This window comes from Mesoplodon mirus (genome assembly GCF_964341445.2).
Source record: "Mesoplodon mirus genome assembly, chromosome: 2".
In the NCBI taxonomy this organism is placed as follows: domain Eukaryota; kingdom Metazoa; phylum Chordata; class Mammalia; order Artiodactyla; family Ziphiidae; genus Mesoplodon; species Mesoplodon mirus.
Window position 1 is genome coordinate 90,335,650 of NC_138977.1, and position 117,237 is coordinate 90,452,886.

The 117,237-nt window shown below is 42.9% G+C and overlaps 1 protein-coding gene and 1 long non-coding RNA gene across 3 annotated transcripts; one reads left to right on the plus strand and one right to left on the minus strand.

Annotated features, from left to right (window-relative positions):
* Positions 1-12,597: 12,597 nt before the first annotated feature.
* Positions 12,598-74,079, minus strand: USP46 (ubiquitin specific peptidase 46; the record flags this gene model as incomplete). Of its 2 annotated transcripts, XM_082630848.1 has the most annotated exons (9): positions 73,949-74,076; positions 48,429-48,509; positions 45,735-45,948; positions 43,871-44,100; positions 29,591-29,667; positions 21,710-21,793; positions 19,439-19,636; positions 16,171-16,249; positions 12,598-15,321 (listed from the first exon to the last, which is right to left on the minus strand). In XM_082630848.1, the coding sequence occupies exons 1-9, from the start codon at positions 73,982-73,984 to the stop codon at positions 15,220-15,222; spliced, it is 1,101 nt and encodes a 366-aa protein (XP_082486974.1). In that variant the 5' UTR covers positions 73,985-74,076. The 2 variants fall into 2 exon arrangements, with proteins under 2 accessions (XP_082486974.1, XP_082486973.1); XM_082630847.1 differs by lacking the exon at positions 12,598-15,321 and having other exon boundaries at positions 16,060-16,249; positions 73,949-74,079.
* A 21,166-nt stretch (positions 74,080-95,245) lies between these two features.
* On the plus strand, positions 95,246-96,526 carry LOC309815214. The gene is made up of 3 exons (XR_014295817.1): positions 95,246-95,289; positions 95,578-95,715; positions 96,438-96,526. It is a non-coding gene; the product is annotated as an uncharacterized lncRNA (long non-coding RNA).
* Positions 96,527-117,237: the final 20,711 nt, after the last annotated feature.

Consider the following 117,237-nt stretch of genomic DNA (forward strand, 5'->3'; position numbering starts at 1 on the left):
TCACCCCTCACTGCCCCTTATCCCACCCCAGCTGTAGGATTCTAAAAACCTCTTCCACATACACAAGGTCCGTACAGAATTGGGACCTTGCGTGTTGTAGAAAGTTGGAATTCCTGAAATAGATTTTATACCCTTCCTACCGATGGAGCTCAGGCCCCATCTTATTGGTTTCAGACCCTGCCTCAAATAGGGGGTTCTGACACTGCAGTGAATTCAAGGGCTCTAGAGACAGACACAGCTGAGCCTGAGGGATTCTAAGGGTAGGTGTGGAGGTGCCAGGAATAGATAAACAAAGAACAAAGCTTGTCAGTCTTACCATATCCTGCTCATAATCACATTATATACCTCTCATGCTTTCTAGCAGTTTCTACACATCACAACCCTCTTCTAACTTTATTTTACAGGTTAGGAAAAACTGAGGTCCAGATTCATCCAAAGTTACTTGGCATCCAGCCCACCATCAGCATCCCCTCTGGGCAGGAGTCACTGAAGATCAATTAGGTCTCAGGACACTGATGACAACCTTGAATGTGTGGCCCTTTCTCCTTTGCAACCATGAGATCAGCAGACCCAGGCCGACCCGAGGAAGCGTCTGATCTCTCAGTCCAGCACAGTCCTCTGTCCATGCTGTCCAGCCAGACCTCCAGGAATAAAACTGTGTTTAACAAAATTGTGTTTAAAGCTCAGAGAGACCACACATCGTGGGGAAGCGTGGGGAATTTCAGTAAGAGGCTGTTAGAACTTACAGGATTGGGGCTTTGGTTTGGTGATTTGGGGGAGGGTTCAAGGAACAGAGTTTCACTCTGGACTGGGTGCTGTCAGGAAGGGGGGCTAATCCTTTGATCATGTATCTTAATAAATCTCATCTAGGACAGATGGGAGCAGTGCTAAAGCCGGCACTGGTACAGCAGCAGCAGTGACTGGGATTTGGCGGGAGAGGGGTGTTTGGTATTTTGCAATTTGCAGTGATCTTGTTTTTGTCCATGCTTAGGTGAAATTACAAAGTGGTCTTGTTTATTGCTTCACTTCATCATGGTCATACCATGACCTTGTCTGAGGTTCATGTCCTGTGAGGTTGTTTATGTCCTACCAGGAAACACCATGGTCCAGCTGGAGTTGCTGGGCCAGCTCCAGAAAACATCCCAGGTATAGCTATCGCTGGCTATTTCCTGGCTATCAGGGGCTGCTTCCCCCCCCGCCAGCTCTCTTTAGTCTTGTCTTTTATGCCTGGAAGATGTTGTGGGGATTAGATTAAATGAAATAGTACAGCACAATACCCCACAACTTCCTGTTTAAGTAACCAGCTCTCATATGCTCTCTGTTGTTTTGGCAATTGTGTCTCTACCTCCCTGAGGACCTGAGAAGGGCCCTTCTGACAAATACCTCTCATTATCATCCCAAACCCAACATTATGACCAATATCTGACTTAGGTGACAAACCTCTAACATCATCCAACCAGGAAGTCATGGTCAGGACTTGAACTCAGACCTTCTGCTTCCTGACCCTTTGCTTTCCGCACATGCTATGACGATGGCACCAGCTAGTCACAGCCCACGCTAGAACCTGGACTTGCAATTCCAAGTCCAGTAGGGCTTTTTCACAAGACTATTGACTTGAGTCTGAAATTCTCCTATTAGAGATCAAGGTCAGGGCAACGACAGAAAGGGCATAGAGTCCGTAGGTTGTCTATCAGATAGGGGCACTTGTGGGGCTTGCTGCAATCCCACCTGACTTTGCAGGGCAAAGGCACAGATTGGGACAGACATTGCAGTGAGACCTGAGGCCAGAAGCTATGCTATATCACATTAGAAGGGTCTCAACCTTATTCCCCTCCTCTTACCCCCTGAGATTCACACCCCACCTCCTCATTCTTCTACATTCTCTACCAATTCCCATCTGAGGGCAGATTCTGCAGTGAGTTTGTTCTTCATGATCTTTGCAGACTCCTCAAATGACACAAAGATCAGGTCAATCAATGAATGTCCAGGAGGAGGGTCCCTCTCCATTCTGCAGCCTTCACTCCTACTTCTGCTGGAGGCTCATAAGTCAAAGTTGGAAAAGACAACATATTTAGGCTAATTTACACTTACTTCTGGTTCTCTGGGCTTTGGGGTAACAAAGATGGAAAACTGCAGAAACAACTTCTTTTCAGGGTTTTCAAACTATTCTATGGGGTTGGGGGGCGGCAAGAGAATGAGTTTCTCCTTTACACAGGTTTTATAGCCCACCGAAAAATATTTTTCTACCCCTCAGCTTGGGAAACAGGCAATTCTCAACCCAAGACGGGCTCTACAGTGAAGAGACCTAGCTTTCTGTAGAAGACTCACTCTCAAATTTTCCTTGTGTTTATTTTCATTCATCTCAGCACAGAATGTTCTCTCAGGCAAGGTCAATTAAGAGACACTCTCTGAAATACAAATACAGTTGAGTTGGATCATAGAAAGAGGATTTGGTTAAATATAGAAATAGTGGTTTCAACTATTAAATTATTTTGCTTCCTGCCAAGTCAAATCTGCATCTCAGTTTTCTTCTCCAAGATCCGTAACTACCAGGACGAGGTAAGAACAAAATAGGATTTCCACCAACACCACAAATGCTCAACCTTCCCGTGCAGAGTTTCTGTGGAATTCCACACCACCTTGATACAACCTGTATGCTCACCCGAGGGAGGAAAAAAAAGTGAAAGACGCATCCATGTAAATTACAACATGAACATGATACCCCCAAGGTTGTTAATAAATACTTTATTATGAATCATCACGTGGGAAATGAGTAGAAAATTAGGAATCCTTTTTACAAAATCTAATGTTTCTGACTCTGGTGTCTTAGGACCAAAATGAAGCTATTTTTCATTCGTCTGTAAGCTCCTAATGTGCTTTATTCAAAGCACTATTAAAACATAAGGGAGGAGGTCTGGCGCAAACGAGCGAGAGAGAGGAGCCCCCACAGTGGCGCCAGCTGGGGCCGGCTTGTTGCGGTAGAACAAGCGCCTAAATATTTCTGCCCCAGCATGAGCCGAAGCTGCCCTCCGCCTCTTTAGGAGACTCTCCAAGACCAGCAGTGCCTGGAGAAAATGGAAACTGTCAATTGGATTCACTGCTGAGCCTCCCAAGATAAGGAAAGGCATCCCCCACAGCTTTCAGCACAGGTCTGTCCCAGGAGGCATCACGTGACATTAAGAAGACCACCTGGAACTCAAGCTCACATCTTTGAGACCCAATATCTATTGCATCTAAGCAATTTTCAAGTCTTTGAGGACATTTGCCTCAAGAACTTGCTGCAATACAAGCATAAGTGCGGTCAGAAATAAAGCATGCGGAGTGAGCCAGAGTCCCCGAAGAGGCTGCTCCTTTAACCCTGTCCTGTCTGAGCGAAGAACAGACGCCTTCCGGCGACCTACACGCAGAGGCGGGGCCAAATCCAAAGCTGAGACCCGGGAGCTGTGAGAACAAAGAAGAGAAAGGGAAATCTCTCCCAGCAGCCTCAGAAGCAGCGGATTAAAGCTCCACAATCAACTTGATGTACCCTGCATCTGTGGAATACATGAATGGACAACAAATCATCCCAAATTGAGGAGCCAGGAGTCAGTGCTGTGCCTCTGAGGTGGGAGAGCCAACTTCAGGACACTGGTCCACAAGAGACCTCCCAGCTCCACATAATATCAAACGGCGAAAATCTTCCAGAGATCTCCATCTCAACACCAGCACCCAGCTTCACTCAACGACCAGCAAGCTACAGTGCTGGACACCCTATGCCAAACAACTAGCAAGACAGGAACACAACACCACCCATTAGCAGAGAGGTGGCCTAAAATCATAAAAAGTCCGCAGACACCCCAAAACACACCACCAGACGTGGACCTGCCCACCAGAAAGACAAGATCCAGCCTCATCCACCAGAACACAGGCACTAGTCCCCTCCACCAGGAAGCTTACACAACCCACTAAACCAACCTTAGCCACTGGGGACAGACACCAAAAACAACGGGAACTACGAACCTGCAGCCTGCAAAAAGGAGACCCCAAACACAGTAACATAAGCAAAATGAGAAGGCAGAAAAACACACAGCAGGAGAAGGAGCAAGATAAAAACCCACCAGACCTAACAAATGAAGAGGTAATAGGCACTATACCTGAAAAAGAATTCAGAATAATGATGGTAAAGATGATCCAAGATTCTATTTCCCAGATCCAAAATCTTGGAAATAGAATAGACAAAATGCAAGAAACAGTTAACAAGGACCTAGAAGAACTAAAGATGAATCAAGCATCGATTAAAAACACAATAAATGAAATGAAAAATACTCTAGATGGGATCAATAGCAGAATAACTGAGGCAGAAGAACGGATAAGTGAGGTGGAAGATAAAATAGTGGAAATAACTGATGCAGAGCAAAATAAAGAAAAAAGAATGAAAAGAACAGAGGACAGTCTCAGAGACCTCTGGGACAACATTAAACGCACCAACATTCGAATTATAGGGGTTCCAGAAGAAGAAGAGAAAAAGAAAGGGACTGAGAAAATATTTGAAGAGATTATAGTTGAAAACTTCCCTAATATGGGAAAGGAAATAGCTAATCAAGTCCAGGAGGCACAGAGAGTCCCATACAGAATAAATCCAAGGAGAAATACGCCAAGACACATATTAATCAAACTGTCAAAAATTAAACACAAAGAAATCATATTAAAAGCAGCAAGGCAAAAACAACAAATAACACACAAGGGAATCCCCATCAGGATAACAGCTGATCTCTCAGCAGAAACTCTACAAGCCAGAAGGGAGTGGCAGGACATAATTAAAGTGATGAAGGAGAAAAACCTGCAACCAAGATTACTCTACCCAGCAAGGATCTCATTCAGATTTGATGGAGAAATTAAAACCTTTACAGACAAGCAAAAGCTGAGAGAGTTCAGCACCACCAAACCAGCTTTACAACAAATGCTAAAGGAACTTCTCCAGGCAAGAAACACAACAGAAGGAAAAGACCTACAATAACGAACCCAAAACAATTAAGAAAATGGGAATAGGAACATACATATTGATAATTACCTTAAATGTAAGTGGACTAAATGCTCCCACCAAAAGACACAGATTGGCTGAATGGATACAAAAACAAGACCCATATATATGCTGTCTACAAGAGACCCACTTCAGACCTAGAGACACATACAGACTGAAAGTAAGGGGATGGAAAAAGATATTCCATGCAAATGGAAACCAAAAAAAAGCTGGAGTAGCAATTCTCATATCAGACAAAATAGACTTTAAAATAAAGACTACTAGAAGAGACAAAGAAGGACACTACCTAATGATCAAGGGATCGATCCAAGAAGAAGATATAACAATTGTAAATATTTATGCACCCAACATAGGAGTACCTCAATACATAAGGCAAATACTAACAGCCATAAAAGGAGAAATCGACAGTAACACACTCATAGTAGGGGACTTTAACACCCCACTTTCACCAATGGACAGATCATCCAAAATGAAAATAAATAAGGAAACACAAGCTTTAAATGATACATTAAACAAGATGGACTTAATTGATATTTATAGGACATTCCATCCAAAAACAACAGAATACACATTTTTCTCAAGTGCTCATGGAACATTCTCCAGGATAGATCATATCTTGGGCCACAAATCAAGCCTTGGTAAATTTAAGAAAATTGAAATTGTATCAAGTATCTTTTCCGACCACAGTGCTATGAGACTAGACATCAATTACAGGAAAAGAGCTGTAAAAAATACAAACACATGGAGGCTAAACAATACACTACTTAATAACAAAGTGATCACTGAAGAAATCAAAGGGGAAATTAAAAAATACCTAGAAACAAATGACAATGGAGACACGACAACCCAAAACCTATGGGATGCAGCAAAAGCAGTTCTAAGAGGGAAGTTTATAGCAATACAATCCCACCTTAAGAAACAGGAAGCATCTCGAATAAACAACCTAACCGTGCACCTAAGGCAATTAGAGAAAGAAGAACAAAAACATCCCAAAGTTAGCAGAAGGAAAGAAATCATAAAAATCAGATCAGAAATAAATGAAAAAGAAATGAAGGAAATGATAGCAAAGATCAATAAAACTAAAAGCTGGTTCTTTGAGAAGATAAACAAAATTGATAAACCATTAGCCAGACTCATCAAGACAAAAAGGGAGAAGACTCAAATCAATAGAATTAGAAATGAAAAAGGAGAAGTAACAAGTGACACTGCAGAAATAGAAAAGATCATGAGAGATTACTACAAGCAACTCTATGCCAATAAAATGGACAACCTGGAAGAAATGGGCAAATTCTTAGAAATGCACAACCTGCCAAGACTGAATCAGGAAGAAATAGAAAATATGAACAGACCAATCACAAGCACTGAAACTGAAACTGTGATAAAAAATCTTGCAACAAACAAAAGCCCAGGACCAGATGGCTTCACAGGTGAATTCTATCAAGCATTTAGAGAAGAGCTAACACCTATCCTTCTGAAACTCTTCCAAAATATAGCAGAGGGAGGAACACTCCCAAACTCATTCTACGAGGCCACCATCACCTTGATACCAAAACCAGACAAGGATGTCACAAAGAAAGAAAACTACAGGCCAATATCACTGATGAACATAGATGCAAAAATCCTCCACAAAATACTAGCAAACAGAATCCAACAGCACATTAAAAGGATCATACACCATTATCAAGTGGGGTTTATTCCAGGAATGCAAGGATTCTTCAATATACGCAAATCAATCAACGTGATACACCATATTAACAAATTGAAGGAGAAAAACCATATGATCATCTCAATAGATGCAGAGAAAGCTTTCTTTTTTTTTTTTTTTTTTTTTTTTTTGCTGTACGCGGGCCTCTCACTGCTGTGGCCTCTCCCGTTGCGGAGCACAGGCTCCGGACACACAGGCTCCGCGGCCATGGCTCGCGGGCCCAGCCGCTCCGCGGCATGTGGGATCTTCCGGGATCGGGGCACGAACCCGTGTCCCCTGCATCGGCAGGCGGACTCTCAACCACTGCGCCACCAGGGAAGCCCCAGAGAAAGCTTTCGACAAAATTCAACACCCATTTATGATAAAAACCCTGCAGAAAGTAGGCATAGAGGGAACTTTCCTCAACATAATAAAGGCCATATATGACAAACCCACAGCCAGCATCGTCCTCAATGGTGAAAAACTGAAACCATTTCCACTAAGATCAGGAACAAGAAAAGGCTGCCCACTCTCACCACTCTTATTCAACCTAGTTTTGGAAGTTTTAGCCAGAGCAATCAGAGAAGAAAAGGAAATAAAAGGAATCCAAATTGGAAAAGAAGAAGTAAAGCTGTCACTGTTTGCAGATGACATGATACTATACATAGAGAATCCTAAAGATGCTACCAGAAAACTACTAGAGCTAATCAATGAATTTGGTAAAGTTGCAGGATACAAAATTAATGCACAGAAATCTCTGGCATTCCTATATACTAATGATGAAAAATCTGAAAGTGAAATCAAGGAAACACTCCCATTTACCATTGCAACAAAAAGAATAAAATATCTAGGAATAAACCTACCTAAGGAGACAAAAGACCTGTATGCAGAAAATTATAAGACACTGATGAAAGAAATTAAAGATGATACAAACAGATGGAGAGATGTACCATGTTCTTGGATTGGAAGAATCAACATTGTGAAAATGACTCTACTACCCAAAGCAATCTACAGATTCAATGCAATCCCTATCAAACTACCACTGGCATTTTTCACATAACTAGAGCAAAAAATTTCACAATTTGTGTGGAAACACAAAAGACCCCGAATAGCCAAAGCAGTCTTGAGAACGAAAAATGGAGCTGGAGGAATCAGGCTCCCTGACTTCAGACTATACTACAAAGCTACAGTAATCAAGACAGTATGGTACTGGCACAAAAACAGAAAGATAGATCAATGGAACAGGATAGAAAGCCCAGAGATAAACCCACGGACATATGGTCACCTTATCTTTGATAAAGGAGGCAGGAATGTACAGTGGAGAAAGGACAGTCTCTTCAATAAGTGGTGCTGGGAAAACTGGATAGGGATATGTAAAAGTATGAGATGAGATCACTCCCTAACACCATACACAAAAATAAGGTCAAAATGGATTAAAGACCTAAATGTAAGGCCAGACACTATCAAACTCTTAGAGGAAAACATAGGCAGAACACTCTATGACATAAATCACAGCAAGATCCTTTTTGACCCACCTCCTAGAGAAATGGAAATAAAGACAAAAATAAACACATGGGACCTAAGGAAACTTAAAAGCTTTTGCACAGCAAAGGAAACCATAAACAAGACCAAAAGACGACCCTCAGAATGGGAGAAAATATTTGTAAATGAAGCAACTGACAAAGGATTAATCTCCAAAATTTATAAGCAGCTCATGCAGCTCAATAACAAAAAAACAAACAACCCAATCCAAAAATGGGCAGAAGACCTAAATAGACATTTCTCCACAGAAGATATACAGACTGCCAACAAACACATGAAAGGATGCTCAACATCTTTACTCATTAGAGAAATGCAAATCAAAACTACAATGAGATATCATCTCACACCAGTCAGAATGGCCATCATCAAAAAATCTAGAAACAATAAATGCTGGAGAGGGTGTGGAGAAAAGGGAACACTCTTGCACTGCTGGTGGGAATGTGAATTGGTACAGCCACTATGGAGAACGGTATGGAGGTTCCTTAAAAAACTACAAATAGAACTACCATATGACCCAGCAATCCCACTACTAGGCATATACCCTGAGAAAACCATAATTCAAAAAGAGACATGTACCAAAATGTTCATAGCAGCCCTATTTACAATAGCCCGGAGATGGAAACAACCTAAGTGTCCATCATCGGATGAATGGGTAAAGAAGATGTGGCACATATATACAATGGAATATTACTCAGCCATAAAAAGAAATGAAATTGAGCTATTTGTAATGAGGTGGATGGACCTAGAGTCTGTCATACAGAGTGAAGTAAGTCAGAAAGAGAAAGACAAATACTGTATGCTGACACATATATATGGAATTTAAGAAAAAAAATGTCATGAAGAACATAGGGGTAAGACAGGAATAAAGACACAGACCTACTAGAGAATGGACTTGAGGATATGGGGAGGGGGAAGGGTAAGCTGTGACAAAGTGAAAGAGCGGCATGGACATATATACACTACCAAACGTAAGGTAGATAGCTAGTGGGAAGCAGCCGCATAGCACAGGGAGATCAGCTCGGTGCTTTGTGACCGCCTGGAGGGGTGGGATAGGGAGGGTGGGAGGGAGACGCAAAAGGGAGGGGATATGGGAACATATGTATATGTATAACTGATTAAATTTGTTATAAAGCAAAAAAAAAAAAAAAAAAAAAAAAAAAAAACATAAGGGAGGGCTTCCCTGGTGGCGCAGTGGTTGAGAGTCTGCCTGCTGATGCAGGGGACACGGGTTCGTGCCCCGGTCTGGGAAGATCCCACATGCCGCGGAGCAGCTGGGCACGTGAGCCATGGCCGCTGAGCCTGCGCGTCCAGAGCCTGTGCTCCGCAGTGGGAGAGGCCACAATAGTGGGAGGTCCGCGTACCGCAAAAAACAAAAAAGCATAAGGGAAACCAAAAAGGGAACATAGGTTGATAAGCCAATAAAATCATTAGTCACATAGCTTAAAAACTCATGCTGGGGCTTCCCTGGTGGCGCAGTGGTTGAGAGTCCGCCTGCCGATGCAAGGGACATGGGTTCGTGCCCCGGTCCGGGAAGATCCCACATGCCGCGGAGCGGCTGGGCCCGTGAGCCATGGCCGCTGAGCCTGCGCGTCCGGAGACTGTGCTCCGCGACGGGAAAGGCCACAGTAGTGAGAGGCCCACGTACCGCAAAACAAACAAACAAACAAACAAACAAACAAACTCATGCTGGATTGATTTTGGTTAAGTTTGGATAGGCTCTAATTATTTGGTAATCATGGAAAGAGATCGTTTAATTTATTCATAAAATCCTCTGTTAAGACTTTCAATATTCTGGCTCTTTTAACACGAGAATTAAGAGGCAAAATGCTCAAGTCCATCACTGTAACCTAATGGATTTAAGCAGTTTTAAAAATTGTGTCGTCCCTATTAGAAGAAGCTAAAAGGCAGGCTAAGGCAACATGGAGAGCAGGAAAGGAGGAAAGTGGGACACCAAGAAGGGGACCCAAGGTCAAGAAGGAACCGGGCTGCTTTACCCACAGCACCAGCTGGAGCAGTGTCCATCTGCTCAGGAAGACCCAGGCTGAATACCCAAATGAGCAAGATTGTGATGAATTTCGCCGCCCACATGTTATCTCCACAATTTAAATTTCTTTCCCGCAAACCTTTTTTCTCTGAGGGAGGAAACTAGAAGAGGGATCCTATCTGCTTCACCTTTTTAATCCCCCAACTCCTGTCCCCTTGCCTAGCATATAACAGGTGCTAAATAATGGCTGAATTAAAAATCTCTCCACCTGGGACATCTCTAGGACAAGTCTAAGAGGTTTGAGTACCATCCCCACGATCAAAGTCTTCCCTCGGGGATGGGGGGTGGGGAATGACTTAGCAAGCTTTTTTATCTTCATGGGGATACAAGGCATGGAAATGGAAGGCTTCGTTCTCTGTTCAAGGGGTTTTAAGTCTCAGTGAACAGAGGGAGGGAAATTTGGAGAAATGGGCAACTGTTCTCATTCCCCAGAAACTGTGTCGTGCTGGTGGTGACGGGCCTATCCTATAAACCCTATAAGACAGGTGGACAACAGGAGGCCGAGAAAAGAAAAACCCTTTTTCCTGACGTCTTCCATTCCCGTGGCCGTCATGGCGGATGCGGGCTCCTCCCCAGCAAGCCTGTCCCAGCTCAGCCAGGTTCAACTGAGCTGCCCTGAGAGAAGATGGATGGAAACCGGGAGACTTCAAGGCACTTTGCCTTGCCCTTGGTCTGTGGGGTTTTATTCCCATCACTGGGCCCAGGAAAATGTATTCAAATGACAATCTCCTGTCCACACACGGACCCCTTGAAGTGACTGGTTGGGGGGAAAAAGAGCCTTACGCATTTTAACAGCAAGCTTGAGTCTCAGCCCTGGGAGGGCCACACTCTGAGACCATAGAACATGGGCCTGCACTGCCCCGTTTCTGGCAGGCCAATAGAGGGAGCGGTGTGCACCCCGCTGGGGTCACTGCAGCTCAGACCCCGCCCAGAAGCCTGGGGCTGCTGGCAGTACACCAGGACCCGGACCACACTCCTACTCTTTCCTAGAAACCAAATGCTGATGGGATCAAAGAGCTGGAAGCCACTTCCTTATTTTGGGAATGGATCTTTTAATTTCATAACTGGTAAAGGGCATTTTCTATGCAAAAGCGCTGCTAAGCAATTCACCGTGATACCTAATATACCAACCCTAATTCTTTTTTTTCACTGATAGTCTCAATTTGCTCTTCCCCAGACACAGGTTTCTGGATTGTGTTGATCTTTCTCAATCAAAAAAGTGGTGAGATATCTCCAGAACACTAACTTTATGAACGTGGACAGTACGTTATTATTACATGTCCATTATTACAATGACCAGAATATTCTTTACAATGCTTCAAAATTGGGTTTGTAATGATTACTTGGACAGGAAGCTTACCAATGACTCACATTTTATAAAAAGGATTTTAAGTCCATGTGTATAATGCTACCGAGATAGAATTCTCTAGGAAGAGAATTCCTCTTTTATTTATTTATTTTTTGCCAACAATTTTAGAGGCAGGGTGTTAAACTGATTGAAGTTTCACAAGATTGACATTATTGCTTAAAGTGCTTGAACTGGTTACATTATAAAAAAAAAAAGGTACAGATTATTTTAAATAAAAACTAAAAAAAATTTTTTAGCAACAAAGTCAAATAAATGAATGCCACACAAATACAGTAACTATTTTGGTTATACAGAAATGGAAGCCAAAATAAATTAATGCAATACCGAAAAACAAATTTAATTAGGCAGAAACATAGGAAATCATTTTCCCTGACCCATGCCACTTACATGAGTTAATCACACTAGTGCTGGTAAATGCCTTGACCATATAATAGCAAACGAGGGCAAAACATTTAGTGCACAATATTTTAATACACATGAATATACAAAGTTGATCAAAATGCAATGTTTAAAGATAAAATCCATCTGTAATAAAGCTACACTCCAATATCTAAAATAAGCCCTAAGCTCCAGTTAGAACATAGTTTCATTGTTAGGCATGCCCATGAAAATTAAGGGTATCCATGAAAATAAATGCACAGGGACCATTTCCGTCATTTTTTCCCCCATTTCATCTGAAATCCAAAATATACCAGGCTATAAAACCAATATGACTGGTTTCCTAGTCAAAGCACCACCCTCTTGTGCTGCTCCTTGGCTCTCTTCAAACCAGCCCACTTCATGTTGCCTCGGAATGGAAAATGCATCAGAATAACAGGACTGGGCGTCAGCATTCTACCAACATTGACTTTCAAACACTGTAACATAATCTAGATGTTAAACAAGAAGTAACCAATAAAGCAAATATTCCTTCCCTTTTTAAAGTGGAAAACACTGCAACTTAACACCCAGCAGTTAAAAGAAATACAGCAGGCCTGCTCACTCCTGCCAGAAAATGACACACAAAAACCCTGGCCATTTGAGGGAATATTGCTGAGCCTTTGTGCTATTGTTGACCTCAGAATGGTCTCACACATCCCACACCATCTCTGCTTCACACAATGAATGAGGGATGAAAAATAAAGAAGAGTTTATGTGCTCTAGTCTTCACATAAAGTGAAATGACCGAGGGGGAAATGTAGCTGCCTTGAGTTTCTTTCGTTTATTAAAGAGGAAGGGGGAAGAAGTTCCCAGATAGCTCTAAAGTTTAAAAAACTGATGGAGTGTTGGCGGATAAGTGTGTTTTGGTCTTTTTTTAAATCTTCTTTTCCTGCAACACACAACCATTTTAGTGTCTTTGTATTATCTTCGATACTTATTTTTTATTCCAAAAATTTATCTGTGAATACTGAATTTTAACTAACCTTTTCTACTAAAAGGCATTATTTCAGTTAAGTCACTGGGAGAAACTTTTTACACATCAAAAAAAAAAAGTACTCAATCTATGACTTAGCATTCAGATATTACTTCCATAGACTTCCAACTGAAACTATTTTTTCTAATAAATTAGCTTCAAGAGTCATTTCAAAGATAATTTTAATAGTTTTTCTCATGTATCAGTTCCAAATATATTACGGATCAATCAGCGTTTTTTTAAACTTTGCAACCTGCAGTCAAATATATGGTTTATGTATAGTACAAACAGCTCCCTGTATCAGTCACCTTCAACTGGAAAGTGTCTCTCCTTAAAAAAGAATAAAAACACACCTTCCAGGTACGCCATTACTGCATAAGTTTTGTGGAGGAAAAAAAGACAAAATATTTATAAATATGAATTCACCTCTAAACAAAGCAAGGTATATTTTCATCACTTTTATAAAACAATAACGTGAAGATCACCCTGTTTTTGTCTTCTCCAGTGAAAAGTAAAACATTTCACTTCAAGCATGAACAGATGAAGTGTTGGCATGCTTATGTAAGTTGTGAGCGACAAACAGTTCAAGATACTTCAAAGATAAGAAATCCAGTTTTCATCTAGATAAAGTGCTATGTTCTTAATTGTCGCAAAACGGCCAGTAACATTTTCAATTTCAATCTTAGTTCACATTATGCCACAAGTTTGCATGTTCCTTCGCTGATTTATTAGGTAACAAAATAACAGGTTCACAGTATATTATAGCGTATGGAAGTCAACTGTCTTCCCAAAGGAAGCCAAGATCTACAACTCATAACATTTGTGGGAAACCAAAAACCAGCTCAACAGCAAAACACTGTATCGACCCTTTTAATAAAAGGTGCCAATACTCAAAAGATTTAATAAATACATATGTAACAAAAAGTAACTACGGTGAGATGAGGTTCTTCCAAAAAACTCCATTTGTCAAGCAAGCGTCCTGGAAGTCTGAGCCAAAGAAATGCCACCATTTTGTTCATCCCTCCACCCGCCCACTGACACTTCCTTTGACCCACTTGCATCCCCAGCTAACTCCAGTATCTCCTGTAGGGAAGGTTCCATGTTAGCCCTGGGACTTGCCAGGGCCTCAGTACACAGACTGAAATGCTAAAACGTGAACAGCTGTACAATGTGGCTGATGGGAGGAAAGGTGCAGAGCTTTCGTTCTTCCTGGGAAAGGACGGTGTTGGTGCTGCCTAGCTAAGGAGAGCTGGGCGGAAGGCAGTCCCTGTGGTGGCTCAGCTCTGCCACCACTGACTGCGAAACACCAGTAGGATCGGAAATATACCTTGGGAAGCTTAGCAGCTCCGGATAAAGGAGATACAACTCACAGGACAGAAGAAAAGCATCACTAAAAACAAAGAGCATAGAGCTATTTTTCTGAAACTTGGTTTTGGTAGAAAGATAAGAAAAGCAACTTTCCGCTGTGCACAAAAGCTACCTCCTCTTGGCTTTGCCTGCCCTGAGCTCCACACCTCCTCAGCCTCTGGAATTCTCATGGCTGGGTGAGCTCAGCCCGGGGCAGCCGCTAGCAACCGCGAACGGCTTCTGTTCACCCTGTTCCACCCGGAGGATGAATTCAGTTTCGAGGTTACTCACTTTTAAACATTTTCACTGGCAAAACTTAAAGCTATAGTTGCAGCTCTAAAAGGTGAGTATCTACCCCGTTCTTCTGTCCTTCCGTCAGAAAAGAGGCAGAGAAGCTAAAAACGGGAAGCGGTGTTTCCAGGGACAAGTTAAAGGAATGCATTGAAAGGAGACCCCGGAAGCCATTTAGGAAGATGAGCAAAGACCCCAAAAAGACTGTCGACGTTCACAGGAAATGTCCTTCTAATTCAGCCAGACACAGCCAGTGGCATGGCATGTACCTGATCCTAAAATTAGCAAATGTTATTCATCTAAAACTTACTACAATCTGATTGCAGTTAACTCTACCTCAGACTAACATAAAACCACGAGTAGTGAGTGCTGCATGTAGAAAAACAAAGGGGGAGAGTCACACGGCCAGACCCCTGACCTCGGAGCTGTGCCGCTGGTGGGCCGCGGGGGAAGAGGGACGTCTGCAGAGAAACCAGGTAAGAGCGCTTTGAACATTCCCCCACTCGACTTAGTTCCACAGTCCTTTAAGTTATTCTCTTGACTGATAGAATAAAATATATCCAGATTCTGAATTTTTTGATATATCTGATGTCAGGCCATAGAATTCTTCAATAGCTTGGGCATCTATTTTCTGCAAGCAAAAGAGAAAACAATACAACGGTTTAACATGATTCCTGGGAGAAGGAAAGAAACACTAATGGAATGCACAAGAAAATGTAAGAAGCACTATCATAAAATTGGGACCTTTCAATAGCAAATGGATAGCTCCACAGACCTGACAGAGGGACATGATTACATACATTGCATATCGTTGGGGAAGAAAGCCGCCCTTTAATCTATCAGCAACCATAGGTGGGCGCTCTTTGAAGAAGCCAGGACTTCCGTCTTTCAAATGGTAAACTGGGGGAGCTCTTGGGAATAACCTTAATTCTTTCAGGCCATCAGAGTTTATTCCCTTTAGTGCTACCTTAAGTGGGCTAAAACAGACCACGCCTTTGAGTGTGGAATTCTCTCCAGCTAGTATTCCTTTACAACAAAATGAATATGTGGAATACTTTGGTATCATATAAAGATTTCCAGGTTTAACAGATTGAAAAAATATATATTTAAAAATAATAATCAATACAAGAAAAATTTGGTATAATAAAAGAATTTGAATAGAACTTTGAAGTTTATTATTTGGTCCCAGAGAGGGCTTTAGTCACTGTAGGAAACAGGACTTACACATGGGCAGCAAAGAGATCCCATGTCTACGCTAATCAGTTAACAAGAACACAGTATTGATGAGTCCACGATCACACCCCTTTCTCCCCTTCCAGAGAGAATGGGGAGCAGCAGAATTTACTTTTGAGAGAAATGTAAGTTGTTTTCAAGTCAGATTATGGGAAAACAGGCCTACTTTAGCAAATGTCCACACACACACATCCCAAAACACCGTCTCTGCCCCACTTCTCTCTGATACAATCATCTGCATACCAACCTCTACAATGTCATCATCAAACAAAAGCCAGAAGCCATGACTTTTCACAATAGTAATATAATGCCCACGATTAGGACCACTGGAAAAGAACAGACAAAGAAAGTCACCAAGTTAACATTTATTTCTCCATAAAACTCTATGTAGCTCTCTACATGCAGTGATTTACTAGGGAAAAAAACCCTCTATCTTCAGGACAGAGAACTTGGTATATATGTCTATTTCCACATTCCTTTGGCCACAACTCACAGAGGGACACCCAGGGACTGGAGCTGTGCTGGGCATAAGAGAAAGATGAGAAAAACCTCATCTTAGTCTTCTAAGGACTCGCAATCTGCTGGGGGAAACAGACATTCAAATTCAACAAATATTAACACATAATTATGGTACACCCACTATGTGCCAGACCCATTCTGGCTGTTGGGCTAAAAAGCAGTGAACGAAACAAAGTCCCCACTTTCTTGAGATGAGGGTTGGAGAGGTAATAAACAAACTAAAATACAAATATGTTTCAATTGGTGGTAAGTGCCGTGAAGAATATAGCAGAGCAACGGGATGGTGAGCGATAGAGGGAAGGCGGTATTGGATATAACGTGCTGAAAGAAGGCCTCTCTGATGACAGGTGATTTGAACAGAAGGAATTTCCCTGAAGGAAGGGGAAGGGGCATGTATATGTGTGTGTGTGTGTGTCAGAGAGAGAGAGACAGAGAAAGAGAGAAGCCATGTGACCACGTGATGGAAGTGTCGGGAATGGGAAAGAGCAAGTGCAAAGGTCTGGGGGAGGCGTAGGGGTGGGAATAGTTCTTGGTGTGTTCACCCAACAGCAAGGCAGCCAGAGCCCAGTGAGCCTGGGGTGAAGGAGGGACGGGAATGGGCTATCGCAGCTAAGATTCTGGACTCTGCTGTGAGTGAGCCAGGAAGACACTGGGGAGTTTTGAGGAATGACGTGATCTGGTTCAAGTCTTAGAAAGATGTGACACTAAAATGTATAATAACAAGCACGAAAACAAAAAGATACATTACACAAAGCAGAAAGAACAGCTGCTACTATGTAGTTGGATCTGCACAACGGAGGGAATTTTTAACTCTAAATCTAGAGTTTTGTTTTGTTTTTTCAATGCACCATCAAAATTGGAAAGCTGAATTTGCCTTAGCTTGCTTTCTTTAAATACAACATGCCCCAAAGGGTCTGTTCCCACCTTTGTCAGGCCACTCTCTCCCCTCCCTCCGAGCTCCAGCCCACAGGCCGCCTCTGTTTTCATACACATCACCATTCCCATCTTGGTTCTGTGCCCGCTGGAGCTTGCCTGAAATGGTCTTCACCCATGTTTGCCTTCTTGGCTCTTTTTACTCCTTAGGCCTCAGCTCAAATGTCATCTCGGTAGATAAATCTTTGCCGACCACCTTCCCTAAAGAGGTGCCTTCGTTGCTCTCTGTCATTGCCCCAATCGTTCCTCATAGCACTAATCAAAATCATAAAGTGATTTTGCAGTGGTTTGGTTTTGGTGGTAGCAGCCTGGTGCGTTTACTTATTAACTATCTGTCTTTCCCACTAGATGCTCAGCTTCATGAGGGTAGGGCCCCTGTGTGTCCTGTTCACTGCTATAACTTCAGATCTTGCTACGGAACCCAGGAAACAAGGGTTTAAAAATGCTTGCAGGAGAAATCAATGAAAGAGGCTGTGCACCTGGGGCAACTGTGGGCCGGGGGGTCCTGGCACAAGAAGGAAGCGCTGAGCTCCCTAACCTCAGAGCTTTCCAGAGCCCATGGCCAGAAGCCACCTGCTCCATGTATGAGAACAATTCCACCTCTAGTGGGGAGGAATTTAAAGAATCCTCATTAGTAGTATGCATGACTTGGCACCAGCTCAGCCTCGCTGCCAGGGCTGCTCTGACCTTGGGCCCCAGTTACAGAGACTGACTATTCTAGAACCCAACCTCCTACTTGTCCCCCAGTTCTCATTAAGTGGGTCTCTGCCTTGTCCTCACCAGTGTTCCCAGGAACCACCCACAGAGATCCATACTGAAAACCCCTGCGTACCCCACACACCTGACTGCTTTTTCTTCTCCACCTCCTGTCCACACTGCCCACCTCGGCCACCAGAGACCCTCCAGGTACCAGGCTCTGCCTGCCCCCAAGACCTCCTCCCAACCCAGTGTTCATGGTTAGTTTCCAGATCGCTGAACCCCTATGTTCTTTAAAATAATTGACTGTTAGAAGTATTCTTCAGGCGAAACAGAAAGATGGCTTATAACTGATCGACAAATACAACTTTCTGAGAACGTAAGGCAATTACCTGTGACTTAAAGTTACTCTGCATGGGACAAAACATGAGGTGCTTCAGATGTGAAGTCACAGTTTCTGATGCCATCCACTCAGTACAGGGCAAGAAATCAATCCATCCATCCCTCCACGTGGAACCATGCATCCTCTTGGTAATGGTCTGTTCACCACAACCCAATCCAGGAGAATGGAGAGGAAAAGACACCTGCTCCGTGACAGGCCCTAATCTGAAACCTATAAGGGTGACGGCATGCCGATCCCAGGGAGGGGACACAAACCTGTCCCAGCCGAGCAAAGGATAGCAAACAGGTGAATTTTCGGCAGACTTTTCCAGGCTTACACCAAATTATGGAATAAAAAATACTTCCTCAAAAGACTTCCAGCAAATACACTTTGCTTCTCTACATCGAGGGGCCTTCTCTCTTACTCCCTCTTTTTTTCTGATTATGTACTTATTATAGAATATTGGGGAAAGACTAAAAACTGCATAAAGAATATTTGTTAAGAGTACATTTTAATCATTCAAAATGCCAAAAAATTTTTAGATTCCATCTACTGCTTCCAGTCTTTATTCACACATCTTAAACCACTTCTGAGATACTATACGTGTAACCTGGTTTCTTAGTTAAAATCATAGCATAAACATTTCTTTCTCCATGTGATTTCAAACTCCATAAGCGTCATTTATATCCAATGGAGACTTAGTATTTCCCTTATGAGAGAACGTTTAGATTATTTTTATTACAATGCAATTGTTTTATTTTTTACTTTTTAAATTTATTTTTTATTATCTTATTTTATGTATGTACGTTTAGGTTCATTTTGAGGTGATAGATAAACCAGAGCTTGGAGGAGACTCCCCAAAGCACCATTACCGCTGAGTCTCACCAGCCGGGAAGGGTGTGGCGGGGTCCACCCGGCACACCCCGGGTCCACCCAGGGACAGCCCTCCCGCTTCTCCCACGCCGCGCTCCCCACCTGCCCTCACCTGCCGCAGTGGACCACCACCGCGACCAGGTCGTACATGCGGTCCAGGTTCACCGCGTCGCTGGAGGTGTTGAAGAGCCGCAGTTCCAGGGGGAAGACCACCCGGTAAGACAGCTTGGTGTACCTGTGGAGCTGCTCCATGTACTTGAATCGCTTGAGGTGCAGGGCCAAAATCATGGGCAGCTTTTTGACTCTCATCCTAAGAAACCATGACGTAGAAAATCAGTGGTAGCCAACCCCCATGAGAGGAAGAGAAAACACTGCCGCCTGCACAAATGGAGAGCAGGAGGAGTCCAACAAACTTCAAACCAGCAAACGGCCAAACCACTCGCAAGAATAAAAGGATACTCGCTTATGTAGAGCTGCCTCCTACAGGCTCGGCTAGCTGGAGCCTAGCCAGCAGAGAAAAGCGCAATGGAGGGGGTGTCTCTGGTCAAAGGAGACATCCCAGAACTTTCGTACCAATGAAAATACGTAGAATTGCTCTGCATCACTGCCCTCTGCCTTCCAGGGAGAACAGTATTTGGACAAACCCCCTCACCCTGAGATAATGGAGACGAGGGGGAGAGTTTCTGAGAGAAGGAGGCTGGGGAGAGGACAAGCGGAAAGGTGCAGTCTGGACGCACGGGTTCTGAGGACCGACCAGCAGGGATGCCTCAGATACTGCCCACTGCGGGCCATCAGATAACCAGGCATGCAGGGCCCATTCTCCCTCCCTACCCCTGTGCTTCTGGGCAAGTGATTTCCCTCCTCTGGCTTTCAGGTTCCTCGCTTGTAAACACAAGGGTTGGCTTAGGGCTACATTTACCCAAACAGGCTCATGAGAGCCCTGGAGATGTTAACGGATGCGGGGTTTCTGGGGCCAAGTCTGCACAATGCTGCCTTCTATCCTGAAGTTCCTCCTCGCACATTAGCATACTGAGGGATTTGAAAAATCCTGCAGAAAAGGATTTTCTTTTGTGTTTGATGCAGCATTTTGCCAACTTACATAAACATGGAAAGCTTTTTTCACTAGATGACCATTAATATTTCTCGGTAGGAAGTCACAAAGACCACAGTTTACGTGGATAACTCTGCTAGAATAGAGGATTTTCTGGTTGCCTTCCAGGACCCCCTCTATGAAGGTCCTGAATCAGTGTAAATGCTGTTCAACTTGTGCACATTTTCAATGCATATTATTTGTAAAGGACAAATTTTAAGAGAGTATTACTCAGAAATCTATGGAGTAAAAACCCTGTTCGTAAAAATAAGCAAAATAACAACATCAGCAGAAACATAAGATTTATAGTGAACCCTGTATTTTTCAGGAACATGACATTTTAATGTATAAACCTCCAGGGCTAAACAGAAAACACCTTCATGCCCCATAGGAAGACCTAGATTACATGGGTGGGAGCAGAGGTGAGTTCCTCGACCACTAGCAAGTGTTAACTCCTGCCTGCCACCAGGGTGACTAACCTTTCTTAAGTTTTGATGCACCAAGAAAAGATGTGCGTGTCTGAGGATGGAGGGCTGGGAGACTGGGCAGAGAAACTATTTTGACCTCAGCTCTAGACCCCTGAGGGTTTTAGGTGGCAGGAATGGGCGTCTGTGAGTTACCCTGAATATACCACAACCATGGGCAGGGTAAACGTAACTCACAGTAAGGCTTCACAGGATAATTAAAATGTCAAGTTTCTTGGCTTCTGGGGACAGAACACAGGGAAGGACTGGCTATTTCACATTGTCCAAGAGCTGGAACTGGCTGGTGCTGGTAAAAAGATGGGCAACTCTGGGTCCTGTATCAACTCAGAATATGATAACTTTCTTATCACCTATCCACAAACTGATGTTATTGATTTCCTCATGATTCCTTATTAAATGATTTTTTTTTGGCCTGTCTTCTAAATAAGGAGTTCCAATATTTAGGCAATACTAACAATATTTTCAGGTGACCACTGTGTGTTATGTACTATGCTAAATCCGTTTTATAATTTGCCTTTAATCCCAAGAGGAGAGTGCTTATATTTGCTCACCATTTGTTTACCCAGCACGAGTATCTGGCACATTGAATGAATGAACAAACAGATGAACAAACAATCAGATGAAAGGGCAACTTCCCCAGGTAGGCGTTCTTATCCTATTTTACCAGTGAGGAAGGTAACTGACTTCTCCAAAGCTACTTGGCTACAAGACCATGGAACTGGGATTCAAAAATCAGATCTGTCGGGCTCCACTGTCTGGTTCCTTCTGACGACACAAAGCCACCCCCTGAGCTAAACCCTTTACGTACCTTTTCTGGGCTTCCTGTTTGCTGCAACACGTTTCACAATAATACTTCTGTTCACTACACAGTGTTTCTGTGTTGCTGAAGTCTCTGCAGAGAAAAATATTTTCAACTTAAAAGAAGTCCAAAATGCACTCAGTTTACCGTGTTTTAAACCCCCTATTACCTGTAGGGTAATTTTTAAGTGAATGTGGGGAAAGAAGTAATGAGAAAAGATCATTTTTAGAAGCAGGTGCTATGACGCATGAGAGCATGTCCACCGGGCTGGGTTATGATTTCAGCACGAGAGATTTTCAAGTATAGCTTTATTTAATGGGACACAGATAGATCTAAATTAGGATTTCCAACTGATTCAGAAAAAAAACTCAGGGTTTAACAGAGAGTACTTGTAAATTGGAAATAAAATTACAATGGAGAAGCCTTCCCTGGTGGTGCAGTGGTTGGGAGTCTGCCTGCCGAGGCAGGGGACACGGGTTCATGCCCCGGTCCGGGAAGATCCCACATGCCGCGGAGCAGCTGGGCCCGTGAGCCATGGCCGCTGAGCCTGCGCGTCCGGAGCCTGTGCGCCACAACGGGAGAGGCCACAACAGTGAGAGGCCCACGTACCACACACACACACAAAAATAAATAAAAAATAAAATTTAAAAAATTACAATGGAAAAATACTAACTCTAGTAAAGGCCAACCATTTCAGTGAAAGTTGAGTCCAAAAATGTCAATCATACAAAATGCAAGGCGTCATTATTACCTGGTTAATGAAAAATGGTCTGTCTCAGGTGGTATTTTCAAAGAGTACAAAAGTAAAGATAATAAAATTTAAAGCATATTCAATGGCCCTTATATTGAACTAAGGAAGTCCCAAATGATCAGGAGATGTCTACCAAGCCCCTGCTCCCCACCTCCCCACACGCCGGGAGATAACTTCAGCCTGCCTCCTGAGAACAAATGCCAATGGGATGTTATATCTGTATTCACCTTATCATGAGGTTTTACTGTACTACCTATAGTTTTCATTTTTTAAATGTCATGGCTTTTCATTCTTCTTTGGTCACTGAGATTCTACTTAGCATTCCTGTGGTACTGCTTCAAAGGCTGAACAGAACATTCAGAATATCATAATACCCCAGAGTCTTGAAAAAGTCCATGACATTTCCTTATTCATAGGGAGTGTCCTAGCGCCAGAGTGATCAGATTTATTAAATAGAAAATGTTATTTACATGGTGTTAATGACTCAACCACTTAAACAGAGCTTATCAAGAGAAAACATAGGTTGTTCATTCATTAAATTCCCCAGTGGCTACTGACAGTACCCTGGGCTAGGTGCTGGGGGTCCGCAGAGAATGTCTGCCCTCACCCAGCTCACAGACTGCCAGAGACACGTGCAAGAAGCCACTTGCAACACTTAGTGTTCACTGCAGGCTAAACATAAATCATTTCACACGATTGACTCCCCTGCCTAAAATCCTCCAATAGTTTCTCGGTGCAATCGGGAATAAAACTCAAATTTCTTACCATGGCCAACAGACCGTCTGTCCTCAGAGTCCTGACTGCTCTTCTGGCCCACCTCCCGCCCCACACCATCTCCTTCACTCTGCTCCAGCCCCGCCGGCTGGCCTTCTCTGTAGCTCCAGAGTGCCACGCTCTCCCTGCCTTGGGGCATTCGCTGCTGCTATTTCCCCTGCACTGACAGCTTCTTTCCAGATGCTTCCATGGCTGGCCCCGCTCACTGCTCAGAGCTCAGCCTAAATGTCACCTCTTTGGAGAGGACTTCCCCAGCCACTCTCTCCAAACCCATCCAGCCCCTACTCTATTGCTGTCTTGTTTTCTTCTGAGCACTTATCACTATCTGAAGCATCCTCCTATTCGTTGGATCACCCGCCTCCCCTCTGTGTGGGCAGTGACCCTGTCTGTCTCACTCACTGCTAGAACCCCAGCACTGAGAACAAGCCCAACCCATAACGGCCCTCAATGATGTGTGTTGGCTGAACAAAGGAACAAAGAGAGAATCGTGTGTATAAAGTCCAGGGGAAAGCACAGAGGACAGAGAAATGAACTGGGATTATTCAGGACGTTTCCCTAAGGGGTGATCTCTGAGTCAGGTTCGCAAAAAGGGAAAGTGAGCCAGGGGTAAGAGTCCAGGGTCCGAGACAGAGTGAAGGCTGAGGCCCAAAGGCATGAATGCAAGGTACAGAGCACGCTTCTTAGAAGCTGTGTGGACCGTGTGGCTCTCTAACGGGTCTCTGCAGGGGTGACGGCATCAGACAGTGCTTTTTGGATCACTTCTGGCAGTGCTCTGGGGGAAGGACTGGAGGGGGTCAAAAAGCAAGGAAACAGTTTAGAAGGCAATTGCACTCAACCCTCAGATTTCAAGTGCTTGGTGCCTAATACAGACTCAAACTTAGCTGAATGCATACTAGCCAGCTCTTCATGGAGTTAACTGATGTGAAATCTCTTCTTGGCCCACACACGGTTTATTGGGGTGGAACGGGAACAACCAAGGAGAAGTGGGGGATGAGCCCGGGTGATGGTGGAGATTCACATTTTTGGAATGTCTACCACAGACAAATCTCTTCATCCAACTAAAGAATCAGAATAAGTAAGGCAGGCACAACAACAAATAAGGAATTAAACACTTTCTACTCTCTCTTATTCTCCCTCCCCCCGTCAAAACAAACAGAAGTTTTTGTAGACCCACTACGTAGAAATATAGCAGAAGTTGGTACCTAATGTGAAGACCTGATTCGCAAATAACCACCATCCTGCCCAGCCCTAGCTGGCTGGAAGCTCAATGACACAGGAGAGACAGGGTGATGCTTTTGGAGCATCTGTGAGTTGAGAATTGGAAAATGCGGCTAAGTTAGGGAAACAGAGTGGCCCTGGCAAGAAACTGAAGCAGAGCAGATCTGTCAGGTGATGCTGTACAGTTGTGGGAACAAAAGCAGGCAACAAAGGTTGAGGAAACTTTTCAATGAGAAAAATCAAAGAGAAGAGGAGAGAGTAGAGAGGTCGTTTTGACACTTGGGATAAATTACAACAAAGCACAGAGGAGAGGTTACTGGGAAAGCACAAAACTCTTTGTATTTCTTTAGAAAGAGTCAAAGTGGCAATGAAACACTTTTAAAAAATACACTTTGGGAACAAATCTAATATGAAACACATACCTGTAAACGGAAACTATGAAACCTAATGGAAATGTATACAAGAAAACTTGAAAAAAATGGAGAAAGACTATGTTCCTGGGTAAGATGGCTATAGGCTGTAAAGATAGCTACCATGTCCATGTTTAATGTCTATGTTTGATACATTTTTAATTAAAATCTTAACTTTTCACTCAACACAATAGCTAAAAAATTGAATTTAAAAGAATTCTCAAGCTAGGCTTCCCAATAATTTTCATGTCATGACCCACATAAAATAATGGTGCTACGTAGAAATGAAGCAGCACCAATGCGGCTGCTTCTCTGGCAGCTCCAGGCTCTGCCCAGCCTCCCAGAAGCTGAGGGGATCTACACGCACCTGTAACCCATCTTCTGGGGCACACCAGCTGGGAAGCTTTGTTCTAGAATCTGCAGCAGTGGTTCACCCAGCTGCTCATCAGAATCACCTGGGGAGCTTTAAAAACAATCTCAATCGCCCCTCATCCTCCCCCAAGCCTAATTACAACAGAATCTCTCCAGGTAGAACCCGGGACTATTGTTCTTAAAGCTCCCTAGGTGGTTCCAGTATGCTGCGTGGGCTGAGAGCCACTGTCCCCAATGCTTTGCAAATATTAACATGCACTCATGCACTGGGAAATCTTGTCAAGACGCAGGCTCTGAGTCATGCACTCATTCTTGGAGGAGACCTGAGATGCTGCCGTACTAATGAGATCCCAGGTGATGTCAACGGCCCTAGTCCACAGACCCCTGTTTGAGTAGCACAGATCTAGAGCGGGGGTTCTCAAACTCTGGTGGTATCAAAACCACCCAGAAAAATTAATTAAAAATAGATGCCCAGGCTCACAAAAGTCGAATATGGCCTGGGCCTCAATTTTTACCAACTTCCCCAGGTGATTCTGATATGCACCAAAGTTTGAGAACTACTGACTAGAGTATTACAGAAGGTCAAAAAAAGAAATCCAAAAGAAAGACATGTCAGATATTAGCAAGCACCATATATAAATAATAACCAAAACCAAGACATAAGTGAGGGAAGCAGAGAAACTAATAGATGAGCATATGGCAATGCATGTGTGATGGGGATGCGTGTAAACTTGGCACATAGAGCAAGTTTCCAAAATGAATAGAAAAGACGTTTCTTTAAAAAGAGAGTAATTTTAAACAAAGAGCTTTGGGAGAACTAAAAGGCTGACCTCCCTGGCCCTGGGAGAATGGGAATTTTTAATGACAGGAGGACACAGGAAGAGGAGAGTGGTTTCAGAACTTGGAGCACTTTGAGGAGAAAGGTACGTTTCTGTGCAGGAACCACAGGGAGGGACTAAGGCCCTGAAGCAAAAGACAAAAAATACCAAAAAGGACATGGGGGGATAATTAAGATAAACTTCACGTATTTTAAGTTTTTGCCTAAGGCCATCCCTCAACTTTTTTTTTTTTTTTTTTTTTTTTTTTTTCTTTTTGCTGTATGCGGGCCTCTCACTGTTGTGGCCTCTCCCGTTGCGGAGCACAGGCTCCGGACGCGCAGGCCCAGCGGCCATGGCTCACGGGACCAGCCGCTCCGCGGCATATGGGATCCTCCCAGACCGGGGCACGAACCCGTATCCCCTGCATCGGCAGGCGGACTCTCAACCACTGCGCCACCAGGGAGGCCCCATCCCTCAACTTTTTAAAAGAAAAAAAAAACCTTTCTCAGCATCCTCCTATGATACAGATGGTTTACTCTGCCTAAGACACGGTGCTGAGATGTGAAATATCAGAATCATAGCTCAGCTACAATATGGCTTCAGTGCCTTCTCTGGACCTGTATCCTGAATTAACCACCATTTATATCATCATTTCTCTGGGACAAAAGTTCACGGAAAACACACTGTAATTGATCATCTAAAGCCCTTCAGGAAGGAGGTGGCAGGGATCTTACGTTTAAATCCTACAATGTTAGCTTGATTTTTAACTTCTTTCAAAATCAAAACAAATGATAAAATATCACATCAGAAGAGAGATGCAGGCATGATGTTAAAGAAGAAAACTCATAATTCTAGTTTGAGAAAGAAACCCTCAAGAATGCAAACCAAATTAAACCACGAAAGGGGCCAAAAAAGATCATAATCATTCCTCCTCTTTTGTCTCAAATAGAAAAAGCTAATGGATCAGCTGGCATCATTTATTCCCTGGAACTTTCTCCTGCACTTTGTTCTTTTGGGAAAGGCTGGAAAGCTGCCACCCCCATCACAGAACTGTCAGCGGTGAATGGCAACACCTGGCAGGCCTCTCTTTCTGTTGGGGAGGTGAGACCTTAGGCATATATGAGGGCAGGTCTAGGTAAGTCAGTCAAGGTCTATGTTAAGGATGATGTAAGATGGGGTGGGGCAGGCACTTCAGGAATATCAGCCTGGACAGTCAGATGAGAATCTGATGTTGTTTAAAAGGTATTCTGAGGCTATTCTGTACCCACCCATCCTGCTTTAACGCCTCCACATGCCTCTAGCCTGCCTTCATCAGGTATGCATCGCCAATATACACATTTCTCCAAGGAAAAGAAAAGGGGGGGGCGGAAACATAATTCTGGGTTGCATTTGTTTATAACAAGGTTCCCCAAAGTTTGGAATTATAACTAACTAAAGTTAGCCCTTTACCTGCTTAGTCTCAAAGCTATAGTCACTGCCATCTGCCCTTTTGAACAGCCCAGAATTTCTTAGAGGGGAGGGGAACAGTCAGCCTCCCAAACTAACTACCCTTCTCAAGAAGCAGAAATGGGCAAGTAATACCTTTCCTCCCACCCCCTCACCTACGACCAGCGCTGGCACAACCTTAACTTTTTCGACTCCCTGTGAACACAAAACCCTGAGGAAATCAAAACTAGCTGCTTTTCACAGGAATATTAGGAGCCCATGCCATAAACTGAACCATTCAGAAGAAAGAAAGGCCATCCAGGCCCACAAAATGCTTTGCAAACAAAGAGGTAACAAATGTATCCTAGACACCTGGACCCAAGGCATTTGGAGACAAGGGATGAAACATCAGACCAACAGGACGTGCTGCAGTAACCCTAGGGGGTGAGGGTAGGCTCAGAATCCTGGGAACTGGAGAGTAATCAGCCCCCAGCTCACACAATACATGACGCTCAGATGGACCAGAATGCTCTTCCAGGTTGGAGTTGGTGCCTTTGCCCTGAAAAACGACTTTCTAACAGCCAAACGGCCACAGCAAGTCTCTTTAATCTAGTCTAAAGAGTTCTAAGTAACCTGAACTCCTGATAGAACAATTCTGTTACACAATTCCCACTGATAAAGATCAACAGTGGCTTGAAAGAGAAAGACAAATACCATGTGGTATCACTTATATGTGGAATCTAAAATGTGACACAAATGAACTCATCTATGAAACAGACTCACAGGCATAGAGAACAGACTTGTGGTTGCCAAGAGGGAGGGGAGGTGGGGAGGGATGGACTGGGGGGTTTGGGATTAGCAGATGCAAACTATTATAGACAGATTGGATAAACAACAAGGTCTTACTCTACAGCACAGGGAACTATATTCAATATCCTGTGATAAACCATAATGGAAAAGAACGTATATACATGTATAACTGAATCACCTTGCTGTACAGCGGAAATTAACACAACATTGTAAATAAACTATACTTGAATAAATTTTAAAAAATAAACAAAAAAATAAAAATCAATAGTGCCTTGTAGTGACACAATAAAACGTCTCTGAGCTGACGTATCATAAGCAATGGGAAGGCCCACCTGACCACCTGGTCTATACTGGCACCCCCCATACCAGGCACTCTCTAGACGTGTTTAATGTCCTTCAAAGTACTGATCCCTGTCCATGGATTCCCACTAGACTGTAAGCGCCATGAGATGCATACCTGCCGCTCACCCTCGACCTCCAGTGTCCACAACAGAGCTGGGCTAATTATAAGTACTCATGACCACTTGTCGAAAGGAGGAGAAGACAGTGAGGATAGGAGAAGGGAACTGTGCTTCTATATCAACTTTGAGCACATTTTCAACACACAGGTCAATGCACAATAGCTACAGTAATCCTGGGCATGTGCTGCTCTTATACTCTGGGCTCCTTGCTTTTCCTCAACCCTAATTAAGAGGAAGTTTTTTTTTCCATAAGTGAGCTCCATATAATGCTGAAAGATGGAGGAAAAGGTAATGCCCTCATTGGTTCTCAGCTCAAAAGTGCATAATTTTTTTTTTTTTGGCCACGTTGCACAGCTTGCGGGATTCTTAGTTCCCCGACAAGGCATTGAACCCCGGCCACAGCAGTGAAAGCTCCAAATCCTAACCACTGGACCACCAGGGAATTCCCATAATGTTTTAAATAACAGAATAGATTAGCGTAGAAAAAGAAAGTAATGGTAGGCATCTGTAGCACTTTTTAACTTAATTGTGTGACTCTGTGATTGTGTGTGTGAGAGGGAGAGAGGCCGATGAGAGCCCAAAGCACACATCTGTATTAAAGATCAAAACCTTATTTTTAAACTTAATGACTAATGACTTCCACTTGATCCTCTCTCTCCTCAGCAGGACTCTTCTCCAGACCACATACACTTATTTTTAATCTCTCTTAGGAAAGAAGAAATAGAAAATAAAAGGATTATATTCGTTTAACAGAAAGGAAGATTATGTCCTGAAGAAACACAAGATTTTTCCCCCATGTACTTACTAGCCTGATCAAAAGCTCAGACCACTGTCAGAATTCATGAGGTTACCTTAGACAGTGGGTAATAGATGTATTCTGCTCCACATCAACAGAAAGGTCAAGAAAATCTTCATCTTTGCTACTAACCTGGAGCAAAAAAAGAAAAAAAGTATTAGGCACAAAATACATAATAGACAAGTAGATAAAACTTTGAACACCTACAGGTAACCAAAAACCATAACTGCAGTAAAAGTCAGGTATGGCTTTGTATACTCTCTGGCTACCAGTTACCTTGAAAACAATGCAAAACAAGAGAAAATCCTAAATTCTCCATTTAACCTTATCTGTGTCCAGCTTTGATTCAGGCTTTTCATAATTAAGACTCAACCAGATTTCTCTTCCTGTCCATTCATTGCCCCCACTGTTTCAAAGCAGGAAATATCAAACAGGTATCCATATAGCTCAGCCTGGCAGAATGATAACAATGGAAATGGAAAAAGGACAAGAGCCTTAAAAAACCTACTGCTCAGGTGATCACCCTCCATTCAGCTGTCTGCACTTCTTGCCAGTCCCCTGAAATCACTCCCTTCCTCCTGTGCCTAGCCATTCAAACTGTGTGGGGGGCCTGGGGGCCGAATGTGCTATGGGCTGGAGGTCTCTCGGTCTCTCGGTCTCTCTCTCTCTCTCTCTCTCTCTCTCTCTCTCTCTCTCTCTCTCTCACACACACACACACACACACACACACACACACACACACACACACACACACACACACACACACACACACACACACACACACACACACACACACACACACACCTGTCCTCTGGCCCAGGAAGTGTTGTCCTTTGTAGAACACGCCCATGCTGTCTGTGGTACCACTCAGACCTGGAGCTAGCAGGGAGCCTGGGCTCACAGGGGACCAGCAGACTGGACTGCTCTCAGCCACACCTATCACCAGCCCTGGCTGTTTCTTGGCCTGCACAGCTGACACCACACCAATTCTGGGTCTGTACTTATCAAAGCTCACCGAGTGGTGCTTGCCTTCCAGCAGCTCACCAGCTAGCCTGGCATTTCACTGTCTTGGAGTGGGAGGGACAAACTAGCCCAGCAGGAACTTTGAGGTGCCCAGTCAACTGGCAGCAAAACAACAATAATACTCCTGTAAGTGAGACAACTATCCTATGACCCAATACTCCAATAGTCAGAGATGTGGACACAATCCTTTATACTTTTATTAGTATACCCAAGAATGGGTATTGGCAGACTGCCCAACTCCATATCCTGTCTCTGCCACTTATAAAGTGGATGACACTAGGCAAGGTACTTAGCCTCTCTGTACCTCAGCTTCCTCATCTGTAAAGTGGGAGCAGTAAGAGTATCTATTTCATAAGGTTGTTGTAAGGATGAAATAAGATAATACATGTAAAATGCTTTAAGAGGTAAGCACTCAACAAATCAAGGATGGAAAAAAACATTTAAAAGGGCCTAAAATGGTCAAAAAGTTGGGAATGGGTTACTACATTGTGAGTATCATATTAAATGAAACATGAGACTGCTCTCCTGCACTTCTACCGTCACCATGAGAAGGGTAACCCAGGCTAGCCCACTGCTTCCCAGAAAAAGATGAGAGACCCACAGAGGAGAGCTGTTCTCACTAAGGTGCCCCAGCTAAGCCCAGACAGGAGCACCATCCCCACCGGCCTTAGACACATACGTGAGACAGCTGAAATGCAGACGTACGGGCTCAGCCAAGGCCAGCTGCATCAGGCGACCCCCCGCCAACCCATGGTTGCATGAACTACAGTAAAAAAATCAGAGTGGATTTAAGTCTCAGAGTTTTAGGGAAGTTTGTAACAAAGCAACAAATAACCAATACAACTACTTAACATGACAGGCATTCCTCCTTTTACTGAACTTGGCAGATAGTGTGTTTCTTTCAATTTGAAGTTTTGTGGCAACCCTGTGTCGAGCAAGTCTAGTGGCAACGGCATTTGCTCACTTCGTGTTTCTGTGTCACATTCTGGTAATTTTCACAATATTTAAAACCTTCTTCATTATTATTATGCTTTATGGTGATCTGTAATCAGTGATCTTTGATGTTATTACTATGACTCACTGAAGGTTTGAATGATGGTTATCACTTTTTAGCATTAAGTATTTTTCAATTAAGGTATGTACATTTTTTAGACATAATACTATTGCACAATTAATAGACTACAATATAGTGTAAAAATAACTTTTATATGTATTGGGAAACCAAAAAATTTGTGTGACTCGCTTCATTGTGATATTCACTTTATTGCAGTGATCTGGAACCAAACCCACAGTATCTCCAAGGTATTTCTGTATGTATATTTTATTTTTATTCATTTATTGTCTACTTCCCCCTTACTAAAGTGAAAGTTCAAAAGACTGGCTTCTGTAATGACTAAGATCCTGCCCTTCCAACACTCCTCCAGAAAAGTATAAACTCAAATAACTATAAACTAACAGCAACTACCTGAAGGCAATGGAGGCAGATGGGGAGTCCACATGTGGAGGAAAAGAGCTGCAAATAATGGGTTCATGGTTTCACAGCCTTTAGCGGGATCCATGGGGGAAAATGCAGTCTTTCTGGTCTAGGAGCCAGAAAAACCAATCTGGGAAACCATGTCCACTGAGAAGAAGGGAAGGAATCTGAGAAGGTATCCCCAACTCTGTCTACCCACATCTCTGGCTGACCCCTGAGCCACACACATGCACAGAGTACACTCACAGCAACTTGGCTGGTGACAAAAGGGATGACCCAAGAGTCAAACTGCTGCCTAGGAAACAGTTTATAGTATGAGTCCAACCAAGATAACTACCTGCTAAAACTAAAGAAACTCAATACTAATTGGAGAAGAACAGCAGAACCCAGAGTCTCTCAAACTGAACATTCTCAATGTCCTAGATATGACCCAAACTTACAATATGTGAAGAACCAGGAAAATGGAAGATATTCTTAAAATAAAAGGAGGCAACTGAGACCAATCCTGGGGTGGCCCAGATGTTGGAAGTAACAAACAATGACTTTAAATAAGTTTTTATAAATATCTTCAATAAAGTGAAATATATTCACAGTGAACCAAAAAATAAGACATCTCAGCAGAGAAATAGAAACAGACAAACAAAAAAGAATCAAATGGAAATTCCAGAACTAAAAAATTAATACACTGGATGGACTTAACAAAGAACTGGAGATGACAGAGAGATACCAGTGGAGTTGAAGACAGAACAATGGAAATTATCCAAGGAGAAGAATAAAGGGAAAAAAAAGAAAGACTGAAATAAAAATTAACAGATACTCAATAAACCTGTTAGATATCATACACATAATTGGAGTCCCAGACGGGGAGGAGAGAGAATAGGGCAGAAAAATGATTTGAAAAATAATGGCTGAATATTCCCTAAATTTGGTGAAAGACATACATTTATAAATTGAAGATACTCAACAAACACCAAGCAGGGTAAATACAAAGAAGGCCAGCCAAGGTCAAACTGTTGGAAGCCAAAGGTAAAAAAGCAAATCTCAAAAACATCTAGAGAAAAATGACACATTACAGCCAGCTCCCTGGTGTCCTAGTGTTTGGAATTCCAGGCTTTCACTGCTGTGGCCTGGGTTCAATCCCTGGTCGGGGAACTGAGATTCCACAAGCTGCATGGCATGGCTAAAAAATAAATAAATAAACTTTTTTTTTTTTAAATGACACATTACAAGAGAATGATTCTGTTGGAAGCTGGCCTCTCATCAAAAATTAGAGAGGCCAGAAGACACTGAACATCTTTAGTATGCTAACAGAAAAAGCTATCAAAACAGAATTCCTGTATCCCATAAATATATCCTTCAAGAATGAAGATAAAAGTGAACAGAATTCATTATTAACAGACTTGCAGTACAAGAAAGGTTACAGGAAATTCTTTAAACCAAAGGGAAAAGCTACCAGATGGAAATCCAGATCCTCAAGAAAAAGTGAAGAGCATCAAAAATGGGAATTATGACATTGTCCTGTGGGGGTTATAATATACATAAATGTAATACATGTAGCAACTACAGCATAAAGGACAAGGTAGGTCAGGGGTCGAAGGAATATGCACCTACACAGTTATAAGTTAACTATGTTTTATGCGGAATGGAGCATTATTAATTGTAAGGGGACTGTGAAGAGTGAAGAATATACTGTACTCTCCAGAGCAACCACTAAAAAGCAACATACAAAGATATACTAAGAGGAGGGCTTCCCTGGTGGCGCAGTGGTTGAGAGTCCGCCTGCCAATGCAGGGGACACGGGTTCATGCCGCGGTCCGGGAAGATCCCACATGCCGTGGAGCGGCTGGGCCCGTGAGCCATGGCCGCTGAGCCTGCGCGTCCGGAGCCTGTGCTCCGCAATGGGAGAGGCCACAACAGTGAGAGGCCCACGTACCGCAAAAAAAAAAAAAAAAGATATACTAAGAGGAAAATTAAAATGGAATTGTTAAATGTAATATACACACACACAAATAATCCAAAAAGGGAAAAACATTTAAAAAGCAGAGAAGGAGGAAGAGAGAAACAAAAAGCTCCGGGGGAATAAATAGAAAACAAGTAATAAAATGGGAGCCTCAAAGCCAACCATATCAATAATTATATTAAACACTAATGTAATAAAGTTTTCAAGTAAAAGTCAGAAATTGAGTTGAATTCTTTTAAAAAGCAAGACCAGCTACATACTGTCCACAAGAGCTATACTTTAAATATAAAGAAACAGATAAGCTGAAAAAACATGGATGGAAAAAAATATACTATGTAAAGAATTAATATACATATATAGTGGGCTATTTAATATAAGAAAATAGATTTTAGATAAAATTATGAGAAATAAAAATGGTATTTCCTAATACTTGGGTCAATTTACTAGAAAAACGTAATAAAAAATATGGAAGTCCCTCATAACAGAGCCTCAAAAATATATGAAGCTGGAGCAGTATTCACCAACAAAATGGAATGAACCACGTGCTACCACGCAAATGAATCTCAAAAATGTTATGTAAGTGAAAGAAATCAGACACAAAAGACCACATCTTGTATGATTCCATATATATGAAATGTCCAAAAAGGCAAATATCTAACGACAGAAAGTAGCTTAGCGGTGGCCTAAGGCTTGCAACAGAGATTAACTGCCCAATACAAAGGATCTTATTGGTGTGATGGAAATGTTTTTAAACTGGATTATGGGCACAAAAACAGAAATACAAATCAATGGAACAGGCTAGAAAGGCCAGAGATAAACCCACACATAAATAGTCACCTTATCTTTGATAAAGGAGGCAAGAATATACAATGGAGAAAAGACAGCCTCTTCAATAAGTGGTGCTGGGAAAACTCGACAGCTACATGTAAAAGAATGAAATTAGAACACTTCCTAACACCATACACAAAAATAAACTCAAAATGGATTAAAGACCTAAATGTAAGGCCAGACACTATAAAACTCTTAGAGGAAAACATAGGAAGAACACTCTTTGCCATAAATCACAGCCAAGATCCTTTCTGACCCACGTCCTAGAGAAATGGAAATAAAAACAAAAATAAACAAATGGGACCTAATGAAACTTAAAAGTTTTTGCACAGCAAAGGAAACCATAAACAAGACCAAAAGACAACCCTCAGAATGGGAGAAAATATTTGCAATCAAAGCAACTGACAAAGGATTAATCTCCAAAATACACAAGCAGCTCATACAGCTCAATATCAAAAAAAACAAACAACCCAATCCAAAAATGGGCAGAAGACCTAAACAGGCATTTCTCCAAAGAAGATATACAGACTGCCAACAAACACATGAAAGAATGCTCAACATCTTTACTCATTAGAGAAGTGCAAATCAAAACTACAATGAGGTATCATCTCACACCAGTCAGAATAGCCATCATCAAAATATCTACAAACAATAAGTGCTGGAGAGGGTGTGGAGAAAAAGGAACCCTCTTGCACTGTTAGTGGGAATGTAAATTGGTACAGCCACTATGGAGAACAGTATGGAGGTTCTTTAAAAAACTAAAAATAGAACTACCATATGACCCAGCAATCCCACTACTGGGCATATACCCTGAGAAAACCATAATTCAAAAAGAGACATGTACCAAAATGTTCATTGCAGCTCTATTTACAATAGCCCGGAGCTGGAAACAACCTAAGTGTCCATCGACAGATGAATGGATAAAGAAGATGTGGCATATTTATACAATGGAATATTACTCAGCCATAAAAAGAAACGAAATTGAGTTATTTATAGTGAGGTGGATGGACCTAGAGTCTGTCATACCGACTGAAGGAAGAGTGAAGGCAGTCAGAAAGAGAAACAAATACCATATGCTAACACATATATATGGAATCTAAAAATAAAAAGTGGTTCTGATGAACCTAGGGGAGGACAGGAATAAAGACACAGACATAGAGAATGTACTTGAGGACACAGGGAGGGGGAAGGGTAAGCTGGGACGAAGTGAGAGAGTAGCATTAACGTATATACACTACCAACTGTAAAATAGATAGCTAGTGGGAAGCAGCCGCATAGCACAGGGAGATCAGCTTGGTTCTTTGTTACCATCTAGAAGAGTGGGACAGGGAAGGTGGAAGGGAGGTGCAAGAGGGAGGGTATATGGGGATATATGTATACATATAGCTGATTCACTTTGTTATACAGCAGAAACTAACACAACATTGTAAAGCAATTATACTCCAATAAAGATGTTAAAAAAAAAAAAAGCAATAAATGACTGTAAGAATCCCACCCCTGAAAAAACCTGGATTTTGGTCATAGTTACACAACTCAGCAAATCAGCCCCCCCACCAAAAAATCACTGAATGGATGAATTTCATGGTAATTAAATTGCACCTCAACAAAGTTGTTTTTAAAAAGTAAAAAAATTCATGAAGCAAAAACTGATAGAATTAGAGGGAGAAATAAGACAAATCCCACAATTACAGTTAGAAATTTTAACACTACTTTCTCAGCAAATAATATAAAACTATGGGGGAAAAAATCAAGAAAAACACAGACAATCTGAATAACTCTACCAACCATCATGACCTACTGATAACTATAGAATACTATACCCAACAACTACAAAATATAAATTATTTTCAACTCGGTGGTTCTTAACAAGGGAAACTGCCTTTCGGGACATTTGGCAATGTCTAGAGACATTTTTGTTGTCACATCTTGGGGGATGTTACTGGAATCTAGTAGGTAGAAGCCAGAGATGTTGCTAAACATGCACAGGGCAGCACCCCACAAAGAATGATCTGATCCGAAAGGTTAATAGTTCTAAGGTTGAGAGACCCTGTTTTCAAGTACATTTACCAAAATAGACCGTGTGTTAGGATATAGAACATGTCACGATAAATTGTAAAAGACTGAAATCATACAGAATATATTCCCTAACCAAAACAGAAAGAAATTGGAAAATATTAAGATACCTAGGAAAAGACCAAATATTTGAAAATTAAACAACACACTTCTAAGTAATACATGGGTCAAAGAAAAAAAATAACAAGAGAAATTAGAAAATAATTTGAACTAATGACAAAGAAAACATATCAAAATTTGAGAGATGCAGCTAAAACAGTGCTAAAAGGAAAATGTATAGCTTTAAATGTGTATATTAGTAAATAATAGAGCAGGGACTACCTTTTCTGTTTGTTTTAACTGCTATATCTCTAGTACATAAAATAATTTCCAGTATTTAATAGGTACCCAATAAATATTTACTAAATAAATGAATATATAACTGAACAAAAGACTAAACAAATGAAAAGATATCTAAACACCAATAATGGCATCTGGGTGGCAGAATTATGAATGATATTCTTTTTATACATTCCTATGCCTGTGTTTTAAAAAATAATTCACAGGTATTATATTTTTTAATTAGTAAAACTTTTTTTAAAACTAAATGGCCCTTCTCTGAGAGATAATAAAACGATTATAGCCAACTGAAGTCATACATAATTTCGATAGTTCTACTAAAGGTCCGGTACTTGAAGGGGGATGAAAACAAAGAAACACTGTCTCCCTTTAGATGCAAATCTTTCCCTGTACTTGTTTCAGGGAGAGGGAAGAAAGGTACAAATCTAATTAAAGAACTGGAGAAAGTTACTGTAACTTTCTCAATTCCCAGTGCAAACTGCTTCCAGAATTAAGAGTGAGAAAGCCCTGCTCAGGTGGATCGCGCCACCGGTGACATCAAAACATGGCACTAAACCCTTCCATTTGGACTTTTCTCTCTCCCCCTGTCTCAGACTGACATAGTCAAAAGCAATGAGTGATCAAGCAATTTTTTTTTTCCTTTTCTCTCTTCCCAGAAAGCTGCCAGAAAATAAAACCATTTTCTTCCCACACACAAGGATCTCATTCTGGTCTAAGTGAAAACACAGCTTGTCTCCAAGGAAACATATGTATCACTAAGACTCTGATACTCCCAGCAGGTACAGGCTACATCTTATTCTCCTTTCTTCTCCCCCGATTTTGGGCATGGAGTTCCCCAAAAACTAGTTTTAAAAGGGTGGAAGAGACCCTACTTGCTCTTGTTTTTAATTCATTACAAATCAATTAATAGAGCAAATTAATATAGAGGGCTTTGCTAAGTTCCTGAGTAATTAAAAAAAAAAATCATGAGCTTTGCTAAGTTCCTGAGTAATTAAAATCCTATTCAAATGTGCTTCTAAATCCCCAGCCACCTTTGCTGGGCTTAGCAGAAAAGGTGACCAGGTGGCAGCTCCACGCTGTTCAGCCAGGGACTGAAAACGTGCTGGCTCAGAGTCGGTGCCAAATTGTTGGGCTCAGGAAGAGTGGCAACCACAGCCCACCTGAGTCCCGGGGACTCAGAACCACCCCTCAGCGACTGACTCCACCTGACCACAGCGCCCATCCCAACTCCTCTCTGTGAAGGGCTCAGAAGCTCTACTGAGTCAATTTTAACCTCTGCAAACAAAGCTGGATGGGGCATACAATTGGTACTTAATAAAGCAGCTCTTTAGACAACCTTTTGGCTTCTCAGTCTTAAAGCCACTGAGAAGCACTGAAAACCACAGATCTGCAAAGCAAAAACTCAGTTGAAAGAGAAAGTGGGGGGGGCGAGAATTAACAACAACAACAAAATTAAGCTCCAACCAAGGGAACATGGAGGCTAGACTGGAAAATCCCCACGCCTCCTGTTCTGGAGTGCCTTGGTTAAGGTTATCTGGGACAGTCAGCACTGAATGACCCCCTTAAAACTGTCTCTCCAAGTCTACTGCAGAGTGAAACCGTTTGTCTCCATAAACCCCTCAGTTGACATCTGCACTGCAATCACAGGCAACATTTACAAAGGGTGAGACCCAGAAAAAGAAGAAAATTATTGTCTGAAAGCATGAAGACTGGCACAAAGCGTTTTGCACAATTGGAGGAACTACCAGCTGAGGCCGCCCCTACGGCGAGGCTCCCCCAGGGGCTAATTTGCTGCTCCAGATCCAGTGCAGTTCAATCCCACTGTGAGTGTTCCACTAATGGTCTTGGCAATTCTGCCGGAAGTGCTCTGTAAAGGCTGCTTGCCCTGGGCAGAGGACATTACTTAAACAGGGCCCCGAATTTCTCATCCTGTGAAGGAAAACTTTAACTTAGGTCTTCTTTTACACAAAGTTCTCAACATTCTACAGTAACAACAACTAAAAAGCCCTCAGACTATGCATTTTCTTAGAAAGTAGAGGGCTTTCTAACAATTAGAGCTTTCTAAAAATGGAAGGCATCGCCTGGGAAGATTGAGTTCCCTATCTCTGGACAGGATCCAGCAGATGCTGGGTGACCAACTGGCTAGGACGTCACAGAAGGGACTCGGGCACTGGGAGAGGAAGGATTAGGTGACTCGTAGGATTCCGTCCAGTTAAAGGATCTAAGAAAATGGAGGTGATTATCCAAGTAACTCCAGAGCGGGGAAGGTGGGAAGCGCTGCTGCCTCTAATGTAATCATTTCAGGGGATAATAAATGTAGGCTTTTCAGAGTGCACCATCCTCCACCAAGACGCACCCACACACTCTCATTCTCTTCCACAAACGAAGTATAAATGGTTGGAATCCCACTAAAACAAACTCTGTGGTATGATCCAAAAGTTTTGGAGGAATCTTTGGGCACAGGCTTCCGATCCATGGTAACCCTCCATGAGAAATCAGGCTCTGTAACAGCTTCTGCAATACAATTATCTGCGGGTGCAATATTTGCATTGTTGGGATCAACTGACCTGTTCTTAGACAAAAAAAAAGAAACTACAAATGTGACTGAGCCTTTCTGAAAATCCACACAGAGAATCACATGACGGATGTAGTAACTGTTAATTTCAAAGATAACCAAAAGGACTAGACCAGCTCTACAGTCTGGGGCAGGTTTCCTGGCTAAATGTAGAGATGTGATGCCCCATTGTTCTGGTTCCTGTATCTAAGCTCACAGAATACTCTGTAGTCCTTCACGGAACTTCGCAATTGTAACCACAAAAAGTTTCAGAAAGGCCAGGCTCTCACTGCATCCTCAGTGTCTATACCTTTACTTAGCAGATGTGGGAAGAAAAAAAAAGTATTTATTGAATAAAAGAATACTCGTCTATACAACAGCCACTATATAACTACCAAAGTGAAGAGACATCTGAGAATAGTGGGTATAGACAAGAATGTGGAGAATAAGAATGCTCATGCACTGGGTGTGTAAAATGGTACAACCACTTGGGGGATTTGATATTTTCTAATAAGTTGAATCATAAGCCCATCTTATGACCCAACAAATCTACTTCTGTGTATATATCCTAGAGAAACTAGATTTATGTACACTAGATTATATATGTATTAGAATGTTCACAGCAGCATTGTTCATAGTTGCCCCAAGTTGGATACAACCAAATATCCACCAACAGTAAAATGGATTCATGAATTGTGGTACATTCAGGCAATGGAATACTATATGGCAATGAAAATGAATGAACGAAAGCATCATGCAACAGCACAAATAAATCTCACACGGGATAGTGAGGAAAAAAACAAAAACAAAAACAGGGCACTAAAGAATACACACTGCATGATTCCATCCATCTAAAAAGCAAAAAAAAAAGCCAAACTGAACTATTTATTTTAGGGATGCACAGGTAAGTTTTGAGTTCTAGCAAACATTCAAAGAACAGATAAATCAAAACGTACACATACTGTCTCAAAGAAGATAAAGAAACTGGAGGTCACTACTCTACTTTGGGCAGGAGAGTAACATGGAAAAGGGCAAGAGAAAAGCAAGAAAACCCAGCAGGAAGTTACTGCTGTAGCTTAGTTGAGACTGCCAGTCAAGAGCTGATGGGTTCCTCCACCCTTCTAGGTTCTTCTGGCTGCTCTAAAGAAGTAAATTGGCATGAGACATTAACAGGAGAAAGTGGCGATGGGTGGCCTGAGCCAGGGTGGGAGCAGGAGGGATGAAGAGAAGCAGAGGATTAAAGAGAGACACAACAAGACAGGACCTGGTGACAGAACAGATACAAGAGGTAAGGTGAGGATGGTACCAAGGGATACTCCCTTATTAAAAGAAGGGAAGAAAGCAAAAAGACACCAAGTCTGCAGATTATACTATGTACAATATAGCCCTAATTTTGATGTTTAAAAAGGACATGAATTTACTCTAAAAATAAATTTAGTATCAAAAAGAATTTAAAAACTGCAATGGATTAAAACATAAAATGTTAAAACTCAGGAGTTCATCACAAAACTATAATGCAAAAGAAGGAAAAGGAGATGAAGGGTTCCAAAGGTTCTAGCATTGCTGGGAAAGTGGAAAAAAAAAAACAACCAAGTTAAGGATGTGTATTGTAGTCTCTAGAGTAACATCTAAAAGAATTTAAAATTAACAACAACAAAAAAAAAAAATAGGAAGGAAGACAGACGTTTCATTGATACAAAGGCAAGAGAAAACAAAAAAAGAATATAAAATAGGTGGGTTAAATAGAAACAAAGAATAGGATGGTAGAAACATACTGCCATTTCACAATACAAGTTAAACACCACAGCATGTTTCCAGAATGTGGGAAATTCTTTCAGACAAACAACCTGATTTCTTCAACAACTAAACTACAAGGGAAAAAAAGGAGGGGTGGTAACTCATAGATTAAGACACATACTGACCAAATGCAATGTGTGGACCACGTTTGGATACTGATTTGAATTAACCAGCTGCTTTAAAAAAAAAAAAAAGTGACATAATCAGAGAAACGAACACTGAGTGAACAATGATTTAAAGGAATTCTTTTTAGGTGTGATAATGGCATTGTACCAATGTTTTTTTAAAAAAGATTTCTTACCTTTTGGAGATATATAACAAAGTAATGAAGAAATTACAAATGGAATGATGTTACCTGGGACTTGCTTAAAAACAGACCAGTTCAGTGAAGTGGGAGGGGGCGTGAAAGGCAAGATGACTGAGATGGGCCAGTGTGTTAACAATCATTGATCCTCAGTAATACACATACGGGATGTATTTTACTATTCTATTTCTGTATGCATTTGAATTTTACTGGAACAGAAGGCGAAAGGGAAGGAGGAGAGATCTCTAGATAGATAAGTATGTGTAGAAAATGTTTTGGCAGGATATATTTCAAAATGTTTAAATGGTTATCTCCAGGCTAACGTGATCACAATTTTTAGAAAATGTTACAAATTTATCATCTCTGGGTGGGGAGATTACTGGTAACTTTTAGTCTCTTTTTGCTTAGCTATGTTTTCTAATTGTTTCTACAATGAACAAACCAGAATGCTTCAAAAATTGTTTAGAAGGATAGAAGACTGCCAAAAAACAAAGAGCCTCCCACTTAAATCCACATTTCTTCACCATTTCTGGGTGCCAGTCCCTTGGCAGAGTCTGATGAAACTACTGTCTCTCTCCCCAGAAAGATGCCCAATCCTACAGAAATGTTCATATGACGTTCTTAAGAAACTCTGAGACCTCAGATGAACCCATACTTTCTATGTTATTAGTAGTCATAATAAATAGTAATAGTTGGCTTTTATTGCACAGTTGGTATGTGCCAAGCATGGTTCTAAGTGCTTTCCAAAAGCTAGCTCATTTAATCCTCCTAGCAACCCTACGAGATAGGCACTCTCATCACCCCCAATTTACAGATGAGGGGAGTGAGGTCAGAGAGGGTGAATAATTTGCACAAGGTCCCACAACTGCTGACTGGCAGAGCCAGCATACAAACTCAGCAGCCTGGCCCTAAAGCCTTTAAAAAGCTTTTTTTTTTTTTTTAGTTAAAGCTGGGCTTTTAACTACCACATTAAGAGGCCACTCAGAGAGTTAAATCAAATATACAAAGCCAAGGCAACATCCTGAATCACGCCCCGGAAAATGTTTTTAAATTCAACTAACACTAAGTGCCTACCTACCATGATGTGCCAGACTGACCCAGACACATAAGCTAACCCAGCCCTGGCAACAGTGCTGTCAGGGACTTGTTCCACACACCCAGCTAACTGCTAGAAAATCAGAAGCCAAGCCTGGGGGCTTCCCTGGTGGCGCAGTGGTTAAGAATCCGCCTGCCAATGCAGGGGACACAGGTTCGAGCCCTGGTTCAGGAAGATGCCACATGCCATGGAGCAACTAAGCCCATGTGCCACAACTACTGAGCCTGTGCGCCACAACTACTGAGCCCACATGCCGCAACTACTGAGCCCACATGCCGCAACTACTGAAGCCCGTACGCTCTAGGGCCTGTGTGCTGCAACTACTGAGCCCGCGCCTAGTGCTGCTCTGCAACAAGAGAAACCACCGCAATGAGAAGCGCACGCACCACAAGGAACAGTAGTCCCCACTCGCGCAACTAGAGAAAGCCCGTGCACAGTAACGAAGACCCAAAGCAGCCAAAAAAAAAAAAAAAAAAGTCAAGCCTGTCTTCTGATTTCAAGTTCACCATACACAGCTGACTCCCTTTATGTTGGGGAGGTGGTCTGTTCTAAGTCACACATGACCTCCCCGTGGCCAAACTCATTTCAAGATAACCAGTGGAGGTCCAGTTCAATACTTCCAATTGGAAGACCCTAAAATTAGCCCATGATGCATAGCAATCTAGTTTTTGAGATTTTCCCTCATCACTCTACTTCAGCCAGCTGAGACGTCTTAGATGGAGACATGCTTCCAAAAGTTTGCATCGGAGGTTCATACACATAAACAGAACAGTATGCATATACTGAAGACAACTGCTAGGTGCTACGATACTACACTACACTCACGCACAACATACTTAGTACAACTGTACACAAGCAAATTACATGAAAGCCCTCCTGATGCTTACAGTTTCACAGTTCAAGCATCGAGTTTCATTGGTGAGCGTTCCCTGAAAAATCTCATGGACCCAGGTGAGTTCTGGTTTATTATTCTCCGCAGGTTCGTTCATGTTGCCATTTTTTAATTTTCCATTTTGTTTCTCCTGTTTCTTCTCTTCCTGCAGGATGTCCGCAATAGTGTTTAGCAAATAATTTAAAAATTCGTGAGCATCCTGCTGCATGTAGTTATCAAAGAGATCTGGAAAGGAGAGGGTCGGTATTTCAATCTCTGGCTCTTGAAAAGCAAATAAAATGCTAATTTTACAAACCACACTTCAGTTTTTATATTGAAAGAGTGGACAGGTATGGAATATATATTCACCTCTATTTTGCAACTTCAATGGGTAAGTTTTTAAAAAATTTTTGTTCACTTCCACTTTTTACCACCCACCAAGAACTAAATTTCCCATATCTTCCTAAAGTCAGTCATATATATAAAAAGCTACCAACATTTTTATTTGTTCTACAAAAAAAAAGAAAAAGAACAGGAATTACTTGATAAGCTCCCTGATAAAATATCAGTATTTAATATGATGTGACCACCAATGATCAATTATTCACTTCGTAATTTATCCAGAGCAACAGGGTCTCTTCCCAAAGATCATATTAAACCCTGGACCAACCTGGAAGCAGCTTAAATGAAACACATAAGGGGGATGAGGGATATATATGAGAATGTATCTATCTGAGAGTGTTCTGAAACCAAATACAAATGATTCCAGCAGCCTGTTACTATTCCCTGCCATAAGGACAAACTATCAAGAGATGAATGCAGCTGTGAAACTTCATTATTAATCATGTGCACAAGGAGACTTGGGAGGGCTCTGCTTCCTTCTCAGATTATTTCTATTCTGGTGTGTATAAACCACAACAACTTCAAAAGGCGGCAATCAAATTAAATGAGACTTTATAAGACAAACATCTGATTAACTGTGCAAGTCTGTTGCATAAGGCTGAAATCTAGGCTAAACACAAGTTGCCATATCAAATATTTCTATAGTCATAAAAATTACCCATGCAAAACTTGTGGAATAACCTCATCTCTACCACCACTTCTCACACACACGAAAAAGAATATAGGGCTTCCCTGGTGGCACAGTGGTTGAGAGTCTGCCTGCCGATGCAGGGGACACGGGTTCGTGCCCCGGTCCGGGAAGATCCCACATGCCACGGAGCGGCTGGGCCCGTGAGCCATGGCCGCTGAGCCTGCACGTCCGGAGCCTGTGCTCCGCAACGGGAGAGGCCACAACAGTGAGAGGCCCACATACCGCAAAAAAAAAAAAAAGAATATAGAAAAAAAAGAAGAAAATCAGGTGACAGCAGGACATTTTTTATCACAGAAAAATATCAGTTTGATATCCTTCAACTTAGTTGACAAATAAACATCAAAGGTATTATTTTTAAAACAGCAGAGGCTGTGATTAGACAATCTGCATTTAGTTTAATCACTTATGACAAGTTTATAAGATAGTACTATTTTATTCAATTATTGCATCAACCTATGTATTCCAATCAGTGTCCTGCCTTGGGCAATTTCTCCTCTTACAATGATCCTACCCAGAAAAAACTCCTTCCAATGTGGAGCAAAAAGAAAAGGTCATTCCAAAATGGAATGATAAACTTGAATTTTTAAGTATATTTTTAATCCAGTTTTGTTTTATATACTGGCTGGAAAAGGAGAAATATCTTTTCAAATGATATTTGAGTAGGTGGCCATATTATTTTCCCATTTAAAAAAAAAAAAAAAAAAAAAGGTTTCGTTTTGAGGATATCCAGAACTGTCAATTCTCCTTATTTCAGAGCCTGAAACCCATTCATCTCCATGCTACTCACCATTTTCTTTTCTCAGCCTTGAAATGAACTTCTTTGGTGGGATCACGCCAACCTTCTTCTTCTGCGTGGCGATGCTGTGGAAAAGGTCTGCCAGGCAGGTCAACAAGTTTTCCTTCTTTTTTTGCTGGGCCTTGTATGCCAGCACATTCTCCCGGAAGGGCCGGCAGAAGTACAAGGCCTGAAGCACGGAGTTACAGTAGCATGTGTTTCCGAACTGCCAAAGGACAACAGGGATGGTTCAAATCAGGGTCCGGGGCTGCACCACCTCCGAACCAGGTGGGGAGAGGGCCACCCTCCATGGGAACCAGCCCAGATTCCGCATATCACGGCCCTGCTCACGGTGGTAGAAGACCAGTATATGCCACTCCGAACATCACCAGGGAAATGAATGCTAGTATATGCAAGTCTGGTAGCTCTCTAGCCCATTGTAAGTCTCTAAAATGATAAGAAGCACTCGGCCTTGATTTTTAAAAATCTAATGAAACTTTCTGGTGCTTAAAAAAGAGAGAGACACTGAAGAAGAAAAAAATCGACATGATGTGGAGACGCAGAAAAGCAGCTGGCTACACAAAAGATGTCACAAGGCAACACATCAAAACTCCTATGACAGGGAAAATAAAAATCCCAATCAGAAAGAAATCCAGGAACTAGGAACCACTTGCTCAGCTAAAACAGTCTTCACCGAATGGGGATTTGTTTTAGTTTCTCTCTTTCAAGATTCCAGCACGCCTGCCATTGGCTTCAGACCACATTTCCTCACTTTCTCCAAAGCAATCTTATTTCTGCCGAAGTAGCAATTGTCTCAATACAATAGTACCACCCAGTTCCTGGTCTCCTGCAATCTGATTAGGGCCCACAGAGTAATATTCTGACCTCTCAAAAGCCACGGATACTCAAGATTATGATTAACGAGGGAAAAAGTCATCATCTCCCTGGTTTTCAACTGACTATATAACCAACTCTGTGGGTGAACACATAGCTGAGACATTCACTTTAGAATTTTTCATGCACGTTAAAATGAAAAGGAAAACAAACTAAGGAAATCAGAAGATTAATAACAGATTACAAACTGCTGTGTAAGATTAAAATAGAACATGAGCATTTCAAGATTGGTTGTTGGCTTGTGTGTCGTCTGCCCAAGAGCAAGGCAGATGCACCACCATCCTTAACGTGACATTTCTACGTATGTTAAGATAGAACACTTCCTATTTTTATATATTTTAATCTACTTTGACACAATTATGTAATGAGACAAACCTCTTTTTAAAGAGAAGCTGTAACTTTCATGAATTACCATTTGAAATAAACATAAATGAAACTATTAATAAGTTTAGGTCTCACAATGCTTCCACAGACTAGGAGATGGCCTTAGTTCTTTTTTCCTCTATAGTCTGCACTTGTCTTTTCCCTGCACAAGGTAGAATTCCAGCAACTTGAATAACTATCCTCACAGAGCTTAAGCAAGAGGCCTTTGCACTATGCCTAAAAAAACTGCATTAAAATTAGGAGTCAGTATTTCATCAACACAATGTCCTATATTCCAGTACTGTAGCCTCCTCCTACCATTCTTTTCTCTGTTACTCAGTACCTCACCTTCACCCAGACACCCTTTAGTAACACTTGGCCCTGGGCCAGTGGACAACGTCTGGGAAATAAAAGGAACTAACATTTACCGAGTGTCCACAATGTGCCTCAGCCTCACGTCAGTACCTTCAATAGGAGCTCTCATGGATCCTTCATTATAGGCCGAGAGGTAGAAACCATTATGATCTCCATTTTACAGAGGGGGAAATGGAGACACAGAGAGGTCAAGTGACTTGCCCAAGATCGCACAGCTAGTGAACGGCACAGGCAGAATTCAGACTTACGTCTGTGCTACCGCAAAGCCAATGTCCACTCCATTATCCCACAGGCGGCATTCACTCAGAGAATAGTCCCAGCGGAAATTACCACCTAGCACACCTGAACTGACAGACCACACTCAGAGCAGTTGTTCCAGAAAACCAGGTGCTTATGAGTTAACACCGGATGTCGCTTAAATCCTCCACCCGAGAGAGACAGGATCAGGTGGGGAAGAAAGCTCATGAGGGTGGTGGGCAATACTGCTTTACTACTTGGTCATAATCAACTTGTCTAGGACACAGGCCCTGGCAAGTATGGCCATCTACAAGGGGACCATTGCTGAGCACAAGCAAAATGAGGCCAAGGGATTTTGAGATAAACTGGCCCCAGTTTTCCCGACTCCCCACCCATGCTTCAAATACCAAGTTGTGCTGTTAAATAGCTACTGGTGATAAGCTGGAAACTCTTTCGATGCTCTGGCTGAACTGATGCACACTGAAACAAAGCTACCACGGAGCCCACCCAGATGGTGAAGGGAGAACATACAAAAGCAGATGTTGCTACAAAGGCTAATAATATCACTGTGAAAGTTATGTGTGCAGAAGAAATCTTTTAAAGCACAGGGGAAAAAATGAGAATCTGACCCGATAATGCACTAATTAAACACTTTCTTCTGGGGCAACTCATACTTTCAAAAACTGGACTAAATTTCCCCCGCCCCAATATTTGCCACTTATGGTAACCAAGGAGTATGAACGATTATTTAAAGCTTGATAATAACGAAAATGGGAATGGAGTTGCTTCAAGAACTCTAAAACATTGGATTAAGATAGTACATTTTAAAATACTTACATTGACCAATCCGAAGTAGTGTTCATTGATTGGAAACTGCTCTGGACCAATGTCTTTTTCCAGAGCAGAGGCATTGGTGCCCTAAAAGAAAAATAACAAAAGTTCTGTTGTGTGTAAAATAGACAAGAAAGCAAATTGATACTTGAGAGAGTCCACTATTGAGACCAGCATCTCCTCGGGTGGCCTGGAGTTTGGTGACGGTCACACTGAAAGAACAGGTGTCAGAAGTAAACCGCAGATGAGGTAATGACATCAGCCTACTCCTCTCCTCATCCAGCTTCATCATCCCCTCAAACCTGTTCTAACCGGCTTCAATTCTCTCCTATTAGGAAAGGAGGTTTGGGACAGGCAAATCAGCAAATCATCACTCAGAACTTCCGAATAAAACATTCTAAGCTCAGCCAGCTGCAGTAGCTTTTATACTACTGGTGTATAGAATCGTACCACCACTTTCAAAGTCAATACCATCATCCTGATAAAGATTTATGTACCTTGCACCCACTACGTGCCAGGTACTATTCTAGGCTCTGACAACAGAAGAGTGGACAAAGACAGGCTGAAAGAAAAAGCAAGTACACTGGACAGGACATCAGAAGGTGACAAGTGCAGTGAAGAAAAACAAGGCAGGAAATGAGGGTGTGGACTCCAGGGAGTAGGGGGTGAAGGGGGGGCATGGAGGGGGAAGGAGTGGAGGGTAGATCATTGCAGCTTAAATAGGGTGGTCGGGGGGGCCTTACTGAGAAAGTGAAATGTCCAAGGAATATTGTATATAATGGAGAAATACAATTTAAAACCTAACAGTTCCCAAATGCATCAAATTGGTGAGCCATGTGTACTCAAGTTCAACACTCCAACACGATGATAATAAGTTCCTGGGTACTCCCACTATATTCCAGGAACTGCACTATTTATTCTCACAACATCCTATTAGGTAAGTACTTACTATCATAATCCCCATTTAACAGACAGGAACTTAAGGCTTCGAATGGTTAAGAACCTGCCCAAAGACCACAGGCAGTAAGTGGCAGGGCTAGGACTTGAACCCAGGAGTCAGACTTCGGAGCCCACGGTCTTAACCAAAGGCTGTGCAGAGCAATCCTATGACAAAACCATTTACTGAACCCCGCTAAGGGCCAAGGGGTCACTGACAAAAGCACACTGATTATCACTCCCCACCCACCGCCCACCCCGCAAGGCCTGGAGGAGTCTCCTGGGATTAGGAAAAGCGACCAAAGTTCAGTCCAATCAGGTGAGTAGTTAGGGCGTGGGTAGGACCACAGGTCCCACGTATACCCGTGGCTCTAACATCATTCTACAGCTTCTCACATCCTCAGGCTATCACGGAAGACTCACAGCCCACAGAATCTCAGAGATTTGGGAGACAGGTATTTTAAAAAGAGACTGTTCTGTTTTATAAAAACTAAATCTGCTGCTGCTACTTATTCTGGGCTCATATAACTAGAATCTCCCATCACAGAAAGAAATGGCCAAAAGCTGGGCTGAGAACCAGTTAAAATGGTCACGTGTCAACAAGCAAACATGAAATGCAGAATAACTCAATTCTAAGCAAACACAACCTCCGCAGAAACAGTACATTCCATCCCCTTATCACAATATCCTTTGTTTCCACTTGTTTTCTAGGTCCATCATACTGTTCCACCTACCTAAATTCCTTTACTCGTTATCGGAGACCTTGAGTTTAGCCGTCATCTTTGTGCACAACAGTTTCCCTATCTTTTCATGGGGGCGGGCGGGGGAGGCAGGGTTTCATTGCCTTCACACTAATGTGACTCCATATCCAGGCAGAATTTTTTAAATAATACTTATATTAAAGCAGGATTTTATGGTATAGACAAAAATTGCTGCAAGTTTTCAATAAAGCTACATCTCAATCATAAATCGATGTAAATAATGTGTATTAAATATACCCACAGCCATTTTTGAAACAACATTAGAATATATGGCTTAGAGCCCAGGAGGAATGTCAGATATGAAAGTATAGCACATGGAGACAGACCTCATTAAATCTAAAGATTCAATCCATGACTTCTGTTATTCGGGAATTCTTGGATGGAGTGCTTTTTTCTATCTTAATATTTTCCCACTGGAGAGGGAGCTGGTGGGGGGTGGCTGGCTGTGACTCAGGCTAAGTACGGTGACCCAGGGGCCGTGATTAAGAGGAATAATACCCTGGGTGGGAGGAATAATATGATAATAATTAGTATAATAATACAATAAGACCATGGAGGAAGCAGGGCAGGAGCGCCCACAGTACAGCTCGGGGGAGAAGAAAGGGAGCTGGCCGTGTCTTCAGTGAAACCTGGCCCTCCCTGCGGTCAGGTCTGCTCATCCCCTCTCACAGCCCCCGCACACACAAGGTCTAGAAGGGTCAGGAGGGGAGGTCAACCGCGCTCTGATCCCCAGCGTCGCTCCCAGACCCCTGCACCATCACCCATCTCGTCAAAACATCCACCCTCTGCAGCGCCATACAAACCCCTTCCCTTCTCCTCGACTCGCCTGACCCCTCCACGCCCCGACGACCTACCTTTACACCCTGTCTCCTGCCATTGTGCTGGGTGGCTTCAGGATCCACGTGGCGGCGCCTTCCCATACCCTGCTCTCTCAGCAACTCACGCCCTCTTTTCCAGCTGTCTTTTATTTCACTCCACTCCAGCTACCCACTCCCAAAGACGCACCCTGGACCTGGTCGCCACCCCAAAACCCAGCCAGGCTGGACGCTGTGTGCCGGCTCATCCCATCAGAGCCACTCGTACACCCGCCAGGACCCCATCGCTCCTCTCCTTTCTCATCCAGCGTAGAGTCCATGGATCAGGACGTCAGTGGCTCTTATAAACACCCCTTACCTTATGCTTTGCTCACACCACCTGGCAAAAAACCCACCCAATGGGCACCAAAGTATTCACCTTCTCTGAACATACGCCCAGACAGATGTGCAGCGCTAGGGGGGAGAAGTCGCCCCTCAGGCTGATTGCATTTGCTCAAACTCACCAAATTCAAGCGGCCCACGTCCCCACACTCCAAGAGCCTTTCTCTGAGGCACTCATTCTCCACGCCACAGCGACCTTTTCCAAACTTCCCCAAGCGCCTCAAAACTATATACCTCTCTGCCCCTCTCACTGGCTTCCCACTCAACAGGAAAAAGAAGAAAAAGAAAAAGATGAAACCAGCAGAGAGGAACTCTCTTTTTTGTTTTTTGTTTTTTTTAGGGGAAAGCGTGAACGCAGTCCCCCACTACCACAAATTATGCAGTCGAGTTTCCCACATTTGGGGAAATTGCAGGGGTCAGCACATCCGGAGTGCAATGGATAAGCCTCGCCCTGGGAAAACCACCTTCGTGATCATGGTATCTCCCCTGCCACGTAAGTATAGAGAGGGGAACTCTCTTAAGTTCACACTCTCAAACCTTCAAACCTATGCGCCTACCTCTCTCAGTGATGGAGACCTCGCTCTCGTGCAGGTCAATTGCTCCCGCACTATGAGATCCCGCCCGGCGGAATTTAACATGCCTCCGTGTCTCTCATGTTAAAAATACACATACACGTCTTCTTCCCACCTCTCTCAGTCCCCACCCTCTTTCTCACCTCCCCTTCATAGCTGAACTTCTTTAAACAATTGTCTATTCTGACACATTTACAAATGAATCAGATGATTTCTAAGATTTACTTCAAATGATCCAGTGGGGAGAAGTGGGAGGTGCGCGTGCGGGGCTTATTATACTATTCCATTTATACTTTTACATAGATGTTTACAGGCAGAGTAATGGTCTCCCAAAGATGCCCAGGCCTTCATCCCCAGAATCTGTGATGACGTCACCTTACATGGCAAAGGTAAACTTAGATTGTAGAAGGGCTTAATTTGCTAATCAGGACTTAATTTGACCTTAAAATAGGGGGACTGCCCTGGATTATCCAGCTGGGCCCAACGTAATCACAAGCATCCTTAAAAGTGGAAGACAGAGCAGAACAACAGACCGGACCGCTTTGATGTGTGAAGGACTCAACTTGCCTTCGCTGACTCTGTAGGCAGAGGAAGGGGCCAGGAGCCAAGGAACCAGGCAGCCTCTAGAAGCTTAAAAGGCAAAAAACAAAAAACAAACAAAAAAAGTTTCTGCTAGAGCCTCCAGGAAGAACACAGCCGCACACTGCCTTCATTTTAGCCCAGGGGGCCTAGTTCAGACTTGTGACCTCCAGGCTATAAGGTAATATACTTGTGCTGTCTAAGCTGCTAAGTTCACGGTAACTTGTTACAGCAGCAATAGAAACTAATACAATACGTCTGAAGTTTTCCATAATACTCGCTAAGACCTGTCTCTATTTCCTCACCTTCCCATCTCTCCACAAAATAACCCCTTCTGGATTCTACCCCTGATGAGCTCCACACATGGTCAACTCAGGAAGACACATTTAGCTGTTGGTTCTCTCCAGGTGCTGTCTAAGGCCCTCTTCCCTCCCTCCATGCCTCTTTCTGTAGGGTCCAGGCAATAACCAGGCTTCAATCAGCAGCTACGTGCCAACCATTTCCAACGCTTCACCTTCATCCCAGAAAGCTCACTTCTGGGCTCATTCAGGCGGGGTGAAGACACAGTTCCACTTGCTTGTCTCACAGGCCCTCAAAATCACTCTACCCCAAAACTAGAGCTTTCACTTCTCCTTCCACTCAAATCCAGTCTCTTCCTGTTTCCCCACTTGCCCATGACGATGCCACCTTCCTCCTGGCTCCTGCTAGAAACCTGAGGGCCACGCCTAACGTCCTTCTCCACACTCGACACCCATCCACCACAGCATACTACTGACCGATTCACTCTCCATAAATCTCTCAAATCCCTTCGCTTCTCTTGAACCTCCTGCCACCAGTGAGACCAGTCCACCAGCATCTCTCAGCTGAATTACAACAGCCTCCTAAATGGCCTCCGACACCCACCTTGCTCACCTCTAACCCCACCATCAACATGGCAACAAAACTGCTCTTTCTAAATACAAATCTGCTTTAAAACGCTCCAGTGACTTCCACTGCTGTCTCCAACGTCACCTCCTGCCACCCATTCTCTCATACACTTGGCCTACTAGGATGGCCTTTGTTCTGGTCCTCAAATCCCTCAAGTTCCCTCCCATCCATCACCTGAATGCTCTTCCCCTGCTTCTTCACCTGGCTGTACCCTATCATCCTTCTCCGGGAATTCTTTACCGGCCACCCCTAGATTCAGGTAGTCTCTGTAATGGACAGAATAATGGCCCCTCAAAGATGTCCACACCCTAATCCCTGGAACCTGTGAATATGTTAACTTATGTGGCAAAAGGGACTCTGCAGGTATGATTGATTTAACAATCTTGAGATGGGGGGGTGGTGTGCAGTTATCCTGGATAACCTCAATGGGCCCAGTGTCATCAAGGGTCCTCATGAGAAAGAGGCAGGAGTATCAGAGTCAGCGAGGAGATGTGACGACAGAAGCACAGTTCACAGAGAGACCGGAAGATGCTACACTGCCGGCCTTGACGATGGAAGGGGCCCAGAGCCAAGGAGTGCAGGCAGGGCCTAGAAAATGGAAAAGGCTCTCCCAGAGCCTCCAGAAGCTGTGCAGCCCTGCCGACGCCTTGATTTTAGGAGTTCTGACCTCCAGAGCTCGAAGAGAATAAATTCCTGTCATTTTAAGCTGCTAAGTCCATGGTCCTATTTTACAGCAGCAACAGGAAACTAACACACCCCTCCCCCAACAACCTCCACTCTCCACTCATAGCATACTGTCTCCCTTACAGTTGTTACTCCAATTCTTATTTATGTAATTATTAATATCTGTCCTACCCCCTCAACTACATGTCTCACAGGAGCAATGACTTATGTCTGACCTGCTTAATACTGCACTCTCAGTGGCTGGCACAGATTAGGCCCAGGCCTGCTGGGTGGGTGGGTGGATGGATGGATGAGTGGATGGTTGGTTGGATGGATGGATGCATGCGTGCATAGATGGGGATGGTTAGGGCTGTGCAAGTTGCTTCCATGTCCATGATCATTTGGACACAGGTGTGTGAGCTCTCCCGATCTACTGTTCAGTCAGGCCTACATGGTGCCCCCTTCCATTTCCCCATTCTCCCGTCTCTTTTATAAATATACACCCTGGGAATTCCTTCCCATGGATACAGAATGTCACTGATACTGACATCTGGAACCAACCTCTTGCTTCACATGCTAGCATCTTCCACTGGTAACATGAATTTTTGTGCATCTTTAACAGATTTTGGAGTTCTCTACGTTAAATGTAAATCTCTGTATGATAAAAGGACACACACATGATGGGGAATGTTTCATGACAGATGGTGGGAGCTTAAAGATCAACTAGGCAGTATAAATCGAAATTTTAAATGAGCACATCCTTCAACCCTGCAATTCTTCTTTAAGCAATTTGTTCCACATCTAAACTCACACAGGTAGAAAAGATACAGAGACTATAGCAAGGACCAAAATAATCCGGGCCTGGCTTAAACAAGATGGAAGTCTAGTTCAAGAGGAAGCAGCGCAGGCCTGACACGGCAGCTCTGCAGGGCCGGGGACTCAGGCTCCTTTTATCTTGTTGCTCTGTCATCCTCAAGAATGCATCTTGGGAACCAACATGGTCACTCCAGCCCCTATCATCAAACAACCTCCGCCAGGGGCAAGCAGACAAGACGGGGAGAGACTGCGCCTTCTCTTCCAAGAATGTTCCTGGAAGTCACATACATCACTTTTGCTCATGATCCCGATGGCCAGAGTCTCACCCAGCCACACGGCCACACCTAGCTGCCAGGGGAGCCTGGCAAATGGGCTCTATAGCCAGCCAAAATTAGAGATGGAAAAAGGATACTGAAGGAACGATCAGCAGGCAACATCTCAGATGGTCCTCCCCGGCAAGGTTTGCAAGAGGAAAAAGTTAGAAATAACTGGTTAAATAATTACAATAGTAAATAGGATGGAATACCATGTAGCTACTTAAAAAAGTAAAGCTACTCTATAGGCACGGCTATGAAAATTTGTCCAAGATACAGCAATAAGTATCAATAAAAACGTGTGAGAGAGTAAGTGTGTGTACAGGACAATTACTGGAAATGTCCTCCTTTCAGGCAGCAGACGCTGAGCCCTCTTCGTGTCCAGCACGACTCTACTTCTGAGGGACACAAAGGGACAGAGCGGCTCGGGCCGGCCTTCAACACCTGCATTCTAATGGAAATTCCAGAACGAATACTTGAGAAATTATTAACACTTGTCACCAGTGTCTAGGAGTGGGGCTGGCAGATGACAAGGCCACCGGGGGCTTTTTGTTTTCTCAACTGTTCACATTTTTTACCATGAGCATGTATTATTTTTGTCATAAAAAATGTAAAAGAAAGTTAGCAAACTAATATCCTACAGACCAGTTATCTAAGGCCCACAGCACACAACTCAGAGCTTTATTTGGCCATTTTTCCCCCTGGTACGAATTTGCTTTCCCCTCTCTTGGCCTTAGTCTCCTGGCTGAGAGGTGGGATATTCAGCCTGCCTATGGCTCAGGTGGCAGAGAGAATCAAACAAAACGGGGACAGTATCAGCACTATGTAAACTGCAAGGCATGCTGCAAACCCAAGAGCCTGCAGTTCTACTGCGGGCACCAAGCACAGTGACACATAAGGCAAACGGAAGGCACTGAGAATAACTGACCAGATGCTGAACAAAAAACGAATCTATAGCAGTAAATCCCAGGGTCTGGAGGTATAAGAAACACAGTTCTCAGTTTCATCAGTAAAAAACTGGGTAACCTTTGAAAACAATGCACCACACTTTATTAAAAATAGAATCTGGGCTGGGACAAGTTCCAACAAGAAGACGGTAATGCTAGCTCTTCACAGCACTTCTGAAAGCAACCGTGTGACTGCCAAGGGGTGGTACAAAAACACAAAACCAACAATAACAACAACTTGGGAAGGATGAATCATAAATGTGTAAGACGGGTATAGAAAGGCATTTCTTTTAAAGCAATTTTAAAAGCAGTTTATAGGAAAACATGTTAGAATGTCTTCCTTCGGGGGAGGGGCGAAGAAGACAGATGTTTGCCCAGGAGGATATAATCAGAATGATGGTACTGCTAGGTCTATAAACACCAATGAGAGTATCACCTCACACCGGTGATACTACAAACAATAAATGCTGGAGACGGTGTGGAGGAAAGGGAACCCTCTTGCACTGTTGCTGGGAATGTAAACTGATACAGCCACTATGGAGAACAGTATGGAGGTTCCTTAAAAAACTAAAAATAGAACTACCATACGACCCATGAATCCCTCTATTGGGCATATAAGCAGAGAAAACCATAATTCAGAAAGAGTCATATACCACAGTGTTCACTGCAGCACTATTTATTTCCAAAAATGGAAGCAACCTAAGTGTCCATTGACAGATGAATGGATAAAGAAGATGTGGCACATATATACAATGGAATATTACTCAGCCATAAAAAGAAATGAAATTGAGTTATTTGTAGTGAGGTGGATGGACCTAGAGTCCGTCATATAGAGCGAAGGAAGTCAGAAAGAGAAAAACAAATACCGTATGCTAACACATATATATGGAATCTAAAAAAACAAAAAAAGGTTCTGATGAACCTAGGGGCAGGACAGGAATAAAGACGCAGATGTAGAGAATGGACCTGAGGACATGGGGAGGGGGAAGGGTAAGCTGGGACGAAGTGAGAGAGTAGCAATGACAGATATACACTACCAAATGTAAAATAGATAGCTAGTGGGAAGCAGCTGCATCGCACAGGGAGATCAGCTTGGTGCTTTGTGACCACCTAGAGGGGTGGGATAGGGAGGGTGGGAGGGAGACGCAAGAGGGGGAGATATGGGGATATATGTATATGTATAGCTGATTCACTTTGTTATACAGCAGAAACTAACACAACACTGTAAAGCAATTATACTCCAATAAAGATGTTAAAAAAAAAAAGAAAACCAATGAGAACATTGTATAATATGCAGGAGGCTAAACCAAAAACAGAGACCAGGAAGGGGTCTTGGAGATCAGCTCCATTCCACAGATGAAAAAAACCAAGGCCCAGAAACATAAACCTCCTCCCCCAATTCTGCATCCTAAGGCAGGCAGGATCTCTTTCAAGTCTGTACAAAGTGGAGAAAGGCCTGAAATAACATGTAAGGATTTCTAAGTACACAGAGAAAAAGTCACTGGTTATAAACCATGAATTAAAATATACGACAGGAGAGGTGAATATTGTTGCTAAAACTACATTTTTAAGTCTATATTCAAAAAAGGCTAGTTTACTTATCAAGTACGTTTTCAAAGTACAAAAGTACATAGAGGACTAATTCTCAGAAGCACTAGTATTCCCAGACTTCTGATGACAAAAGGTCATTCCTAGAGCCTTAAGGAGAAAGTGAAGCAAAAATGAAGTGATGCAGCTCAAGATTTCAGGATGAGTCAGGAGCCACTTGCCAGAATTCAAGGATGGTTAAGGAGGAATTATAGTCACTGGCTTCCACATAATTAGTAATAATAATAATAGACATCACAAAAATAACACTTACTGTGTCCAGTCACTGCTCTGAGGACTTGATGTATATTTTACTCATTTTAATCCTCACAATAATGCTGTGAGGTGGATGTCATTATTGTCTTCATTTTAAAGATAGGAAAACTGAGGCACAGAGAGGGTAAGTAACTTTATCCAAGTTCACACAGCTAATAAGTACTGGAACTAGGTTTGAATTCACACCATCTGACTCCAGAGTGTATGCTCCCAAGCACTACACAATATTGACTCTCAAGGTGGCAGGGTCCCCTCAGAGTCCCAGAATTGCAGGAATGAAAAACCGAGGAAATAGAAGGGGTCACAGAGTTATACAGGTAAACCCCTACCTCTGAGGCACCATTCAAAATATTCTAGAATGAGGAGCACAGGTGTCCTTCTCTGTAAAATCACCACAGAACACTGCAACCTACTTAAAGAGAATATAAAATTGAGGTTGAAAATCAGGAGAAACTTGAGATGTAGTCAAGAGGAAATAGATTTTTTTTTCAGAATGGTTTCAGGCTGTGGATTTTTATCTAGCCAAATAGGAAAAGAAAATAATATCGTTTAAAATAGGAAAAAGTGAAAACAAGATCAAAAAGCAGAAATGAGTTCTAAGAAGTAAACCATTTGACACCTAATACTAGAAAAACGTGCACTCTCACTTCCCTAACTTCTAAATTTTTGGATACTGACAAGAAAAAAAAAAAAAAAGGAACAGAAAGAGAAAGGACCCACCAGAAGTATGCAGAACAAAATGTGTTAATATATTAATACAGCTCATCTCTCAGTGTTGGGATTATTTGGGAGGGGTGAGTGGGGAGAAGTAGTATGAATTATAAATCAGGGAAAAAACTGCCATTATTTTCTTATCCAAAGAAACTGGCAAAGCACCTGTTGTGTCTCTACAGAGACAGAAATGCAGATTGTAATTCTGAGCCTCTTGACTCAGAACTAGTGTGGCCAGTTCTCTGGCCCCTCAGAGCCGTCCCCTCTTTCCCCTCATCTCCTACTCAGCATTTGCCTTCAATGTCACTTCTTCACAGCTACCTTCCCTGACCCTTCCCTCTCTCAGAATCCTGTGTGTCTCCTCATACAACGAATCACAATTTGTAATAACTTACTTATTTGTGACTATTTAACACCTGTCTTCCCACTGGACCACAGGTTGGCAAATGACAGTCCATGGGCCAAATGTGGCCCACCAACTGTTTTTGTAAATAAAGTTTTATTGGAACACAGCTGCGATCACTCATTTACTTATGGTAGCTACTTTCACAGTACGACCGCAGAGTTGAAGAGCTGCGACAGAGATATCATGGCTCACAAAGCCTAAAATATTTACCATTGAGCCCTTTACCAACAAGTTTGTCAACCCCTACACTAGACCATAAACTCTATGAGGACAGGGTTGTGACTGACTGGTCTCCTAGGATCACGCAGAACATCTGGCATACAAAAGCACTTACTAAATTTGCTGACTAAATAAACTTGGTAAACAGGGTAAGCAGTATGTACCGCTTGTTGTTCAGAGAACCTCACGTCTCTGTATTCATCGACTCCACTGTCCGCCAACCAAGGCAGTCCCACTTACTGTCCCCATGCCACTCATGCAAGAACAGAGGGAACCTGCCCGGGCTCACTCAGCCAGTAGAGGCAGCGCCAGGACTCAACCCCAGGCCACTCTGGTCCAGAGCCTGAGCTCCTGACCACAAGTCAGAGAAGATGGTCTTCTCATTCATACTTTTAGTAATTCCTTAGCTGCAGACATAGAGACTGGGCAGAGGGCCGCTGCTTCTGAGAGTGTCCTCTTTGGCTGCTGGCCATCACACATCACCTATCCATGGGTGGGCAATACCCAGAGGGGCTATGGATGCTGCCCATCCTGCTCAGAGAGCACACACATCACCTGGTCCCATCGAGCAACACTGACACTCTCCCTCCAGATAAGTCACACACTCAGACTCACTATCCCCATTTCATAAGTGAGGGAAATGAAGTTAATGGAGGTTAAGTAACTGGCCAAGGTCAAGTGTTAGTATGAGGCAGAGGTCAGCTGTGAACCCTCAATCTTAAGACCATCACGACTCCAACTCCTGGCTCAACAGTGCTCCTCTGCCCTGCTCCAGGCTTCCGCAGGAAGGCAGTTAAAGGGCATTTTCATTCTGCACCAGGATAGCACGTCATTTCCAAGCCTTATACGATACTGGGGAGACAGAAACAACTCTGGAAAAAACCTCAAAGTGACTTCACTTAATGATGTAACGCAGAAGCAATAACGTCTGCAACTGAAGAAAGATGACCCTGGGATACATAATGATCCCAAGTCATCATAGGAAGGACAGTAAACAGCAGCTAGAGCCTCTGGCTTGTAAAACAACTCTCTTTGTGGCTAGACACAGCTTAACAAAGTCCTCAGGCAGAGATGACATTTCAACTCAAAAGGAGAGGGGCTTCCCTGGTGGCGCAGTGGCTGAGAGTCCGCCTGCCGATGCAGGGGACGCGGGTTCGTGCCCCGATCCGGGAAGATCCCACATGCCGCGGAGCGGCTGGGCCCGTGAGCCAAGGCCGCTGAGCCTGCGCGTCCGGAGCCTGTGCTCCGCAATGGGAGAGGACACAACAGTGAGAGGCCCGCATACCGTAAAAAAAAAAAAAAAAAAAAAAAAAAAAAGGAGAACAAAGAGCTGGGTCTGTCTTCTAGCAGAAGGTGGAGGAAGAAGTATTTACCCAGTCCCTGAATTCAGTGACCTGGAACCAAGAACCTCACTCCCAACCCAGTGTTCTGCAAAGGCACCAAGCTGCCTCCTCGAACATGAGGTCTCTTAAGCTCCTACTTTACCCAAAGGTACCCTTCTCATCATTTCCCTGAAAGGCAGCATTGGTGTCACAGGATCCTGGCAAAGCCCCAGGTCAAAGAGGCCAAGTCCTCAAATTTAACTAATAGGGTGATTTCAAGTACTTCTCTCATCCCCCTCTCTAGTTCGAGCTCAAGGTCTTCATCAGTGAAAAACCAGGACAGCAGTGTCCCCACCTCACAGTGTGGAATCCCTGCCCTTGCATCGGTACTGCACTACCAGAGATATTTTAGTCTGATGTACTGAAACCACCCTGTAATGTATTGATTATGAAACATAAAATATAAAATTCGGTGCTCTCTTCTCCCCTCCCCAGAGAGGATGGCAAGGGGAGAAAAGAGACGTAGCAGGTCTTCACAGCGGTACTGCTCAAAGCGTTATTGCTCTGCCCGGGAGCAAAGTTCAGAAACGGAAAACATGTACAATGAATGGACCGGGTAAGTTTGCACCTGTAGAGTTTAGTAATATAACAACTGGACTTGGTGTTTTAAGCATCTTTGAGGTTTCTATTCCATTTTGCAATTAATGTTTTATTGTATTTTACAAAAGTATCAGTCTGTGACAGGTTGAAAATAAAACTGGTCCTTCCCTACAGACTGAAAATAATTGCCAACAGCAAAACAGTTAAATGAAATTGAGCTTGTTTTCTGAAATGTGTGAATAGCTGCTCAAGCTCACTCCTAATATGAGAAATGCAAACTAAAAATATACCAAGACACCATTTTTTCCCCCACTGGCAAAGATAAAAAAGCTTTTGGATAGCATCCGACTTTGGCAAGGCTGTGGGCTACGAGAGTCACACATATTGATAGTGGAGGGCAATTTGGCAGTTACAAATGCATCAAAGTTACAAATGCAGATCCATTTCTAGGAAGTCAGCTGACAAGATACACCCCAAAGTATGCAAAATGATGTAGGGACAAAGTTGTTCCCTGCAGCCTTGTTTGTAAAATACCAAAGACTGGAACACTACCTTCAAGCCCATCAGCTGGGGGCTAGTTAAGTGAATTCAATATGTTCAGGCAACTGAATACTCTGCAGCCATAAAAAAAGAATGAGGATGCTCTTTACTTACTAACACAGACCCAACTCCAAGATACAAAAACAAAGGGCAGATCAAGACTGTTCAGTACATGCTACAAGCACTTTTGTGTTTTTAAAAACTAGGAGAGAAATATAAACATTCTTGCTTGGGTATGCATAAGATACCTCTGAATAGAAGCGGAAGAAACAGCAAATACTGCTGGATGCCAGAGACAAGAATTGGACGGTGGGTATAATTGCAACATACATCCTTTTGTACAATCTAAAATTTCTACCATGTAACTCATATTAACCTTTTCAAAAACTTTCTTTAAAAATTATTTTAAAAAAGGAAGAAACTGAGCTTAGTCGCCTCACGTGTTTTTGTTAGGAATACCTAACTGTACACCAGATAACACAAGAGGGTATGTTTATGCTTATCAGATGACTGAAAATTGTTTACTACATGATGTGCCCTCGTTACTAGGAAAGGAAAAACACAGTATCCTGACTGGTGATTACAGAAGCTTTGCCACACACCCTCAGTCCTGCATCTTCCAACAACATCTCAGTCGGAAATCACAGCTTCTTCCTCCTTTTGTCCGCTCCACGCACTTCCCCTCCCCGGGCTTGTCTCAGATTGGAAGCCACAGTGAGCTTATAACATGCTAGCTCATCTTCTCAGCACTGCTCACCAGGAGCAATGGCTCTCATACAGACCCAGAGACCTAAACTCACCTGCCCAATGCCACAAAAGTGACAAAGTGGCAGGATCAAGATTGGAACCCGGGACCTCGGATCCCAAGATCAGGGCTCTTTCCACTACAGCCTTTGGACTCCTTTGCTAGTGGGAAGGAGGGGGCTCTAGAAGAAAACTGCAATTAAATGGCCAGGCACTGGGCTAAGCGCTAGACACAAATGATTCCACTTACGCCCCACAATGCCCCAGGGAGGGAAGTTCTCTCATCACCCACATGCCATGGATGAGAAGCAGAGTCTCTGAGAGGGTGGATGATGGCCAGCTCTCACACCCGACCAACCGGATCCCATCCACACGCTGACCTGCCTCGGGAGGAAGCTCGCCAGCCTGCAATCCGCAAACCGTTTAACAGGGCTCCTCCAAGAGCCAGTTAGGTGAACCACCATAAAGAACCTCTTATCTGAGCCAGTGTCTCCCGGTACAGACCATGAATGCCCAAGGGAGGGGAGATAATCTTAGGTGGCACGAATATGAACATTTTTAACTTCAGCAACTACGTTTTTGATATGTATTTAAAAAGCACATAACCAGCACATCAAACCCGTTACTTCACAGATGTCATAGCACAGAATGAGGCCAAATTAAAAGAAGCTGAACAGATTTAAGGACAACTACTAAATAAATAAGTTCAGGTGGTTCTGAGATATAATGAAAACCGTGAAGGACAACAAACTGACACTTGAGAATCACGGGTCTAAGGAAGTGGATCCAGTCCATGGCTTTTCTCTAGAGGAAGAGAAGCTTGGGAATACCCCAGCACACAATACACAAGCGTTCTAAATGTCACTTTATTTGTATTTATTTTATTTTCATCCGCCCTCCACTCTCCACACCAGCCAGCCTCTCTCAGATGGATGAGGCAGGATGCCAGTTACCAAAGCATCCTGAACACTTGTATCTAAATGACAGTGTCCTGTGGTGGCTTAACCTTGGGTTGACCACAGGCCTAGTTTGCCCTGAATAGCTCTGATTACACCTAGAGATCAATTAGTATCAAATAATTAGTTTGAGCATGCCCCCTCTCACTTTAAGTGTCTGACCTGGGGAAGAAATTGGAGAGCTGACTGGGAGAGATGTGACCTCATTCTAGCCCTTCACACTCAAGAAACAGTGAGAAGGGAACCCCACTTCCTCAGCACCCGCAGTCAGAACCACAGCATCTGATGGATTTTGCCTCTGCTCTTGCCCAACCTCCTTCCCCAATCCTATTTTTCCCAAAATGCCCACTAAATGTAGATGGCAGGTCAAACTGAAAGGATCCCATTGGCTCTTGCAATACCAACAGCTCTGTGCTTTGAACAAACTGAAGGAAGATGTTCATTCGCTACAAGAGAATTATGAAAAAGTAATACGTGTGCGGGCATCACAGCTCACAAAACGCTTCCGCAGGCAAGATATCCTTTGATTCTCCAAAAAAAAAGCCGTGAGGAGGGTATTTCATCATGCCATTTTGTGTTGTAAAGAGATGGGGAAACAGGCCTTGAGATTTACCAAGCAGGATTTTAAACCCCAAACTGCTCCACTTTAGAGCTGTATGGAAAAAAGAAATTGTTTTCCTTTTCTCCCTAGGGTCTTAAGTGTGCTCCCCAAACCAGGAGCATCTGGTCACGAGAGAGGATGCTAGAAAGGCAAAATCTCAGCCCCACTCCTAACCTAGTGAATCAGAATCTGCATTTTAACGAGATCCCCAGGTAACTCCTGCAGACAAGACAATTTGAGAAATCCCTGGCAGTCCAATAGTTATGATAGTTATGACTCCGTTCTTCCACTGCAGGGGGCACGGGTTTGATCCCTGGCCAGGGAACTAAGATCCCGCATGCTGCACGGCATGACAGGGAAAAAAAAAAAAAAAAGACAATTTGAGGAGCACTGCTTTACGGCAAGGCAATCCTTCCATTCTCCCATGCTGCATCTCTTCCTTCATTTATCCAATAATTATTTACTGTGAATCTACCACACTGTGCTGAATGCTGAGAAATCCCCAGTGAATAAGATAAACATAGCTCCTGCCCTCGTGGGGTTGCCAGTCTAACATAGTGGTTTTTTTTCAACCTTGGGTGCTGATCAGAATCAAGGGTGGCACTTAAGGAAAAAATGCGGGTGCCTAAAACCCACTCCAGACCTACCTACACCTCCATACAGTCAGAAATTGAGACTGAAGCCCTAGATGCTCCTTATCAGACAAGCTCCAATTCATGCAACTACGGTGGAGAATGATTTGACAATACCTAGGGAAGCTGCGGGCGAGCATATCCTAAGAGCAGCATTTCCACTTCCGGGACTATATCTTGGAGAAATGGAGGCATGTGTGCAAAGAAGATAGGAACAAGAACATTCACTGCAGCACTGTTTCCAGACAGAATATTCTGGAAACTATCCAACTGTCCCTAAATAAGGGAATGAATAAGTAAACCATGGTGAAGCCAAAAAATACTGTTAAAGAGCCCTTAGAATGAATAAACAGAAAATAAATAGATGTATGTGTGTCAACATATTCTCGAATAGAATTGTTGAGTGAAAAAAGATAGTCACAAAGGCTATACAGTTTTACACATACAGATATACTGCTTATGGATTCATAAATAGAAGTATAAAGACATGCATGGTAAACACATACCATCTTCAGGAAAATGGTCAGTTCTAGGAGGAGGGGATAGGAAAGAGATAGGGGTGGTTAGTGGTTTTTTTAAGGTAGCATATCTAAAAAATGATCTTAACCAAATATGATTAAATATAAGTCTGTTAAATCTGAAGGGTTGGCATTTGGGTATATAACATATATTAAATTACATTCTTTTTTTCCATGCTTTTTTGGGTGCTAATGTTTTGTGATTTAACTTCTTTAAAATTACTTTCAAAAGCTTCACAGGGGATGTGATGTATAACCAGGGTTGGGAATCCCTGTTACAGGAACATAAAGCAATAAAACTCTACTATTTAATATCAGGAAATACATCTACAGAATGGCAATGATCTATAGCTCTTGAAGTTAAATTACTACCTTAAATAATTTTATATAGACTTAAAAAAACCTTTCACATGGCAGATAATTTCTATAGGCTATATATTTTTTTTAGGAGGCCAAGGTTATTACCCAAGGAAAGCAACATTTCTCGAACTGTGATCCTTAGCTCACCTGCCACAGAAGGAAGAGGGAGTGAGAAGAGGAGGGAATATTTATTAAAATGCAGATTCCAGGTTTCCTACCTTAGACCTACTTAATCAAAATCTCTGAGGGCAGAAACCCAGAGGCTGAATTTTTAATAAAAGAATGCACCTGTGGGCACAATTCTTTCGTACACCGAAGAACCACTCAAGTATATTTTTTAAGTTAATGTTACTCATATTTTTAAAACCATACGTGTCTGCGTTCAATAAGGTGACATTCATCATGCTCTGAAAATTAAAATAAAGTACAGGGAATGTTTTCTAAATACTTGAGATCATAATTCCACAAGTACATTCAAGCAGATCCTGATAAAAACTGTTTTCCTGCACAGTGTATCTAACCTGAAGGACAAAGAAATGTATTTCAGGAAGAAGAACATAACTTCACATTGCCTTTCTAAAAGAACTTCAAAAAGCAACTGGGTAAACAAAGCTCCACAGGTCCAGCCTTGCTGCTATTCTCACCGGAAGAGGCCCCAGACATGATTTTCACCGAAACCAAATTCGATTAAACAAGGCATGAACGATGTAACTTGAACTGAGGCCTGGCTAGCACAGTAAAAGATCCCAAATTTCCTCTCAACACTCAAGACTATCTTCTCCATTCTAGTCTATAATCCTTTTTGCTACATTTTCCCCACCTTGTTATCATGTCCTCAGCCTCTATCTTCCATTCCATCCTTATCTTGCTTGACTTTTTCTTTGGTCTCCCTGATGCTCCCCTTCATTTTCCTTTTCCCTACGTGCAGGCAAAACCAACACCACAATCCTGACTTTCAAGCCCTGGAAAACTGCTCTGGAGCCCCTGGATTTAAAACAACCCAGGGCCTCCCTGGTGGCGCAGTGGTTAAGAATCCGCCTGCCAATGCAGGGGTTTGAGCCCTGGGCCGGGAAGATCCCACATGCTATGGAGCATCGAAGCCCATATGCCACAACTACTCAGCCCGAGCACCACAACTACTGAAGCCTGCACACCTAGAGCCCGTGCTCCGCAACAAGAGAAGCCACCGCAATGAAAAGCCCGTGCACCGCAACGAAAAGTAGCCCCAGCTCTCAGCAACTAGAGAAAGCCCGCGCGCAGCAACGAAGACCCAACGCAGCCATAAATAAATAAATAAATAAATAAATAAATAAATAAATAAATAAATAAATAAAAACAACCCAGCGCAGGGACTTCTCTCAAGGTCCAGTGGTTAGGACTTGGCATTCCCACCGCCAGGAGCCGGGGTTCAATCCCTGGTCAGGGAACTAAGATCCCACAAGCCATGCAGTGCGGCTGAAAAAGAAAAAAGAGAGGAAAAAAAAAAAACAGCACAAAGGGTGGTGGCAGGGGGGATAAATTAGGAGTTTGCGATTAACATATACACACTATTGTATATAAAATAGATCACCAGGAAGGACCTACTGTGTAGCACAGGGAACTCTACTCAATATATTGTAACAACCTATAATGGAAAAGGATCTAAAAAACAATATATATATGTGTGTATAACTGAATCATTTTGCTGTACACCTGAAATTGAACAACACTGTAAATCAACTATACCTCAATAAAAAGTTTTCTTTTAATAAAATTAAAAAATAAAAACCCAGCAGGGACGAAGGGAGAGAGTGGCATGGACATATATACACTACCAAATGTAAAACAGATAGCTAGTGGGAAGCAGCTGCATAGCACAGGGAGATCAGCTCGGTGCTTTGTGACCATCTAGAGGGGAGGGATAGGGAGGGTGGGAGGGAGACGCAAGAGGGAGGAGATATGGGGATATATGTATATGTATAGCTGATTCACTTTGTTATACAGCAGAAACTAACACACCATTGTAAAGCAATTATACTCCAATAAAGATGTTAAAAAAATTAATAAAGAAAAAAACAACCCAGCAAAATAAACACATGAAAAGATGTTCAGCCTCACTAGAAAACAAGAAATTGCAAATTTTAAACCACAAAGATATCATTTCACACCCATCAGACTGGCAAAACATTAAGTCTAACAATACTGAGTGCCTGCAAGCATGTGGAGCAACTGAAACTCTCAAACCTGCTGGCTGGAATGCAAATTGGAGAGAAATAAGGCAATATATTAGAGTCAAAGATGCCCATTTCCTTTGACCCAGCCATTTCCCTTCTAGGTATGCACCACAGAGAAACTCTAAACAGATGCACAGGGAGACAGGTTCAAAACTGTCATGGCACACATACAAAATTCTAATCCAACAATAAAATGAATAAATATATTGTAGCACATTCATGTGATGGAATATTATACAGCAGTTAAAATAACCTAGAATTACATGTATTTGCATGGATAAACCTCAAAATCATTATTTAAACAAAAGCAAACAAATTTTTCAGCATTACAAACATGAGGAAGCAATACTCAAATCTGGTTTATGAATACCTACATATCTAGTAAAGGTATAAAAACATGTGATAAACACCAAATTCAGAATAGTGGTCATTGTCTGGTGGGAAGGGAATGAGATGGAGAAAGGTTCACTTGTATTTGTAATATTTTATTTCTTCACAGGATGGAAGATACTGGGTGTTCACTCTTATCAGTCTCCATATTTTTCTGTATGCCTGAAATTTATCACCACCTAGAAAAAGGGTCCCAAGTCTGAGCTACTTGAAAGCATTTGGCAGTTCTGAGAGTAGAATCAGAACTTGATGGGGACTTCCCTGGTGGTCCGGTGGCTGAGACTCCGCACTCCCAACGCAGGGGGCCTGGCTTCGATCCCTGATCAGGGAACTAGATCCCGCATGCCGCAACCAAGACCAGGCACAGCCAAATAAATAAATTTTTTTTTTTAAAAAAAAGAACTTGATGGGCAGGAGGAAGGTTGAACCTACAAATGGAAAGCTCAGAGAACCAACAGGGTTCCCCTCTCACTCTTCAAACTACCCATGGCAAATAATCATTCTCAGAATTGTGGTAAAATTCCATGTAGAGGACTTACGATGTCCCCAAAATTCGAAGCCACAATCCCAGAACAGAAATATTCCAAAAAGCCTTTAGTGCCGGGGTTGGTTGCTGACACAGAACTTATTTGCCTCAAGAAACGTTTTTGCTGGTTCATTTTGGGGTGGCCTATTCTCTTAAAAGATCAGCAAGGTCTTTCAAACCCTTAGACTAGCATTTGGTTCCACCACAACTGAAGGTTTATTGTAAGAAGTTACATAAAATATTTAGGCCAGAAAAGTTAACTAGACTAAAAGACACCATTTTTTTTACATCTCTCCCAATCGATTTGCTTTGGGCTGGCTCCGTGAGTAGGCCAGAAATAAAACCACCAAGAGATACCTTTCTGATGATACCACAGAATTAGATACCATCATAAAACCTCAACTCATTCAAACTAACTAGACAGACTGGGGCAGGAGGGAGAGGGAAGACATGAACTAGACAATCTTCTCTTAATTGCTCAAGAGAATCAAAACTGAAAATTACTTTCAGTTACAACCCAAACACACCAAAATTCCACATTAATGAAAAATAAATAGGTTTTATTGTTTGGGTGAACTGGAACACACATAGTTGATATCCAGAAAATGGTATCACGTTAATTCTAACTAAATATTGTCATTCAGCTTTGTTTTCCCTTACGATTCCAAGAAAAACAAAGAAGAATCTGTAGACCTAATTGTCAGGTCCTAACCCAACACAAACTCCTCCATATTAGATCTGAGAGGCCAGAAGAACAGAATTTTTCTTTAAACATTAACCCATGCCACCTCAGGCTGCAATTTCTAAATCTGACAAGTATCAGTGGAGACGCTCACACATGACCTTAACCTCTCCGAGCTGATATATTAAACTCAGCTTACGATTTCCTAGTATCTTTGACAACGGGAAGGAGTAACAGTAATAGAGGAAGAAGCAAGTTCTCTCTTCCAAATTTTGAGATTTACATATTTTTAAATAACTTTAAAAAGTTTTTTCAACTATTCTCAAAACACTTGCCTCAAATAAGTAACTGACTTACCAACATAAAGTGATCTCTATAAAAATCCTCTAGCGTTGTTACAAATGTTTACTAATTTTACTTCCCCTTCATATCAAGGTGACTTCATCTATTTATAAGAATTCAAATCTGGCACTCATAGTGATGTCCAATAATATCCTGGGGTTGTTCAATGAATGCTGAAATGGTCATATCTGGTAAATTCAACACAGTTTTAAACAAAGTAGTTAGCCACTCAAGTAAAGACTCCAGAAACTACTACTCACTAAGAAGTTTCTGACAACCAAAAATATATATATCAGTTTTACAAGCTGAGGAAAAAAACTAAGGTCCCAAGAAATATAACAATTTGTCCAGAGGCACCATTAGACTCAGGCTTAGCTGGAGAAACACCCAATGGCACAGATTCCAGTTCTAAGTTACGCTGACTATAATCATGTCCTCATATCAAATTAAAAAAATAGTCAAACTTGAGTCAAATGCAAACTATATTACAGAAACATCCTGCTGTGTTCATTAGTCCACTGAATCGCTTCTGAGATTTTGTTCAACCTTTATCCCTGTGGATACCACACTGTATTGAAATTGTTTCATCTTTACCAATGTTTTACCCACAAGATAAGAAACCACGGAGCTCCTTGGGGACAGGGACTCACCTCATTCAATTAAGTACCTGCACATAATATGTGCCAACACTAATACAAAGGTCCTCAACAGATGGCCATTTTCGGGAACAAAATGTAATCTATTTGACGCACAGCATTTCTTCCATGGCACAACTTACAGCGCTATTACACGTGAAATTAAGATCTGATGATTTAGGCCAATTTGCATCAGTACAAGTCACATTTCTAGAGGGCACATTTGGTTTCTCCTAACAAATGCTTCCTCTTTAGAAAATTTCTCAGGCTCTTCAAATAAAATCTACCCCTAAAAAACCTTCCATTTGTAGGGCCATAAAAATATGTAGGAAGTTAAATCCATTGGTCTGGACAAAAGTCAGGATTATCAACAAGGAACATTTCCTTATGCTTGGTAGCGGCTAGTACATTTTAAAAATTACAACACACCAGCCAAACAAGCTTTACTATCTCTGAACCAGAAACGCTGTGTGGCTAAGCTGACAAGCCCTAAGCAAGTTGATCAAGAATCACTATGGCAGGAATTCCCACGAAGTGAAATTAAAACAAATGGGAACTCACATTAAACTGCCAATGGACTATAAAACTTCAGTGGGGTAGGGGACAAGCGGAGGGATGTGAATATTTCCCACAACTCCTGTACCTAAAACTGGCACAAGAAGTGTGGGGAAAAGAGAAGGTGTTTATTTTTCAATCACACAAAGGATTTGCTACAAGGTTTTTCCTGCTCTGCTGGGTCCTTTCTTGTCGGCTGGATGAAACAAATCCACTTCTCAATGCTAGGTCGGTTTGTACAAGTCTTACCTAGAAGGATGATATCTTTTAACACTCTTTCTGGACACACATCAGCCTGTTTAAAATATGCCAAATGACCTGCTTAAAAAAAAACCAAAAAACTGCCACTTGTTCTAACTACGACTCAGACCAGCTGGGACCAAATGGAGTTGGGAGTGGGAAGGATCAGTAAGAGCCCCAGAGAGAAACGAAACAGTGAGGAGAGACCCATAGAAAACCTACCTGGAAACAATTCATCATCAAGTGAAGAATCTAAAGAGAGGTCCAATGAAAACGTATGTTTGATCAAGTGAAAAGACAGCAGTCTCCTCATCACCGAGCCTCCTCTGTGGGAAGCAAGACTGGGAGGGGCCCCACTGACCTGAGCAGCCTTTTATAAGGGGCGGAGTTAAGGATTCCCATCCCAGCCTCCCTATACTGCAGTCAGCTTGGTTTGCATAAATGAACATGTGGGTTATCTTAGTGGCTGCTTCCATCAGGTACAAGAAGACATCAAACCCATTGCCCTTTAAACCATTGAAGATGACATAATAACGAGAAAGATGAGGTTGATAACAACTAACACTCAATGAGTACTTGCTACATACTAGGCTCAGTAACTCATTTAATACAACAGTCCCATGAGGTAGGAACCATTATCATCCCCTTCTTATAGATAAGGAAAGTAGTAGAGAGAGCAACTTGTTCAAGGACAAAAAGCTAGTATATATTAGAAGCAGGTCATTGAACCCAGGAAGTCTGACTTTAGAGCCCAAGCTCTTCATATCATTTACTCCAGGCACAGTGTCCATACAGAAACTAGAAACGTAAGACTCCCTAGTTATGAATTATTGGTTCCTCACCTCACCTGGGTGATGACCCTAAATTTGGGGCCTTTTTAGGGACTCCATATGAGGTACCAACTTTCCAGACACAGTGCCAGCCCGCTCCTCTCATGTCCTCCCTGCAGCTTGCCTCCCTGGCCAAGTTTTACTGGAAACAGGTTGTGACATTCTACTCAGGTGTGCCAAGAAGCCCCAACTGCATTGAGGGCCAAAAAAAAAAAAAAAAGCAGGGGACTGACTTCATCTTGGGACATGTTAGCTCTCAAGTTTCCAGCCTGCTTCAATACAGAGAGGTGTCACCACACACAAGCAGGACAGGAACACCACCAAGAGCTTCACTGCCCTGTAAGCCCAAGGCCACCCCAGCAGGCACGAAAGAGAGTATTGGAGATGCTCTGGTTTCAGAGTTCCCCTCAGGAGCTGGTCTTAGCAGACAGAGAGATGGAGAGGATCTTTTCACTGCACCAAGCGACATTAATGCCACTCGACAGCAAGGAGCAGAAGACCTGTCTCTGTGTGGAAAGGGAAGGAAGACAGGAAATGTAAACGTGCCAGGAGCCACTCACCACAGCTGGTCCTGCACCAGTACCTTTGCAGCTATCACTCTGGGAAGGCCCAGCAACTGCTCTGCCGACCACAGCGGTAGCCACGTCCAACGGTGCTGAAAACTGAAGCCAGCACCAGTGGGTCTTGATTCCACCCCTGAGCTAACACATGGCTCCTTAATGCTCCTTTCCCATGTGTTAATCTTGCAACAGAATGTGGGACAGAAGATTTATAAAGCTGGGTGATGGGGGAAGGGCAGCCAGATCACCTTACTCCCAGGCTTCTCAATCAAGCCTCCTCAGATTCCCTTTAGTGGCCTGTATTATTAGCTTCAAGGGAGGTTCCCCCAAACTGGCATTAAAAGAGCATGTGTTCCATTCAGCTGGGGGGAGGGGAGACTTGATGCGGGGCAGGGGAACCCTGGAGAGCCAAGGCAAAGTACACACTCTCTCATCCTGCACAGGAAGGCAATGCCTTACTCCAGGGGGCGAGCTGTGCTCTCCAAGGCTCTGACAAGTAGAGGTACCAGCAGGATGCACCCTGGGGACCCAAGGGCTGGAGGCTGTTCCTGTAGAAAATGAAAACGAAGGGAAAGCAATGGGAGAAACCCAAGTTAAAGTGCTCACCACGTCATGGACCCAGTCCAACTCGGAGCCCAGCAAGGTCCCCTTGCTGTGTCCACGCCCACCAGTCCGCGCTTGGGTCTACGGTGGATCAGGCAGGATAATCCTGGAGACCAACTCCACGCCCCCAGCCGGCCCCACCCTTAGGGCCTCTAATTGTTACTGCCTTATAACCTTGTCCCCCTTTCACAGATGGGAAAACTGAGGCATCCAAAGCAAATGCCATGCTTTCCTAAACCAGGTAGAAGTTCACTTCCCTAACCACAATTTTGCACTTTTTTACAGCTCTATCACATTTCAGATTTCACCAGATACACCTATTGCCTCTGCAAAGTGAATCTTAAATACAGTTTAAGGAGTGAACCCAAAAATGAGATGAGGGCGGTCAGGGAGTCCGGCAGGGCTTTATCTGTGGCAAGGACAGGATGGGTACCCCCCCAGCCACCAGCTTCTCCTCCAACCCGGTCCACCGGGACGTCCGGGTTCTGCCTTCCCCCCCAAGACGCTTCCACCCTAACCCGAGGGCGGAGGCGCAGCGGCTCGGCCCGGGGACCGGCAAGCGGGGTCCCCGGTCGGGACCGAGAAGGGGGACGGGGGCTCGGGGCCGCGACCGGCCCGCCCAGCCCGGTGGCCGGGAACTTCTGGCGGGGCCGCGCCGCCCCCGCCGCCCCCACCCCCACCGGCCGCCGGGCGGGCGTGCGACTCCGGTTTCCCTTTCTTCGCCTCGCCGCGCCTGGGGCGCGACCCCCGAGGCGGCGGCCACTCACCATATTACAGATGGAGGCGATGTTTCGGACAGTCATTAGTCTAAAGGTTACAGCGATCCCGCACCGCCATCTTTATAAGGTGAAAACAGGACCGGCCATGGTGAAGCGCTCGCGGGGAGGCCGGGCGCGGCAGCGGCGGCGGCGCGGCGGCGGCGGGGAGGCGGCCTGGGGTCCGGCTTTCAGTTTGGCTGGGAGAGGGAGGCCGGGAGGGAGGAGAGGAGGAGGGGAGGGCGGGGAAGGCGGGAGGCGGGAGGGAGAGCGGAGGGGCGGGGAGTGGCGGAGCGAGGGAGCCTGGGCCGCGGCCGGCGGCGCCGGGAGGAGGGGCGGTCCGAGCGCCGCTTGCAGCCCGCGCCCCGAGCGCTCCCGCCGCGCGCCCGGCCCCGACCCGGCCCCGGCCCGGGTCCCCGCGGTTCTTCCTCCCTCCTCCGCCCGCCCGCGCCCCCGGCCACCTCGGCTCGGCCTTTTTTCTTTTTCTCTTCTGCTGTCCTGCTTCACTCTGAACGGGTTGGAATGCGCGGCCAGGCCCTCGCTCGCGCGGCTGCCGCAGGTCCCCCGCGCGGACCCCGACGCGTCGGCGGCCTCCTCCGGCCCGCGGCACCGCCCGGGAAGCAGGGACCGCGCCCGCGTGGGGTGTCGGCCGGCGGAAGGGGCTGCCCTCGGGCCGGGGAAGCGGGGCACGTCGCCGGGGACAGGGGGCCGCTTTCGGTCTTCATTTGTTCTTTCCTGCCGCGCGGCACCCAGCAGCCCCGGGTTTTTATGTTTGGGCGAGTGGAGGAGGCAAGGGGTAGGGGTGACTACATCCAACTTTTCGTTTCTCCCCGGGGCTCCAGCCAAATGGCACCCGCGGGGACCCAAGAAGTAAATGGGGTCAGGACACGGGAGTGTCCAGAGCCCTGGCCAGCCGCGGGCCGGCTGCCTGATCGAGGGCGCCGGGAGGGGACAGGAATCTGGGTCTGAGGGGAAGCCAGCCACGGCGCGCTCGGCCAGTTTGTGACATTAGCAGGTACAAGGGGAAAGTCTCGGTTCTGGACAAGGACTAGGGACGGTCCAAGGAGCGATTTGAATCTAGAAAGAACGAAAACCAAACTTTTCCGCGTCTTCTAGAAATACCTACCTCTCTTGCGGACACCCAACCTCTTTAGGTTTTGAGAAGGGTCATTGTATCGGCGTATACACATTTCCTGTATAAAAGGTCGTGCGTTTTGACTCAAAGCGCGAATCCACACCATTTAGCAGATATGTTCCTGTGAAGTGGAGAAGCCCATTTCCGAAGGTGTGAAACAATTCTCATACAAGGTTGCAATTCAGTGCTTTCAACAGAGAAGTTGTACAAGCGCAACGCGTGATAATTCTTAAACCAATATATTTAATGACAAATCGAATTAGAGGAGAACGTAATATGATTGAAGATAGCTTTTATCTAACCAAGAGGAACATACTGGGAAAACAGCACGCTTCCTGTCCTCCATTATCTATTTAGTGTTAGGCATTGTAAGATTTGAGAACCCTCGATTGCTAACATCCCTAGGACCTGGGATGGAAATAAGACAAACAACAGCGACTAAAGTTTCCTTGGGGTCATCTTGGCTCTGTATATTTAATGGATTTAAGGAATAAATTCCTGCTTATGTTAAGTCATTCTGCCTACATCTTATTTCCAAACAGATCCTGAGGATGATGATAGCTCGCTTTGATTTTTCACCATCGTCAATCATGATGCTTTACATTCATAATCTTCAGGCACCAACATAATCATCAGGTAATAGATGCTATTATAATCGCCTTTTGTAGATCAGTAAAATAAGGCTTAGGGTATCAAGTATCCTACCTCAATCATGTTCCCCAAATGTTACAACTGAAGTTGGTGTGCTCATCTGGCTGAGCACCTTAAAGAGAGGAAAAGGCAGCAAAACACCCAAGCTATGGCCAGTTGGGTAACTGACACCTGGAAAGGTTTAAATACTTGAGGAAAGTCATAAAACAAGTTCAGGAGCAACCTCAAGGCTAAAACCCAGGCCTTGGGACTCAATTTCACAGACATTCCACTATGAAGGCATTAATCCAAAACCTTAAATGATATGGAAATTTTATACCATAATAGAGTTCAGTATTTCTGCCAACACTGGCATAATGGATAGCAAAGTCCACAGGATTGATAATGAAAATTGAACATCACTCGATTACTGAGTGCTACGTTAGCAAGGCATCCTTTGCATGCTTTTTAACAGCCTAAAGCCTAAAACTGAAGTGTTCAATATAGACAAACATCCAGATTGAAACTCAGGCAGTGAATTACAAACACAGCAAATCAATTGAACACGGCAGATCTTGTCAGACTCATGAATAATTAAATACATTTTTACACTACTACAAGGTTGGTATTCACAGATCTAAATTGGAAAAGGCATCAGTTGAAGAAGAATAATTGTAACCTCAATCTTGTTCAGGGAGGAAACATTACTTGGAGGTGGTAAGAGGTAAAATGATGAAAATGTTGACAAGCTAATAAGAGAACTTTGAGGAAAAGTGTTCCACATATAGGGGCCAGCTGGTATAAAGGTATAGAGTTAAAACTGGGAAAAGTGGGCAAATGGAGAGACGGAACATAGGCTAGCACTAAACAGATGAAGGCACATGATCCAGGCCTGGCCAGTGAGAGCACCTCATGGCCCAGCCACAATGACTGGTTCAGCTACGAGGATGTAATATAAACTGAGCCAATGAGAGTTGGCCCTGGGTCTTTGGGGAAAGAAGTGCTCCCCTTCCTGAGTTTGCTGAGCTGATATGATAAGATCTAGAGCTGCCATCTTTCCACTTCCTGAGAATGAAGAAAAATAAAGCTGAGAAATGTAAAAGAGATCCTAAGGACATCATTTATCCTGTGGCTGCCAGATCTGTATCCTGGACTCTTCAGCAACTCAAGGTGGTTAAGTCCTTGTTTTCTTTGGTAGTTCAAATTGAATGTCTGCTGCTCACAACTGAAACAATTCTAATACACCATTGTCTCCCTATGTCCAAAATTCATTAGGTTCATTCTGAATTCATGGTGTTTCCTTTTCCTCTCTTCTCTACCCACTCCATGGATTTTTCCAGGTCTTCCTCCTCTAGATCTGCCTCCTCCGTGATGCCGTCCGAGATTGCTTCCCACCACCACCAATGAACTATATCCAGGTGTTTCCATGTTCACCCTTCTGTCGTTACCAGTTTTGTGTCCGTGCCCCCTCCTGCTTCCCCTCTTTGCTTAGTTAACACCACTCAGCCTTCAGATGACTTGAGACAAATGGGATGCCTTTGTCATATGTTCTTACAGCACCATCAGTCTTCCCTTCATGGACCTTATATTTGTGAATATGCTTATTCCATCTAGCACACAGCATGGAGGCAGTAGAATGGGTGGTTAAAAAATGAATCCTGGATCCAGACTCTCTGGACTAGGTGTGTGATCTTGGGCAAGTGTCTTAACTTCTCTATGCGGAAATTTCTGTATCCATAAAAAGAAGAGGCCCCTTCATGGAGTGTTATTATATAGAGTACAAAAAATATGCCTGACATGCACTAACCACTACATAAGTGACACTGCTATTATTATTGTTCATGTAATTGATTAATGTGTGCTTCCCAACCCTCATTAGATGTGAAGTGAGAGAGGTCTGTTTTTGCTCACCATTTTACACCTAGGAAGGACACAGTGCCTTGTCCGTAAGAGCAGCCAAGAAATCAGATATTAACTATTTGGACAGTTGCCTCTCTCCAAGTGGCCTGGAAGCTCCTGGAGGGAAGGAACCTTGTCTTGTGCATTTAAAAAAATCTCATCCGGTCTCAGGCACTGTGCCTGGCACATTCGTTCCTTTCCCTTTTTTCCTCATTGCCAAATAGGTTATTGCAGCTCATGTGAGATGCAAGTGCTAGTAAACATTTGGCTGTCTCAGGGGAAAACATTTTCCTGACTGTACTTTAAAACCAAACTGGTTTCTGAGGATTATATTTCAATTCTGTGAGGAACTTTATGACAGCCTTTTCCCTTTTTCATCATGTATCAAACAAATCCTGAAGACATGCTTTGGGCCAGATGCTGTGTGAGGCGCCGGTGGTCCGAGGATAAGAGAAGGCAGTCACAGCACTCGTACTGCTCAATTTCTAGTGTGAAACTGTTTATGAACGTCTTCACTACTTCTTGCATGCACTTAGTACAAAATAAGGATAAGCTAACTTTGGAGTGAGTTCCTACAACGGGGAAACTGCGTCTAAAATCATGCATGTATTTATGCGTGGTTAAGATTCCCTAAGTCTTTGAAACAATTGGCTTATTTTGAAGTGCCGACTGAAATGCCATTGAAGGACTCTTAAGCTAGGTTGGAACATGATTAGATTTCTATTTGTTAATACATTTTGATTAACTGAAAGAAGAGATGACTGTAGCTGGCTACTGTGTGGGGAGAGAGGGTTGAAGGAGAGCAAAAGGGCTCTAGGGGAGGCCAGTTAGAAATCTGTGGAGAGGGAGTCCCAGAGCTGCTGGGAGCCTGGGTTTAGGTAAGGAATAGCAATGGAAAGGGGAGAAGCAGATAGATCAAACACATTTTTTTTGGAGGTAGTTAGCTGAATTTGGTGATTTGCTGGGATGAGGGACAAGGATAAGAAACCCAAATTTCTGACTAGAATGAAAAGGAATGTCATTTTTTATAATAGGGAATGCTGGAGGAGAAGGTGCAGGTGTAGGTGGCTGAGAAGAAGTGAACTTGGTTTCAGAGGCGTTGAGTTGCAGATAACCATGAAACACCTGAAAAGTTATATCAGGTACCACTGGGGCTCAGAAGAGATGTCTGGACTGGAGATAAAGCTAAAGGTAATTAATATATAGAAGATAACAGAGGGATAAACCTAAAGGTAATTAATATATATAGAAGATAACAGAGGGATAAACCTAAAGGTAATTAATATATAGAAGATAACAGAGGACATGTGGTTATGGATGAAATGGCCTAGGAAGAGTTTTGCCAAGGAGGTTTTCTTTTTTTATGAATTTATTTATTTATTTATTTTTGGCTGCATTGGGTCTTTGTTGCTGCGCGCGGGCTCTAGAGTGCAGGCTCAGTTGTTGTGGCGTGCAAGCTTAGTTGCTCCGCAGCATGTGGGATCCTCCTGGACCAGGGCATGAACCCACGTCCCCTGCATCGGCAAGCGGACTCTCAACCACTGCGCCACCAGGGAAGCCCTGCCAAGGAGTTTTGACTGAGAATAGATAAAGGGATAGTCAAAAAGAGCTCCACCATGCAGGATCAGACGGAGGAAGAGCAGCCAAAGAAAACTAACACAGTGCTGCTAATGTGGTAGAAGAAAAGCAAACAAACATGCAACATGGCAAACTCCAGAGTATTTTAAGATGGGAGGAGGTAGTCAAAAGTATCCAATACAGCTAAGAGATCAAAGAAGATGATTAATAATAGTGACAATGTTCAATTCTTGAACAAAACTTTAACGTGCATTTAATCCTTCTGACAGCCCTATGAGGAAGGCATATATATAATCCTCATTTTAGAGAAAACTGAAGCTCAGAGAGTTTAAGTAACTTGCCCAGATTCATTTAAGCATTATTGCACCAGAACCTATTACTCAAAAGTTCTTTGAATTCTATCAAAGGAAGTCTGCATGGAACAGTTAGGATATTGGATATTAGCTAATCCATATTGGAATGGATTCATAAATAAGAGGGAGGTGAGAAAACAGACTAAAGGTGTTTGGCTTTCAAGGGAAGAAGAGATAGGGAACTAGACAATTGAAGAGCTCAAAATTACCTTCATGGAATGGGTCTCTGCCTGGTTTGCAAGCGCCTCCTTGAAATCAAGTATTTACATCACTCTCCCTTCATGCTTCCAGGCCTGCGGCCCCACCCTCCGATGATTATTCTTCCTTCTATTTCAAGTCCACTCACTCCTCAAAACTCCATTCAAAGCTCACTTCCAGAGGAAGACTTCCCAGTTTCACCTTCCTTGGTAGGTTTTTATCAGAGGTCACTTTTGACGTTTCATTAAGATTTTTTTTTTTTTTTTGATGTGGACCATTTTTAAAGTCCTCACTGAATTTGTTACAGCTTTGCTCCTGTTGCATGCCTTGGCTTCCTGGCTGCAAGGCATATGGGATCCCGGCTCCCTGGCCAGGGAGCAAACCCACACCCCTCCAGCCCCCCCCCTCCCCCGCATTGGAAGGCAAAGTCTCACTCATTGGACTGCCAGGGAAGTCCCTTGATGTTTCTTTAGAAACCTGAAATGCCTGGCACAATGCTAGGTGCACACAGGAGTCTCTCAGATAATTAACAGGTAATTAATTCTTTCCCTACAACACTTGGCTCACTTAATCAGAACCATTTTACTCACCACCCTGCTTTCCTGGTGGTTTTCTCTTTCCTCCAAGTTCTGAACTGAATTATATAGAATTTACAGCCCTCATGGGTATGAGGAGGGCAGGGTTTAGAAGGTAAGTGTGTGGCGAGGAAGTTGAAGCAAATGAGCTTCCCTCATTTAGAAATAAGACTTCTAGAGAGATTTGGTCATAAAATAAGGAGAGATCTCAGCACCTTAAGGGAGGCAAGGGAATCAATGGAATGGCAAGGGAATCAATGGAATGGTTTGGTCATCTTATTTATCCCTTCTACCATAATTATTAGTACATTTGTCATCAAAATGTGAGGAGTTGTGAATCTACAAGTAAGGCTTGATGGAGTGCCCTTATTAGAAGGGTAGGGGTCATGTCAAGGGCCCAAGAGCTTTGGAAAGGAGGAAGTACATCCATTAGATTGAGGAAATTAACATGAGATGGCCTCCATCTTCTTAGTAGACAGGAATAGACGCTCCATCGCTCCCTAGAGGTTTTGACTGCATTGTTTACTGCCATACCCCTTAGAATACTAAGGCACATAGAAGGCACTCAATAAATATTTGTTGAATGGGCGATTGAAAGGATAAGATTAGAAGAAGACTCTCTAGGGTAAGAGAATAGTTGTTCTAATAGCCTAATCAGATTTCGAACAGACTTTCTTTGGGGGCATTTACATTCCTTCCATGTCCATAAACACTATTTACAATAAAGGAAAGATGTATGCCTTCTCACCAGATTGTACCTTAGTGTGCTCCCAGCCCATGTGTGATCACTTCCATAGTTTTAACAGCCTCCCGACCACCACTGCCACCTGGTGGAAGGGCAGGGATTCACAAGTGGCACCTGGAATGAGACTTCCCTCAGGCAGCAGCACCTGTAATTCTCCTTTTGTGATCATGCCCTTCTAGAAAGCTGGCAACCATGTGGTTCATTGAAAACAAGATAAGACTGTCCTGAACTCTCTCACTGTACAACTTCGTCCCCAGTGAAGGCTTAGGGTTCTACTCTTGCATTTCTTCTCAGAAAGTAGGGTCAGACAGCCAAATTAAGGGTGACACTGGTAAGGCCACATGAGCAGATCCTCCTACTGGTGGCTGTGGTGCTATGTACCTTGAAAAGCACTATACACATGCCAGTCATCACTCACTGTCACCAGGGACCAAAAAGAGGCTCTGAGGAGGTGACAGCTCTGAATGCTATACATACTCATTTGATAAGCCTTTCAAGCTCTGCATGAACTAGGTAAATAGATTCAAAAGTTTCAAGAGTACTAATTGATTCAAATGATTACAAGTGATTTATGCTGTTTTTGATGGAATTCTGGTTCAACTGGAACCTTTGAAACAATGATCTGTAGATGTTTCCATTTGAAGCACACTATACTCATTGCTGTTTAGACTTTATTTTTGAATAAAAAGGACTATTCAAGATAGCTTACTTATCTTCTTTTTGGGGGCGTAATTATGAGCCACTTAGTTGAAGTCACTGTTATAAAATAATGTTTCAGCAACAGCTATTATTGATTCCTATAGGTTATTACTAAAAGAGCTGTTGATATCATGTCTAAGCACAAAGCATGAAACTTTCCTATGTTTTTAATATTTTAAATTGAAACATACATTCAGAAAATTTAATTTTTAATTAAAACATAAATACATGCATAAATCTTAAGTGAATTGTCACAAAACAGGCACACCTGTACACCACCACCCAGGTAAAGAAATAGAACATAACCAGCATCCTGAAGTCCTCACCCACACTCCTCTCAACCACTGTGCTCTCTCCCCCAAAGGTAACCCCTACACTGACTTCTAAATCCATAGCTTAGTTTTGCCTGAGTTTTCTGTTTGTGTTGCTATAAATAAAACCATGCAGTGTGTAACTCTTTTTTGCCTGGCTTCTTTTGCTCAGTATTATGAGATTCAGCCATTTTGCTCAGAAAAGCTGTAGTTGGTTAGTTTTTGTTGCTGTATAGTATTGTGTTGTACGAAGAAGTCACAATTTATATACAAATTCAACACCATCAGGTATTTGGTTTGTTTCCAGCTTGAGGCTATTACCAAAAATGCTTCTATGAACGTTCTTATATGTGTCCTTTGGTTAACACGGGCACACATTTCTGTTGGATATACATTTAGGTGTAAGTTGCTGGGCCATAGGGTAGGCATGTGTTCAAATGGGGTGATAATGCCAAACCGGTTTTTAAAGTGGTCATACTAATACTTGCACTAGCAGAGTGTCAGAGTTCCTCTTGCTTCACACCCTACCTGTACTTAGGATTATCAGACTCTTCTTTTTTTCATGGTCTAAATCAGCATTGTTTTAGGTCTGTGAAGATTGAGAAGTATAAAATACAGGGACTGCCTCGACCAATTATTGCATTTGAATAATTTTTAAGTGAATGCTTTTCCCTCTTTTCAACCTGAAGAACTTCTTTTCCTTCAAAATGTACCTCATCTGTCTCTGAAGGCTTCCTTGATCCCTTCCTGCAGTTAACCACTTCCACCTTTGAACCTCTTTTTTTAAAAATTAATTATTTTATTTATTTATTTTTGGTTGCATTGGGTCTTCGTTGCAGTGCGCGGGCTTCTCATTGTGGTGGCTTCTCTGTTGCGGAGCACAGGCTCTAGGTGCGTGAGCTTCAGTAGTTGTGGCACATGGGCTCAGCAGTTGTGGTTCACGGGCTCTAGAGCACAGGCTCAGTAATTGTGGCGCATGGGCTTAGTTGCTCTGCGGCATGTGGGATCTTCCCAGACCAGGACTCGAACCCGTGTCTCCTGCATTGGCAGGAGGATTCTTAACCACTGCACCACCAGGGAAGTCCCTGAACCTCCTTTGCATAGCATTTATTGTGTATGATGAATTTTTTAAAATCCCATTCTTATTAAGCCATTTCTTGGTGTTAGGGACTTGCTCATATGCAGCCCCTTGCATATGGACATACTCCCTCTGTCCTACATATACAAAACACTACCTATCTTTCAAAATGTGGCAAAATATTACCAATATTAAACTGCCCCTGATCTTTTAGCTATAAAAAATTTTCCTCTTTTTGTTGATCTTTCATAATATTCTCAGTCAGCGCCTCTCAAGCTTTAATGTGCATATGAATCACTGAAGGATGATCTTGTCAAAATGTAAATTATGATTAAGGCAGATTCTGCATTACTAGAGCCCAGTAATGCCAATGCTGCTGGTCTTTCGCGTCTGCTGAGGAGACAGAGGTGAAGTCCCCGTTAGTGGGGGACTACGCTGGGGGGAGGGCCCCGCGGCTGCATCTCGCGGCCCCTCGGAGCCCGCGGCGGAGGAGGAGGCGGTGGCCAGGCCCAGGCCCCAAGGCCTCCGCGCCAACCCGCGCGCGCGCCCCGCCGGCAGTGACCCGCGAGCTGAGATGTGTATCCCGGGAGCGAGGCCGGAGACCTATCAAACTTTTTAACTTTAGCCATTTTGGTGAGAGTGTGTGTGTGTGTGTGTGTGTGTGTGTGTGTGTATTTCATTGTGGTATTAAAATACTGTATTTTAATAAACAACGATTGTGTTTCCTTTTATAGCAGAACAGAGGGAACCATATATAACTTAATAATGCTCATCAAAATATTTTTGGTACTGAGTCCACATCATCCTATTTCCTTTTAAGCCCATCTCAATGAGCAGTCCATGTCCCAACTAGTATAAAAATAATAACATATATATGTGACAGGTCCATCCATTTTTTTGTAGCAAACAGAAGGATTCATCTAATATCTCCTCGAAATGAAACAAGATAGAAAAATGAATAGTCAACGACTATAAGCAGTAACAGAAAGCAACCAGCTTTAAAAAAAATGAAGTTGTAGAACAATTGAATATTACACTTAGATTCATCTAATTCAACCAACTTGGAACCAGGAGAGGTTAAATGGTTAAGACCCATATCGGTTGCAGACAGAGGTAGAACTAGAATTCTAGTCCATACACCCCTGGTCTTTTATAGGATACCCAAAATTTTAATCAATGTGCTTTCTTAAGTCTAAAATTTCTCTTTAAACTCAATTTAATTTCCCAGAGTCCAGATTAATTTTGTAAGTGCACGTAGTTAACCATGAAAGAACACTCTGTCCACATGTTGTAATTATATAGCCATGCTTTCTCTCTCTGACTAATTAGAAGACAACTCAACACTGAAATCCAATCTCAACAGAACATGCTATCTGGCTATCACTCTTCAGAAAGGCAAAGCAGTCTGCCTAAATTCTCACTACTTTCTTTGCCAGCAAGTCAAGTCTTAGAGTTTTATAAAGCAATCCTTGTAAATACTCTGCTCTCTCTTCCTCTGAGGACTCAAGGGGGTCAGGGGGCTAGCTCTATAATGTGATGGCTTTCTTGTAGGAAGATGTCACCATTGACCCACAATCAATAGACCATGGACTTTGAATTATGGTTCTGCAATGATCTATATATATTGATCCAGAGCTTCTAGATGACAAATGGCACACAATTACAAATGTCTAGCCTCTGGCTACTGACCAAAAGATAGCTAATTTATCCCTATAAAGTTCATGGTTTGAGGGCTTCCCTGGTGGCACAGTGGTTAAGAATCCGCCTGCCAGTGCAGGGGACATGGGTTGGAGCCCTGGTCCGGGAAGATCCCACATGCAGTGGAGCAACTAAGCCCGGGTGCCACAACTACTGAGCCTGTGCTCTGCAGCACACAAGCCACAACTACTGAGCCCGTGTGCTGCAACTACTGAAGCCCGTGCACCCAGAGCCCATGCTCCGCAACAAGAGAAGCCACCGCAACGAGAAGCCCACGCACCACAACGAAGAGTAGCCCCCGCTCGCTGCAACTAGAGAAAGCCCGGGTGCAGCAACTAAGACCCAACACAGCCAAAATTAAAATAAATAAAATAAATAAATTTATTTTTAAAAAAGAAGGAAAAGAAGACATTCTTGTCTTCTTTAAAAAAAAAGTTCATGGTTTGAGTCTCTGCTAACAGCATCAGCAAACCATCTATAGACTCTAACTTTTACCATCTTGGTCTGGGAAATACAAGCTCTCCTCTATTTCACTGTGGTATTAATTTAAGGTACTGTATTTCCTTAAATCAAAAGTCCCAAAACAATGACGCACAGACGTATTTAGTTTAACCATTGCAGTGTTTAAAATCTATTTGAATTAATGCCAACATTTGAAATCTAGAGAATTCACATAAAAATTCAGATTATCAGCCTTTCTTGAAATATCAAAAGCTCTAGCCATTCAGGGACCTTGTTCCCGGTAACAGCCAGGAGAAGCTGACGGGTGGCTTCCTTCAGTGGGGACATATTTCCCTAATCCACCAGTCTCCTGTCCAGGCCTCTTCACTCCTTTATGCTGCCTTCCTGGCCCCCACAGTCATTTGAATTTATGACTCCTGCCCTTATCGAATAGTATCAAGGCCAGGTTTCTGCCTGGAGCTCCATGCCAGGGCTTTGGCAGCAACTTGAAGAATCTCAAAACAGGCTGTGTGTGTAATTCCGGTCCCCTGCAGGGCCCTGCTGGATTGCCCAATGCTTTCCTTTGCCATGCTCTTTCCATGGGCTGGATATTGGCATAATACAGAGCTTCACTGACAGACAATGGGGCTGCATTCATTCAGGGAGATCTGGGACTTCTGTTACGCCCCAGGAGCCTGATTCCCATTTTCTCTTCCCAAGTACATGGGTAGAAACATGCTGAGAGATGTAGTTTAGCTTTCTCTAACCTGTAGAAAATTCAACTGGCAAGGTCTGCAAGCTTGGCTCTTCTTCTAAGCATCTGTATTCCCCACCCCCCAACCCCGGTGAGTCAGTGCATTCAACAATGCTATTTAAAATTCAATAAATAAAGGCAAATGAAATTACAAGAATGGATCATCACTTATTTAAAAAACCAACTAAACAAATCTGTTGCTCAAAATGTCAAGCATTCGGGGACTTTAATAAAATATTGAAAGTATGTTCCCTAGAGGAGATAAGCAATTCAAAAATAGAACGTATGAGAACAGTACTAAGTGATCCTTCAAATACAAATGGCACCCCATGTCCTAATGGATACACAACCATGTTACCTGATGCGATGCCACATATCATGCAGTGGGAGTCTCTGGGGCCCAGTGGACAGCAGCTGTGCAGGATCTGAGGCTACAGATGTGAACAACAGTGGTCCATGGGAATCCACAGGAGAGATGAGTTCAATGTCATGTAGAGCCACGCTGTACAGGATTTACTGTTGTGAAAGTTTCCCAGAGTTCTAGTAACAATGGGTAGTCAGAACCTAGATTGTCTCAACCAGGGCAGAGTGCTGTATGGGGTCCAGGACTGCATAGTACTACTCCTGTCTGTTGGGCCCTTCTTGAAGGAGTTAATGTATCCACCCTCTCTTTTCTTGAATTATCAGTGGTCATTGATCTTGGAACCTTTTTTTTTTTTTCCCCGGTACGCGGGCCTCTCACTGTTGTGGCCTCTCCCGTTGCGGAGCACAGGCTCCGGATGCGCAGGCTCAGCGGCCATGGCTCACGGGCCCAGCCGCTCCGCGGCATGTGGGATCTTCCCGGACCGGGGCACGAACCCGCGTCCACTGCATCGGCAGGCGGACTCTCAACCACTGCACCACCAGGGAAGCCCTTGTGACCTTATTTTGAAGTAACTGCTCGGGTATGTACCCACTTGGTGTTTTGTCCCCAAGCTCTGATGAGGTAATCCCATAAGGCTATCCATTCCATAGCTATTTTAGAAATCCCTAGAGAAGTTTGTTAGAAATGCAGATTCCATGCAGATTCTAGGGCTCTACTCCCAAAGACTCTGACCCAGTAGGTCTTGATGGGGACCAGGAATTTACATATTAACCAATGCCCCGGGGGATCCTGATATATATGGTCTGTGGCCATACTTTGAGAAACGCTGTCTCAGAAGGCTGATGCCAATGCTTCATGGTACCATCTCCAACAGCAATTTTAAAAACATACTTTTAATGAATATAAAACCTGAATATAAAAATCCTGAATCCATGATAAATATGAAACCCTCCTGTAATTATCGAGGTTGTATAACTCTGAAATTGGGGGGGGTGCGTAGGCAAAGAAAAAGAGTTTATCCTGCCTTTCCCATATGAACTGTTTTTTGGGGGTAATCAAATAGTGTTTGAGAGAAAGTTGTTTGTTATAGAAGTCCAGCTAATAAATGCAGAAGGAGTGATTTTTAAAATTTTGTAATTTATTTTACAGCTATGAAACAAGAGTTTAAGGAATGAGCATAAGTGGAAGCTAAAGCCATTCAGTGAAAGCGTAATGGCTAACTTGGTAGTGGAGGACACCACCTCAACCCACTAATAAAACCTAGAAAAATGGGACAAGTATGCCATTACGGGCCTTGCAACGTGATGCACCAGAAGTATGGAAGGTTTTCTCGACCCAAAATTCAACTTGAATCTCCAGTTTATAGAAAATAAACAAGTTAAAAAAAGAAAAAGAAAGAAGTTAAATGAAGATAAAGAAACACACTAAATGCCAGTAAGGGGAAACAGACAAATCCAGAATGTGGGTCATTTTACAGGAGAAATTACCCAAATTCTACAACAAATCAGTGATCAGGTAAAGGAGGAGGATCGTTATCAAATAAGAGAGACTTAAAGACATAGCCAAATGCTATGTGTGGATCTTGTTTGGATTCTGATTAGAAAAAACCAACTGTAAAGAGAGAGTTTTGAGACAATCGGGAAAATCTGAACATGGACCTGGTATTAGAGGATAATTAAAAAAAATTATTAGGTGTAATAATGGCAAATAGTTATGGTTTAAAATGTTTTTATCAATCTAGAAATGCAAACTAAAATTTTTACTGGTGAAATGACATAATGTCTGGAACTTCCTTGAAAATGACTGAGTAAAAATAAAGGGGGGTGGGCAGATGAAATGAGATTGGCAAAATATTGCTAATTGCTGAAGACTGGTGCTGAGTATGTGAAGCTTCTCCTTATTTGGGGGTATGCTTGAAATTTTTCATAATAAAAAGTTTTTTTAAAATATACTTTTGCTATAGGCACTCACCCATTACAAGTCAGGCTAATGAGTCAAGAAGTTGAGGTTATTATTACTCAGGAATTAAGCGTTCCCTTCTCCTGGCAACTCCCCTATAAATGCCCAGAACTAAGTTTTCATATCCTGAAATCCATTTTTTTCTCTCACAGCCCAAAAAAGCACTGGTGGTTTTTTTCCCCACATTACTCTCTTCTGTAATAGCTTAATGAGATGCACAGAATAAATGGAACTCCATTTGCTATTGCTACTTTGGCTGCTCAACAATCATTAAAAGACCTTTAAATCATCACTCATCTATTAAGTGAAAGAAAATCCTTGAGAATTCCCTGGCAGTCCAGTGGTTAAGACTTCGCCTTCCAATGCAAGGGATGAGGGTTCAATCCCTGGTCTGGGAGCTAAGATCCCACATGCCATGCAGCCAAAAATCCAAAGCATAAAAACAGAAGCAATATTGTAACAAATTCAATGAAGACTTTAAAAATGGTCAACATCAAAAGAAATAAAAAAATTAATAAAGGAAGGGAGGGAGGGAGGAAGGAAGGAAGAAAACCCTTGTCATTAAATTAAGGGAAAACCACTCTTCATACTCAGGAGTTTGGGGTGTTTAAAATGCACTATTTAGATAGTGAAAAAGTGTTGAAGCAAACATGGTTGTACTTTGTTGTAGCCTATGTCTAGAGGAAAAGAGGAGCCCTCTTAGAATATTTACAACCTACTTTGTTCTTGCTTACCTAACAGAAAATGGCTTCGGATTAAGAATTAAAATTTCCTGAATCAAGAAGTATTCTAATTAATCGATCTGAGCACATTTGTAAATGTTGAGGTCAATACTGTAAAGATTGGTGCAGTAATTTAATTCTTAGAGGCTATTTGGCTTTCATTGCCTTTAAAACTAAATTTGGCTACTTCACTCACTCCAGGGTGCCTAATTAACAATCACAACACAATTCTCCTGGCCATCATTCCTGCAAACGTCTATCTCCAACCCGGAAGACATCAGCCAGGGTATTAACTTAGGCCCTTTTTATTATCGTCATTCTATAGTAATATTTCCAACTTTGTTTTTTAAAAGTCTTAGTCAATAATCTACCAGTTGCTATTATGGCTTTTCTGTGAAATGTCAAGTGCTATTAAAATCAAGGTTTAGGGACACTTAGCAGAATTTCTCAAAGTGTATTCTGGGAATACCTGCATCAGAATCAACTGGTGGGTTAAAAAATGCAGATTCCTGGGTCCCCTCTCCAATCAGACTACATCAGACTCTCCGCTGATGAGCCTGGAATTCTGCACCTTTAGCAAGTGTGGCAGGTAGTTCTTTCACACACTAAAGTCTGACAACCAAGTTTTCAAGAATGTGAGGTTTCTCTCAAGTCTTTGAGAAAAACAGGATAAAGACACAAGTTAAACAGCAGCAGGAGAAAGCAATCAGCCAGCATGTGGAACACACCACAGCACAACTGACCTGTCTACCAGCTGATAAACAGGTAAACAAAATTTAGTATGTCCAATCAACGGAATATTATTCTGCCATAAAAAGGAATAAAATCCAGCACTGCATAGCACTACTCTTTGTTTGTTTAGCCTTGAAAACATTATGCTAAGTAAAAGAAGCCAGAAACAAAAGACCACATCTTGTATTATACAATCCCATTTATGTGAAATGTCCAGAATAGGCAAATCCAAAGAGACAGCTAGAGGATGTGGGGAGGAGAGAGGTAGGGAGTGGCTGCTAGTGGGTGAGAGTTTCTTTTTGGAGCGATGAAAATGTTCTGAAATTAGATAATGGTGATGATTGTACAACTCTATGAATATACTAAAAAATACTGAGTTGCACACTTTAAAAGGGTGAATTTTATGGTATCTGAATTATATCTCCAAAACTGTTATTTAAAAAGTTAAAGGTGTTGGAATTAAAAAAAAAAAAGAAAAACGGAGGACATTTTTTTCTTCACCAGAAGAGGCTTAAGCTTTGAAGACATAACTAAATACAATAAGTAAACCTTGTTTGAATCTTGATTCAAACAAACTGTAAAACAAACATTTTTAGACAATGGGGGAAATCGAATATGAATTTCGAATTATTGTTTACTTAACAATCATGCTGGCATTGTTGTCAGGTACGATTACGTCTTTTCTTTTGAGATTAATACTGAAATATTGAGGGGTGAAATAACATGATATCTGGGGGTTTTCTTTAAAATACTTCAAGAAAAAAGGTAGATAGATGGAACAAGTATGCAAAATAAATGCTGGTTTTGGTTGATAGCTGTTGACTGGAAGATAAATATACAGGGACTTGCTGAATTTTATCATTGGGCATATTTGGGAATTTTCATGATAAAAATTTAAGAATGAAGGAACTCAGGGCCTCTTGATTATTTTAATGTGTTTTGATTCCAAAAATTTCAGTTGTACCTGCAGTGTTAGGGTGAGATTGAAGGGCAAATATTAGAGGCAGGTTCTTACTTTTTAGCTTTTCAACAGGAAAAGGTCAGAGGGAGAATTGAGAATAATTCCATAAACTCAGAAAAATTAATGGACAGACTACAAAGGCACTGAGCTCAAAGTTCCTTGGTCATTTTTAAAAAAGAGAAAAGCGGGACTTCCCTGGTGTCGCAGTGGTTAAGAATCCACCTGCCAATTCAAGGGACACGGGTTCAAGCCCTGGTCCGGGAAGATCCCACATGCCACGGAGCAGCTAAGCCCACGCACCACAACTACTGAGCCCGCGTGACACAACTACTGGAGCCCACGCACCTAGAGCCCGTGCTCCGCAATAAGAGAAGCCACCACAATGAGAAGCCCCTGCACCACAATGAAGAGTAGCCCCCACTCACCGCAACTAGAGAAAGCCCGCACGCAGCAACGAAGACCCAATGCAGCCAATAAATAAATTAATAAAAAAAAATTTTAAAGGCAACTTTAAGTTCTAAGAGGATAAAATTCTTGTTAACTGAATATTCAGTTGATATTTACTCTAAGCAATGAATTAACTTCACATCAAAACAAATCTGTACTTTGATGTGCTGTGCTGGACTTAGGATTTTATTGTTGAGAACTTCCTAATTTTATAATCTTGTTAAAGATTTAGTTGTCTTAAAAATCTAATACTGTACACACACACACACACACACATACACACACACACAAACAACTTAATGCTGAATCTTTGACCAGGGAATTAACCCAAATTGCCATATCTTTCTTCTGGGAGCATACTACTTGTTTTCAATCACTGATTTCAGTATTTTTATAGAGTGTGGCCTATCTGCTTCATAATCAGATGCAATTTCCTTCTCAAATGTCACCTGGCCTGACCGATAACCATCTTGCCACATGAAAAATTGTTTTAAGTGAGTTTAAGTATGTGAAATCACCTTGACTAGGAAATCCTCCGCCTGGGTGTCAGAAATCTCAGACATGTGAATTACAAACATTTTTTTAGGTTATTGATATTGAGGAAGTTGATTGCAATGCCCTCTTTATGAAGATCTGTGGAGGAAATTTCCTTCAGGAATCTTTGTGCTTCTCTTGAGTGTCTGATTTGTTTCCATTTTCTGATTTTCGCATTGACTGCTAAGCAGCTCAGAGCAAAATTTTTGGCCTTCTTTCAGCAAGTGTACAGCGCTTCATGGGTTATATTTTGTGTACTCGCCCCAGACTTTATCTTATTTTCCTGCAATCCAATTTCCTCACTGTTTTAAAAATATCATTGTAATATAGTCTTATAAACTACATTCATATTCTTTTTGGACTAAAATGGGATATAAACAATGAATAAATGAATGAACAACGATAAATTATTAAAAAATTACAAATATCAAAACAAATACAAAAATATTACAAGTCATTTTCATGTTGCTGGTTAAGTCCATCTCACTTTTAACATGTACCACTTCCTTCTTTATACATGGATGTCAGCCTCTCTTCTGACATTTATCAACTATGAACGAGCTGGGCTTTACCACAAAAACGGGACTAAGAGAGCTTCAGGTTTATTATTAGGACTTTTCTACATTGGAAAAAAAAAAGTGGATTAAAAAAGGTCTGAGGAAGGGGACTTCCCAGGCAGTCCAGTGGTTAAGACTCCACACTTCCATTGCAGGGGGCGTGGGTTCAATCCCTGGTCAGGGAACTGGGATCTCACATGCCACGCAGTGTGCCCAGAAAAATTTTTTTAAAAAAAAAGGTCTGAGGAAGATACTAGGATTAATGTGTTTCCGTGCAAGGCAGTAAAAAAGAAGAGGAACATGTGATATATATTCCATCCCAAAGAGGGTGGAGAAAAGCAGTGTTAAACTGTTCCCAGATCACTTCCCAGCAGCTTTTTGTCCAGAAGTCTTGGTGGCTGCATAGAGAGTGCAGGCAATTGGCCATTTTTATGTTTGAGTCTGTGGATCTCAGGGAGCCTTTCTGTGGGTTGACCCATCATTTCTAAGTAACTAAAACTATCTTCATTTTATGTAGGGGAGATTGCTGGGCATCAGAACCAAGCTTCTCCACCTCATCTTCCAAATTTGGCTGAGACCTTCTGCCCACTTCTGGTAACTGGATCCATCTCCTAGTGATCTATCAGGTCACTGATAGCCCTGCCTGCTCTTAACCAAGTGGATTGAAAAAGGTCTGAGGAAGGGGACTTCCCAGGCAGTCCAGTGGTTAAGACTCCACGCTTCCATTGCAGGGGGTACAGGTTCAATCCCTGGTCAGGGAACTAGGATCTCACATGCCATGCAGTACAACCAGAAAAAATTTTTTTAAAAAAAGGTCTGAGGAAGATACTAGGATTAATGTGTTTCTATGCAAGGCAGTAAAAGAGAAGAGGAACATCTTCCTACAGCCAGGGTCATGTTGTTGAATCTCAGCTTGGCAATCCAGAGCCTGCTCCCTGCTAGAGTCTCTGTTTGGAAGACTCTGAGAGAAGAAGGATGAAGAGACAGTGAATGGGTGTTCCCTCTGCCACCTTAACCCATTTTACTATGATCTTATGAATATCTGCAAGGTAGTGACTGGCTGCTAGGATTTATTGATAAATTTTATTACATTTCTTTTCCTCAAATCATCTTAATCACATCTTTAAACCACAGCTTCGGGGCTTCCCTGGTGGCGCAGTGGTTGGGAATCTGCCTGCCAATGCAGGGGACACGGGTTCGAGCCCTGGTCTGGGAGGATCCCACATGCCGCGGAGCAACAAAGCCCGTGAGCCACAACTACTGAGCCTACGCGTCTGGACCCTGTGCTCCGCAACAAGAGAGGCCGCGACAGTGAGAGGCCTGCACACCGGGATGAGGAATGGCCCCAGCTCACTGCAACTAGAGAAAGCCCTTGCACAGAAACGAAGACCCAACACAGCCAAAAATAAATAAATAAATTAATTAATAAACCACAGTTTGCATCAGGTCCTATCATCCTCCATTTTTAAATGCTTGAACATCTACACACTACTATATATAAAATAGATAACTAATAAGGACATACTGTATAGCACAGGGAACTCTATGCAATACTCTGTAATGACCTATACAGGAAAAGAATCTAAAAAAGAGTGGATATATGTATATGTATAACTAATTCACTTTGCTGTACAACAGAAACTAACACAACATTGTAAACTAACTATACTCCAATAAAAAATTAATAAAAAATAAATAAAATAAAATGCTTGAACAGCTTTCCATTGTTCTCAGCATAAAACACAAACTCCACCAGGGCCTCCTGCATGGTCTAGCCCCAGTCTCTTCTCAGGCCACTCTGCTCCTACATCCTTAAGTTCCATTTACACTCTGGGTTCCTTAACAGGTCAAGCGCTTTCCATTCTACCTCCAGGCTCTACCATAAGCTGTTCTTTGTGCCTGTAGACCCCCAACTCCACTGGAGATGCCTACCTTGATCAGCCAATCAAACGTAGGCCACTTGTTTCCCTTCGCTCCCGACTCCACCCACTTGAGGAGAGCAATGTAGTACAGCGTTTTGAGGGGCTCTGCCTTCAAATTGTTTGGGTTCAAATCCCAAATCCACCACTTGTTAGCTTCTCTGTGACTTTGGAAAGTTACTCGACATGTCTCGGCTTCCCCACCTATAATGTGGGGATGATTAAAAATATTTTGAGGATTAAATTTGTTAACAGAAGGTAAACTCTTAGAACAGGAATAGAAGTTCTCACTTTAGCACATACTCCAATTTAAACCCACTTAATCGTTTGCCAAGTTTGAGTCCGTCACCTCGGGAAGGATTACAGTGCCTCCCTCCCTACCTCCCACCTCACCCCCAACATAGCCCCCCCGCGCCACTCCCCCCCCCCAATCTACTTATTGAACCCTGTGAATGAATGAACAGAGAGCATGAAGAAAGGAGGCTGGTCCTCCCAAGTTTAGGAGGGACCATGGGGTGAGCGTGTTCAAGAAGACGTGGTCCGAGCCTCTAAGCTTACAGTTTAGCAGGACAAGTTCTAAACACATACTGAACTTGAGTAGTCGTAAGAAGGGGAATCTCTTGGGTCCTGGCTCAGCCCTGGGGTAATGGCTAGAGCTTCCTAAGGAGAGTCCAGAGGAAGGCACTTTGGCCTCAGAGAACCAGATCCACGAGCGCCAAAGCCTGGGGAGGCGTCAAGACTCCTGGAGCTTCCGAGAAGCTTGCTCCGCGTAGGCTTAGCTCATGCTTCCGCCACGGAAAGACCAGAAAGACCCTGACCGGCCAGGGACCGCGGGCACCAATGGCCGGACCCGCACCACCCGCCTCCGGAGACTTCCCGGGGATTGGCTGCCCGCCCCCCCTACCCCCTCCTTCTCCTCCTCCCGCCCCGCCCCTACCCCCTCCTTCTCCTCCTCCCGCCCCGCCCCTACCCTCTCCTTCTCCTCCTCCCGCCCCCGCCCCGCCCTGACTGCAGTGTCTCGGCGCCGCACGCCCGCATCGCCCTCAGTCTTGCTGAATTGAGTGGTGAGTGTGGGTCAGCGCAGGGGGGTGGGGGTGGAGGGGCACTCGGCCGGTCCGCGGGTCCGGGTGGGGCTGGGCTTGCCCCGTGTCCCCTCGAGCTTTGCCCGCCCGGAGCTCCACTGTTCCCGGCGGCCAGAACGCAGGGGTAGAGCAGCCCTCGGCGGCCCGGGGGGGCGGGCGACTGTGCCCGTCCCGGGGCCGCGCTAGGCACACGCGCCGCGCCGAACCGCCCCGAGGCTTCCCGGCGGCCAGGCCCGGGCGCGGTAACAAGTTTGCGCTTTGCTTCCCCAGGGCGCAGCCGCGGCTACTTTGTAGCGGGTTCGGGCCAGGCCCAGCCTGCGGCGGCAACAGCGGGTCTCGGACCGACCGTGAGCCTGGGGAGTTTGTCTCCAACGACTGCGGGTGCAGCGGTCTGAGTTCTAAACGCAGGTATGTCCCCGTCCTTGAGTGAGGTGAAATGACCCGGGCCCGAGCACGTGGCCAATGGCGACCGGAGGGTTCCCAAGCACGTGTTTGGTGCAAAGGCCCGAATCCGGCTCTCCTTTAACAAAGGAAACGGACGTTCACAAGCAGAACAGCTGCTTTTAGTGGGTTTTCAGACTCGGTTAAAGAAACTGCTGAGGTCCATGGACACTGACGAGAGGAACGCAGGAAATCGTAGAGAACCCTGTGAAAAACCCAAATCGCCCTTTCCTGTGCCCTTTTAAGGTTGACGCAGTGCCTTAAGAGGCTAACACAGAAGGGTAAAGAAAATCTCCATAAAACCCAGAGAAGAGATTGTATAACTCCTCTTTGGATCCTGTCTGGAGTCACAGCTGAACCAGAAGATTTTCTTTCAGTTTTAGCTCCTTAGTGATATTTGTATAGTTAATAGCAAAGTGATAAACTTAACCTTAGGTTTGACGGTACCTTCAGGCCTGCTTTTTAGACTCCTCTGGGGATACCAGCTAGTGTTTTCAAATAGAGAAGGGAATATGGGTATTGTGGTCATCTCTGAAGATGGAAAAAAATCTAGACGATGGAACAGGTGTACAAAAGGCTTTTTCTGGATATCCTTTGAGACAATCTGAAAAGAATACCTCAAAGGTTTTTGTTTGTTTGTTTTTCTCTATTTGTTCAGAAAGGTAATTTTAAAACTTTTCTTTTTATAGGTTGAAGACTACAGGTACAAGCCAATGAAGCTGGAATGCCCTGACACTGGTATTTTAACTGACTTACACCAACTATCACTCTGCAGTTGACAACATACAAGTGCCTCCAATGAGGTCAACTGTTCTCACATAACTTGTAGCAACCATGTATCTGCAGTGGCTTGGGAGTTTAGGGCAGTGGGATAGTGCTGGTGGTTTAATTCTCACAACTCTGTGAAGTGGATACTGTAAAATTACAGATGAAGCAGTAGTTCAGGTAGTGAATTGAGATTCCATCACATATGCATAGCCCTGAACAGGGAGCCTTATATGTACCTTTTTGGCTATGTAAACTATGAAAAGTCACTTATCTCTCTTGAGATTTAGTGTCCTGGTTAAACGGTAGAAGTATTCAGATGGGGATTAGGTCAGTTTGGGGGTGGGGGGGGAGTGTTAAGGACCAGAGACTTATTGTTGAGAATATAAGCTCTTTATAATATATAATTACATTGAACCTAAAAGAAGTCAAAATTTGGCACGAAAGGAGCATCCATCAGCATGTTAAATGCTTCTGATGAATGTAGCATAATGAGCTGTAAAAAGGAATTTAAAGGACGCAATGATGCTGGATAGTTAGAATTTGAAAGTATTGGAGGGCTTCTCTGGTGGCGCAGTGGTTGGGAGTCCGCCTGCCGATGCAGGGGACGCAGGTTCGTGCCCGGTCTGGGAGGATCCCACGTGCCGCGGAGTGGCTGGGCCCGTGAGCCATGGCCGCTGAGCCTGCGTGTCCGGAGCCTGTGCTCCGCAACGGGAGAGGCCACAACGGTGAGAGGCCCACGTACTGCAAAAAAAAAAAGAAAGTATTGGAGGTGACGGGAAAGTTTTCATATGGGAAGAAATGTGTCAGTGTAGCAAGATTAACAGCCAAGTGTGTGCTAGGAGTTCTTCCTGTTGATCAGCTCTGAATGTTTACAAATACCTCATTTTCCAGAAGTCTTAAAGGTATTCACCTTGGGTTCATTTTTAATGCTTATTTCAAAATATTGTTTTAGCCTCTGTTTAAACTTCATTTCTTTTTATATTCCATATTATTCTGTAAAATCTAGCTTCCTAATATAGGAAATTTATTGAACAAATGTTAGCGTAATTGCTAGAGGGAAAACAAGGTAAGGGAAATAGGAAGGGCGTGTATGTGCACTGTGAGAGGAGGACATGATGATTTCAGATGGAGCTGGTCGGAGAATGACTAACTACAGAAGACCTGAAAGAGCTGCAGGAGATAACATGGTTATATACAGTTGATCCTTGAGCAACATGGATTTGAACTTCATGGGTCCACTCATACACAGATATTTTTCAATAGTCAGTACTACAGCACTATGTGGTCCGTGGAGGGCCATCTATAAATTATTCAGATTAACCCCTGCATTGTGCAAAGGTCAGCTGCGTATATTTGGATGAAGAGCATTTCAGGCAGAGGAAAAGTAAGTGCAAAGGCCCTGGGGAGGGATGTGTTTAAAGGTTTGGGGGGAAAGCAAGGTTAAGATGCAGAGAAGTGACCTTACGGGAGGATTTGACAATAGTTTGTGTGCAGGGCTAAGGTGGATATTTTAGACCATTCTAAGATGTCAGCTTGCTTTCTGGCCTCTCAGGCCTCTGAATGCTGTAACTTAACCTAGAATGCACCCATACACTTTCCCACGTTTCTATAAGCACTATCTTTCCTCCCACGTGCTCTTGTTATGGATTTCTGTAGCACCCTGTAATGGCCTTATCATACTTGGAAGCACATTTTGTAGTTGCTTGTGAGCTTGCCTAATTGCCCCTGCCCATAAAGTCCCTCTTGGTTTCCACTGTATTCCTGGGGTCTAACCAAGTGCCTGGCATACTATAGGTTCTCAGATATTTAACTTGAGCCCTAAACCCATGATGACTATAGTACAAGGAGCAGTATCATTTATAATTAAGTTTAGTACTATCGTTAATTGTGTTGGAATGAATTATAAATTGCATTCAAGCAGGTGGCTTACTTAGGAGTGGCATAATAAGAGCCGAGATTCAGATCCCCACCCTATATGACCTTAGACCAGTTACTTCTTAACTTCAGTTTATCTGTAAGTTGATAGTAATGACAGTTACTAAACAAACCCTGGTGAGTAGTAAGCACTTGGTAGTGCTGTAGGGCCATATGATCACTGTAATATTGAATCAAAATGAAAATACTGATATTCGATAGTTATATGGTACTAAAATGCTGGCCTTAATGTTCATAAAAAACGATAGAGCACCTACTAGGGCCAGGTACTATTCTAGGTGAACACATCCATGAACAAAGCAGGTCAGTGGATGTGATTGTGACTGGTCCATTGATGGAGGCCTCCAGTGTAAAGGCTTGTGATGCTTCCTTAATTGAGTCCTGTGACTAGTTAGCACTGTGGTGGCGGAGAGCGTATTCGGTAGGTTAAAAGCCTAGATGAGGTGACTTCAAATGCTAACTACAAAAGTCTGAAGGCTCTAGCAAAGATCCCAAGGACGACCACTGGTTTCACAAATGGCTCCACTCCACTGAGTCCTGGTGTTGGTTCTTTGCCCCTTGAGGAGTTACTTGGGCTGGGTAGACAGGTGGAGACCCTGGGTCTGCCACAGATCCTCCCCCTCCCACTAACCAACTTCAGCCAGTTAGTCTTGTTCATACTTCGGTTTTCCAAATAATTTTTTTTTCTTTTTTTTTTTTTTTTAGTAACAAGGCTTTTGGCTAAAAAGCTTGGAAGTCCACTAGACTAAACAATAGCAGGTGAAAGATGTGAGCAGTTTTATAGCCGGGGGTAAAACTTTGGAGGAAAGACAGAACAACTTTTTAGTTGCTTCGGAGTCCAGAGTTTAGAACTATAGAAACACTAGAACTGCGCTGCCCAGTAGGACAGCTCTTAGTCACACGTGGCTACTTACGTTAAAACTAAAATTAAAAAATCATGCCCCCAGTTGCATTAGCCCCTTTTCAAGTGCTCAGTAGCCCCACCTGTGGCTAGGGGCTACTGTACTGGATGGCAGATACAGGACATTTCCATTGCTACAGAAAATTTATTGGCAGTACTCTTCTAGAGGTTATATGGTGAAGACAGAAGGAAAACCTAGAGAGATGGTGTAGTAGGCTAACGGCCCCAAAGGGATCAGATTCTCAAACCTGTAAATGTTACCGTATTGGAAAGAGGGTCGCTGCAGATGTGATTAGGTTAAGGGTCTTGAGATGGGGAAACTATCCTGGATCATCTCTGTGGGCAGGCAGGAGATTCCGTGAACAGAGGTGGAGGCCATGTGAAGAAGCAGATTTAAGGTTGGCCTTGAGATTGGAGTGATGCAGCTTCTAGCTGAGGGATGTTGGCAGCCACCAGAAGCTGGAAGGTGTGAGGAACATGTTGATTCCCAGCCCCCAGAGCCTCCTGGGGGAGCATACACTTGATTTGATCCAGTGGAGTTGATTTCTGACTTCTGGCCCACAGAATTGTGAGAGAATAAATTTCTGTTGTTTCAGTAAGCCACCAAGTGTGCGGTAATCTGTTACAGCAGCCTCAGGTATCCAATACTGATGGAAAGCTTAAGATCACAAATACAGCCAGAGCTGGAACCTCACCTCACCACACCACACCACCTCCTATGCTGTGTTTTCACTAATACCTTACTGGTGGGTAGGTGAGGGTAGATCTTAACTATTAGTCAATTTAAAAATTTTCAGAGGTATGGCGATTAAGTTAACATTTGTTTAGATTTGAATCACGAGATGTCAGCATGCGGCTAAAATACGGAGGATTAGCAAATGCTTCATAATAAAATACAGATTATCAAAACAAATATAAGAAATCAATGTATGATTTATTGGAATGTCATTTATGTATACTTTTAATAAATTTCATTACACAGTATAAAACACCATCCAAAGTTCAAGTTGTAAAAATCTGGTAACGAAATAAAACAATAGGAAAAAATTATGTTGGTTATATAATTTTTGCCTTGTAGGCCATACAGCTTTGGCTAGCAGTGTCCCAGAGGTAACACAGACTTGCCTCATGTTTCCACAAAAAGTAAAACTGAATTTCTGGGAGGTTTAAAAAAAACAGTATAACAAATAGAACTAGTTTTCTCAGGGTCCCTACCACAGGGCTCTGACTTGTCATCCATACATTGGAATTTTGATGTACTGAATATCTAGGTTACAACAGTACTGATACTGAATAATGGCAGCTTCATGCTAGAGACTGGTAAGGAAACTAGGGCAAAGACCCAAGTTTCTGAATAAGAAATTCACACTTGTTGAACTCAGTATTCTTATGGGACCATCACACTCAGTCAAATAAAACATGGAAAACCTGAAGGTCAAAACTCAGTCCTTGTTGAAAAGATTGTGTGTTGTTTACATGTTGCTATTTACAGTATTGCCTTTCGAAACTTCTCAACCTATGGAATCTCATTCTGATGAAAGAAGTTAGGATCAAAACTGAGCCCTATTTGTCTACCTGTCGTACCAAGTTGCAGACCTGAACAGTTTATATCTGAAAATTTATTTAAAATTGGAATTTACATAACGAATAGGAGGCTTCATTAACTTTTGACCAAAATCAGGTCCTGATTGGGGGCTTGGGGGAGGGGGGGTAGAAGAGAAAGTGTCATAAACTGCCCACCATTCCTTGCAGCCTCTTCTACTTCCTCCTTGCTAACAGACTTGAATACCTGTTTCCAACGTCTCCCACAACAAAAAAGTTTCATTATTACAAGTCTGAATATTTCTGCCTAAAAGTGGCCACTAGTTTTTGAGATGTTTCCACAGTTACATTGATCTCTAGCTCCCTGTTTAAGGTTTAACTCCCAGCCTGCAGGTAACCCGATTATTCAAATGAACTCAACTTGAAATAAGATAGAAACGCTCCCATGTTGAGTTCCTCATTCTGAGCTAATGGTTTCCTAGGTTCCTCCTAATAAACTTCTAGCTCCATGCTATCTACTTGCACACTCAACTCTACAGGTTTCACTCTGCTTAAATCACTGTTAAGTGCCTTAAATCTACAGAGCCAATGAAATATGTCTGAAGAAGCTCAGCTCATTTTAATTTCTCCAAAACCAATGAAACAAAATTGTAGGACTGCCCTGAATATGCACCCAAGTGGCAGGTTCCTGTGCAGCTCAATTTGGTTTGGCCTCTACAGGATCATTGACCACAACAGCAGGAGAGATCATCTTGCCAGAAAATTTCTTCAGGTGCAAGTTTTCTTTCAGAATGAGTTGGTCTAAATTTTTACCCGTGTTTTTCTTAGAGTTAGTTGGTTATTTGAGCAAACCAAATTCTGACCCTCTCAATTTTCATGTCCCATGGTGACTGGCCAGCCACTTCTTGCATCATCGTGGGTATCATCTCTGCCTTCTTTGAACCTTTTATGCCAAAGACTCTTGCTCTTGACATTACTTCACCATAAACTACATTTAACATTTCAAGTGTCTTGCTTGCAGATTTACTTAACTTTACACAAAGTTTAATGTGCATTCTTTGCTCTAAATTACGGTCACTCATTTTTATGGTTGAAAAAAATACTGTCATACCTACTCACAAAGATAGCTGGCAACCTTGAAAGCACTGTTGTGGCCAGCTGAAACGTGTTATAATAATATCCGTGCAACAGTCACTCCTCTGATGTCAAAAGCCACACATGAAAACTTAGTCAAAATTACAACAGAAGAGTGCATATAATCTTTGAAATACATTACATTAACTATGTGCAGGGAGCATTTACCCCTACCCGCCCGCCCCCCAAAGAACCTAAGATAAAAATACATCCTAATGACATTATGGAAGCTGCCACTTGGCTTGGCTGTATATTTAGAATGAGCTAGTTCAAAATGATCTTTTTTTGTTGATTGATAGGCCAAATGCAAGATACCAAAATAGTTTACTTCCAAATATATAACAAGAGAATGGATGCTGTTGTCTCCAGTCTGCTTTCAATTTTGGTTATATACCAAGAAGCAGAGTTGCCGGATCATATGGTAACTACTTTTTTGACGAGCCAACTGTTCCACGGCAGCTACACCATTTTACATCCACCAGCAACGCACAAGGGTTCCAGTTTCTCCAGCTCCTCGCCAACACTTGTTATTTTCTACCAAGTTTCACAGTGGTACGTGAAAACTCAGGTATCTACAGGTCTAAGTATTTTCGCAGTCCCCGTCTGCCTTTCCCCCCCTTGGCAGTGCTTTTTCTTCAGTGAAAATACAGACTCGGGCTCAAGACTTTTAGTTAATAAGTATAAACTACTTTAAGATAACTTTTTGTTGTTTGCCATGCGCAAGAATTCAGTACATACTGACACGCTTCTTTACTGGAGGAATCTGCATTACCTTTTTAGGAGGTGAATAGGGCTGCTTTTAAGTGTCTGCATTAGAAACGAACTTCAAAATGTAAGTGACCTTACCCTCCCTTAACTATCGGTACAGCAGCCAAATAAGCACGAGCTAGAAACAGGCTGGGACAAGAACCGACCATTTAAGCAAGGCGGTTCATTCCTCTAAGCATTGTATCTCACCGTACTGCGTGCACTCAAAAGTGCGTTAACCATAGGACCACAAACTCGCCCACTATTTTTAATTCAAATGTCCCTTCCAAGGCTGCAAACCGTTCAACACAGACGGAGCGAGCGTCAGTACCCGGCAAGGCCCAATCAGGTCGCGCTTTACTACCTTGGGTTCCTCCTGCTAAGCGGCAGCAGAGCCGCGCGGACCGCGAATCTCCGCCCGGCGGAGGAGAAGGCATGGGAACGCGAGGAAAAGCCCGAGCTCGGGTGGCTAAGAGACCCCACGGCCCGGGCCCCGCCTCACCTCCGCCTCGGGCACCGCGGGTCCGGGGTTCGAGACAGGCAGCTACCTGCCTGCGGCTACCTGCCTGCGGCTAGTCAAACTCCCTGGCCGCGCCCACTGTCCCTCGACGCCACTCGGCCCAGGTTGGGAGCGGACAGACACTACCAGGGGTCCGAGGTACCGGAAGTGGGCAAACCCCTCGGCAGCGAAACCAAGTGCCCAAGGACCGGAGAAAGACCTGCACCCTCGCGAGAGTTCTGACAAGCCCCCACAGGCCGCGAGAGCCCTGGGGGACGCGGTCTGCCAATCACCAGATGGAGGCGGTCCTGGGCGCACCCAATCGGCTAAACACGGGAAAGCTCGCGTCCCGTTGGCATCTTTTCCGGCCCCAACTTCACCTCCTCAGCCTGAATCCCCGCCCCATTTAGCGGCCCCATATCTCAGCTGAAGAGGTGGGGAGCACGAGGGGATATGTCTACGCTTCCCCCCAGTTCCTAGTGCAGGAGCTCGGGCTACCTGAGTAGAATCCCAGCTCTTCACCCGTGGCATTTTAGGACCATTTCACGCCCAGATTCTGACATGACCTGTCTCATTCCTAAACTCAGCATTCTACCCTGTGTCCCCAAACTGACCCAGTCCTGGGCAGAGAGCTGATTTTACCTGTGCTTGGGAGTAAGCAGGCTTCCATGGACTTTGCCAAATTAAAATATTTCTCTAAAAGCTTTCTCATCTCCATACCTACGTCCTGCTCTGCATAGTATGCAGTGAGAATTAAATTAAAATTGCTTTTTTTTTTAAAGAAAAGCTAATCCTCCTGTGCCTTAACTCATTAAATCATCAAAATAATCATCAATGAAGTAGGTACTGTTAATATTTTTCAAGTGAAGAAACCAGAAGCACAGGGGAATTTAGTGACCTGCCCACGTTCTGTGTGCTCTCCAAACAGGAACTATACTCTGTCCTCTTCATCCGTATCTCCCTTACTTTATTTCGGGACTTCATAATTGCTGGATTACTTCTACAAACAGCCCCTTAACTCCTCTCCTTGCCATCCTCTACAAAGCCAAGGATTAATCTTCCTAATGCAAATCTGATCATGTCTCTCAAATCCTTCTGAAGTCTCTGAAATGTCAAATCCTTCTGTGGCTCCTTATTGCCACTCTCTGGCAGACAGTGCTATTTATTGAAGTATTCACACCTACAGATAAGTACACAAGCCAGGTTGGGTATATACCCAGAAATGGAATTGTTGGATCATAGTTGTGCCATGTCCAAATTTAGTAGATATTTTAAAGCAGTTTTCCAAAGTGTTCGCACCGATTTACACTCTGATCAGCAACACCTGAGAGTTCCAGTCGTTCCACAGTCTCATTAACTCTGGGTATTTCCCATCTTTTTTCATTTTGGCCATTTTGGTGGCTGATAATTATGTCTCCTGTGATTTTAATTTGCATCTCCCTGATTAATGAATTTGAGCACCTAGTCATATGTTTACTGGTTATTTAGAAATACCTTTATGAAATTTCCGTTCAATTCTTTGCCCATTTTTCTGAGTTGTTTTTTAGTTGATTTTTCCTAACATTTGATTATAAAAATGTTCAAATATTTAGCAAAGTTTAAGGAATTTTACAGTAAACACAACTAAACCTACCACACAGATTCTACCATTAATATTCTATAGAACCTGCTTTATTACATTTCTATCCTTCTCTTTATCCATCTTCATGTTGTTGCATTTCAAAGTTAATTGCAGATAGCAATACATGTCCTCTAAATACTTCAGCATATATGTAATTAATTAGAATTCAGTATTTAAGGTTTGTTTTGATGTAAAACTTACATCAAATTAGTGTAATGTAAAACTTACATTAAATGCACAAATCTTCAGTGTAGATTTGCTGAGTTTTGAGCAAAGGAGTTTTTCAATGCCACCTCCCAGTCATTCTCCATTTCCACTCTCCTGGGGGCAATGACAGTTCTGATTTATTTTTTTCCCTGCTGTAGATTAGCTTTACCCTGTTTCAGAATTTCATATAACTAGAATCATACAGTATGTGCTCTTTTGTGACTTCTTTCACTCAGCATACTGTACTCCTCCATGTTGTTGCATGTGTCAGTAATTCATTTCTTTTTACTGCTGAGTAGTACTCTCCTGGATAAGTATACCACAGTTTATCCATTATAAGAGGACTTTTTTTTATATGCATCCTTTATCAAGTGCATGTGTTGCAAATATCTCCTCCAATTCTGAGTTCCTTTTCATTCTTTTAAGGATGTCCTTTGAGGGGAAAAGTTCTTAGTTGTTTTTTTTTTTTTAATTTTTATTTATTTTTGGCTGCGTTGGGTCTTTGTTGCTACACGCAGGCTTTTCTCTAGTTGCTGCGAGCGGGGGCTACTCTTAGTTGCAGTGCGCAGCCTTCTCATTGCAGTGGCTTCTCTTGTTGTGGAGCATGGGCTCTAGGCACGTGGGCTTCATTAGTTGTGGCATGTGGGCTCAGTAGTTGTGGCGCACGGGCTTAGTTGCTCCGTGGCATGTGGGATCTTCCCGGACCAGGGCTCGAACCCGTGTCCCCTGCATTGGCAGGTGGTTTCTTAACCTCTGTGCCACCAGGGAAGCCCCCCAAAAGTTCTTAGTTTTAACACTCCGATGTATCAACTTTTTGATGGTGCCTGGTTTTATTTAAGAAATCTCTGCCTACTCCAGGTTATGAATATTCCTTCTCTGTTTTCCTCCAAAAGCTTTAGTTTGCCCATTTAGAATTGTAATCCATTTTGAACTGATTGTTGTGAGTGATGGGATATAAAACTGGGTCCAGACATCTTTTTTTCTATGTGGCTATCCAATGAATCCAGCGTGGTTATTTAAAAGATCACTTCTCTCCATTTGCAGTTATCATAAGTCAGGTGACCACATATGTGTAGACCTATTTCCCACTCTATTCTGTTTGATAGGTTGGTTTTGTCTGTCTTTGCACCAATACCACATGGTCTTCATTACTACAGCTTTATAATTATTCTTGATAGTGTACCAGTGAACTGAATTTTTAATTTAATTTAAATTTAAATAGTATGTGGCTAGTGGCTACCATATTGGACAGAGCAGATATAGAACATCCTCATAGGAAGTTCTGTTGACAGCACTGCTTTAGAAGACATCTAGAGGCCAATACCAGATAGTTCATTTCACAGCCACAGGCCATCTTGAGTTATGGCTGGGCTGCTCTTCAAAAACATCTGTGTAATATCTTTTTAAAAGAAATTCAAATTGCATCTTCCCAAAGATAGGTAAGATGTCCAGCTCTTTTGACCTTGCACTTTTAGCAATGAAAATATTATTTCAAGTGTGGGAGAGTTTAATGCTTTGGGAGACATTTCCTGTGATCAGACACCATAAAATTTGTAGCCCCAAATCACAGGGAAAGATTCTTACTCTAGTACCATTACCTGTAGTTTATTATCTACTGTCATCCAAGGTCACACTTAATAATTCTCTTTCAGAGGGCTTTCCTGGGCTGTCACTAGCTGTGTTTGAGGGTTTGCCCTCAGACCTGCAATCAGAGGTCTGAGTCAGATCTGGCTCCTGTGTGTAAGGTATTCCTCAAGCCATACTGTCCTGTTTATTCCATCAGTGACATTGGAGTCTTTTGACTTGTAAATAATACATATGTACTTATTATGTCCTTCGGGTGTTTCTTTTTACATTAAATGTATTTATTTCTCCCCACATTTGATACCTTTGTTTTCCAATGTCTTGTGTTTTATAGTTACTGTGATGGCTATTTTAATTATTGTTTCCAGATCTGAGGATAGCACAGGGGTATAGTCATGATCTAAATTCCCACTGGGGCAACAAATATTTATTAAGCGCTTACTCTACAAGATGTCCTGTGCTGGGCCCTGGAGATAAACTCTAACCAATAATATTGGGTTGGCCAAAAAGTTCGTTCGTGTTTTTCCATAAGATATATCAGGAAAACCCAAATGAACTTTTGGGCCAACCCAATAGTTACCATGAGCATCTGCTCTAGCCCAAGCACTTGCATTTGTTATTTTTAATGATCATAGTGACACTGTACGGTAAATACCACACTTTTCAGATGATAAAACTAAGGTTCTGGGGGGTCAGATTCCTATGGCTAATAAGTGCTGGAGCTGAGACTGAAGCTATGAATCCCACCACCACCACCTCTATGAGAGCTATTAGACTTCAAAGGTGCTTTGTTACCTCTTGAGGAAAATATTGTCTAATAGAGGAGGCAAGCCCACAATAACCACAACCCCCAGCAGAACAGATACTACAAAAGGGAGAGGGGGTGAAAGCACAGAAGAAATGAAAGGTGGCAATGAATCCTGCTGGCAGGTCTGTAGGATGTCATAGTTGAAACTAACCTGTGGGAAATGAGCCAGATGGCCCTAGCAACTTGGTCTTGTAAATGCCTCCTGAAATCCTTTCTCCTCCATGAAGTCCTTCTGGAATGATCTGAGGAGAAGCAACAAGCTTCCCTCTCCCTCTCCTCCATCCTCAGCGAGGCTTTTCTCTGACCCCCACTTCTGAAGAGGAGGCATTGCTAACAAGTGGCCAGTGCCCTCTTTAGGAGAACAACTCTCCAATGACCACCTCAGAACCAGAATCTGTTTGTGCTAGGCTGCTTTGAGACACCCTCCAAAGCAAATATTCAAATTAATGTGCAAAAGGACCTGCAAGGATGGGCCCTTTAAGAAGACTCTGAATGTAAATGTGATGGCTGGATCTCTAGCTGCTATCTTTGACCATACCCTCGATGTTATGGGTTGGATTGTGTCTCCCCTAAATTCACATGTCCAAGTCCTAACCCCCTCAGAACGTGACCTTATTTGGAATGTGATGTTATAGCGTCATTGCAGATGTAATTAGGTAAGAAGGTCATACTAAAGTAGAGGGAGCCCCTAATCCAATGACTGGTGTCCTTATGAAAAGGGGAAATGTGGGCAAAGACACACACACCCAGAGAACACTATATGAATATGAAGATGAAGGAAGAGATACTCTACAAGCCAAGGAATGCCCAAGGTTGCCAGAAAACCACCAGAAACTAGGGGAGAAGCCTGGACCAGATTCATTCTTCCAGCCCCCAGAAAGAACCAACCCTGTCGGCTCCTTCATCCCAGACTTCCAGCCCCCAGAACTGGGAGACAATATTTTTCTGTTCTTTAAGCTACCCAGTTTGTGGTACTTTGTTACAGCAGCTCTAGGAAACTACACTAAAGATGGCAGAGAAATAAGGTATAAGGAATCTGAGCCCCTGAGAACTGTATGGAGCACAACTTCCGCATCAGCCTTGGTCCTGATAAACATCTGCCTTGTTCAAGGCCCTGTGATACTGTGATTTATAATAAATATACATCAGGCCTTTGTCCCTGTTTCTGGCACAGAGCTCCTAAAACCCTTGGGATTTTTTAAGTGTGAGATCAATAAAGTCTTTTGTTATGGTAATGAGGTGACTTTTGGGAAGCACCTAAGGATGGGGGCTGGTTGCCAGAGGACCCAACCCTGTGGTTAGAGGGTTGGAACTTTTAGTCCCTCCCCCGCCCTGACACACACACACCAGGGAAGGAAAGGGGGCCCGCGGTGGACTCAATCACTAACGGCCACTGATTTAATCAATCATGCCTAAGTAATGAAGCCCCCATAAAAACCCAAAAGGACGGGGTTCAGAGAGCTCTGGGTTGGTGAGTACATGGAGATTCTGGGAGAATGCCTCAATGAGGGCATGGAGACTCCACCCCCTTCTTAATATGTTGCCCTCTGCATCTCTTCCATCTGGCTGTTCCTGATTTATATCCTTTTATAATAAACTGGTAATCTAGTAAGTAAAATGTTTCTCTGAGGTCTGTGAGCCACTTTAATCAGTCGAACCCCAGGCTAGGATCGTGAGAATATTTGATTTAAGCCAGCTGGTCAAAAGCACAGGTAACAACCTAGACTCACAGTTGGCACTGGATGGGGGGTGGGGGCAGTCTTGAGGGACTGAGTCCTTCAGCTGTGGGATCTGATGCTCCCTCCAGGCAGACAGTGTCAGAATAGAGCTGAACTGCAGGACAGCCAGCTGGTATCCAAGCATTACTTGGATGTGTGTGGGAAATCCCCACACATCTTAATTGGTGATCAGAACCTTAGGCACTATTACTGGGCCTCTGTTATTTGCATTAAAACCAATCCTGAGGGCTTCCCTGGTGGCACAGTGGTTGAGAATCCGCCTGCCGATGCAGGGGACACGGGTTCGTGCCCCGGTCCGGGAAGATCCCACATGCCACGGAGCGGCTGGGCCCGTGAGCCATGGCCGCTGAGCCTGCGCGTCCGGAGCCTGTGCTCCGCAACGGGAGAGGCCACAACAGTGAGAGGCCCTCGTACCGCTAAAAACAAAACAAAAAACAAACAAAAAAAACCAATCCTGATACTAAGGGTAAAGGTCAAACTCCTTAGGATGACATACTAGGCCCAGTAAGACGTGTCCCCTGCCTTCTTTTCCGCCTTGCCCCTTAGAGCCCACATACTCAGTCACATGGCACTACTTAGCTCCCAAAGCCCTCTCTTAAGCTCTTTCCTCTGTGCATGCTTCTCCCTCTGCCGATAACATCTTTCTTATACTCTGCCTGTGTTCTTTCTCGCCCTCCTTGGCCTGGCAACTTCTTAACTTAGGTTTTTGCATTCTTCAGAATCCTTCCCTGACCTCACCGGGACTGGCTTCTGATCCCAGGTTCCCAGGGCTTCCTGCTATCGCAATGTTTATTAATTATGTTGTAGATTATGAACTAATTTTAGAGTTCAGTGCCTGACCCACCATAAATACTCATTACATCTTTGCTCAGTGATGAAGCATCACCAGGGATTTTCCTTGACCCACCTATGGGAAGATGTGTTCTGAATTTCTAAACAATTTTTAAAAAGATTTACATAGATTTTGTTTGTTTGTTGAAGAGCAGCCCAACAATTAACTTAAGATGGCCTGTAGGACTTACCTGGTAGCGCAGTGGTTGAGAATCCACCTGCTAATGCAGAGGACACAGGTTTGAGCCCTGGTCCGGGAAGATCCCACATGCTGCGGAGCAACTCAACCCTGACTTGCACTCTAGAGCCCACGAGCCACAACTACTGAGCCCGTGTGCCACAACTACTGAAGCCCACATGCCTAGAGCCCGTACTCCGCAACAAGAGAAGCCACTGCAATGAGAAGCCCGCACACCGCAACGAACAGTAGCCCCCGCTCACCATAACTAGAGAAAGCCCACGCACAGCAACGAAGACCCAATGCAGCCAAAATAAATAAATAAATTTATTGGGAAAAAAAAAAGATGGCTTGTAGCTATAAAATGAAGCATCTAGAATTGGCTGCTAGATGTCTTCTAAAGCAGTGCTGTATAAAGAACTTCCTGTGAGGATGAAATGTTCTATGTTTCATATGTCATGTTTCATATATACAATATGGTGGCCACTAGCCACATGGATATTTAAATTTAAATTTAACTAAATTAAAAATTCAGTCCTCAGTATGGTAGGTTGAACAATGGCCTCCAAATAGATCCAAATCCTAGTTTCCAGCACCTATTAGTTGTAACTTATATAACAAAATGGACTTGGCAGATGCGATTAAACTAAAGATCTTGAGATGGAGAAATTATCCTGGATTATTCACGTGGACCCTAAATGTAATTACAGGTGTCCTTATAGGAAGGGGACAGAGAGAGATTTGACTGCATAACACAAGAAAAAGACAATGTGACAGCTGAAGCAAGATGCTATGCTGCTGGCTTTGAAGATGGAGGGAGGGGCCTTGAGCCAACATATGCACGGAATGGAGCTCTAGAAGCTGGGAGAGGCACAGAAACAGAGTGTTCCCTAGAGCCTTCCAGAGGAGCGTGGCCCTGCGGACACCTTGATGTTGGCCCAGTGAAACTGACTTCCAACTCTGACCTACAGAAATGTATAATAAATGTGTGCTTTAAGCCAACAAGTTTGTGAAATTTGTTACAGCAGCCATAGGAAATTAATATACTCAGTAGCACTAGCCTCATTTCAAGAGCACACTTCTAGACAGTGCAGTTCTAGAATCCTCTGCCTGGTGAGGAAGCATATCTCCTGGACAATACATCTTTCAGAATTTAGAAACTCTGAATATTAATATGCTCCTGGCACCCAAGATGAATTTATGATACAATTACTTTGCATAGGAAAACCAAGCTAAGAAAGCTCACCTGTCTTCTGCTCAAGCAGATTATCAGGACTAGTAAATCAAGGCCTTTCTTTGACATTGTGATCCATCTCTTTCAAACAGTCAAGACAGTTTATAAATGGCCTCATTTTTGTCATGAAAGTTGATACCAAAGAGACTTATTTCACTTCAATTCATCTTTCTCTTTGGAACACCAGAAACATCGTCAAGTCCAATACAAATTATACTTCTCTTGCTAAATGCCTCACATAATAGTGATTTCGATGTCTTTTTGTTTGCTGTGTACACATGCAGTCCAGGCAGGAGTACATCAAACGTGTGAGGGTGAAAGAGACTCTTCTGATGTTTGCTTCAGAAGGATCCTCACACAATAGTCTTCACAGCATTGCATTGCAGATTACAGTTTTACTGCCTCTACCTGTCTGCACACGTGCGGAGGTTTTATAACAGTTAACAATTGTTAGGAAAGTAAAAGAGCTACCTTCTTCAAAAATGGTGTGGAGAGAAAACCACCACCAAACAAACTCTATTAAGGCCATTACTAAATCACTCTGTATCACATTCCTTACCATCAACACTCTAAAACCAGCTGGAAAAGGTGGCCCATAGCCCACCACTGGCAACTTTTCTGTTTAAAATTTTCTTATTGTTCTAAAATATACATAACATAAAATTTACCATTTTAGGGCTTCCCTGGTGGCGCAGTGGTTAGGAATCCGCCTGCCAATGCAGGGGACACGGGTTGGAGCCCTGGTCCGGAAACATCCCACATGCCACAGAGCAACTAAGCCCGTGCACCACAACTACTGAGCCTGTGCGCCACAACTACTGAAGCCCGCATGCCCAGAGCCCATGCTCTGCAACAAGAGAAGCCACCACAACGAGAAGACTGCGCACACAATGAAGAGTAGCACCCGCTCACTGCATCTAAAGAAAGCCCACGTGCAACAACGAAGACCCAAGGCAGCCAAAAATAAATAAATTTGTATAAAACAAAACAAAAAACACACACAATAAAAAAAATTTACCATTTTAACCATTTTTAAGTGTACAGTTCAGTGGCATTAAGAACATTCACAACGTTGTGCAATCCTCACCACTATCCATCTCCAGAAATTTTTCATCATCCCCAAACTGAAGCTCTATATCCCTTAAACAGTAACTCCCCATGCACCCTTCTCCCAGCCCCTGGTAACCTCTATTCCACTCTCTGTCTCTATGAATTTGACTCTTCTAGGAACTTCATATAAGTGGAATCATGCAAGCTCTGGCTTATTTAACTCAGCATGATGTTTTCAGGTCCATGCATGTTGCAGCATCTATCAGAATTTCATTCATTTTTAAGGCTGAATAATACTCCATTGTATGTATATACCACATTTTGTTTATCCATTCACATCCATCTGTGGGTAATGGATTGTTTCCATCTTTTGGATCTTGTGACTAACACTGCTATGAACATTGGTATACAACAGCGGCATATTTTACTACTAGGCTATGCAAACCTATTTAACCAGAATTTATGCAGGGTGAGAAACAGGTTTAAAGTCTTTCCTAATTAGTGGTTATAAAATTTGGCCGTACATTAGAATCACCTGGGGTGTTTAAAAAACTTTCCAGTGCCCGCGCTGCAGCCCAGACCAATTACATCAGACTACCTGGGAGTGGGACCCAGGCCATCAGTATCTTTTGTATATCTTACTAGTTGATCCCAATGTGCAGCCCAGTTTGAGAACTAGTGCTCTAAACAGTGAGCTAGTAAACACTGTTTCATCTAAAGTATTCTTCCTTTCCCTACAATATCTAAATCACACTTAGATTTCCCATACTTTCAAATCCAATTTAGCTGAATTAAATTCATCTTTATATTTTTAGGGTCTTTTAAGGTCTTCTAGCCAGAGGACTTACACTTATAATTTAAGTTTGGCAGGGGGGTGGGCAGGGGGAAATCTCAGATGTACCTACCATTAGTATGGAAATGTGTGCTCCTATCAGACAAAATGAAAACGTTCAAGAATAGAAAAATAAACTTTTATGCAATTAGATCTAATAATAAAACTAGACACATTTTCTTTCATTTCAGGCCTAAAAATTAGCTCCCACTTACACAATTATTTAATATTGCTTTGGAAATCCCATGCTAATGTAATTATACATGAAAAGAGAAAAGCACCATTATTTGCTGGTGATGCAATGGATAATCCTAGAAAATCCAAAGGAATTAGGTTTAAAAAAAAAATCCTGGAGGTATAAAAATAGGTTAATGGTGAGAAAAAAAAAGAAAGTCAATAGGATCCTTGTATAACCAGTCATAACCAGCTGAAAAATACCAGACCCAATTTAAAAGTCACTAAAGTGTATAATACTTAAAACAATGAAAGATATAGTATATATTTGTTTGTTTAGTCATCAACTATACCGGGTAGTGCTACAGAGAACAGCCTGTGGAGCAGGCTGCTTGGTGCCCACCCTGGCTTCCACCCTTAGTAGTTGTGGAAATTGGGAAGTTATTTAACCTGAGTCTTAGTCTAACCATCTATAAAATGGAGATGATAACAGTATCTACCTCACAGAGTTGGACAGGTTACACGAGTTGAAAATGTAAAGTGCTTAAACAGTCCCTGCTACATAGTAAGTACCATTTCTGTGCTAGCTTTTAACTTTATTACTGGCAGTCTTTTGAAAAGGGAATTGGACAGATGGAGAACTACAGCATATTCTTTTTTTTTTTTTTTTTTTGCGGTACGCGGGCCTCTCACTGTTGTGGCCTCTCCTGCTGCAGAGCACAGGCTCCGGACGCGCAGGCTCAGCGGCCATGGCTCACGGGCCCAGCCGCTCCGCAGCACGTGGGATCTTTCTGGAGCGGGGCATGAACCCGTGTCCTCTGCATGGGCAGGCAGACCCTCAACCACTGCGCCACCAGGGAAGCCCTATAGCATATTCTTGAACAGCGTGAGTTTACAAGCATAAAGGATGGAGGGAGACAGAAAATAAATAATGAATCATTGGGTGCATAAGAAATGAAATCTGAAACTTGAGACTATTTATGTCTGTTTACTCTATTTAATTTATAACTGCATAAATGTGTAAATTATAGCATTTAGATTTTAATGTAATTCTAATTAACTATAGAGAATACTAAATATAAAATTATTTAAAAAGAAAAATAAATGGATTCAAATATAATATATATTATACATAATATATGTGAAAGAAAAGGGCTATTACCAGCTTTTATAACCTATTATGCAGCAATTACAGACTAGTAGTCGTACAGTAGAATTCTACTTCAATTTAGAAGAATTCAGAAACAGGCACAACCCCAAGAAGTTTAAAGAAGAAAAAAAACAGAAAACCTGGCTGTGTAAGAGTTTTCAAAATCAAAGGGATAAAGGAAACTCATGAATACATTTTGATAACTGGATAGAAATTTGAAGAAGTTAATAAGAATTTAAACATAAAAGCTTAAATTAATGGAGAATTATTAGAGAATGATTTTTTGAAACACATCAGTGGAAAAGTCAATTTCTCTCTTCTTTCAAGAACTCAATAGAAAAAAGACATCTGAATTTTAAATATCTGTAAAATGGAAAACAAAAGCACATAACAGAATAGGAAGTTTAAAAATCAAGTATGACACAGAGTTAATCCATCACTTCTCCCAGTCTTCACTTCTGTGATCCTGGATCAGAGTCTCTCTTACCTTGACCTCTGAAATAGCCTCTCCTCTAACTTGTCTCTCTGGTTCCACCCTTGCCTTCCTAAAAATCCATTCTCTGCATGACAAGCTGAGTGATCCTTTTCAACGATCTTAATAAGACCTGGTCAACTCTCACACTTAACACTCTCCCTTGCTTTTCTGTGGCTCTTAAAATTTAAACCCCTCGTCAGGCTCACATGGCCGCAGTGATCACTCACCTCCCCCCGTCTCTGCTCTTGAAGGGCCCCACCTGAGTCTTGTACGAGCTGTTTCCTCTGCCTAGATCGCTCTCCCCAGCCCATCTTCACGAGGCTGGGTCCTTCTTCTCCTTTAGGTCCAGCTTAAATATGTCTTCCTCCAAGAAAACTTTGTCTGAGTCCCCAGTTTAAGGTAAAAATAAAACACTATCATTTGGGAAGTGTTCTTCTGTATGTCAGGAACTTTCTGACACTTTACATGCAAAATTCAAGCACTCTCACGAGAACCCAATGAGACAGACTCTATTATTATCAGTCCCATTTTACAGTAAGGAAACTGAATCCCAGCAAAGATATGTAAATCCCAATATACTGCAAGAAAGCAGCTTATCAGAGTAGTAGTGCCAGCTACTCACAATCACATCGCTATAGCACTTTCCAAAGTGTGATTTTGTGTAGGCTCCAGACTTGCTCTCTGTCACTAACAGTAAATGTGCTGTTTTTCATCAAACATCTGGAGAAACTTCCGTACCTTTCTGTAAATTCTTTTAATTTCTCAGAAATATCTAAAAGGGGAAGAAAAAAGTCCATGAAAACTATAAAACTTCATGCTTTTAGCCAGTGAGAAGGTATAAACCCTGCCTACAGAAGGTGTGTTTTCACGCAAACTATAAAAGCAAACAAACAAACACATTACATTACATTCTGTCTCCTCTTGACACAATATAAACCTATGTCTGCCTTGTTCACTGGGGTATGTTCAGCTCCTAGAACAATGGCAGGCACATGGGAAATACTCAACTAATGTTTCCTGACTGTTGAACAAATGGATGAATACATAAGGGAATAATTAAGAAATCAACTTGATAAGAAAAAAAAAAAAAAGACCAGGAGAACCAAAGGGTCACTTTTATTCTTTTTTTTTCAACATATTTATTGGAGTATAATTGCTTTACAATGTGTTAGTTTTTGCTTTATAACAAAGTGAATCAGCTATACATATACATATATCCCCATATCTCCTCCCTCTTGCGTCTCCCTCCCACCTTCCCTATCCCACCCCTCTAGGTGGTCACAAAGCACCGAAGCTGATCTCCCTGTGCTATGTGGCTGCTTCCCACTAGCTACCTATTTTACATTACATGTCCATGCCACTCTCTCACTTCGTCCCAGCTTACCCTTCCCCCTCCCCGTGTCCTCAAGTCCCTTCTCTATGTCTGCGTCTTTATTCCTGTCCTGCCCCTAGATTCTTCAGAACCATTTTTTTTTTAGATTCCATATATATGTGTTAGCATACGGTATTTGTTTTTCTTTCTGACTTACTTCACTCTGTATGACAGACTCTAGGTGCATCTACCTCATTACAAATAACTCAATTTCGTTTCTTTTTATGGCTGAGTAATATTCCATTGTATATAAGTGCCACATCTTCTTTATCCATTCGTCTGTAGATGGACACTTAGGTTGCTTCCATGTCCTGGCTATTGTAAATAGAGCTGCAATGAACATTGTGGTACATGACTCTTTTTGAATTATGGTTTTCTCAGGGCATATGCCCAATAGTGGGATTGCTGGGTCGTATGGTAGTTCTATTTTTAGTTTTTTAAGGAACCTCCATACTGCTCTCCATAGTGGCTGTATCAATTTACATTCCCACCAACAGTGCAAGAGGGTTCCCTTTTCTCCACACCCTCTCCAGCATTTATTGTTTGTAGTTTCTTTTTTTTTTTTTGCGGTACGCAGGCCCCTCACTGCTGTGGCCCCTCCCACCGCGGAGCACAGGCTCCCAACCCGCAGGCCCAGCGGCCATGGCTCACGGGCCCAGCCGCACTGCAGCATGTGGGATCCTCCCGGACCAGGGCACGAACCTGCGT